Source organism: Octopus sinensis, linkage group LG2 (genome assembly GCF_006345805.1).
Source record: "Octopus sinensis linkage group LG2, ASM634580v1, whole genome shotgun sequence".
Classification (NCBI taxonomy): Eukaryota; Metazoa; Mollusca; class Cephalopoda; order Octopoda; family Octopodidae; genus Octopus; species Octopus sinensis.
In genome coordinates this window covers 56,451,479-56,595,657 of record NC_042998.1, presented here as the reverse complement: position 1 = coordinate 56,595,657, position 144,179 = coordinate 56,451,479, and the positions used below count along the sequence as shown (strand labels likewise).

Sequence of the window (144,179 nt, the reverse complement as noted above, 5' to 3'; positions counted from 1 at the left end):
TTTAATATCAATTTCATTATAAACAGGTTTTAATTTATTATATATGTCTAAACGCAATTATGCCTCTCCTGGTCTCGATGGTGTTACATACCTACTTCTCAAACGCGGTGGGTACTTTCTTCTAAGCCAACTTTCTCTATTCTTCCAATTCTGACTTGACAATGGTGTTACTCCAGAACAGTGGAAAACTGCCAGTGTCATCCCTCTGTTCAAAAAAGGCGACCGCACATCACCTGTCAACTATCGCCCCATCAGTCTTACTAGCTGCATGGCCAAACTGATGGAATCCTGTATCAGAGAAACCCTCTGGAACTTCTGGAACTCTCACAGCCTCATCCAGCCGTCACAATTCGGATTTATTCCTAACTCCAGCTGCTGTAATCAACTCATCGAGTTTCTTGAGGACGTTACCCAAATCACTGATCGCGGATCCTGGGTGGATGTTGTTTACCTGGACTTTGCTAAGGCTTTTAACTCTGTGCCACACAAAAGACTTATGGTGAAGCTTTCTGCGTTGGATGTAAGAGACAAACTCTATAACTGGTTGAAGTCCTTTATTTTCAGCCGAAAAGAGGTTGTCACAGTTCTAGGACAGCACTCTTCGCCCTATGAGATGACATTTGGTGTACCACAGGGATCTGTTCTTGGCCCCCTTTTATTTGTTGCATATGTTAATGACATAGATGTCAACTTAAAGAATGCCACAGTGCTGAAATATGCAGATGACATCAAGCTGTACCTCGAAATAAAGAGGTCAAATCCTGTACACTATAGATCTCTATTGCAAGCAGACCTGGACACAATGCAGCAGTGGATCATGGACTGGCAACTCAAGCTGGCTGTGGACAAATGTACCACCATGCATTTTGGGAGGAGAAACCCAGTGTCCACCTACTCCCTCCACAACACTAGTCTCAAAAAGTCATGTAAACGTGACCTGGGTGTTATTGTTGACTGATTTGCGTTGGACAAAACACATCGCTAAAATTGTCAAGAAGGCTGAGGGTGTCTTGGCATCACTTACCAAATCCTTTGTGAGCTGCTCTTCGGCTATCTATCTGCAGCTTTATATAGCTATGGTAAGACCTCACCTGGAATTTGCATCACCGGTCTGGAACCCCTATCTTGCCCAGGGTATCAATCGTCTGGAAGCTGTTCAGCGACATGCAACCAAAAGAATACCCTCCATCAGGCATTTGCCATATCCTGAATGCCTTACTTCCCTGGGCATGGACACATAAAATTATCAACCATCGTACAAACAATAACTCTGAGCACCTTTTCAAACTCCACCCATCTAACACCCGTGGACATATTTACAAAGTCAGAAAACAGCACAGCTCCCATGACTTCAGGAAACATTTTTTCACGCTGGGAGTTGCTGAAGCATGGAACAAACTGCCGGCATCAGTTGTTAGTTGTCGGAGCACTGCATCCTTCAAAACTTCCATGCTTTCTGAGATTCGCCAACACTACACCTGATTTTCTCCCCTCCATACACACACAGGCATGTATCTGACTCATACATTGTTCGCTTTCCAGACATTTTTACATTACTGCATGTACTTTATATGCACTTTCTGACAAGTTGTGGTGCACCTGAGCACTGTATACAATAATTTCATTATTATTATTATTAAAGATATAAGTTGGAGAGATCTACCATACAACCCTTGAGCAAATGTTCACCTTACTGTATAACATAAATACCAGTTTTGTCACTTGGGAAAACCATATACCACCCAACTTCACATCGGAATCAGTCAAATTATGAATCATAGCCATCTGTAAAATTAGGGATGATATGCAGGTTGATTTAGATTTTAGCAATTTTTATTCATTTAATGTTTGTAAATATACTAGGTGCTGTTGATTGATAATTAATTCAATACATTGCTGATATTTAGTTTATAAATCTGAAATGATGAAGAGCAAAAACGGTCCTGGCAGGATTTGAACTCATAATTTAGCTGATGGACATAGAGTAAGTCACTTAACCCGGCACAACTTTCTTATTTTCTCGTGCAAATCCTCTCGCGAGAACCGGAAGTGCGCGCCTCCGTTCTCTTACTTTTTAAGAATGTAACAATTGTATCGACTTTTAAAGAATGTGTCAATGAATTGGCTCGAATGAATGGAATAAGTACTTTTAATCGAAACTCGTTCTGACTATCGTCTGTTCCTCTTTCATTCAGCAAGTGAATAATTGGCAAATCTCTCTCCGCTCGAAAATGTGGAAAGGCATACGGCCTTTCGTAGCTATGGTGATTACAGCCGGCTTGTCAATAATAGCCGGTTACACTTTCTATGTCTTGAAGCGACGAAGTCGCGATGATAAGAAAGCAGACGAAACATGTTCTCTGCCTGAGAAAGAAACCAGCGACGAGCCTATCGAGAAGGAAGTTGAAGTTGATGATGGCGACTCGGTGACCACTGTTAACAAGCAACTGCAATCTGAAGAACAAATAAAACAAAATGCCAGTGTAAAGGTAATTGAAATATTTCCAAGACAGTTATAATTTCTTAAACTGGCTTCCATTTCTGGCATCGTTCCAAGATATAGTTGCAACTTCGGTTTTGTTTATGTATTGGTGGGCATAATGTTTATTCATTTGTGTATATATGTAAATAGCTGTTATTGTTTATCCACTATTTCTGTCCAGACCGAGCAAACCTATGCTCAAAAGCGTTCGAACCGTGACCACCCCATCTTTTAGTATGTCTGTTATTTGCATTGTTCACGACACTTAATTTCTTTAAGATAGTAAGGTTTGTTTTAAGGGAGATTTGGATATTATTTCAATGTCAGCGCAGAGGTTGTCCCGCCTAAATAGTAGTATAACTATGGTACCGGTTAAATTCTTGGTGAACAGCGACTGCCACTACGTTCCAGTTTCTACGAAAAGCTTAAATTCACAATTTACCACTTCTTTTCCTCCAAAAGTACCAGCTTCTTGTCTATATAAGCAAAAATCCCAAACGAAGCCGAAATCTTGCACATATACGTTAGTTTGTAAGAACTTCGTAAACTTCGTTGCGTATATTGCCAATACTACGATTGTTATACGTAATTAAATATGCAGATACCATAGTGAAACTAGGCTTCTTAGCGGGAATAAAACGTATATCCAGGTAAACTTATGAAATAAAACACAAATATTTGTAAATAAAAATCAATTAGTATCAATGCTATGAAATATAAATATTTTTATTTAGAATATGCAATGCTGGCTCTTTTAAAGTGAAATACTCCAGCTCGTGGTAAAATTCTGCGCGTGCTAACTCTTGCTATGGTGGTGACTTAACGTTCTAGCTTTAACTACTATTACTGTAAATTCTAAGATTTTAAGAGATTAAAATGTATTAAGAGATCCGTATTTTGAAAACTCTATGACGTCAAAGGTAGCTGAACCTGGCAAGCGACGACGTAGAAGCTTCGTCCCTATAATAGAATTGTACGGTGCATGTGCGCATTGCGGGTGTAGTGATGGAGTTTTAAATTAACTGACTTTACTGATTACTATTTGCAAACTTTTTTTTTTTAGGAGAATGCATTGAATGGTACACATACCCCCATTTTATTCAATAAAACTGAAGCTTAATACTTATGTAAAAAATGTTGCAAACATAAATTCGTATATATATATATATCGCGAGAGAGATAAGGGGAAATTTTTGGAGAAATCGTAAACGGCATGCATTACTGTTTAAAAGAAAGTAGTGATCGCTATTTGCAAAAACTGCCTAGTTAATTAACACTAGGGAGAGAAGAGAAAGGGAGAGCTGGCAGGCAGTCTGCCGCTATAGCAACAGTAGTTAAGCAACAACGTATTGGGTTACGAGCTGAATTGGAGGAGAATAATCGGTGGCTATTACGGAAAGGCTATTTAAAATACCTTAATAGTGGAGTACTTAGGAACTTTTGAGCTAGAGAGGACTGGCCCTGTTCCAGAAATGTATTTCAGAAGCCTACCATAGAAAATACACGTGTTGTCATTGTCAAATTAGCATTCCACACCCACTTAATCAACCCAACACTAGAAGGAATTAATATTGTGCTATAAAGTATTAGAATAATCTTTTCTACTCTAGACACAAGGCCCGAAATTTTTGGGGAGGGGACTAGTCGATTAGATCGACCCAGTATGCAACTGGTACTTAATTTATCGACCCCGAAATGATGAAAGGTAAAGTCGACTTCGGCGGAATTTGAACTCTGAACGTAGCGGCAGACGAAATACCTATTTCGTTACTACCCACAAGGGGCTAAACACAGAGAGGACAAACAAGGACAGACAAACGGATTAAGTCGATTATATCGACTCCAGTGCGTAACTGGTACTTAATTTATCGGTCCCGAATGAATAAAAGGCAAAGTCGACCTCGGCGGAATTTGAACTCAGAACGTAACACATTTCGCCCGGCGTGCTAACGTATCTGCCAGCTCGCCGCCTTGAATGTATTACAATAATGCTTGTAGTCGTAACTAAAAAAAGCTTGATTGATATCGTATATTTTATTTTATCTCTCGACTTCGAGTTCAAATCTTCTCATGGTCGAATTTCCCTTTCATCATTTTTTTTATCAATCAATTAAAAGCCGGGGATATTCTAGAGTCGATGCAATCGAATGAACGAATGAATGAATGAACGAATGAATGAACGAATGTATGTATGTATGTATGTATGTATGTATGTATGTATGTATGTATGTATGTATGCATGCATGCATGTATGTATGTATGCATGCATGCATGCAGATTTTTTTGTGTGTGATTACCACAAGATTCTACACATCCACATATTGCACATTAATTGATATATATATATATATATATATATATATATATATATATATATATTTTGGCTTCGCAAGAAAGTCCTTTCGTTTTTGCTGAGTCACGAATTTTTGAATGACTTTTGTCAGTGTTATGATTTTTTTTCCTTTTGATAGTTGATAGCTGCTACTTTTAGCTTACTTTAGAAGCAAGTTGCACGTAATTTTGTTTATAGCTGTTAGTTCAGTATCAATTTTAACGTGGAGTGCAAAAACGAACATGAAAAATGGATTGTCTACAATATTATCAATCGAAAACGATTATGGTCCAAGCGTAATGAGCCAGCACAAACGACGTTGAAAGCTGAATTGCATAAAAAAAAAAAAAAGGTCATGCTGTCAATTTGGTGGAATTACAAAGATGTGTATATTGAGCTGCTTCCAAGGAACCAAACGATCAATTCAGATGTTTTTCTGTCAACAACTAATGAAACTGGAGGAAGCAATCAAAGAAAAACGGCCAGAATTGTCAAATCCAATGCTAGACCACACATCTTTGCTAACTCATGAAAAATTATTGGAGCTTGGTTGGGAAGTGATGTCACAGCCATCATATAGCCCTGTCCTTGCACATTCATTTCACACTAAAAAACCAAAATTACTTTCTTGCCAGCCCAATATATGTATATATATATATATAGAAGCTATAGAGTGACTCAAAGTCCGATAGTTTCATGTGTTGGCATTTATCAAACTAACTAGTTTGATCAATGCCAATACTTGAAACTCTCAGACCTTCAGTCACTCTGTTGTTTCTGCTAAATATTAATAAAAAATATACATATACTCATATTTTGAATTCTATTTTTCCTGTTTGCACCAACATACCTACATATATATATATATATGTATATATATATATATATATATACACAAATTGAGATAGGGGTTGCAAATTCAACCCTCCATGGGATAACATATATCCAATATACTGCTAGTGAAGTACCCAACAAAGTTAATACATAAATGTTAAGAATTGTGATGCAATTAATTCATTTATTGTATTGCATGGGCAAAGGTAAAATTATTTTTACCATAAATTAATAATACAAAATAAGAAAATGGAGAAATACATCTAAATCATTTATTAACCACCAGATAATACCCAATCACATACTTTATTAAACCGCTACATAAGAACATTAAGGTTAAACATAAAAATATATAACAAAACAGCGTACATGAATGAGTAATACAATACAATAAGTACAATCATTATAAGAGGATATAAATAAATAAATATAAATAGATATAAATATACACTATATATATATAAATCTGTAGTGCAATATATGGTAATCATAAAAAAGCTCCTCTGGTGGACTGGGCTACATCCACATAGTAATCCGATACTGAGTGTAATGTGGAGTCCTATGCAGCTGAAATCCAGTAGATCCAGTCTATGAAATTATTCTATGAGGAGTGCATGCAGGTGGTATGAGAGATGAATATATTTCACCAGTTGATAACCATTGGATGATGACCATTTCACAGTCTCTATCACGTTATAATAATTCCTATATAAGTGTGTAATAAATTATTCTACATGTCTACACTTATATGCATGCTATAAATTGCATAGTACTTGTGTATATTTAAAACTCAATTCAGATATAGAAGGCTAGCTCTTTAGATCAACAGAATATTCTGGTTACATCAACTCTCATAAATTACATCAGCTGGTGAAATAAATATATTCATCTCTCCTACCCGCTGACTTTTTATTTTACACACACACTCACACACACACACACACACACACACACTCAGTTCCTTATAAATTTTGTAATAAGGCAAAAACTAATAACTATGGTTTTTCATTACATTACATACTTATGGACATGTTCAATTCATTTCCATATAGTGGATGTTAATAATAATAATAATAATAATAATCCTTTATACTATAGGCACAAGGCCTGAAACTCTGGAGGAGGGGGCTAGTTGATTACATTGACTCCAGTGCTCGACTGGTACTTATTTCATCAAGGATGAAAGGTAAAGTCGACCTTGGTGGGATTTGAACTCAGAACGTAAGAACAGACGAAATGGTGCTAAGCATTTTCGCCTGGTGTGCTAATGATTCTGCCAGCTAACTGCCTTCCTAATAATAATAATAATAATTATTATAATGATAACTGATTCTTTTGTTACTACAAGAGCAACAGATGAGGGAACATTGCAAGGGCAGTTTATAAAATGTGGAGCGTGTTACACTAAAATCAAATGAAAGAGTGGTATATACAGTTTACAAATGTATGATTGAGTCTTTCGAAAGAACAGTTGTTACCTTGGATTTATGAAGAAACACTAACAGACTAATGGAAGCAATGTACATTTGCTACCTTTGCCCAACTATACTGTGGCAGCATCTTCTCATTTCATTTTTGATTGAAAATGGCAAACATGCCAGTAACCTAATCTTAGTTCCTATCCATAAGGGGTGGGGGAAAATTAAACTAAAACCCTTAAAGTTTGGCATGCCATGATGCTGACCAGCAGCTTGAATTTGTTTCAATCATTATATCATTTCTTGTCAAACTGGATAAATTACTGCAAAAATTATGTGGTTGAAAAGTTAACAGGTTTGCAGTTTCTCATTTAATATAATGCTGAGTCCTAAAAGGCATTTCACCTGTCCTTACATTCTGAGCTCAAATTCTGCCAAGATGAACTTTGCCATTTGTCCTTTTGGGTCAATAAAATAAGTACCAGTTGAGTACAGGGGTTGATGCAACTGTCTTAGCCTTTCCTGCAAAATTACTGGCTTTGTGCCAAAATCTGAAACCAATATGATGCCAAGTCTCTGTTGAAATATTAGCAATGCCTGATATCAGGTATTCATATAGTTGCATGTTTCTGAACAGTTTCCAGGAGATTGATTTTATCCTCCCCACAAAAGTCTGCTTTTGTGCTGAAGTTAGAAATCATTGTTATTAACACTGATGTCACTAAAATTTTAGTTGAATTGGTTTGTATTGCATTGCTATATTCCTTAATGATAACCCTTTAGTTTTCTTCATCCAGCTTCAATGCTCTCAATGATAAAATTCTTGTTAAAAAGAACCAGTGAAAGAGAAATGCCTTTGATTAAATGATAATACATCTATTCTTACTTATCATGGAGATTTGGTTCTGAAAAAAAAACAAACAAAAAAACAAAAACAGTGATAAATGAATTAGTGATAACTGAATTATCTCTACTCACTTTGTAATTGGGAAAAAATGGCAGATTAATTGATATCAAATGTGAGGTCCACACTTCAACCATCATGGTTTTATTGATCATCTCCACCATTTCATGTAGAAGATGTACTCATCTGCCTCGTTTGTTAGAAGAATCAGGCATGTTGATATTCTTTCTTTTCACTGAACCCATGTTGATGGGTTCGAGCATGTAAATCCAAATAAAACATAGACTTGCATGGTGGTGTAAACACAAGTGCATTTAGTGTAGCCGAGAATTGTGAGTGGTTGCTGGAGAGCATTTTTGTTGTACAAGCAGAATCTTTGACTGATTGCTAATCTATGTTATCACAGATCAATCGGTGATAAGCATAACATGGTTCACAATTGAGCACACTATGATATCTTGGATCAGTGATGAATGAATCACTGATAAATAAGGTTACATGTGTATATTTTCAGAAGTACTATTTGGATTAGTTATTTTGAAGTTAAGCATTCTTTTTTTTTTTATAATGCTATAATGTGAAACCACTGTAACTATTAAATTCTCTCTATCAATTTTTATTTCTATTCAGACTACCAGAATAGATGATCACAATAAAAAAAGAGTATTAGTGCTTGGTGTTGAAAAAGCTGGAAAGACAACATTTATCTCAGCCATGAGTAATCAACTGAGCTCAGAAAAATATGTTCCAACACAGGGGTTTTCTGTTGTGACAACTTCAGTTGGAGAAAAAGCTCTCAATTTTTGGGAAGGTAATTTTCAAAACTACTTTTGATACTGTTTTTTCTATATTTTGTTTATATTACTGTTGTTTGTTCTAAAACTAAATAAGGAGGTGCAGGAATTATTATGTGTGGTTCCCAAACACATGGTTCCAGGTTCAATTCTGCTTAGCGAAAGGGTTTTCTACTATAGCCCCAGGGTGACCAAAAACTTGTGAATAGGTTTGGTAGAGGGAAACTGAAAGAAGTCCATCAATATATGAGTGTTTGTGTGTGTCTCCCTTGCTTGACATTATGCATAATTGTAAAAGAGTGTTCTCATCATATAAGTGATATTCTTCATTTTCAAGCATTTAATATCCCTCACCTTACTGACAACATCCTTTTACAGGGCTTGTACAGCTCTTACCAACCAATGGTCCATTGACCACCAGATAAGGGATAGGGGGACCCTGTCAAAGGCTTTCTCCAAGTCAACAAAAGCCAAGTACAGTTGCCTTACCACTGGTGCTTCTGCCTGGCACAAAACCAAACTGCATCTCATCTAGGCTAACTCTCTTCCTAATTAGTTGGGCTATGACCCTCTCTCTAACTTTCATCACCTGATCTAATAATTTGATACCCCTGTAGTTATTTCTATCTAATGCATCACCCTTCCCCTTGTAGCAGTTGACTATGGTGCTGCTACACTAGTCATTGGGTATGACTCCTTCATGAACTACCTGATTTACAATGCGGGTGACAAGACCATAACCCACACCGCCTGATATTTTAAGCATCTCAGCAGTGATTCCTGATGGGCCTGGTGCTTTCCCTGTCTTCATATCCTTAATTGCTTTATCTACCAGGGTACTGTCGATTCGGGTTGCTGGTCCCTCAATTGGGTTAACCTTTGGCAGACTCTCCTCCTCCTATTCATTCTCCACATTCAGCAGTCTTTCATAATGGCATCTCCAAGCCTCTTTCTTTGCCAAATCATTAATTGCAAGGGCACTATCATCCATGCAAACACATTTCTCTCCTATGACATCACGGTTTTCTCTCACACACTGTCTTGCAATCCGAAATGCTTCAGTTCTTTGGTCCTCATGTTGCTGAACATTGGGAAACTTCTTTTCTGCTACTCCCTTGGCTATATATACCTGTCTCCTAGCTTCCCTTTTAGCTATCTGATACATTCTCCTGCTACCCCCACCCTTCCAGGACTTCCAAGCCTGTTTCTTTGCTCTAATGGCCCTGTCTACAGTATTGTTCCACCACCAGGTTACCCTAGGTCAGGAAGGGACTTTGCACCAGCCACAGATTTGGTTTGTGGCATTCAGCAAGCTGTCTTGCAGGAATTTCCAGCTGCCTTCTATGTCACAGGACTGTAGCTCCTCTTCCCTCCCATCAAATTTCTCGGGAAGGATATCCCTAAATCTCTGACCATGTGAAGGGTTCTTAAGCTTCCAAGTCCTTCTTTTTCAGATTGGTCTGCTTTTTGGTATCCTTCTGTCTCGAGTCTAAAGTCACTAATAACTAGTCTATGCTGGGGAGTACATTCTTCACCAGAGTATGTCTTTTTTTATTTAAGAGCAATCATGCATCCAGCTGTCTGGTGAGAATGAAATCAATCTGGCTAGCAGAGTCACCTGATTGATAGGTTATCAGATGGTTAGCTAGCTTCCTAAAGTTAGTTTGCAGATCAATAGGTTATTTGCATTGCAGAACTGCAGGAGCCTAGTTCCCTCTTCATTTCTGGTACCAACTCCATGGCCTCCATGTACACCATGGAAGATACCAGGTTGCTGTCCGACATAACCATTAAAATCTCCAGTCACAGAGGTGAGATCATTGTCAGCCGTCTTTGAGGTTACCTGCAGAAGAATATCCTAAAAGTGATCCTTCTGTTCATTTGGTTGGCCCGCTTGTGGGCAGAGACCCCTCCCCAAGATACAATACAAAAGCTGAAGCTGTATATAAATTTATGTAGCTCTACTGATACATAATACTTTGTGCTTTTAGTGTCATGTTTTTTCTTTTGCCTGGATACAAAGTCTTAATATTTTAGAGGGCATATGAAGTTGTGATATTCATACTTTTAAATGATTGTTTCTCTTGTTCGTTTATAAATTAACAATATCATTCTTCTTAATTACACAGAACTGTAAACAATACAAACGTTATTAATAGATTTGATTCTGTGTTATAAAGGTGTTCTTCCTTTAGTACATCAACTGAACAAGATAGGAAGATTATAATAACATTTTCAAAGTAACAGTGTAATGTAGTTTTAGAATATACACATACATAGGCCCTGTGTGGTAAGAAGCTTGTTTCACAGCCACATGGTTCTGAGTTCAGTTCCACTGTGTGGCACCTTGGGCAAGTGTCTTCTATTATACCCTCAGGCTAAATAAAGTCGATTTGGTAGACAGAAACTGAAAGAACTCCATCGTATACATATGTGTGTGTTTGTCCCTCACCACTGCTTGACAACTGATGCTGGTGTATTTACATTCTTGTAACGTAGCATTTCAGCAAAAACAACTGCTAGAATAAATATTAGGCTTAAAAGAATATGTACTGACTGTGGTTAATTCATGTGACTAAAAATTCTCCAAGGTGGTACCCCAGCATGGTTGCAGTCTAATGACTGAAACGAGTGAAAAATAAAAGATATTCCATTTGTGAAAACTTGGATAGCTTTATGGTTCTTTGAGTTCTTTGAGCTTTGTGGTTGTTTTTTTTTTCTCTAGGATTCATAAGGCCATTTGCTTAGTTTCCATGGCATTTAAGTGACCAAAATCACAACAGTCTTCTAGACTGTTGTACAACAGATCAAGGCCAGCAATTTTGATGGGAGGGGCAATTCAATTACATTAGGCCCAGAACTTTGTATTGACCTCTCAAAAGTGAGGAAAGCAAAGTTGACCTCAGCAGTATTTGAACTCAAATTGTAAAAGAGCTTGAAGAAATGCACCAAGTCTAGTGTGCTAATGATTCTGTTCATAACCTTTCTTTGGTTTAATAAGTTATTAATTAGGCAAAAAGCTTTGGACAATCAGAGTTTGTTATCTTGAGGTGCAACAGAATCTGTTACCTGTTTTTACTGCTATGTTAATGAAAAGAAATAAATGTCATTATAAAAATTATGAACTGAAAGCCAATTATTAGTTTTCACTTCTAACAATTAACCCAACCTATAACCATCAGAATATAATAGGATGCTCCTTCAGGCATAGAGTCTGACCAAGACAGATCTTGTTCTAAATTCTTTTCTACCAAAGTTAAGTAAAACTTTCTTTGTTCTACAGTTTATACTTGTGATTGTTTAGCCTCAGGTTAACTCTAATCAAAAAGGTCTATGATCAAAAGCAATGAACATTCCGTTCTCATATAAAATGGTAGGAGAGTGTTATTTGAGAAAGATTTTATTGCTATTTCTAGCAGTTAGAGCGGCCACATAGTGACTCCTTCATTGACTCATGTATATCCTAACAGGTATAGTGTATTGAAGTAAAGGTTGAATTTTTTTTTTTTTTTTTTGACCCCCTTCAGTCAGACACTGACCATGGGTTTGCACCTAGAGAGTTACCCTCTGATGCACAAGTCTGGGCAAGGTTGTTTTATGGAAGACCAGCAGTCGCCCATGCATACCGGTCTCCCCTCTCCACGTCACCGATGTTGTCCAGAGGAAAGGCAAAGGGGCCGATACAGCTTGGCACCTGTGACGTCGCAACTCATTTCTACAGCTGAGTGAACTGGAGCAACGTGAAATAAAGTGTCTTGCTCAAGAACATAACATGCAGCCCTGTCCGGGATTCAAGCTCACAACCTCACGATCGTAAGCTCGACGCTCTAACCACTGAGCCACGCGACTTCACAAAGGTTGAATATTGACTCGAGAAACAGATAAATAGAAGAAACCATAAGTGTATAACCAAGGTTTTACTCTTTTAACACATAATTCTAAAAGTATTCAATATTTTATATTCATATAAAAGCAACTGGAGTTTTGAAATGAAAAAAACATGATTCTCTGTAATTTATACTTTTAAAGAGTGTTACCAAAAGGTAATGTGTGAATAAATTTAGGTATGTCTATTCTGATATGAATGCTTCATGCAGTTCTCAATCTATCTTGGTAGCAACACCCTACAAAGCAGTGACTGAATGGCAGATTCCTTGCTACCATCACCTTGATAATCAGAGAAAGAAGAATGTGTTATGCAGGACACTGCTGGAGAAGCAAGGATGAAATTTCCAATGATTTCCTTCTTTGGAAACCCAAACATGGACATACAGATATTAGCAGAATGAGAAGATGCTGTATCCCTCAACTTGTAGAAAACATTGAATGTGCGGTTGAGGATATGAAGACTGCTATGGAAGACCAGGACATCTGGTGTAGAAGATGTGCATTGGTTCAAGCAGGTTGCGCAACCAGATGGATATCATAATGAAATTATTGTATATAGTGCCCAGGTACACTACATCTCATCAGAACTAGTAACAAAAACTGCAGGAACAGTACATAGAATATGCACAGGAAGTGAACAGTGAATAAGTTTAAAAAATAAGTTGGGGTATCAGTTGGTGAATTTTAGGAATCATGGGAGTTTTGAAGGATAAAGTGTCTTGACAGCTAACAACTGATACAAGTAGTTTATTCCATGCTTCAGCAATTCTGAGCACGGAAAAATGTTTGCAAAAGTCTTGGGTGCTGTATTGTTTTTTTTATTTTGTAAGCGTGTCCACAAGTGTTTGACATATGGAATTCAAAACGGTGCCCAAGGTTGTTGTTGGAAAGATGGTGGATTATCTTGCAGTTGTTTACCAAGTCAGTTGTCAGACATCAGAGCTTTAATGTGTGCATGCCCAGGAAAGTAAGATGTTCAGGGTATGGCAGATGCCTGACTGAGTATTCATCTCATTGCATGTTTCTGAACAGTTTCCAGAAAATTGATATGCTGATCTAGACTGGTGATGCAAACTCTAACTATGGATGTACTGTAGTCAAAGACAGCTTTAAATAGATAGCAGGAGAGCGGCTGACAAAGTTCTTACTGAGTAATGCTAAGATACCCTCAGCCTTGTTGACAATTTTAGAGATGTGATTTGTCTGGTGGTTGGACATGGCCACTTTAAAGTGTAACTCTTATTTCTGAGTTACTCTTATAACAGTTGTATTGTGAGTGGAAAAATATGATACTATATTCTTACTAGACCAAGTAGATGATCAAAATTCAATTTCAAATTGAAACAATTTCGCTAGACACGCTTTACTAACTTTGGAAAATGCAGTAATGTCACAAAAGTTCCTTACATATTTTTGCCTAAAGTTCTTTAAAATCCTGTCTACAGAAGAAAACTGGAGTTACTGAGATTTTTTGCATTAAATATTGCTATGAGTACCATCTGAGCGTGATCGTTGCCAGAGCGGCTAACTGGCTTCCGTGCCGCTGGCATGTAGGAAGCACCATTTGAGCGGGATCGTTACCAGCATTGCCTTACTGGCACCTGTGCCGTTGTTGGCATGTGTAAAAAAATTCAAGCGAGGTCGTTGCCAGTACCGCCTGTCTGGCCCAAAAAATTCGAGCGAGGTCGTTGCCAGTACCGCCTGTCTGGCCCAAAAAATTCGAGCGAGGTCGTTGCCAGTATCGCCTGTCTGGCCCAAAAAATTCGAGCGAGGTTGTTGCCAGTACCGCCTGACTGGCCCCAGTACCAGTGGCATGTAAAAGCACCCACTACACTCTCGGAGTGGTTGGCGTTAGGAAGGGCATTCAGCTGTAGAAACTCTGCCAGATCAAGACTGGAGCTTAGTGCAGCCATCTGGTTTGCCAGCCCACAGTCAAACCGTCCAACCCATGCTAGCATGGAAAGCGGACGTTAAACGACGATGATGATGATGATTGATTTCAAATTTTGGGGTCAATAAAGCAATTATCAGTTGAACACTGGAGTCAATGTAATTGATTTACCCTCTCCTCTGAAACTACTGGCCTGGTGCCAGAATGTGAAGACTGACTAAACATTTTGCCCAGTGTGCTAACAATTCTGCCAGCTTGCCACCTTCATTTTTTTGCATCAAATATTAAAGTTTGTAGTTTGCTTCATGTGCCTTTACTTCATTGAAAGTTTTCACATGATTAAAGTTGGTTGTGTGAAGCTAACCCTGTATATTATTAGCATTAAAAATTACCTAACTACACCTGTATCTGACTTATTTTCAGTTGGTGGTGCACCAAACCTTCGACCACACTGGGGCCGTTACATTGATGGAACAAATCTTTTGCTTTATGTTATTGATTCAACTGATGCTAAACTTGTAGACCTTGCTAAAGATGAGCTGAATAAACTTGTCAAAGCCAACCAGTATTTGGATACTATTCCATGGTTAATTATTGCCAGTAAACAGGTAAGTTAAAATTTAAAATAATTTAATTTTCTGAAAGATTTTTTCTACTATTTTATCTCCTTGCAGCCTACAATAATAGATATTGAGAAAACTGACCCAACAACAAAGTCTTTACCTGTTAGAGTTAACAAATTTCACTCAGAAATCACACCCTTCAACTTTACGAAAAGGACACATTGGATAATGTACTCTTCTTTTAATATTTGTAATACTTTAATCAGAGAAGGAAGGATAGTACTCTAGACATAAAGGACTCTAAGACTGGTGGGAGGAAGGGTAAAAGTTATCCCCAAACTGGAAGATTGGCCCAGATTTTTGTAGCAGTGAACTACACTTAAGGCACCAAGTTAAGGTGGTCAAGTTAAACTGGGCAATGGATTTCATCATTCCACCAGCACTAGAGAAACTCTCTGTTAGAACTAAAGTGTCCCCTCTATACAATCAAATTTTATTTAGGGTTACTGCTTTGAATATTAAATGATGATGATGCCTTCATGCAGATTGCAGTGTCCACATCTCTTCCATGCAGTTAGAAAAGAGTCTTTTTCATCGATCTTTGATTTGTTCAGTTTATTCAGTGTTTAAGATAATCACCTTTGGCAGTGAGCTGGCAGAAGCGTTAGCACGTCAGGCGAAATGCTTAACGGCATTTCGTCTGCCGCTACGTTCTGAGTTCAAATTCCGCCACGGTCGACTTTGCCTTTCATCCTTTTGGGGGGTCGATAAATTAAGTATCAGTTACGCACTGGGGTCGATGTAATCGACTTAATCCCTTTGTCTGTCCTTGTTTGACCCCTCTATATTTAGCCCCTTGTGGGCAATAAAGAAATAAGATAATCACCTTTGCTATGGCTGTGAAGCTGCATCTCTCCATAATTTTTGGAATTTCTCTGGCTGCCTTCATGGTCTAAAGCAGGCACAGACAGGCAGGGTGTCTCTAATATGTTGGCAGGAGGTGTCTTTCTGGCATTATGTAGGAGGTGAGATTTAGGTACCAAGCCATTTATCCTTGTGGGATTAGTATGGCAGTGGAGGTACATCTTTCCATAATGATGCTAAGAATACTTCATGTTCCTTCCCGTTGTTTTTGAAGAATGTAAGACATTATACAGTGTGTCATTGTTTTTCCCAAAGTGGCTGGGTATGATCTGAAGGAGCTGTTATTTCTAGTAGGTCAAGCACAACTCCTGTAGTTTGTACCACTATAGCCTTATTAAACTATATTTACATATGTAACAGTTATGTTTTTAGATGTAGTCGGGGGTCACCAATTCTAACGGTTGTTGTTTGGTTGCCAGTATGCAAGATGGAAGAATAGTGATTGAAGTTGTAAAGAAATATTTATTTACTGTTACTTTGTATATGTCCAAAACCATGACATGTTGGTATGTATAACTAGGAAATGGAAATGCATGTGAGGTAAAAAGAGTTAATTTTGGCCGGTATGTGTGTACACGACCTCATAGTAGTATATATAGAGAGATATGGTAATGTTACAGAGAGTGAGTGGTGGGACGAACAATTGCTTTGTTGGTGAGTTACCATAGTTGTCCCTTTGTGCCTTTTCCTTTAGAGACAGCATTTTGTTCAGCCAGTCAACCAGACTCAGTTCTCACCAACTGACTTTGGCTTACAGAGTTCTTGTTTTTATAACTATCCAAAACCAGCCAGAAGGATAGACATATTGTTGAGAACAATAGATTTCGTTGGCGGTCTGTTATCTCTATTCTAGCTTTTGGTGGCCTAGAAGAGGTTAGAAAAGTCAAGTGGCAAAGACATTATTCTGCATAGCAAAGGCATCTGGCAAATGTAACTATTTGTTTTATTATGAGAAAAGTGCTGTTGAACTGTTAAGTGAAATTTGGTGATTGAGGATCGAATCCACACCATGCCTGCATGATGCACTACACATACATTCAAGAGTCACATTATCTTCCCCAATTAATAAATAGCATTAATTATACTCAGTTAAATGAATTTCTAAATGCCTGGCTGTTTGCTATTTTTTCTTTTCTTTTTTTTTTTTCTAAAAGGATTTGCTTGGAGCTATGAGTCCTGACGAAATCCGAGAATTGTTAAACATACCACAAGTACCAAAACAGCCTGAAAAAATAGTAATTGGAATGGAACTTCCCGCTAAAGGTTTGAAGAAGGGCATTTCCAAAGTGAAGAGCTTTCTAACTGAAACAGCATTTTAGCTTGAGGTACATTTAGAAAGAATAATAGAAAGTGTAGCATAGTTTATTTAAAGAAACTTCTACTTCACTTCTGCCCACAGTATCACCAATTGTAAATATCAAGATAGTATTTTGTTTGAAATTGTTACTATTTTGATGAATTCTGCATATCATTCTCTATTTTTATCATCGTTTTTCACAGCAACTTTATTTACAATGTTGCCACTTGTTTATCCAGTAGAATATACAACAACTGGCTAGTGTTTAGCTTATATTTATGATAAAATAAATTATTATCCCTATACCAAAGAAAAGAAATGTCAGGCCCTCCAAATTGGAACTTTATCCAATATAAAATTTTCTATAAAAGATCTGATACGCAGCTTCGACTGCATTTTATGTATTAAAGTAAGGTGACCTTCATGTTTTTGTGATCATCTGTATTTATTTTTCATACCACGTATAATTCAAACCGTTTCCTACAATATTTTGAAAATATTGTGAAGGTAATCCAACCTATTGCATTTCAGTGACTTTCGTTGTAACTTTAAGAAATTAAAATGAAATAAAATTAATGTATTTTGTCAGTTCAATCAGTTCAAAAAATCATGTTATTATGGATAACTGGACAGTTAACTTTAGATTATTTTGTTACTTAATACTTATTATAAAATTGAAATTATTTATTATGAATTGATTTCCTTTACATCTGCAAATTTGATTTGTATCATCTGTTAAATTGAATGTTTTTTTTTGTCAAATAACTAATTGTTTTCCTACCATTTATTTAGTTTTTTTTTTTCTTTTAGTTTATTCATATTTTTTCTTAAGTTTTGCTAATTAGAAGCCGTAATTTCAGATACAGGGAATAGTCCTGAAAACGTAAATTGCATTCCAAAATATGCTTCTCACCATTACAAATTTATAACTTGTTTTTAGTACAAGTTTATCCTTTCTAAACACAGTGGGTCATTGTGGCCTTATCTGTAAATACAAGGTTTTTTCTTTATTTTCATTTAAATTGCCTTTTTATATTTATATATTTTTCATTTTTCTGTCTTAAGTATGAAGGAGTTTCTTTTTATATTTAAATAAATCAATACTGTTGCAATGAGAAATTATATTTATAATCAAATATTTTGCGTTTTTTATAAACTAGTTTATTATTCCACCTCTGATAAACATGATTAAAAAAAAAAAACTACAGTATTAAAGTGTTGTTCTATTTTTACCTAGAATATAGGAAGGCAAGTTATCAAAGCTAGTTTGTTCAGTAAAATAGAAAATATAATCATTTAATGTCCACTTCCACATGCTTATATCGGTAGGATTTTCTATGGCTGGTTGCCCTTCTTGTTGCCTAACCTCACATATTTTCAAGCAACAAAGATGGGCTCTGCTTGTATGACAGTGATGCTTGTGTAGGCACATACACACACATGTACATATACATACACAATGAGATTTATCCAGTTGCCATCTAGTATATCCACTCATACCCAGGGATGTAGTGGAAGGTATGTGGGACTGAACCGAAGACCACATTGTTGGGAAGTAAATTTTATTATTCACATTTTAAGATACTGTTTTGGAGGATTGCACTTGTCCAGTCACACAGCACCATTCCAATTTGATGATTTGTTGTTGGTTGATATTATGCTGCAGAGTTAGTTTTGTGAAGAGGAATGGGTGAACTCAGTCATGAACACATTCTCAGACTGGTGATATTTTACATCCTAAACTTCATGATTAATACTATCCATACTTTCTCATGAAGCCATAACCAATCAATCCTTATATTCTTAATATTACATTATGCTGAATTCTGGAACAGAAAATTGGAAAAAAATTCTACAAAACTTTCAGATTATCATCAGCATTTTAATTTTAACATTAGTTTATACCAGTCATACTAAGTGGTTTCTCCATTTATAAAGACTTTATGATCATCATCATTAGCATTCATACTGGTACTGGTTGGATAGTTTGACAGGATCCAACAGGTCAAAGAACTGCATCAAGCTCCTGAGATTAGGTTTCACCTTTTATGACTTTGTCTTCTACAAAATCATTCCTGTTGAATCTCTTGGCACTCTTTTACATTGCTCTCATCCTCCATGTGCACCACAGCTTTGTCTCCACTCTAGTACACTACATCCAATTTCTTTTATACCCAGTTTTTTCTTCAGGTCGTTCCTGTACACTATTACACATCTATTGGAGTATGCACACCTCATTTCTTTCCAGCCTCTACATTGAATGCCCGTATTTCACTACCACATATCATCACATTTGGTATACAAACATCAATATAATATAGTTTTCACTTGGAGGAAGGACCTCTTTGTTGCCAGCAAAAGTAATAGCTTCCTGAACTTCTTCCACACAGTTTTTACTCTGGAATCTATTCTTTTCAAACTTTCTCTTCTCTTGACAATTTGGTCACCTAGGCATCAACTTCTATTGAGCCTACAAGGATTTGATAAAAATTTTATGGGTGCTCTTACAGCTAATTACTTCTATGCATCTGCTACATATCTTTCAGCCTGCTTATGATCCCACTGTATCTCTTGCCCATCAATTATCGGGTATGACATATAAAATCTGTACCAATTCCTTTCTTGGACATTGGGTATAAACAGCCCTAGATGGTTTGAGAGTCCTATCTTCCTGTTAACTAAAAATTTTGCTTTTGCATCTACATTCGGAATTTCTTCTTCAATTCTTCAAAAATTTGCGTACAAGAACCAGGTCATAAGTGTAAAGAAGTTCCCATAACTAGTTTTAAAGTCATCTATTATGATCTGGAGAATTACAATCAGTAGGATAGAGCTGAAGACTAAGCTTTGATGGACACCAACTTTCTTGCTAAATTCCATTCATCAGTCATTTCTGATTGTGGTACATATGATAATGAAATTAATTGTATACAGTGCTCAGGTGCACCACAAGAGACCTTGTAACTTGTCATAGCTTAATTACTCTGTTGCTTTCCCCCAACTATCTCAGTGTATTTCTCTGCCAGCAAACTTATTCTACTAATTCCAGTGTTGTATCTACCATTAAAAATTTTAATGTTTCCCATGAGACATCTTATTGAGACTGCCCTCCATCTTACGTCTTGTACATAACACACATCTACTCACCTCAACTCTACAATTTTTCCAGACTGACCTTTCATCATGCTAACATTGAAGGTGGCATTCTTGAAGTGCTATGTGATCTCAACATTGGAAATGTGTATATATGCAGCTTTTAGCAATGAAGAGAGATTTTACTGAGTTCATGTTTTGCCTGCATCTTCCAATTTGGTATGTTTTCCACACCTTGAGCTTCCCCCAACAGTTTCACAGAAGGTCCTGCATGCACTTCATCACATCACCAGTAGTAGAAGGACCAAAATATAGCCAATACTCTATATCAGTTCTTATTCAGTGCTACTGACTTCCTAGACAGGCCACTCATGATGCAGCTTGCAAAGTCCATGTTTCACTCAAACATTTCATTTTGGCTGAGTGGGATTTAGCTTTCAAGAGGTAGTATAAAACTAATAGGGACAATGATTGCCTCATTTCTTTAGGTGATAGTAGAAATTTGTTTTTAAAATGATAACCTGATTGTCAAAATAAATTTCTGAAAAGATGCATTTCAGAACAAATGAAAAAATGTTCAAGTTATTTTCATAACTTCTAGTTTATATTCTGTAAATAAGTGTTTTTTCACTGAATTTTCATATATGTAATCTATAGATTTCTTTCATCAATGCACAGTGCTAAGTTCAATAGGGAATCTCAATAGGATTACCAGTGAGAAGTTATGAGGATAAAACTAAGCATTGCATAATATGTATATTATTAAAAACATGAATAATTTATATTGACTAGTTTAATTAAGACATATTTTGAATAAAAAAAAATGGTTTTGTATTTTCTTTATTGCTTGTCTAGATCTAAATGGGTGAATTACAGCAGCTAGAACAATTCCTTACTACATCACTATATTTTAGAATGCTATACTAAAACAAAAAAATTCCAGCAGCAACATCTTTCTGTTGTCAGGTGTGCCAAATACTAAAAGACCACAAATGCCAAGACCTATCCAGTCCTTAGTCATGGATGGTAATGTACCTTGGCTAAGACATTATTTCTGTAATTCAATTTGAATTCACTAAATCTATTTTGGGCATCTAAGTTGCTAAATTTGGAAGATATAATTGCTAGATTAAAATAACTTTTACATTCAGTTCACCATACTTGCATTGGCTAGATGGCTCTATATTCTTATAGGTGGGATGTTATTCCTAATCTTCCATTCTTATTTCAGACTACATTATCCATTTCTTTCTTTTCGAAAAAAATGTAGGATGTAATTTGAAGGGGATTAGGTTGTTTTTCCAAGGTAATGCAGTCAATATCAAAATCCCAATCTGAAGGAACTGGTTTACTATATATTGTCTGGCATTTTACATAAAGTCTCTCTTATTTGTACTGACCAGTGGCTCCCAACATTTTGTAGCTCAATGCCTCTTTCACTAAATGGTATTTTAAAACATCTCTGTTTCGCAAAAAGGAAAAAAAAAAGGCAGGGTTAATTTTTTTGCGCTTATCCATATTTTCTTATACTATCCCATCAGTGGCTGCCTCTTTTTAGGTATTTGTGTGAACCAAAGTCTGTGGAAATTACTAAAGATGGTGAGGACATATATAATGGAATTATAGCAGAGCATGATTCCTTATTAGTCAGGTTTCTGCTCACTGATAACACAATGCCTTCCTCAAATTCTAACCTTGATAAAAATTTTTTTGAAAATGTGTTTAAAATATAAGTATTGTTCTTGGTTTAATTATCTTATTTCTAATAAAAATCACAACCCCGCTAAATGTTCTACACCTCTCCTTCACAGCATCCCATGACATTTTCTACACCCCTTGTGAGCTCAATGCTTTGAATGGGGTACTACAGTCAAGGTTAAAAACTACTAGGATTCACCTTTTAAGAGGCTTGGTTTTCCTCAGTATTGTCTTCAAATTCAGAAAGGTAAATAAGCCTCTCTAACCTGTCAGATGATAGCAAAATGTGTGTGTGTGTGTGTATATACACATATATATAGATAGAGAGGTTAGTAAAATAAATAATGACTAGGGCTGGACATCATTATCATTTAACATCTGTGTTCCATGCTGGCATGAGTTTGATGGATTGACAAAATTTGATGGGTGCAAGGGCTGCAGTGTTCTAGTGTCTGCTTTGGCACAGTTTCTAAGGTTGGATGCACTTCCTAACACCAACCACTTTACAGTGAGTACTGAGTGCTTTTTTTCATGCCACCAGCACTTGTGAGGCTACCATGCAGTTCACAAAAACCCTGAGAGAAAAGAGGTATCCTTATACTAGATGAGGGGATTGAAGTATGAGAGAAGGGGGCTAAGCAGGTTTCTTGTAGTGAAGAGAAAGTGAGAATGATCAGGTGGAACTGCAAAGAGATAATAGTGATGAGATGTTCAGGTAGCCCCTTCAAGGTACAAGGTGAGTAAAAGTGAGTGGGGACAGGAACTAGGGAGGTGGGTGGATGAGGGTATTTATACAAATTATTTGTCCTTTTAACTTGCTGATCACGATTAGTACTAGGATATAACAAATTTTTACAGATATAGAATTGATGGAAGGAAACAGAAACAATGGGATGAAACCATAGAGAAAAGGTGAAGTTGTTTTAGGATAGTTGCCTTTTCTCTAGGTAAAATCTATAAAACTCTCATTTTTATAGATTTTACTCAGTTCTTAAAACTTCTAAGAATTAAAATATATATAGACCATGCAGTAAAATTCTAGTTTCATGTACATCTCTTGAAAAGGTTGCTGAAGACAATGTGTATAAAGTAGAGAAATTTCATCAGTTCAAGAAGTTCAGGTTGCAATCTTTTATTAATAATATTTTGGGAGGTGAGTGCATGAAATCATGAGGGATTAAAAGCATTTGTTGAGGTTCATTTGGAATCTCAATAAATGACAAAGGTAATTTGGGGTGGGAAAAAGGAAGAGTACTGATCACATTGAAAGGCTTCTCTTTATTATTGACAATCCATTTGGAAATATTACAGATAGATGAAAAAAAGAAAAAGACAATATGAAGCGAAAGTACAATAATACTACTAATAATAATGCTTAAGTGTTTGGAGGGTGGGAGAGGGTGAGATGAGATTTTGTAGAATTGCCAATGTTCCAATAACAAAAAGAGTCAGTTCAAATGGTTAGGGTCAGATAGATGTGCTTGTTAAAGATTGTACAGCCGCATGGTTAAGTTTGCATCACAACTACATGGTTTCAGGTTCAATTCCACTGAGTGGCACCTGCAACAAATGTATTCTACTTTAACCTTGAGCCAACTAAAGACTTGAATGAAATTTGGTAGATGGAAACTGTATGAAAGTCTGTCATGGATCTGTCTTGGGCAGTAGAAATTTAATCCAGCTCCCAGTTTGGCATCACTACCTGGCCCTCATGTACCTTCAGCTGAGTTCCATCTGTTGCAAGTATTCATACCATGCCTCGGGTCTAAGGAAAACTTCCTCCTCCTACAGTCATACAGGCCCTGAAAGAGGTTTAGGATTTTACCTTTATTCCTTTGACTAAATTATGGTTTACAAAAAGAAAAAAAAAACGTGATAACAAAAAGATAATCATAAAGTTAATTGGACCTTTTGACATATTACAAGTCAGATTTTATGCAACAATGTTATAAGTAATATAGTGAATTAGAGAAATCTGTGGCCTTATGGAAAATACTCATGTATGATAGGAGTAGCTACTGGTTAAATGTAACAATCATCTGGCTTCTATACTAGATGTGATCTAAGTGAAAAGACCAAAAAGTGTTATGAATTTTGATTAACACACTCTATAGCACTTGACAGTAAACACTAGGAAGGGCATCCAGCCATAGAAACTAGGCCAAAGCAGACACAGGTGCACAGTGCAGTCCTCAGATCTGTTGAATCCGGTCAAACTGTCTAAACCATGCTGGCATGGAACATGGATGTTAAATGACAATTATGATGACAGAAAAAAAAAGGGGAGCTTGGGTAAAATATTTTTAATGCAATAAGTAGTTAATTTGATGTGTGTTAGGGAAATTGAAGGGACAAAACAGATACAGAAGATTGCCTTCAAATAATCTGGAAGGGGAAATATATTGAATAAACTGTCTGATATTTTTTCTTTTACACAAAAAATATTCTAAATGTATTATGTAAATCTACTATAAGAACAGACAGACATCCTTTAGAAGGGAGTTAAAACCTGAAATAGTGAATGTATATTTGGTTTATATTTGTAGATGGGGTATATTTTAAAGAGGGAATTTAAAGTTGATCTAGAGGTCTTGAACTGGTTAAATGGCAACAGGGTCCTGTACCCATACAAAAGAATTAATATGAATGTATGTTCTCTTATATTGTAAGGGATCAATAAACCATGTACATTTCTATTAGCTAATAAGGTACATGGAGAGGTGAAGGATGATAGAGGGTGGTTAGTATAGGCTCACTCATCTAACAGGGCAGTAATTCCTATGAACTGATACTTTGTCTTGCAGGTGCCACGAAAAATGCATTCATGCTGGTATCATGTAAAAGTGCCCATGCTGGTTGCACATGAGAAGCACCCAGCACATTCTGTAAAGTGGTTGGCATAAGGAAGGTCGTCAAGCCTCAGAAACTTTACCAAAATAGACAATCGGAATCTGGACAGCTCCTCTCAAACTGTCCAACCCATGCCAGCATGGAAAACGGATATTAAATGATGATGATGTAAAATGATGGTGATCAATATACTTTCAGTAGATTTTTGTATTGACATAAATTGTTTAAGCAGATGTCACCAGCTTTGAGTAAATTCTGTAATGTTGAGTTTATGTTTTCAATAATTGGTGAGTTTGAAGTCATATTACTATTAAATAAATAGAATGGAACGCATAAATATATCTGCAACACTTGAGTATGTACTACACAAATATAAGTCAAAAATGTCCACTAAATAACTTACTGAAACGTTCTAAAATCTATTCCAATTTTGCACACCTGTAATCTGACCTGAACACTTGATGGTAATGTTTTTTCTTGTTTTTCTTTTAATGATATTCTTAATACCAATGTTTTTTATGATTAAAGATGAAATAAATATGATGAGTCTGTTTTACTTTTATGTGATGTTTTATTTTTTAATTTGTTGCATATTATTTCAGAAGAAATTAGGTCCACAATCTTTGATGTACCATCAGTAAATGTGAATGTCACATGATTTAATTTCTTTTGATATATTGAAATAACAGGAAAAAAAACCTATAAACAAATGTTGCACAAAGATTAAGGTGTCTTTTTAAAACAGATGTTAGGAAGAATGGCAACAAGACAAGCGGAAAATCATGTAATATGATGTGTTTTCAATAGAAGTTAGCAACCATAGAAAAAAAGAAAAAACTACCATAGCAGCAGGAAGGACTCCCATTGTTTCTGTTTCCTTCCATCTATTCTATATCTGTAAAAATATAGGCACAGGAGTGGCTGTGTGGTAAGTAGCTTGCTTACCAACCACATGGTTCCGGGTTCAGTCCCACTGCGTGACACCTTGGGCAAGTGTCTTCTACTATAGCCTCGGGCCGACCAAAGCCTTGTGAGTAGATTTGATAGACGGAAACTGAAAGAAGCCCGTCGTATACATGTATATGTATATATATGAGCGTGTGTTTGTCCCCCTAACATCGCTTGACAACCAATGCTGGTCTGTTTACGTCCCTGTAACTTAGCGGTTCGGCAAAAAGAGACCAATAGAATAAGTACTAGGCTTACAAAGTATAAGTCCTGGGGTCGATTTCCTCGACTAAAGGCGGTGCTCCAGCATGGCCGCAGTCAAATGACTGAAATAAGTAAAAGAATAAAAGAATAGCAGCTTTTGTATCCTTTAGCATTTAACCCTTTCAATACCAACCCAGCTGAAACCGGCTCTAGCTCTGAGTACCACTGTTTTGTTTTCATAAGTTTTGAATTAAAATCTTCCATCAAATGTTAGTCACAATTTATGTTCCTAACACTAGCTGAATTATAACTAAGTTAAATTACTTGATTCTTTGTTATATTTAAAGTAATTGAAAGAAACACAGAGCATCTCCAAACAAATACAGAAACGAAAGGGTTAGACTGGTTATATCAGGCCCCAAAATATTCTACCCATGTTATATTCAAACTGACCAGATCTTGTCTCTCACACTTACCCCACAATGTCATTCTAAGAATATGCAATCACATTGTTGAAATCTCAAATCTACAAGATAATGCCTGATTAATTCAAAATGTAAGTATTACATTTGACAGAGTAATCTGAATGCTAAAGGTTTATTGATGCTGAAAATAGACATTACCAATGTCAGTACAATAAAATAGCAATAAAATATGGACAAACATTTCAAACAGCAAGTTTTCTTGTAGATATCCTGAAATTACTTAGTTAAAGATAGAAAATGATAAATGGAAATGATCTGATGAAAATAATGGCTAACAACAACAAAATTACATAAAGACGGCAATAATTGTTAAGTTGAAGGTAATGATGACTAAAAAGACAATTAGTGATTGTTTAGGTATAGGTATCAATACATTTATAGAAACAAATCAGATAATTTACATTATTTACATTTGATAGATATTTGTCCTCGTTTGTTGTTAACACAATGTTTCAGCTGATATATCCTCCAGCCTTCATCAGGTGTCTTGGGGAAATTTTGAATCTGGTTTCTCATTTCTAAGGTATTTTTCGATGTTATTATTATTATGATTCAGGTCACTGCCTGGAATCAAACTCAGAATCTTGGGGTTAGTAGACCGTGCTCTTAACCACTACACCATATGCCTGTGGGCAATTATGGAATGAATTTTAGCCTATCCTTCCTTAATACCGGTTCCCATATGCTATTCATATCTGCACTGTCTGCTTAGGAGGCTGTTGTCTCCTAGCATATGTGCTGCTTCTTTTAATTTAAAAAAGATATGCAGCCCATATGACATCAGGACAGTATTCAAAAGTAATACAACACTTCGCAAATATCTTCTTTGGGTAAAACCACCAATAGAAGAGAATATGACCAAAAACTGTGTGTACTCCATCCCATGAGCTGCGGTAGGTTATACAAAGGCGAAACATTACAAAACTGTGATACAAGGAGATATTGATAAATCAGGTATAGCTGGTCATGTATGGAAAAATGGAGACCACCTCCCCCTATGGGATGAAGTTAAAATAATAGACAGAGAACACCACTGGAAAATTTAAAAACTAAAATCAACAGCACACATGCTAGGACATAACAACCTCCTAAGCAGACCGAGTGCAGATATGAATAGCATATGGGAAGGATAGGAAGATATTAGATTTATAAGCCCAAAAATTCACTCCATTATGGCCCATGGGCATATGGCATAGTGGTTAAGAGCACGGGCTACTAACCCCAAGATTCCGAGTTCAATTCCAGGCAGTGACCTCTAAATAATAATAACATCTAAAAATACCTTAGGAATAAGAACCCAGATTCGAAATTTCCCCAAGACACCTGATGAAGACTGGAGGGTATATCAGCTGAAACGTTGTGTTAACAACAAACAAGATGAGGACAAATATCCGTCAAATGTAAATAATTCCTCATCTCTTAAATATAGAACTGAAATCAGATAATTTTTAAAAATTTCTTTTAATATTACATTTTTTTTTATTGAGAATATGGAAAGGAATGTTACATTTCTGCCTTTTTTTTAAAGAGAATTGGCACCAACAATAACACAAGGTGAGTTCAATCAAGAAATGATAACATATGAGAAACTTAAATCACAAGATCTTCACTACACTCCATGGCATTTACTACTGAAGTTTCAGCTTGTTTCTGGTTCTTAAATATCTAGAAAAAAATATATCTCAATTAAAGTCCTGTATTTTCAAACATTTAACATTTTTATTAACTTTCTTAAAAGAAAGTCATAAACCATGTTAATTTGTAAATTAGAATTCTAGTATTTTTAACAATACAAGTTCAGGTCCTTTTTTTTTTATACTGTTTAGGTTAGCAAAACACTATGAATCCTAAAACAAGTATTTATATAAATATAAGAATGTTTCAAAATAAGAAACCAATACCTAGGACTATTTCTTTTGAAAATACTCAGGTCGACTACTTTTTATGTGTACGTGCACTATACAACACACCAGCCAGTATAGCAACAACAGTAAAGCCTTGTCCCATAATTCGTAGTCTCATCATCATCTGAGATCTCCTTTGGTTACCAGTCCTCATTTGCCATATACCATAAGACAGAGCAAATGTTGTCAGAGCAAGTCCTGAAAAAAAAAACAAAAATCCACACCAACATAAGAATTCTAGTATAGTTGTTATTATTATTATTATTATTATTATTCAGTAGTTTTATTTTTATAACGTGCTTTCACTTCACTACCGAGTGCAGCTCTGTGTGCCTTGGGTATGTGCTGTGATGCTCTTATGGTTACTGTATTGAAAGTGTTTTGCATAGGATGTGTGCAGTGCCCGGTAGTGCAATTTTCTGTATGTTGTATATATTTGTTAAGTCCAGGTGTTTTTGTTATGTATTTGTCTGAATACTTTTTAATCATACCTAATGTGCCCACTATGATAGTAATTGTTTGTTTTTAGATTCCACATTCGAGTAACCTCTATTTCCAAGTCTTTGTATTTTGAAAGTTTCTCCATTTCTTTTAGAGAAACATTGTCATCTGTTGGTATTGATACATCAATTAGAAAGCATCATTATTATTATTATTGAGTGAGAGAGCAGTGTGTGCCATCAAAGTGACACTTGGATATAAATATACGAAACCCAGTATACCCATCATGACTACTTGTCTGATAAGAGTACACCAGGCCCATGCATCACAACCATATGTGTGCGACATGGTGATCTCATATCAGGATAAACAGCACATGACCTTGCAGGTGGGGCCCAGTTAGAATTTTCTTCTGGTCGAGTAACCCATCCCACTCAAAAGGTCTCTGAATAAGGGTTGTTTAAGGATGTTAAACAAAACACCCATGTTTCCAGAGGTGAATTATTCAAACCCCAAAGAATCCCTCTCAACACATGGCTATGATGTTCCCCCACTACTTCTGCTCGTGATCAGAGATGCACATATCGTCAGCCACTAAGGGACATGCTCAACTGGTTAAGGTCAAACAACTGACAAGCAAATCTGTGGTATTGAGCAGAATATTTGATGTAGCCCATCTTTTATACCAAGACAAAACAATGTACATGATAACACTTCCAATCAGTTAAGATCAGAAGCCACGAGAGCCACTGCATCAGGGCATTTATTATTATTATTATTATTATTAGTTCAAATTCCACCAAGGTCGACTTTATCTTTCATCTTTTTGGGGGTCAATAAATCTTGTACCAGTCGAGTACTGGAGTTGATGTAATCGATTTACGGCTTCCCCTAGAATTTCAGGCCTTGTGCTTTTAGTAGAAAGGATTATTATTATCTGTTAAAAATCATTTATGGTCCTGTTAGAAGGCAAGCAGATAGAATTGTTAACAAGCCAGGCAAAATGCTTAGCAGCACTTTGTCCATCTTTATGCTCTGAGTTCAAATTCCACCAAGGTTGATTTTGTCTTTCATCCTTTCAGGGTCAATAAATTAAGTACCAGTCAATTACTGGGGTCGATGTAATCGACTTAACCCCCACCTCCATAATTTTAGGGATGTGCCTATAGTAGAAAGGATTATTATTATCTGTTAAAAATCATTTATGGTCCTGTTAGAAGGCAAGCAGATAGAATTGTTAACAAGCCAGGCAAAATGCTTAGCAGCACTTTGTCCATCTTTATGCTCTGAGTTCAAATTCCACCACGGTTGATTTTGTCTTTCATCCTTTCAGGGTCAATAAATTAAGTACCAGTCAATTACTGGGGTCGATGTAATCGACTTAACCCCCACCTCCATAATTTTAGGGATGTGCCTATAGTAGAAAGGATTATTATTATTATACATATTTCTATATTATTATTATACATATTTCTATATCTAAGATGAGTCACCGCAAGAATAATTCAAAACTACTAGACTATTTTTCTTGATATTGTGTCCAATCACTCTCGTTTTTTGATGACCCATGGAATAAAGGAATCTCAAACATGAAGAACAGTTAAGACATGATAACAAGAAGAGCATCTGACCAATCCTGTCTCAATTCTCAATAACAATCCATCCTAGTATGGAAAAAAATATATGAATGAATATTTTTATTGATCTTTTCACCAAACAATAGAAATAAAATGGCGAAGTGTGATAATAAACAATTTTTTTTTCAAAACCAATACAGGTGCTTTACCAGTTTGACATGGGTTCCAGTTGATCCAATCAACAAAACATGCTGCTCGTGAAATTAACATGCAAGTGGCTGAGCACTCTACAGACATGCATACACTTAACATAGCTCTCAGGGAGATTCAGAGTGACACAGAATGTAGTTCCTGAATTACAGGTACTACTCATTTTTATCAGCTGAATGGACTGGAGCAATGTGAAATAAGGTGTCTTGCTCAAGGACACAACCTTGAATTGACCTTATAATCATGAGCCAAACACCCAAACAACAAGGCTATGTACCTTCGTTATTTGATAAATAGATAACTCGTGAAAATACTCTCTACAAGCGTCAGAGATCATAGGCCACCATGCCAAAGTCAGAAAATTTTCATGACATTTTCCTCAAGAAAAAATACGATAATGGTTACCAGTTGTCTTCTGCCGGTTTATTTGTATTTCACTATGTTAGTCTCTTATTCTCTCAACCTTACTTTCGATGTACTGGGCTTTATTTAACCCTTAGAAAGCGGAGCTGGTCCCCTTGACACCAGAGATACTGGTAGGCCTATGTGACATGTCTAGGGACTAACCTTCCTCCGAGACAAGTAACCTTAACCCCAGGACTATTCCCTCTCCCACGTAACAAGGGCCCATGGCTGGTATTACTACCCTAAGTCAGAGTGAACCTGGGAGTAGTGGTGACCCATGGTAAATTCCATACACCTCAAAATTCCTGAACACCCGAGCTGTAATCTCACCATCAGATGCAGTTACATGTTTTGTCCAGAATATCTTAAACCTCCAAATCATCTTAAGTACCCTACACACACACACACATTTTTAGAAGGTTGTTTGATATGGCAGGTCAGAAAGCAACCATTGGTTTCGCACCTATAAAGCTAAGAGCTTTGTATGCAACTCATCAGACTTTAATGTTTTAGAATGTGCTTCTTTTTCTGATATATGAACAACTGACTGGATGGATGGATGGATGTTTCTTCATTAGCCACACAGGGCTGAACACGGAGGGGACAAAATACAAAGTAGAGCTTTTCTTTTTGGGGAGAGGAGAGAAAAAAAAGGTAGCGGGGTAGGTAGATAGATAGATAGAGAGAGAGATAGACAGACAAACGGACGGACATACATACTTTTACAAGCTGGAATTCAACACAAATGTTGGTTCAATGTTATTAAAATGTAGGTCTGCGGTCAAGTGATTACGAGTATTGAAGTTTCGTACCAGAAGTAAAAGTCTTCAGTTCAAGCCTTTAAATATTGATTTCTAATTTTAGGCACAAACCCAGCAATTTCCCGAGGAGAGAGTAAATCTGTTATATCGATCCCAGTGCTCAAGTGGTACTTATTCTATCGACACCGAAAGGATGAAAAGTACAGTCGACTTCGGCTGAGCTCAGAACGAAATGCCGCTAAGCATCTTATATAATAATGAAATTATTGTATACAGTGCAACGTGCTAACGATTCTGATAGCTCGCCGCCTTTAAAACTTTAAATATTGATGATCTAAAGATGATCAATCAAATTCTGTAGGAAATAGAAACAAACATTAAAGATGAATGCATATCCGAGATGAGTTATTGATATTATTACCATTTTTCGGAGAGAGAGAGAGAGAGTTAAAGTTTACTAACCAATCTGTTACAAAGAAGTTCAAAGTAGTGGCGGTCTTTATGAATATTGCAAGTTAAAAAACATTAATTTTTACTGATATTGCACTGAATTCTTTTTTCTAAAAAGTTATGAGCATTAAAAAATAAGAATTTTTACTCATACTTAGATGAGAAACTTGAAATTTAAATATATTAACTGAAGGACTAGGTTTATCAAAAGTGCTTGATAGTTAACGATACTATATCAAACTACAATTCTTATACTGAGTAAAATATGAATAATGAAGAATTTAATAAAGCCTAAAACGGGTTTAATGAAAAAAATATCCTTGTTATGTAACCTTACCGAAAGGGACAGCCGGGTTTTCTTTTGTTTTTCTGATAAGTTTTTCTTTTAAACCCTCTTCATATTTACCAAAAACTAATTCTTTTGGAGGTGGTAAATAAGCAAATTCCGGAACATCCATTTTCTCTATCTTTTTGGGAACATCGGAGGACATGATTACGGACGAAATGTCTTCAATAGTCTCCGTAGTCACCGGTTTGCGTTGAGTACCAACTGTTGCTTGATAATAAAGAGTATTATTACAATTACGTACTTTTGTGTTTTCTTTCTACTTATTTTTATTCATGTCATGAAAGCTTTAGTATTAAATTTATTTATAAATCAAAATTATCGGCAATGCTCGTATAAAGTAATATGTTGTAAATAATAACCGGAATTATTTTTAGAAGTGGTAGTTCACCGCTTTTCTCATTTCATGTGGTAGTCACATAATGGACGACGAAGACTGTGAAGTGCCTTTTCATGCGATGGGACTGGACGATAGAGTTCTTCAGGTATAAATCTATTAAGTTTTGTCTGTTTATAGATATAATTACAATAAATGTAAATTATCTACTTGATTTTTAAATTTAATGTCAGTGTTAAACTTTAGTAATATTTTCTCATTTGTTGATGACACGTGGTTATAACTAAGACAAATAACTACATTTCTCAGATTGTATTCAATCGTCTTTAAACAATGGAAGCATATTTTGGACAGTATAGCCAAAATACAATTTGTCATAAAAAAAAAAATCTTGACTGTGTGTAATTATAAATGCTTGTTTAATGAATCGTAAAATATTTGCTTCACTATCAGCATATGATCAGGACAAGCATGATATTGTCGTTAAATATCAGTTGGAAAAAATGAATTTGTTCTTGTTTCTAATGAAAGATTCGATCTTTTAATTCAATCATCATCATTATCTTAGTTAAACTGTTCATTTTTCTCAAATTGCATGGATTTGGATATTATTTCTTAAGTTCCTTGGGTCACAGGTATTCAAATCTTGAGCATCCCATTTTCTTCAGGTGTATTGTACGTATACAACACTGTGTTAAACTTGTAAAATGTGTTAAACTTTTAAAATGATAGGAGTGTAACACGAAAGATTTTGGCTGCTAGTTCTTGAGCAACAACACATGCTTCATTGATTTGTGATCTGTGTGTATACTAACAACATCATATCTTTAAGATCTAATCTTATAATTATCCCGATGTTATCTTTTCCTCAGTTACAATCCACTGTCAGCCTAAGACACTTTGTCACCAACTCCTTAATCCCATTGTCGCTGCGTTTCTTTTACACAGCTAATTCCTTCCAAACACTGCCACTTCATGTTTTCTCTACTTTTTGTACAAGTTTAACAATGGAGATGCAACGATATGCAACCAGTCATTTTCTTTAGCCCCTGCAGATTTCCAGCATTTAGGGCCCACATTTTGGTACTATACAACTTCACATTTATTTTTACCTTTTTTTTCATACAGTCTGCCTTTTGTACACCACAGAGAAATACTTTATAGCTAGTGGAAGTAACAGGTTCTTGTTTGGGCCAGGATCGTCTCTGAATGAGCTGACCACAGCTTAAACAAATGTGTTATAGCTGTGATCATTTTGTCTTTTAGTATATGTAGAGCTATATTGTCAATGTGCCCTTTTGAAGATATGATTTGAGGGAGATTTGGTTATTATCTCTACCTGGTTGAAAAGCTACATGAGGTTCTATCATCCACCAGCTTGAATTTCCTGGTTGAACATAGTTATTCTTTTCCTGTGTATCAAAGCCTTTCTCCATAAGGTACTGATATTTTGGGTTCTTGCTCTCTCTCTCTCTCCATACTGTAGCACTTTATTGCCATGTTGGCCTTTCAGCTTTTGACCAATAAACAGTTTTTCCATGTTTGGAACTTTTTTATGCTAAGAGAATAGCACCCTCATATTTGAACTGTTCTCATACCTTGTTCTTTCACCATCCATCAGACTACAGAGTGAGAAAGTTTTTCAGGAATCTTTTATAGACTGACGAAGTACAGTTGTTTGTTCTCCATTAAGAACTTTTCTTGCTGATGTCTCAGCAGAAACATGACGTACATTGTTGCACATCCTGACACAAAATCAAATTGCATTCTATCCAAATTGACTTTATGACTTTATCTTAAAGTAACTTAGTTTGGTGACGTTTTCAACCACTTTCATGAATTTGAGAAAATTGCCTTTGCAGTTACTTCTGTTCTACATCTTTGAACTTGTTGAGGACATTATTGTTGAGATGGTGAAAACAATATTGCAGTGCCTGTCATGGAGCATAACTTCTTGTACAACTTAAATGAATGAGTGACTAGTATGGTACCAACATAGTTTGATGCTTTCATTAATTTCAGTAATTACAACTAATGAGCCTGAAGTTTTCTGTCTTTGTGTCCTTTATTATCTTATTGATCATGTTTGCACTAACCTCTGTATCTAGCTTTGTTGTTAGTTTAGTAGATTTTTGCTATTTCAATTCATCATCATCATCATTTAACATCTGTTTTCCATCCTGGCATGGGTTGGATGGTTTGAATGGAGCTGCCCAGGTTCCATGTCTGTTTTGGCATGGTTTCTATGGCGGAATGCCCTTTGTCACACCAACCACTTTACAGAGTGTACTGGGTGCTTTTATACAACACTAACACAGGTGCTTTTACATGGTGCCTACACCTATGAGTCCACAAGATTAGGATTGCTCAGCTGAAGAGGGACGAAGGGGATATGCCTGATTGCAAGGACGATCATGATTTTACTTGGTTTGATGTCTCTTCTCAAGCATAGCAAACCACCAGAAGTCTCAGTCCCTTGCCATACCCTCTGTGAGGCCCAATTACATTCATCAAATTATAATTTGTCATTGTAATACTTCCACATCTCTGACAGTTAAAGCAAGTGTATCAGACTCAGTTCCAGCACTTCTCACAAACAACGTTCTAAATTCTTACATAATAATTTCTTTGACTTTATATTTTTAGTCCATTGCAAACCTTGGCTGGTCAAATCCAACCCTGATCCAGGAAAAAGCTATCCCACTAGCTTTAGAAGGAAAAGATATTTTAATCCAGGCTAAAACTGGATCTGGAAAAACTGCTGCTTTTGCAATCCCTATCATTCAGAAGATTTTATTGTCAAAACAAGTAAGTTGTTTTCGTTTTCAAACTAGTTGTATCCTTTTGTTTCTGTTAAAGTCCACTGTTTTTTTATCCAAGTACTTTTGAAAGTAATGAAGAATTTAGTGAAATAACTGTCATTATTAAGCCGATGTTTGCAATATAAATGAATATGAAATTTTGATGGTTTTAATTTAGGTAATTTTAAAATTTTAATTTTGCATCATAGAACTAGGGGCAGCTTCTGACAGATTAGTATCAAAGGGTTAAAAGAGCAAGTTGTTCATGCTCTAATGTACCAATTTTCACTGAGATGGAGAGAACTATCATTAATGAATATTGTCTTGGGCATAAAATCTATGTAATACCAGTGACAGGATTTGAACCAATAACCTTTTGGTTGATTGCCTAGTACCATTTAGCTTTATCCATCTTGTTTGTTCATTTTAATGTCTGATTTTCAATACTAGCTTGTGTTAGGTAAATATATTCACCAACTATTCCATGAGTGTAATGAATGTTTTTTACGTGCCACCAGCATGGGTGCCTGTTATGTGACACTGGCATCGGCCATAACTATGGTTTCACTTGGCTTGACTAGTCTTCTTAAGCACAGCATATCACCAAAGGTCTTGGTCACTTGTCATTGCCTCTAAGGCCCAATGTTCGAAGACAGCAAGTCAGTCACCCATTTTGGAGAAGTGCAGTTCTCAACACACACACACATGCATACTCACATGCATACACAAGCCATAAGCTTTTTCAGTTTACATCCAAAAAAATGCACTTTCAAGGTATTGGTCAACCCAAGGTTATAGTGGAAGGCATTAAGGTACTTCACAGTGGGACTGAACTTAGAACTATGTAGTTGGGAAGAAACTTCATGATCACACAGCCATGCCTGCACCTTGAAGTATTTGGATTTTAATTATAGTGTTTAGATCAGTGGCTCTCAATCTTTTTTCATTTATGTACCCCTTTGATTACTATTCCATTATAGTGAGCCCCTGTAGTCATTCCATATTTCATCATCATCATCGTTTAACGTCCGCTTTCCATGCTAGCATGGGTTGGACAATTTGACTGAGGACTGGCGAACCAGATGGCTGCACAAGGCTACAATCGAAATCTGGCAGAGTTTCTACAGCTGGATGCCTTTCCTAACGCCAACCACTCCGAGAGTGTAGTGGGGGGCTTTTATGTGCCACTGGCACGAGGGCCAGTCAGGCGGTACTGGCAACAGCCATACTCAAATGGTGTTTTTTACATGCCACCTGCACAGGAGCCAGTCCAGCGACACTGGCAAAGACCTAGCTCAAATGTTTTTCACATGCCACCAGCACAAGTACCAGTAAGGTGACACTGGTAATGATCACGCTCAAATAGTGCTTTTTCTGTGCCACCAGCATGGACGCCAGTTAGCTGCTTTGGCAACGAATACTAGTTTTATAGATACTTCTTTCAAAATTTCTATTTTGTCTTCCATAGATCAACTCGTGCAGGTTGAACTATGTAAAATGTTTAAAAAAGAAATTTAACTGTTTCTCACAATAAATACATCTAGTGAATGCCAGATACAAATACAAATAAAATTACTGTTAGCTTGTTAAAAAAAAAATTTGTTTGATATTTTTTTTTTATTCTTTAGTCAGCCGTTGAGCAGTCAGTGAGAGCCATAGTTGTTACACCATCTAAACAGCTCTGTGTACAAGCCTGTAAAGTTATAAAGGTGAGTGATACTTAACCATTTTTATATTTTACTCTTTCCTTCATTTTTTTCTCTCATACTATTTATATCTTCACTGCCATGCTGCTCACATTTTTGTGATTTCTCATACTTCCTATCTAAAACTGCAGTCATCTAATTTCATCAAACTTTTTTTCTATTAAATCTCTTGCAGGCTAATGAGACTGTCTCATTGGTTGCTCAGTCGGCTAGAAATAGTAGCTAAATATCCCTCATATTACACATGACCAGCTACCATAATCATCATTGTCACATTATTTGTCGGGTCTTTGCAGACACAACATATCTCCAGAGGTCTCGGTATTCCGTCATTACCTCTGTGAGACCCAACGTTCGAAAGTCATGCTTGACCACCTCATCCCATGTCTTCCTGGGTCTACCTCTACCCCGGATTCCTTCAACTGTTTGGGAGTGGCACTTCTTCACATATCTCTCCTCATCAATCTGTAGTACATGACCATACCAGTGCAGACGTCTCTCTTGCACGCCACATCCAATCCTTCTTATGTCCAGCATTTCTCTCAGAGCACTTACACTCTGCCGTGTATACACACTGACATTACACATTCAGCGGATCATGCTAGCCTCATTTCTTTCAAGCCTACGCATGTCCTCTGCAGTCACAACTGTGAAGCATGGCAGTTCGCACACATGTGTCGTGCAATCTACCTTTCACTCTGAGTGAGAGACCCTTTGTCACCAGTAGGGGTAGGAGCTTTCTGAACTTTGCCCAGGCTATTCTTATCCTAGTGGTAACACTCTCTGAGCATCCACCCCCACTACTAACTTGGTCACCTAGGTAGCGGAAACTATCAACTACTTCTAGTTTCTCCCCCAGGATTGTAATGGAATCTGTTTTCTGAGTATCAGTGGTGTCATATATATATATTTATATGTATGTATGTCTGTATTGAGTAGAATGCCAAGACATAATTGTTTCTCCCTTTCAACAACACCTTACCATTTTTTCCTGATACTCTTCACAGGAACTCAGTTATTGTTGTACCACAGAAATCCAATGTGTTGATATCAGCCCTAAAGAACCTCTTCCTGTTCAAAAGTAAGTTTTTTTTTCTTATTTTATAAATAAATGTATTTAATTATTTACTTTTTCTTGATATTCAGTTTCATCCCACCAATTAATGTTATAGATCATTATCATGTTCATGGGTTTTCTTTTACATTTGTATACAGCCACAAAATTTATAAGGGAGAAGTCTAGTAAATTAAATTGGCCCCAGGATATTACAAATATTTATTCTAGTAACATGGAGGTATAATAATAATAATAATAATGATGATGATAATCCTTTCTACAAGAGGTACAAGGCTTGAAATTTTGAGGGAGGGGGGCTAGTCAATTACATAGATCCCAGTGCTTGACTATTACTTAATTTGTCAACCTGAAAGAATAAAAGCAAAGTCAACTTCGGTGGAATTAGAACTCAGAATGTACAGTCAGAAGTAATGCAACTAAGTATTTTGTCTGGCATGCAAATGATTCTGTCAGCTTGCCATAATAATAAAAATGCATGCTTAAAAGGGATAATTTTTCATCAAGTTCTAACAAGGAACATGATGATTCTTTGAGTAAGAATTAGTTTCGAGTGCTAGCATTAAAAAGACATCTTCTGTAGAAGCAGTGTAAGGATTAACTGAGGAGTAGTTATGGCAAATCTAAGAAGATTAGACCTTATGTCAGAAGAGGAAAATTGTTGAATTGAGGAGAAAAGGATGTAAAACTGGTGGTGCCTGAAGTGGTGGCAGCAGTATTCTTCATTACCATTTTGATCTTTTCTCATCATCCTAATATTTATCATTGTGTCTGCCTCTGGTGAACTAGAAGCAAAAAAAAAAAGGTAATGTTATCCATTGTTATCTTTTTTTCTAAGATATCATCATTTCCCTATTTCGCCTCTGGCTGACCAATGCTATGTGAGTGGAATTGATAAAAGAAAGCGATTTTGTATATGTGTTTTGTTTTCCTATTGTCTGCACAAGCATTAACATTGTGCTGAGATTGTTTAATTTTAACATGTAAACATTTCTGGTTATTTAAGAGTTGCATGAACAATAGATAGTGTTTTGGTTGGCCAAAAGGTTTCTATGTGCAAAGTTTGTATTTTTTTTTCATTCTTCAGTTAGAACATTAATAACATTTAGAAAAATAACCAGATTCATATCAATGTCAGAAATAATATTGTTATAACGTTGCCAGCCTCGCCTGGCCCCCGTGCCGGTGGCATGTAAAAGCACCATCCGTTCGTGTCCGTTGCCAGCCTCGCCTGGCCCCCGTGCCGGTGGCACGTAAAAGCACCATCTGTTTGTGGCCGTTTGCCAGCTCCGTCTGGCACCTGTGCGGTCGGCACATAAAAAGCACCCACTACACTCACGGAGTGGTTGGCGTTATGAAGGGCATCCAGCCGTAGAAATACTGCCAGATCAGACTGGGCCTGGTGCAGCCTTCTGGCTTCACAGACCCCAGTTGAACCGTCCAACCCATGCTAGCATGGAAAGCGGACGCTAAATGGTGATGATGTACAACAATGTAGCAGATTGAGAGATGGAGAAATATATTCATGGTAAACTACATCTGTACATCACCTGTTATAGTTTATCCACAAGTGCAGGCTTTTCACTTTTATATTTTTTCTAACATTAGTTTCAGTTTTAAGGGAAATTTTAGCAGATTGAGGGGCTACAGAAAGGCTCCCGTGTTTGGCTTGTCCACATATCAATTTTCATTCATGGTATAAACTGCTCTCATTTTCCCAACCTTCTTAGGAAGAGCCATGTCACAATGTTTCTGATTCCCTTCTATAATAATTTGTATGAAGAGAATTAAGCTCGGCACAGTTGGTCACAAGCCAGATTGGTATATTTATGCAGTCCCTATTTGAGCATCACCTTTTTAGCTTTTCCTTCTGTAGTTGATCCATAAGGCATTATTCACTGTCACATGGAAGGCAAAATACTTTGTAATTTAAGATAGAAATTCGTTTTTTTTTTCATTAATTATATATATATATTCCTCTTTTTATTCCAGGCCTATTTTAATGGAAAAACCTGATATTGTTGTTGGTACACCATCAAGAATTCTTGCTCATATTGGTGCAAATAACTTATTTCTAAAGGACAGTATGGAATTTCTGGTTATTGATGAAGCAGACCTACTCCTAGCATTTGGTTACATCAATGATATGAAAGCTTTACTCAAGTAATTGTTTTTACTATTTGATTTAGTGTGTGAGAGTATGAATGTTTGTGTGTGTGAACTATTTTTGATTTTTGTTTCAAACTCTAGTTAATGTAGGCTGATGTAAATCTTTTTTTTTTATCTGTGCAAGAAATACAAGGATTGATTGAAAATTTTCAAAACTGCCAAACATTGAAAGAAGGTCAATAGAGAGGGATAGAGAGAGTGCAAAGTATGTGTGTGTATATGTCACAGATAGTGTACGTGTGTTTGTGTTGATAGAGTTTTAATAAGATAAAGATGAATACATTGTCTGGAAGGACATTGATAATTACAGAGATGTACTTACATAGCAAGTGACTTGATCTGAGATTGCATGCTGAAACAAAAACAATTGCAGCATAGAAGATGTTTGTAAGCCATTTCAGAGCACACGAAAGCCGTTAGCTTCACTTCAACATTTAAATTTAATTTGTGTCAAAATATTTTCGGCACTTTGAAACCGCGACCTGTTCACTGAAAACTTTGTGCAGCATGAAGTTTTGTCACTAAACAGGTTGTGGTTTCAAATGTTGAAGTGAAATTAATGATTTTTGTGTGTTCTTTAATGGCTTACAAATGTCTTCCATGCTGCAATTAATATTGATAATGTTTCCTGTAATAAAGAGTAGGGACAACCTATGTCAGTGTGTGTACGTCAGAAAGTCGACGTTTTTTTTTTTTCTTAGAGAGTGATAAACAGAGTGTGCAAAGACTATATGTGTGTATATGTCACATATAGCATATGCGTGTTTGTGTTGACCCGTTGGGTCACCTGAAGAGCCTGAGTTTCTCAGCAATGGGGATTTGTTTTGTGGGTTTTTTTTTTTCTTTTCCAGGTTATTTTGCATGCAAAATCATGCATAAATGGCTCCTTTTCCCAGAAAAGGAAAGATTTGGCTACTATTTCTTGCACACCCTGCTACCACGTAACAAGTATTTCAGGTCTTTTATTGCAAATAGCTGTTACGTGGTAGCAGAGTGTGCTAGAAATAGTAGCCAAATCTTTAGAGCTGAGATATGTTGAATGCATGAACGGGTCTTTTACGAAATATTTACCATATTTTTAAAGTCTTTTCACTTTAAAATATTTTTTAAATATGCCAAAAAAAATTTTTGTAATGGTATTTGCTTGAAAATAATTAAAACAAATATACTATTTCTGAGATATTTCGGGAACAAACAAACATCTTCTAGAGTTTTAGTATTATTGAGATTTGGTGATCACTGCCAAGAAAATTATTACCACGACATAATATAGAGTTTTGTCTTGTATTCTTATTTTAAATTTTATTTTTGGCTTTTTTTCTTTATTTCTTATATAAAAATATATACCTATTTCAGGCATTTCCCCAAAATTTATCAATCTCTTTGGGTCACTGCAACACTGAATACTGACATCAACACTTTGAAAAAGATGATATTGCATAATGCTGTAAGCATCAGTTAATTTCTTTTATTATTTTATTGCATTTAAGCATGCTTTAACTCCATCAATTTTGCCTGTATTGATATAGTTTGTGTTTGTAATATCACATCATTTTCACCTTCATTTTATTCTGCTGGAATAGATCGAACTATTTTTTACATCATATGTTTTGATCCTACCTCATCACTTTTATATTCAATGAGTCTGATTGAATAAAACATCAGATGAAACTTGAAGTTGGCAAGACAAGACTAGATGGTCCTCCCAATCCGACACTTCTCTGTTTGTTTGCCAACCACTTTACAGTATGTACCACCAGGTGCATTCTCTCATAGTACTAACATTATAGAGGTTGTGAAGTTCTCAGTGAGTCAGATATAAAAGGACCTCTCAACCTTGTCTTGTACTTGTTCACTAAGCACTCTGTAGGATGTACCAAGGAAAAGGCTTTCATCATGATACAGCACAGGTGGGGGTTGCCTTCTTCACTGTAAATGTTAAAATTACTTAATATGCTACAATGTGTTTTTAATCACGAATGTTTATGTTCCTAGTGTCCTTGCATGTCACCACCTGAGTGATGTTGCGTTTATTAGATTTTCTGTAAACAATACATCAAATAACTCTACGTGTGTGATGACCAGTGGAATAAAGAGTACCTTACTTGAAAAACAGGTATGGGTGGAAAGAAGAAGAATGCCATTTGACCATAAAATACTTATTTCTTTACTACCCACAAGGGGCTAAACACAGAGAGGACAAACAAGGACAGACAAACGGATTAAGTTGATTATATCGACCCCGGAAGGATGAAAGGTAAAGTCGACCTTAGCGGAATTTGAACTCAGAACGTAGCGGCAGACAAAATACCGCTAAGCATTTTGGCAGGCGTGCTAACGTTTCTACCAGCTCGCCACCTATTTTATTTGACCATAAAATACTGCCTCAGTAACTCTTTACCCAGCCCATAACTCATCATCATCTTCAACTTCACCATGCTTGCTGAGGCAGATTTTCTACATCCAGATATACCCTTCCTGTTGCCAACCCCCACCTGTTTCCAAGTAAGATAATATCTCCCATAACAAAAAATGTTTTCACAGAAGATTGAAAATGAACAACACTGCTGGTATGACAGTGACACACATTTACAACTATCACATAATGTCAGAGCAAGAGACACAAACACACACACATAGGTACAAAATGGGTTTGTTTTGGTTTCTGTTTGCCAAACCCACTGACAAGGTTTTGATCAGTATGGGACTGTAATAAAAGACATTTGTCTAAGGTGCCACACTAAGACTGAAGCCTGGAATTGGAAAGCAAACAGTATGGAAAAGTAGACATAGAACAAACAAATGATATAGGTATGCTTGCACATGATACCTGTAATTTCCTTTCCCCTTAATCTTTTTCATGCTTTACGGGTAGTCATTAGAGGTGCTACTATATCTAATGGACAGTTGCCTATATTTTTAGGTGGTGGGCATTTACAGTTTATTGATTTGTGAAATATGAATCATTTTTAATATTTAGTGAATGCCTACATAATATTAGTGTAATCACTTCATGCCTGCTAAACATATATACCTTCCATTATAACACTTTCAAAGGTGATGGAGCTTTATAATTAATTGTGGGCTAACATACTAAATATAATGTAATAAAAAGAATTTTAAGCCTATTGAACTTACATTCTTTAAGGAAAAGTAAATAAAGAGAATTAATAGCAATTATCAAGAACAAGGGAGAGAACTCTAATTGATTAGGCAGATATAGTGCAAGCTGAGTTTGATTGTGGTAATAACTCTGTATATGTTTCGATTTTATGAGACCTCCTCAACTAAACAGCAGTCTGACATACTTTCCAAAACTTAAAATGACTTGCAAGGATATAGATTTCAGTGAAAGTCCTCCTCTGCTAAGTACATCTAACCTATCAAATATAGTCATGTTTCCTACTATAAGCATACAAACTTTTTCACCATCTCCAGTGACCTATCTTGAAATCTACATATTTTAACAATTCCAATTTTCTATTTTATACAAAGAAATATTCAACCATGACTATTTCTGGACATTTGCCCAAACCCAAATTTATTTTTTGCTATGGAATATTGTTCCTTTATCTAGAATGATGTATTGCTTTGAGTCCTTGATATCTTAGACTGCATTATTTTTTCATCCTAGAACCACTTTATACCATTAACATAACAGGCTTTGTTTTTCAGATTTTGCTGATTATCTCTTAATTCTTCCCTACTTTCATTCAAACCTGTCTATTGCACCAAATTTCCTGCATGGCATTTTTCAGTCTGTCTGTCTCTCTCTCTCTCTCATGCTTTCCTTAAGTGTTATATGTGGAACATTATTCTGAGGACCCCTGCTTTACCCTTACAGTACCCATCAACTTATATTGCAACAATTGCAATCTTTCCTTCATTCTACTCAAAGTTTACCCACATACTTTGAAGAGTAACATTTCCTTTCTGCAGACATTACATAAGAATCACTGATCTTATTGTAGAAAGTACCAAACTACAGGCACACATTTTTGCACTTATTGTCAATATTGTTAGAACATTTTCTTACTTTTTGTTAATCATTTAGGTGGTTTTGAAACTTGAAGAACCTCAGATACCAGAACACTTGATGCAATATCACATTATGTGAGTATTCTAGCTATTCTTGTTTTTTTTTAATTTTTTTTTTCAAAAGTAAAAATGATTTTCTTTTTTGTAAATACTTCAATACTTCACATGTGTGTGTGTGTATATATATGCATACATTCGTACATATAAATATATATGTGTGTGTGTGACTGGTGTTTGGCCAAGCATGATCTTTCTTTCTTGGCTCAACTGCCAGCCACAAAGCATCTCTTATATTCCTGTCTCGTGACTTTCATCTCTTATGTTCATCTCCTATATTCCTCCTCAAGGTTTTTACTCTACACATGCCAGCTCAACTTGATTCGTCTTTATTGGTCAAATGACACCTGTTGTTATTTTCTTGTTTGTATTTGTAATTTTGTAACATTTTCTCTGTCTTTTTATCTTTGTTGTCATACAAATTCCTTTGCTTTCTCCCAAAAAATTCATTGCTCTTAGCTTAGATTTTTGGGGCCAGCCAGATTTGAACTGGCCAAAACTGTAAGGATGATCTGAAAACTTGACTGATGAGAGAAGGCTGCGAATGACCCGTCCTTGTTTTTTCCTGTCTGTCTTTGTATTGTCTATCTGTCTGAATGTTTTATTGTTGTCTGTTGCATTCTTGTTCCATTTTTGGATTTATATATATATATGTGTATGTAGTATTGGCTTTGTTTTGTTTCCATCTATCAAATCCATTCACCAGGCTGGTTGACTTGGGGCTATAGTAGAAGGCTCCCCATGTGACACAGTTATACTGACCTGCAAGGTAGTAAAGCATGCTTTTTAACCACACAGCCATGCCTGTACATCATATATATATATATATATATATAATGATCATCATCATTTAACATTCATTTTCCTAGTGGCAACCACTTTACAGAGTATAGTGCTTTATTCTGTGACACCAGCACTGGCAGGGTCACCATGTAACCTTATAAGACAAAGTCCCCTTGACTGGTGAGGAGCAGTATTGAGGGAGGTGGCTTTGTGCCAGTGTACACATATATCTTCACTCTCTCATTTTCTATATCTTGCTACCAGTTAATGTTTTACTAACATTGCTTACCTTTAAAAATGTTTGTATCTTTATGACAGGGTGGAAGATGATGACAAATATGCTTTGATGTGTGCTCTGTTCAAACTGAAGTTAATTCGCGGAAGATCCTTAATGTTCGTCAACACAATTGATGAGTCCTACAGGTAAAATTTATTTATGGATGTTCTTGTATTCTTTTTTTTATATTTATGCATATATTTTTCCCTGCTACTTTAGGTGGAATAATTCTGTATATTCAAAAGTTTGCATGGTGTATAGAACAATATTAACTTTGCATATATATATATATATATATTTATGTGTTTAAATATAATCATTGATTGTAATTTGATTCCATTGGTACTGTACAGCACTATACAGTCGTGTGAAGGTGAGTGGTTTAGTGGTTTAGGTATTTGGCTCATGATTGTAAGGTTGTGAGTTCAATTCCCGGTGACGCATTGTGTCCTTGAGCAAGACACTATTTCACGTTGCTTCAATCCACTCAGCTAGAAAGAAATGAGCAGTACCTTATTTCAAAGGGCCAGCCTTGTCATACTCTGTGTCACGCTGAATCTCTTTGAGAACTATGTTAAGAGAACATGTGTCTGTGGAGCGCTCAGCCACATGCACATTTATTTCCCAAGCTGGCTGTTCCATTGATCCAATCAACTGGAACCCTTGTTGTTGTAACTGACAGTATGCCAGTAAGTAAAACAGTTGTAAAATGTGACCATTTTGTTTCCTTTTGCCCTTACATGAATTGATGTCTCTATTATCTAAAATTATTTTTTGTGGCATCTCAAAAAACATGGCAATTTTTGTCTTTTGATTGAAGTGAAAATTTCTCTGTCCCCGTCTCAAATCAAAAACATAGATGTGACTGAAATCCAAATCACTGGGGAATTTATGTGAAATCTTGGTTCTCCAACATAAGTGTAGTCATTGATTTTTCTTCTAAAATATCGACATCAAACATTGAACATCTCATACCTTTTATCTTTTGGTTTGTAGCTGCATATAGAGATCTGTAACAATATAGCTATAATATCTTAAAATTTCAACTCTTGTCAAATGAGGCTCTTCCTAGATCCAGATAGACAACTAGTGTTCCCTTGGGCATCACTGGTAATTCCTTTAATATCTGATGCTACTCTTAATAACTGCAAACCCTCTTGAAGCTTCGCAGATGTTGCTGTTTTCAACTGAGTAGAATCACCTTTAGCTTAAAGGAACCATCATATGTAATGCATTTCTTCATTATGTAGATAATGGTTACCACTGTATAGCTATAATTTTGGTGGGAAATTTTGCTGCAATATAAAAATTGCTAAAAAAGAAACTACTTATGAGAAAGCATCAAGTAGACAGAATAAGATATATTAAATATCTTACTTTACACTTAATTATTAATGACTGTCTCACCTTGATATGAAAGATTGATAAACAATAGTGAGAAATTGTTCCTTCAACCTAATGTAGAATAATAGATATTGTTGCCTATAGCAACAAAAAATGGCTGTGTGATTAAGGAGTTTGGTTCAAAATTATGTGGTTCTAGGTTCCCACTAGTACCTTAGGCTAGTGTCTTAGCCTCTGCAAAATGTAAACCTTATAAGGAAAAGTGGATGAGTGAAAACAGTATGGGGTTTTCTTGGAGGGACATTATTTGTTCCCGAGTGGTATGCTGAATCTGTTGCTCAGTCTAATATGCCCACCTAGTCCTTGGGTACCTGTAGCAAAGTTCACTCTTTTACAAGCATTAAGGCCAAGTCTCCAGGCTGAGGAATAACCTATGAGTTATGACTTTATCCTACCTTTTCTCCAATTATATGATGGCAAGTAATGATATTTTCTTTAATTAGTCTTTGTATTATCTAAGGACTAATTTGCTTAGATGAATATATAAAGGTTTGAAAGAGTATCAATCAATAACATAAAGCACATTTTTTAAAATTTTCAGTCATTGTTTTATCACAGTGTCTTATGTAACTGGTCATTGTATACTGTCTTATACTCTTAAAACTAATTATCTATGCAGTTTCAGTAAAATTTAGTAAATATCAATCTCCTGTATACTGGAATACATATGTTTGCATTATTCGCACATAAATATGTTTTGATATATAAAACACTGTAAATAATGTGAATATTTTATCCTAGAGGGGTATGATTTGAGAGAGATTTGGCTGTGATTTGTAACAAGTGACCATCATAGGAATTTTCTCTTTAGCTCATGATAAATGTTAATACTGTACTTGGGTTTATTCACTTAGTTATGTTCTTCACTACAAAAATACACCCTGTACTTACAAAGAGACATTTTTTAATGATCTTTGTAATTATTTCTTCATAATACAGATTGAAAATGTTCCTGCAGCAATTTGGAATAAAATCTTGTATACTTAATAATGAGATGCCACTAACTTCTCGGTAAGTTTATTTTCTAATTATTATTATTATTTAAGCTAACTTCTTTAGTCTTCCTGGTATTTGGACAAATCAACAAATTTTGATGGAAGGTATTAATTTAAATAGCTTTGAAACAAAGTTTGTGTCATAGAACACAAGAGTTGGATGGTCTGCAAGGGGGACTATGTTGAAAAATAAGCCTCATTTCGTCACATTTGTAGTTGAATGTGATGTTGGCAATTGTTGGGTGCCTCACATTTCCTTACATAGTTGTAGAAAGGAAAAAATAGCAGGAACACAAATCTCCGAACAAATAACAATAATAATTTATTTTCGCCGAAATAAGCATTTCATTTCTGGACATTGGTAGCCTGGACGTCTGGGGTTGGAACCAGCAGAGTCGATTTAAATCACTGTTGTTGAAGGCATTCTTCACAGCCTGCCAAGTTGTATTTTGCCTTCACTCGGAGCTTGTCTGGTCGTGTCTGATTCTGTCGGCAGCAGGAAGCAAAAGAAAGAATGGCGGTAAAAGCTAGCTGCTGCTGATTACTGCGCATGCACATAAGGGACTTCTGGCAGGCCTTCTGGAAGACACTAATCCTTGCGCTGACATATGAAAATTCCAAAATGGCATCTGGAACCTGGCATCACTACACATTCCATGAGTGTTTCTTTAAAAATTCCTATTTTGTTTTTCACACATTAACTTGTGTAGATTGAACTATGTAGAACGTTTGAGAAAGAAACCTGGCTGTTTCTTGCAATACACACCAATACATACACCTTTTCAGCAGCCTTAAAATATTGTGGATCCCCAAATTACTATGTTGTTGTGTGGGCCCCCAAAATTCTTATATAGACCATGGTTGAGAACCACTGCTTTAAATGATGATGAGGATCTCCATGTGGTATGCAGGTAACCAATATCTTGTGAGTTTGTGTTAGATATAGAACAGGCTTACATTGATTTGCATTGATTTTATTCCAATCCTCAACTACCTCCTTACTGTTAGAAAGAATGCACTAGAGTCATCACCAGTTCTATGAATTCTGTATTGTGTAACTGTAAAAATGTTCTTGACTTTCAGATGTAACATAGTAGATGAATTCAACAGAGCAGTATATGATAACATAATAGCTACTGATGAACAGATTTTTGAAGATGATGCTGAAGACACTAAAAAGAAAACAAAAAAGTAATGTTGCAATTTTCTATTTCGTTTTTTTTTTTTTTTTTTTTTGTGCTTCAGTTAGTAAAATTCATTTAGACTTGTTCTGTATCTTGATGCCCTTTCTGCCACAATGCCATTCATTTTTGACAAGTCAGTAATGGAGCTTCTATGGTCACTCAACCTGCTAATAAAAGCGACCAAATCTTTCAAACTATCTTGAAACAGGAAGGACTCACACTTGATAATGTAGTTCTAGATAACCACCACTCCCTCAAAAAAAGTAAGTGATGTCATGGCTGGAATCCCTTTGATCATAGGTCTTTTTGGTCTGGATTGATCTGTTGACCTGGAGCTAAATAGCAACTGTGATTATAAGTGGAACTTTAAAAAAAAATTTTTTATTATCCTAACCAGCATGTGGTTCTCTTTAGATCATCATCATCATCATCGCTTAACGTCTGCTTTCCATGCTAGCATGGGTTGGACGATTTGACTGAGGACTGGCGAACCAGATGGCTGCAATCTTGATCTGGCAAAATTTCTACAGCTGGATGCCCTTCCTAACGCTAACCACTCCGAGAGTGTAGTGAGTACTTTTATGTGCCAAGGGCACGAGGGCCAGTCAGGCGGTACTGGCAATGCCCATGCTCAAATGGTGTTTTTTACGTGCCATAAGACTTTACAGTTATTAAAGAAGTATATGTATATATGACTGGTGCAGATGGTTGTTTGGTTGAGAAGCTTGATTCCTAAACATGTGGTCTTCGGTTCAATCCCACTGTATGACATCTTGGGTAAGCATCTTCTACTTTAGCTCCAGGCCATCCAAAACCTTTTGAGTGGATTTGATAGATGGAAGCTGAAAGAAGCCCATCATACATATGTGTGTGTATGTGTTTGTATGTGCCCTCATCTAGACTTTGCGTGGTAGTTGTAAATGAGTTAAAGTTGTTGATTTCCAGTCTGTGTAAAGCTCTTTCCTTCCATGCATTCTTGCCATGCTGTAACCATCAAAATGTGTCCAGTAATGGGAAAATGTTACCTTGCTTGGAAACATGTGAGGACTGGTGACAGCAATGGCATCCAACAATAGGAAACATACCTCAACAAATTTTCTCTGGCTCTCATGCAAGCATGCAAAAATGAATATTAATGATGACTGAGTAGCTTAACTGGAGGGATGTATTTATTGTGAATAAAGACTAAGTGGCTTAATGACTTATGTGTGACCTTATAAAGGAAAAAGCAAGTGTTTTTGCTTATTTGTTTGTTTTTTTTTATAACATTTCCCTTGCATGTATTACAGGGAAAATGATGGCTGTGGTGTTTCACGAGGTGTTGATTTCTACAATGTCTCAAACGTTATCAACTTTGACTTCCCAGAATCTGTGAACGCTTATATTCATCGCATTGGAAGGTTAGTTAAATTTTTGTCTTGATAAAAGTTCACGCGTATCTCTACTTAGGTTCCATTAGAATTGATGGTACTTGTGATTGTAGTTCAGAGGTTCTCAAACTTTTTGGGCCATTGCCCCCCACCCCACCCCATGGCCACATAATACCCTCAGCGACCCCACCCCTATTTTTATGTATAAATGAAAATTCTATATTTTACTAATTTATATAAACTATGAATCATTTGATATTTAATATAATATTGTATAATTTGTATACAATATTATAATAATATTATAAATCCATAAACGTCTCCCAATGCCTCCTTTTTCCCTACTGCCCATCTGGACCCTCTCAACGCCCTCGTGGGGTAGGGGGTAGTGTCCACTTCAGAAACTATGCTGTTGTTAAAAAACATGTAAAAAGAAAGTAAGCAGATTCCATAATCAATTGTGCTACTTCACAAGCATGTGAACATCACAACATTACACCTACCATTTTACTCTTCTATAAAAGTTCCCAAGCTTTGTGCTTACTTTAAGCACCCTCCTTGAGACTTCAGCATAATCAGATGTATACAATATTATAATAATATTATAAATCCATAAAAGTCTCCCAATCCACTGCCTTTCTCCCAATGCCTCCTTTTTCTCTACTGCCCATCTGGACCCTCTCAACGCCCTCGGGGGGTAGTGGGTAATGTCCACATTCAGATCATAAAATATGATTTTAGTTGTATCCATTTTTACTATCTTTTAATGCAGATGGATTTTGAAAATTTGAATATTAACATGAATTTTTAAGCTATAAGGTTATTTTGTTCATATATGTATCCTCATCATCATCATTTCACGTCCGCTTTCCATGCTAGCATGGATTGGATGATTCGACTGATGTCTGGTGAACCAGATGGCTGCATCAAACTCCAATCTTGATTTGGCATAGTTTCTACAGCTGGGTGCCTTTTCTAACGCCAACCACTCCGAGAGTGTAGTGGGTGCTTTTACGTGCCACCAGTACGAGGGCCTGTCAGGCGGTACTAGCAATGGCCACACTCAAATGGTGCTCTTTACGTGCCACCTGCACAGGAGCCAATCCAGCAGCACTGGCAACGACCTCACTCAAATGTTTTTTTCATGTGCCACCAGCACAAGTGCCAGTAAGGCGACGCAGATAACGATCATGCTCGAATGTGCTTTTTATTTAGCAGGAGAATATCTTTTTTGTTTGGTTTTTTTTTTGGCTTGGCATATTGCCTCTGGATACAACACAATTATGGTTTATGAAACTGGTGGTGCATTTGAGTTGTGAGTGTCAGTGTGGGTAACTACTAGACAATAGAATAAGCCAGTTGATGAGAGAGAGAGAGCACCTACAATAGCAGAACTGAAGCAAATAATGAAAGACTAGGACAAAAAAAAAAGCTGCTACTTAGAGAAATGCAACTTTTCATCATTGCTTTCAATTGTAATAGGGTCTTTTCTACTCTAGGCACAAGGCCCAAAATTTTTGTTGAGGGGGCAGTCAATCAGATCAACCCCAATACGCAACTGCTACTTAATTTATCGACCCTGAAAGGATGAAAGGCAAAGTCGACCTCAGCGGAATTTGAACTCAGAACGTAAAGACAGATAAAATACCGCTAAGCATTTTGCCTGGTGTGCTAACGTTTCTGTCAGCTCGTCACCGTTAAATTGTAATAGGACGACAGGATTGTCTGCATGTGTAAACCAATGCATTGATTTGCGTGTCTTCATCTCAAAAGGAATGGGGTTGATGTGATTGAATAAAACCTTTTAAAAGCTGTGCTCCAGTATAACTAGTCTGGTAATTGAACTAATAAAAAGTTAAATATGTTTGTCATTTACATTATTGCAAATTAAACATCATAACTCTTGTATTCCTGTTTGTTTCATGCATGCTAATATTTTGTGTTGTGAAATATATTCCCAGAACTGCTCGTGCTAAACAGAAAGGTACAGCTTTATCATTTGTAAATAGTAAAGAGAGAGAAATCTTTGATGAAGTCGAGGAAGTTATAATACAAGAATCAGGTATGATTCTCTTTGCATTTTTACAATGTTTTTCATGGCAAATTTTCAGATTTTCATATGAATTCTTAATGTAGGTAGATATTTTGGGGGCTGAAATGTATTTTTTAATGCCAGCCACAGAACACAAAGGGAATGTAGTTCTTAATTGTAACTAAATAAAAGAAGTTTGAATAATGTTGATGAAGATTACAATACTTTGGCCATTGTAGTATTAGACCTTGATGTTGCTAGTCTAGTACATTACTTCACGCCTTACTTCCCTGGGCATGGATACATTGAAACTCCGACATCTGGCAGCTGACTGGGCAGACACCCATAAAATTATTAACCATCTTACAAACAAAAACTCTGAACAAACGCCCGTGGGCATATTTACAAAGTAAGAAAACAGCACAGCTCCCATGACTTTAGGAAACATTTTTTCACGCTGAGAGTTGCTGAAGCATGAAACAAACTGCTGGCATCAGTTGTTAGTTGTCGGAGCACTGCATCCTTCAAAACTTCCATGCTTTCTGAGATTCACCAACACTACACCTGATTTTCTCCCCTCCATACACACACAAGCATTGCATCCTTCAAACACACACAAGCACTGCATCCTTCATAACTTCCATGCTTTCTGAGATTCACCAACACTACACCTGATTTTCTCCCCTCCATACACACACAATCCTGTATCTGACTCATACATTGTTCGCTTTCCAGACATTTGTACATTACTGCATACACTTTATATGCACTTTCTGACAAGTTGTGGTGCACCTGAGCACTGTATACAATAATTTCATTATTATTATTATTATCATTCAGATGAGTCCAAAGTTCTTAGTTCTTCTTTGTTGATATGTATTGGCAATTTCAGTTGTGCTGTTTTCTTTTCATTTTTATATAATAAAATATTCTAAAATGTTTCTCTACTTTCTTTTAGGAGATAGTGGAAGCAATTTCAAACCATTCAACTTCAATATGAAGAGAATTGAAGGTTTTCAGTACAGATCAAAAGTAAGCAACATTCTTTATTTGTAATCCTGTTCTTAAAAATTATTTTTATTGCTTCTTAATCACATCAAAATTAATATAATTTGGATTTAATAAATCCAAATGAATAAAAACTGAGACCATGATGACCCAGCCAATCCATACCAGCTTGGAAAGAAGCCTTGAATTAATTATTTCAAATTTTGGTACAAAGTATTTTGGCAAATCCCATGACGCTTCTTAGTTTTTGTAATGATTTACATGTTATACTTAAAATTATAGTTATTACTTAAAATAGTTATACTTAAAATTATAGTTATATTATTGGCGTTAGGAAGGGCATCCAGCTGTAGAAACATTGCCAGATAAGACCGGAGCCTGGTGCAGCCTTCTGGCTTCCCAGATCCCCGTCCAACCCGTGCTAGCATGGAGAACAGACGTTAAACGATGATGATGATGATTACTGTCAATAAAAATGTTCAGCACACAAGTAGAAAGAATGATAGTTTGTATCTTTTCACTCGCACTGAGTAGCTTTGCCTTACAAAAGGCTCTCTCTTTATTGTGGAGAGTTCGCTCACTGTTTTACTCACTAAGTAGTGGGAGCACTGCACAGTTGACAATTGTTTTATTAACTTACATTCTTTAATGCAACTCCTCTAATAAATAGACTGAGAAGTGTTTTTCAACTGTTTAACTATTAACTTTGAAATATTTTCTAATACAGCAACGTTTCCATTAGTAAGGCGGCAAGCTGGCAGAATTGTTAGCATGCCGGACGAAATGCTTAACAGTATTTCGTCTGCCATTATGTTCTGAGTTCAAATTCTGCCTAGGCCGACTTTGCCTTTCATCCTTTTCGGGGTCGATAAATTAAGTACCAGTTATGCACTGGGGGTGGGTGGGTGTAATCGACTTAATCCCTTTGTCTGTTCCTGTTTGTCCTCTCTGTGTGTAGCCCCTTGTGGGCAATAAAGAAATAAGTAATTGAGGATAACAATAAATAAAATGTGTTTTTTTAAAAGTAATTTTGTTAACGATATCACTTCTCTTATGCAAGATTAATTATGTTTATCAAAAGATAGACCAACTTTTCATAAAAGTTTAAATTTCAATAGCACTGGTGTAAGTGTTTGGTAAGAAACTTATTTTCCAGCATCATGGTCTCTTTCAGTCCCATTATATGACAACTTGAACAAGTGTCTTTTACTGTAACTCTGGACCAACCAAAACCATGTGAGTGGATTTGGTAAATGGAAACTGAAAGAAGCCTGTAGTGTGTGTGGATGTTACTCTCTTCTTGCCAGGACTGCATGATAGTTGTAAAAACAATTGTTACTGTCATTCAAGTAGTGTCCTTCATTTATTGTCTTTCATGAAAAACATGTCTGATCATGTGGAAATATTACCTTAATTGAAAACAGGTGAGGGTTGATGAGAGGAAGGGCAACCAGCCACAAAAAAAATCTGCCTCAACAAATTCTGTGTGGCCATGTGAGCATGGAAAAATGAATGTTAAAACAGTGGTGATGATGATAATGATGAAGGGTTAGCAACATAAAAAGCATCCAACCTCAAATAAGTCCCTGTTTAACCCTTTAGCATTTAAACCGGCCATATCCGGCCAAAAGTATTCTGCTTTTTTTATGTTCAAATTGGCCATATCTGATCTCTCACACCAACCCTACAATATCATCTTAAAAATTAACAGCTACCTCATCAAAATCTCATAACTACAAGATAATGCATGATTGTTCAAAACAATGTGGATAAAAAAGCATTGGTTTTGGCAGAATAATGTGAACACTAAAGGGTTAAATCATGCAGGCATGGAGAAAAGAATTATAGGTATCAAATAGGAGAATAACCCCAACACTGCTTAAAGCAACTATTTAACCCTTTTGATGCCATTGTTCTCAAAAGCACCTCTGGGTTTTATGATACAAATTTCCTGTTTTACAGTGATTTGAATTGAAACCATCCATTGCAATCTCATGTTAAGACTTGCTTAATAATAACAAAGTTATTTTACTAAATTCTTCATTACTTTCAAAATTAATTGAAATAAAGTCAGTTTATTTCAACAAAAATGTGGTAACAAAAGGGTTAATTTGCAAATATTCTTTGCTTATATTGAATAAATGGTTTCATAGTATTGTGCAAATGAAGTGCAACTTTTAGTTAATTAGTGCAGTAAGACTGCAACCTGATTATGATTGCCCATTAAAACTGTTTTATTATTCATGTGATGAAAAAAAGTTGTTTTTTTGTTTTGTTTAATTTTTCATTGACCAATCTGATGGATCACCCCAATATAAAAAAAAAATTCTGTTCAACTAAAATCCTGTAAGGTGTCACCCCAGCATGGTCTTAGTCTAGTGATTGAAGCAAAAGAAAAAAAAGAATCAATTTGGTTGTGCCGGTGGCACATAAAAATGCCGTTGGCACGTGAAAAAACATTCGAGTGAGGTTGCCAGTGCCACTGGACTGGATCCTGTGCAGGTGGCACGTAAAAAACACCATTTGGATGTGGCCGTTGCCAGTACCGCCTGACTGGCCCTCGTGCCCATGCCACGTAAAAGCACTCACTACACTCTTGGAGTGGTTGGTGTTAGGAAGGGCATCCAGTTGTAGAAACCCTACCAGATCAGATTGAAGCCTAGTGCAGCAATCTGGTTCGCCAGTCCTCAGTCAAATCTTCCAACCCATGCTAGCATGGAAAGCAGACGTTAAACGATGATAATAAATGCATAAATTTCTTACAGTTGTTCATTTTTTTTTTTTTTTACTTTTACCAGGATGCTTTGAATGTCTGCACAAGAAAAGCTGTCAAAGAAGCAAGACTAAAAGAAATTCGACAAGAAGTCCTAAATTCTAAGAAATTAAATGTAAGTTTCTAATATCTAATCAAAATTCATGTAACCATCAATCTGATATATTATTGTCTTTGGTCAGCTTTGTCTCAGAAGACAGTAGTGTCCTTCACTCAAATAGGTTTCTTGTACAGGTCAGATATTCTTGATAAGCCACACTTCATTCCAGTACATTCTGTCCTGCAGGAATTGATAGTGTGGTAGTAGACCGTATGATATGTGTTTTAGCGTCTTGTTGCTTCATATGTAATTAATCCTTCAGACACAGGTATGGCTGTGTGGTGAAGGCACCTTGGTGAAGTGTTTTCCACTATAGCCCCAGGTTGAACAAAGCCATGTGAGTCGATTTGGTAGATGGAAACTGAAAGAAGCGTATTGTATATTTGTGTGTTTATGCCTCTTTGCTTTAGTATCACATGATAGTTGTAAAGAAGTGTTACTGACACAGAAGCAGTATCATTTGTTTCCCATCTTCCATGAAGATGTGTCTGGTGATGGGGAAAATATTACTTTGTCAGGAAACGAGTGAGGTTTGGTGACCGGAAGGACATCCAGCCATAGAAAATTTGTCTGAACAAATTCCAGCTGATCCATGCAAGCATGAAAAAGTGGACGTTAAAGTTATGATGAGAATGATGATTAGCATATTTCTGTTGAAATACGCTATCATTGTTTCAGTTAATTTTTAAAATAATGAAGAATGCTGTAAAGTAACTTTGTCATTAAGCTGGTGTTTAAAGCATGAAATAGCATGATATTTTGATAGATTTGCTTCAATTTGATTTGGATGACTTTAAAACAGGAAGTTTGTATCATGGAGTTAAAGAACCAGGCAGACTGGTCGAGACTGACAAAGTCAATTCAGTTGATATATAGCATTCTTGATTCTCTGCATTGTTTCGACATAATTTTTAGAATTGGATACATGCATGGTTATGTGGTTAAAAAGTTCACTTTTCAACTGTTTGGTTTTCAGTTCAATCCCACTGTGCAGCACCTTGGGCAGGTCTCTTATACCTCAGCCTCAGTTCAACCAGTACCTTATGAGTTAAACATGTTAAACACAAACTATGGAAGCTCATAGGAGGCACCGTTTTTGAGTGGGAGACTTAATCTATCTCCTGGTTGAACACCACTACTTGGCCTTTGGTGCTTTTAGTGGAAAATATTCTGTTGCAAACATTCTGGCCAGGTCTCTTATCTTAGGGTTATTTCTTCCTACCATTCATGAAGGCTCTGAAAAGGGAAATGGGCCCTGTCCCCACTCCTTTGCCAAAATCATGTGAAAAGATTCAGGACAAATATACCATGATGTTTTTAGTTATATTCTGAGGTTTGTTTTGCCTTTCATCTTCCCAAAACAGAAAACAAAACAGTTAAATAATTTAATCAGCAAATCAACCATGTCCTCCTACAAAAGAAGTGATTACTTGTGCTATAGACCACTATTATGATGACCCTTATCTATACTTTTTTTTTGTAGTCATTTTTCCAAGCTCATCCAAGGGATAAAGAAGTTTTACATCATGATGCAAAATTACAATTTTCTCAGAAATCTTTGAAGCTAGAAAATGTTCCTGATTATTTAAGTAAGTAACAGCAATCGTATTTAATATATTACTGTCTATATCGATTGTTTCTAGAACACCCGCGAGAATAATTCAAGTGCCACTAGTTTTGGCAAGTTTTGAATTATAAAAGTTATCATTATCCAAATAATTATTTATAATTGCACTGGGAAAAGGCCACATTTTCAAGGAGAGTATAGTCCGTTATTTTGAGTCTTGTATTTGACTAATTCTATATGCACTTGTGCATAATACACAGACATAATTAAGGACAACGAACTCCCAGAAAAACATATTTCTTGTCTGATATACATTGACTTTTCTTTAATATTATGGTGTATGAAAAAAGGAGAGTCGAGTCAAATTTATTATAATTGCTGTATAGAATGCACTGGAAATGTTCACACATCCTAAATGAAACAAAATAACAAGTTTGAAAGTGACTTTTGAGGTTTGTGTTTAGGCTGTAAATGTTTATCTACTGTAAAGACAACATTGTGGAAACTAACAGTGTTATTAATATATATATATTTAATGTTGCTTACTGAAAACTGTCTTATCTTTTTAACTGACTTCTGGCTAATGAACAACAACAGATATAGTATACAAAATTTAAAGATATCTACATACAAAGTTATCAAATCAACAAATAACCTCTCTCATGCATCACTCTATCACTTATCTTTCCATTATCCACGCTGTCTCTATACCAGATCTCTTCTATTTACTGTATTGTCTATTCTGTCAGTGTAACTAAGGAAAGTAGTATTTAATACACCATATTATCACACTTTCTCCATATCATTCACCCTCTCACTACCCATCCATTCATATTTACTCTGCTGGTATAACTAAGGAAGACAACACCCAATACACCATTCCGTCACACTTTTTGTACTACCAGTCATCATTCCTTTTCCCCCAAGCCCTTTGCTGTTGGCATCCAACACTCACATTTACCATTGACCCCTCTTTGAATCCTCCCATCTATTACACTTTCCCTCCAATCACTGTTCCTGCCATTATACTCTTGCAAATTTCAACCTTCACATCCTAATTCCTCACATGTCATCTCATCTTCTCACCATCTCAGATACATTACTTTGACTGAACAAACATATCATATAGTAACAAGTGCTTGTCTTATGAGATGCAAGGCAACCTCACTTGTGCTGGTACTACAATAAAATGCACCCGTTAACCCTATAAATGTAGTTGGCAAATGAACAAAGATGATGTAGGATCGAGAGAACCTCACATTGTCTCTGCTCATTCTGGAGAGGTTGTCATATCTTGTCAAGAATATGACAAGCTCTCTGATACTGGTGCAGTGACAAAAATGCACCCAGTATACTCTGTAACGTAATTAATGACAGGAAGGTCATCCAGCCCCAGAAACGAAATCAATATTGAAACATTTGAGCAAGATTCTGGGAAGAGAGTTAGTTAACAAGAACCAACAACTGATTTGGACTGTGGCAATCCATGTCAGAAGTGGCCATTGACTAATGATGATGATGATGATGACAATGAACTTGAATTGAAAATTCTGTTTCCAAGTATCAAATCCCACCTACCACAGCAGACTTGTTATCTTAAAACTATCTTGGTAAATGCTTATAATTGTAGAACTCTGCTCCATCAAGTATGTCCCCCCACATCTCATCACTTCTCTTTCTCTGGTATTATTTAGCTACCATAATCAGCCAAGAGCAGAATAGTTACATATTACACTAGCAGTATCGCCCGGCGTTGCTCGGGTTTAAATAATAATAATAATTGTGTACAGGGAGTATGTGGACGCAGGGTTTTTTCTCCCAAAATGCATGGTGGTACACTTGTCCACAGCCAGTTTCAGTTGCCAGTCTGTGATCCATTGCTGCATTGTGTCTAGGTCTGATTGCAGGAAAGAGTTGTAGACATCAGGATCAGTCCTCTTGATTTCAAGGTACAGCTTGATGTCGTCTGCATATTTCAATACTGTGGCATTCTTTAAATTGGCATCTATGTCATTAATGTATGCTACAAACAGGAGGGGACCAAGGACAGATCCCTGTGGTACACCCGATGACATCTCATATGGTGTAGAGTGCTGTCCTAGAACTGTGACTACCTCCTTTCGGCTGAGGATGAAGGATTTCAACCAGTTAAAAAGGTCATCCCCCACACCCATTGCAGAGAGTTTCACCATAAGCCTTTTGTGTGGCACAGAGTTGAAAGCCTTAGCAAAGTCAAGGTAGACAACATCCACCCATGAGCCACTGTCAGTGATCTGAGTAATGTCCTCAAGGAACTCGACAAGCTGGTCACTGCAGCTGGAGTTAGGGACAAATCCATATTGTGAGGGTCGGATGAGACTGTGAGAGCTCCAGAAGTTCCAGAGTGTTTCTCTGACACACGATTCCATCAGTTTTGCAATACAGCTAGTGAGACTGACTGGGCGATAGTTGACAGGTGATGTGCGGTCACCCTTTTTGAACAGAGGAATGACACTGGCAGTTTTCCACTGCTCCGGAGTAGCACCATTGTTGAGACAGTACTGGAAGAAAATAGAAAGCTGGTGTAAAAGGAAGTGCCTGCCACGTTTGAGAAGCAGGTATGTAACTCCGTAAGGGAAATAACTATATAAGCATTTTTAGTGAGTTATAGCAAAAAAAATAGCAAAAAAATGCATTAAAAATGGAATAAAAAATGATGGTAATTTTGGTGTCTTCAAGCCATGAAGTCGTTGTTCTAAAAGAACGCTGGTCTCCTTGACAATGCTTTATGACGTTGATTTCCTTACACTCCCTTCCCCACAGCTTCACGAGGGAGGGAAGAAGGAGGAGAAGCAACACAGGTGCAGCTGTGAGCGTGGACGCCAACTCCGCCGCCATTGACACACGAAAAAATATGCATTAAAATGGAATAAAAAATGATGTTAAATTATTTTTAAAATCGTAGACTCATCATAGACGCGCGCTAATACCCAGACGGGCTCGATATGAATCACGACTATAAGATACCCGAATTTGGTTAAACTGCACCGCAAAATGTGGGAGTAGTTAGGAATCTAAATCGAAGGGGACAGACACTCACACAACTACAGTTTTATATATATAGATTTCCTCTTCCTCACCTCAGAACTACCTCCATTTAGCCATTATCTTCCTTGACCACTTTTCCACCAATCACTTCCTTCCTGAGTCTTCAGCCACTTCTCTGTCTCTCTACCCTGCTATATAATTCATCCTTAATACCTCTTTTCTGCTATCACTCCCTATACCCTCACATCTCTACCATAACACCTCCACCCCCAACCACTCCTATATCTCTCACTGTCACTTCTATCTCATCTCAAGCCATCTTTCCTCATGTTTGTATGAAACTTCTCCCCTCTATCCCTGCTGCCTACTTACCCATCCTAGTCCTCTGTACCACTTCACCTATATTTACTCCCCACAGTACCTTGAGGGTATGTCTTGATACATCTCCACCACCCTCTGTCTCTTTCCTTTCTGTTCTAGCTGAGGTATTCTTGTATCTCTACTACATCATGACTCCTATCACCTATTTCTCTATTATTCTTTTTAACCTTTCATCAGCTGGTACAAAGCCACCTTCCTCAATACTACTACACCTCCTCCCAGTCAAGGGGTCTTTGTATCACATATTCTGGATACTTTGATTATATTATCTTTCTATTATATCTGCTTTGTGTGTGTGAATGTGTCTGTATGTGCGTTTGTATGAACCAACTAGGAAAACCTCTATGTGGTAGCCAGACATGTTAGAAATAGTAACCTAATCTCCATTGAGTCACCAACCCTTTCCTCATGGGTTATCACCAAACAGTCTATGGGCAAAACGTAACTGCCACTATTCTGGAAAGCTTTCGTAGATCAATCGCATAGATAGAGAGAAAAAGAACAAATTTACTCATTCTTTGCTTTTATCTGCCCACACTCTACTAATGTGATTACTCTCTTGTGGCATATTTATTCATGTATGTCTATATATAAATGTGTGTGTTGATAATGATCTAAGCACACACACATTTACTTCCTACTTAGCAAGTTTCTGGTTTTTTTAAAGCTTTCTTTTGTTTCTCTCTTTATATATATCATCATCATCATCGTTTAGCATCCGCTTTCCATGCTGGCATGGGTTGGACGGTGCAACTGGGGTCTGGCAAACCAGAAGGCTGCACCAGGCCCAGTCTGATCTGGCAATGTTTCTACGGTTGGATTCCCTTCCTAACGCCAACCACTCCATGAGTGTAGTGGGTGCTTTTTACGTGCCACCTGCACAGGTGCCAGACAAGTCTGGCAAACGGCCATGGTCGGATGGTGCTTTTTACATGCCACCAGCACGGAGGCCAAGCGAGGCTGGCAAACAGCCACGATCGGATGGTGCTTTTTACGTGCCACCGGCACGGAAGCCAGTCAGGGCAGCACTGGCAACGGCCACGTTCAGATGGTTCTCTTATGTGCCACCAGCACTGATATCACAGCGACAATTTCCATTCATGTTGATCGATTTTGATTTTTGATTTTCACTTGCCTCAACAGGTCTTCACAAGTAGGGTTTTGTGTCCCAAGAAGGTAAGGTATGCATAAGTGGACTGAGGCCATATATATCTCAAACCATCCAACCCAGCATGGAAAATGGATGTTAAATGATGATGTTGATGTATATATATATATATGTATATATATACTACACTCTTGGAGTGGTTGGCATTAGGAAGGGTATCCAGCTGTAGAAACTCTGCCAGATCAGATTGGAGTGTGGTTCGCCAGACCTCAGTCAAATCGTCCAACCCATGCTAGCATGGAAAGCGGATGTTAAACAATGATGATGATATATATATGTGTGTGTGTGTAATGTTTCTTTTTGTTTATTTTTTTCAGTACCTACAACACTTAAAGATTCTATACATAATTCACCCAGTGTCAAAAAAATACAACCATTTTCTCACCAACGGACTTCAAAGAAAAAAAAGGTAATTTTCATTTATGTGATTCAAGCTCAATTTGCATGTGAAGTTTATGTTCTGGACTCTTGATTAGTATGTCTCATCTTAGTCATTATGTTGTTGCTAAGCCCCAGATCAAACCTGTTACCAGAGTCTATACATATACATTCGACATGGGCAATTCTTTCTTGTCTTGGGATTCATGGTCAAACAGCTGGGTGGAATTGCGCGAAAAATTACACAGATGTGTAGAATCATCCAGTGGTGATGCTGGGCTTTGTATTTTTTCATAGCTCGAGATAATCTACTATAATAATACTCTTGTGTTTATGAATGAGAAAGGAAGGGGTGATAGATGAATAAAGAAGGAAGGGGTGATGTCATACTTGGTAGTGGGATGATGAAAATTGTACACTGAAAAATAAATCAAACAGCGTTTCAACTCTGAATATATGTGTGTATATGTAAAAGGTGGGGTATGTGTGTGTGCGCACATGGGCAATGGAAGTGAGATGGTTCATCTTTGTTCACTTAGTATTTGGGTTTATTTTTTGATTTGGTTGAATCTTGGGTTTTTTTCAAATTTTTGTTGGTCAGTTATTTTTAGCGTTTTGACAGAAAAAAGTCATTCTGAAATTGTTTTTTGACATAAGCGTGCCCAAACAAGTCGAATGCTTACACAGAGCAGGTTTTACAATCACATCATCCAAACTGATCAGGTAAAACTGGGCTTAGCTGCTTGTATGTATATATATGAATATGTGTGTTTGTGGTGCATGTATCTTTGTATTTGTTCCCTCGTAAGTTGGCAATGGTATTGATTTGTTTGATTGACCCTAAAAGCAGTGCTCCAGTATGGCCACAGTCCAATGACTGAAACAATTAAAAGGGTAAACAAATATGTATGTAAGATGGTGTAAATAGAAACATGTGGAACTCTTGTCGTATACAAACAGAATAACTTTAGCTGTCTACATCATTTTTGCTTGGAACTATTTCCAGTCTATCTCCAGTTCTCATCCATGGACTGAATTTTGGTTGATTCTATTTCTAGTCAATGTATTATGTAGAGCAGGGGTCGGGGAACTTTTTTAACCAATTACCCCAAAATATATTTTATTTACACCAATGTTACCCACTTGATTTGAAAGGAAGGAAATCATAGATTTTTAATTCAAAACGTTTATTGAATCTATTTATATGGAGAATACAATAATGAATATAAAAAGTATAAAACAAATGCAATAAAATAAATTAATATCTTCATTATGAAACAAAAGGATTTTTCTAGAAACTTTTTCACTTCAAGTTTTGGAGACATGATGTTTCATTTTTGTTACAATTACATCAAAATTGGGGTATTTTGATCCTAGAACAATTTAGATAGTCTTTAGGATCCAATCAATTACTCTGTTTTGTTTTTATGTTCATTAAGAATAGAAAATCCTTTTTTGCAAAGGTAGGTTGTTGCAAAAGGCAGCAATTTTTTGACTGCCTCTTCATGCCAGAAGAAAAATTTGTTGTAACAAAGAACACATTTTTTATATAATTTTACTTATATCTAATGAGTCCTCATTACCCCCAAGACTTTCATTTTTACCCTGCTTGGGGTAATTTACCTCGGTTCACTGACCCCTGACGTAGATGAATTCACGCTGGCTTTTGACATTACCCCTCTCGTTCAAATTTTAAATCTTTCTGATAATCATTTTATTGCACTAGGCTTTTCTAACAAAAGTATAATAAATGAGTAAATAAATAAGATTTGGTAGAATAAACAGGGTGAACAGAACTTATGAAACTCTAGGCCATTGAGTCACTTTGTAACTTCTGACAAAAAAAAAAGAAAAATTTTGGCAAGAAAACAGAATAATTTGAAAATTACCGAGTCATTTCTTATATATTAACTAATTCTCTATTTACTGTTTCCATTGCAGAGAAAATACCAAGCTGACCCATTAAAGAACTTTACATTAAGTTCTAGCAAAAAGAAAAGATATAAAAAATGAATTGATATTCAGAAAACAATGGCTTTAATAAAACATCTATTCAATTTTCATTACTCTACTTGTTCTGTGTTCATTTCTTCCATTTGTTTCAATTCTTCACTAATTTCTGAATTAGATAATGAACCATCTGTCTTAGAAGTTGTTGCTGCTTCTGTTATTATTACTTCATTTTTTTTTCTTCTTCACCGCTACTGCATCCAGCATTGGTGTTCATTCTTAGGGCTGTCCTGAGCAAACAGACATGATCAAAGTCATTCCTTATGTACACAATAGGTTTCTTTCAATTTCCATGTACTCTACTCACAAAGTTTTGATCAGCTTGGGCTATAGTAGAATACATTTGCCCAAGCTGTCATGCAGTAGGGAACCTGAAAACATGTGATTGAGAAGTAACATTCTCAATCATAAACCCACACCTGCATCATGTATGAAAACCCATCAAGCTTTGTGCAAAGCACAGACAGTCCAACTAAAGTGTTTGACAACAGCTGGAATTCTTTCATCCTGACATAGCAATGGAGGTAAAGGTAGAAAACTTCTTATCTCAGCTTAAATGAGCAAGAGGAAAGTCAGTTGTCAATTTCTTGAAATGAACTTTGTCTTCGCTTATTTTAGGGTGTTTAGTAGATATGTTATGAGACAGAGATTATGAATGGTTGAGCTGAACTAAATCATTGTCTCCAACTTGGTGTTGATAAGAACAATAGAAAAATGAACTGAGATTCACTGTGGATAAATCAAAAGTTTGGCAGATTGAATTTCAGAGATTACCCACCATCTCATGAGATAGTTAAAAATTGCCCAAATGATTACTCTATGAAGAAAGAAATTAGTCAATAACTAATATTATTTTAAACATTTCAGTAAGTATGGATATATTGTGGGTTTATTGTGGTGCTGGATTGGCAGATTCCATAGAGTGCTGGACAACATACCTTGCAAAATTTAGTTGTGTCATTCTATATCTTTAGTTCAGATCCTGTTGAAGTTGACTTTGCTACATCCCTTTCAGGGGTTGATAATATAATGTATGAGTCAAGTACTCGGGTGGAAATAATTGACTGTTTCCCCTCTCTTCAAATTTCTCATCATGTGTCTGCATTGAGGTGTGTAGTTGACAGTTGTCATAATGGTCATAGAACGAAAGATGTGAGGTATTGGTGGTTGAGCTGGGTTCTCGTCTTCTCCCAGTGCGCAGTGTTGTTTTTGCCCCTCTGTTATCACCATGTTCTTCCCCCTCTACTCTCTCTCTCTCTCTCTCTCTCTCTCTCTCTCTCTCCCTCTCTCTCTATATATTCACTTTCACTCGCTGCCACAGGCTTCTACCCACACCTTCGCTCCCCCTCCCTATAAAACCCTACGCACGAGGCTTGACCGCCCTTATTATTGCTTTCTCCTGGCTATAACACACGAACTACGAACCGCAGGATGATGAATAATATCAGCTAAGTCATATTTAAGTTCACGACCTGTCCCTCTTTCATTGTTTTTGCAAGTATTATTATCACCATCAAGCCTTATTATTGTGTCCCCCATATATTATCGTTATCCTTCGTCTCAAATGCTAGCTGAAGCATATAAACTTTCGCTCACAAAAACTTATTCACACGACCGCAAAAAAAAACATCTCGTCTCAATCTGGTGTTCTTTCTATCGCTTAATTCTCTAACCCATCTTTCCCAACTTCCACTCATAGAAAATTATGCACACGACCGCAAACCTTTCCATCTCAAATCTTGCCTTTCTTACTGCCGCCTAAATCTCGTCTTCTCCCAGTGCGCAGTGCGCCCGCCCTCCCTCCCGCCCCCACCACCAGTACCGGAAGTCCTTATCTCACCTTGCCTTCCTTTGCTTTTCTTCCATGAACACCTAAAGGCCTTAACCAATACCACCCCTTCTATATATGGGGTGACCATACGGCGCAAAAACATGTTAGTGCAGTGTAACAGGTTGAACTTAAGTTCATTGCTTTGCTTATGAATTCTGCCAAATGCGAGTTTTCTTCTTCTTTTCAGGTACATGACGGCACTGCTCCCCGTCCCTGGGCCTCTCGGGTCAATTCCTTCCACCCCCTCAGGTGGGCACTCTCAACGCTGGCACACTGAAAGGTAGGTCTGGCGAGATAGTCGAGATGCTTGAACGGAGACGTGTTGACGTATGTTGTATGCAAGAAATAAGGTGGAGAGGAGGATCTGCTAGGTTCCTCACAGGCAAGGAACACAGGTACAAGATTTTCTGGGCAGGGAACACTGACGGGGTTTTGGTGGCGTGGGTATACTTATCGCTGAGAAATGGATAGATAGAGTAATTGAGGTAATCAGAGTAAGTGACAGAATACTTAAGATTAGAATAGTGCTTCATAATAGATTAGCAACCATTTTATCGGCCTATGCCCCTCAGCCAGGGCTACCCGATGGACAGAAAGACAGTTTCTATGACACCCTACTGCAGACCACCTCATTGACGAACGACAGGGACCTTCTCTTTGTGGCTGGTGATTTCAATGGGCATGTTGGACGACATGCTGGGGGCTTCCATGGCGTGCATGGAGGCTACGGTTATGGTTCCCGCAACGAGGAGGGAACCAGGCTGCTGGAGTTCTGCGATGCGAATAGTCTTATGATCTGCAACACTAACTTCAGGAAACCAACAAGCCACCTGGTCACCTACCGATCGGGCCGGCATACTAGCCAAATCGACTACATCCTCGCCCTGCCAAAAAGGGAAAGATGGCTGCTTATAAATGCCAAAACCTTCCCAGGCGAAGAATGCACCCCACAACATAGACTGGTAGTTAGTGACTTTAGGATCAGGACTAAGAGGGCGACTAGAAGACGACCAACATGGAGAAGAAGGGTCTGGAAGCTTAAAGACCCTGCGAATGGACAGAGATTTAGAGATATGTTACTTGAAGCCTTTGACGAAGTGGAAGGGGGTATAGCTACACATGGGGTAGAAGACAACTGGACGTTTCTGAAGGGACAACCTGCTGAAAGCCGCTGACCAGATCTGTGGCTGGTGCAAAGTCCCCTTAAGACCCAAAATAACATGGTGGTGGAACAATATTGTTGATAGGGCTATTAGACAAAAGAAACAGGCTTGGAAGGCCTGGAAGAACGGTGGTAGCAGGAAGTGTATCAGACTGCCAAAGGGAAGCTAGGAGACAGGTCTATCTAGCCAGAGGGGAAGCAGATAAAAGAAAATTTGCCAATGTCCTGCGCCGTGAGGATGAAAGACTTGAGGTATTTCGTGTTGCAAGACAGTGTGTGAGAGAGAATCGAGATGTGGTAGGAGAGAAATGTGTTCGCATGGGAGGAGGTTCACTTGCGCTAAATGAGGATGCAAAGAGAGAAGCTTGGAGACGCCACTATGAAAGGTTGCTGAATGAGGAAAATGAATGGGATAAGAGAGTCTGCCGAATGTTGACCCAACAGAGGGACCAGCTATCCGAGTTGATAGTTCCGTGGTAGCTAAGGCAATTAGAAGCATGAAGACAGGGAAAGCCCCAGGCCCATCAGGAATTACTGCAGAGATGCTCAAAATATCTGGTAGTGTCGGCTATAGCCTAGTCACCCGTATAGTTAACCAGGTGATACACGAAGGAGTCATACCCAATGACTGGTGTAGCAGCATAATAGTCAACTGCTACAAAGGTAAAGGCGATGCCCTAGATACAAATAACTACAGGGGCATCAAGCTGTTGGATCAAGTAATGAAGGTTACGGAGAGGGTTATAGCCCAGTTAATTAGAGAGAGAGTTAGCTTAGATGATATGCAGTTTGGGTTCGTGCCAGGGAAAAGTACTACTGATGCTATATTCCTGGTAAGACAGCTGCAGGAGAAATACCTAGCCAAAGGTAAGCCCTTGTACCTGCCTTTTGTTGACTTAGAGAAAGCCTTTGACAGGGTCCCCCGATCCCTTATCTGGTGGTCAATGAGGAAACTAGGGATAGATGAATGGTTAGTGAGAGCTGTGCGAGCCATGTACAGAGACGCAGCTAGTAAGGTGAGGGTTGGCAACGAGTACAGTGAAGAATTCCGGGTAGAGGTTGGGATCCACCAAGGTTCAGTCCTCAGCCCCCTCCTATTTATCATAGTCCTCCAGGCAATAACGGAAGAATTTAAGACAGGATGCCCCTGGGAGCTCCTATATGCTGATGACCTTGCTCTAATTGCTGAGTCACTATCAGAACTGGAGGAGAAGTTTCAGGTGTGGAAACAAGGATTAGAATCGAAGGGCCTTAGAATCAACCTAGCCAAAACCAAAGTCCTAATAAGTAGGAAGGTGGACCAACCACAAACGACTTCAGGTAGATGGCCCTGCTCGATCTGTAAAAAGGTGTAGGTAGAAACTCTATAAGGTGCACCAAGTGTAAGCTATGGACACATAAGAGGTGCAGCAATGTCAAAGGAAGGCTAACTAAGAAAATAGTTTTTGTCTGTGGCAGATGCTCAGGAGAAATAAACACTGGAAATGTGCAGAGACCAACTTCTACTACGTTCCAGGGAGACAAACTAGAAGTAGTTGATAGCTTCCGCTACCTAGGAGACCAAGTCAGTAGCGGGGGTGGGTGTGCTGAAAGTGTAACTGCTAGAGTAAGAATAGCCTGGGCAAAGTTTAGAGAGCTCTTACCCCTGCTGGTGACAAAAGGCCTCTCGCTAAGAGTAAAAGGCAGACTATATGATGCGTGTGTACGTACAGCCATGCTACATGGTAGTGAAACATGGGCCGTGACAGCTGAGGATATGCGTAAGCTTGCAAGAAATGAAGCCAGTATGCTCCGATGGATGTGTAATGTCAGTGTTCATAATCGTCAGAGTGTAAGTACTTTGAGAGAAAAGTTGAACCTAAGAAGTGTCAGTTGTGGTGTGCAAGAGAGACGGCTGCGCTGGTATGGTCATGTGACGAGAATGGATGAAGATAGTTGTGTGCAAAAGTGCTACACCCTAGCAGTTGAGGGAACCTGTGGAAGAGGTAGACCCAGGAAAACCTGGGACGAGGTGGTGAAGCACGACCTTCGAACTTTAGGTCTCACCAAGGAAATGACTGAAGACCGAGTCCTATGGAAGTGTGCTGTGCATGAGAGGACCCGGCAGGACTAGTCAGGCCATATCCCATGGCCCCTACCTGGGACGTAGTCGATCCACCTGTGCATACCTTCCTTCTTGTGACACTTGTGAAGACCTGCTGAGGCAAGTGAAAATCAATCAAAATAAATCAATCAAAATAGATGAACATCAATGGAATTTGTATCTTTGTGGTACCAGTGCCTGTGGCACACAAGAAAACCATCCGAACGTGGCCGTAGCCAGTACCGCATCGACTGGCCTCCGTGCTGTGGGAACATGGTGGCACATAAAAACACCATCCGAAGACCCGGCAAGACTAGTCAGGTCATAACCCGTGGCCCTACCTGGGACGTAGTCAGTCCACCTGTACATACCTTCCTTCTTGTGACACTTGTGAAGACCTGACCTGCTGAGGCAAGTGAAAATCAAAATCAAAATCAAAACAAATCAAAATAGATGAACATCAATGGAATTTGTATCCTTGTGGTACCAGTGCCGGTGGCACACAAGAATCCATCCGAACGTGGCCGTAGTCAGTACCGCTTGTGGTACCAGTGCCGGTGGCACACAAGAATCCATCCGAACATGGCCGTAGTCAGTACCGCATCACTGGCCATCGTGCTGTGGGCACATAACAAACACCATCCGGTCGTGGCCGTTCGCCAGCCTCATCTAGCACCTGTGTCGGTGGCACATAAAAACACCTTCCGAAGACCCGGCAAGACTAGTCAGGCCATAAACCATGGCCCCTACCTGGGACGTAGTCAGTCCACCTGTGCATACCTTCCTCCTTGTGATACTTGTGAAGGCCTGTTGAGGCAAGTGAAAATCAAAATCAAAATCAAATCAAAACAATCAAAATAGATGAACATCAATGGAATTTGTATCTTTGTGGTACCAGTGCCGGTGGCACACAAGAGAAAACCATCCGAAAGTGGCCGTAGCCAGTACCCCATCGACTGGCCTCCGTGCTGTGGGCACATGACAAACACCATCCGATCGTGGCCGTTCGCCAGCCTCATCTAGCACCTGTGTCGGTGGCACATAAAAACACCATCCGAAGACCCGGCAAGACTAGTCAGGCCATAACCCATGGCCCCTACCTGGGACGTAGTCAGTCCACCTGTGCATACCTTCCTTCTTGTGACACTTGTGAAGACCTGTTGAGGCAAGTGAAAATCAAATCAAAACAATCAAAATAGATGAACATCAATGGAATCTGTATCTTTGTGGTACCAGTGCCGGTGGCACACACTTTGTGGTACCAGTGCCGGTGGCACACAAGAGAACCATCCGAACGTGGCCGTAGCCAGTTCCGCATCGACCGGCCTCCGTGCTGTGGGCACGTAACAAACACCATCCGATCATGGCCGTTCGCCAGCCTCATCTGGCACCTGTGTCGGTGGCACATAAAAACACCTTCCGAAGACCGGCAAGACTAGTCAGTCCACCTGTGCATACCTTCCTTCTTGTGACACTTGTGAAGACCGGTTGAGGCAAGTGAAAATCAAAATCAAAATCAAAAGACAAAATAGATGAACATCAATGGAATTTGTATCTTGTGGTACCAGTGCCTGTGGCACACAGAAATCCATCAGTGTCGTAGTCAGTGCGGTGGGCACATGACAAACACCATCCGATCGTGGCCGTTCGCCATCATCTAGCACCTGTGTCGGTGGCACATAAAAACACAATCCGAAGACCCGGCAAGACTAGTCAGGCCATAACCCATGGCCCCTACCTGGGACGTAGTCAGCCCACCTGTGCATACCTTCCTTCTTGTGACACTTGTGAAGACCTGTTGAGACAAGTGAAAATCAAAATCAAAACAAATCAAAATAGATGAACATCAATGGAATTTGTATCTTTGTGGTACCAGTGCCGGTGGCACGTGGCACATAAGAAAACCATCCGAACGTGGCCGTAGCCAGTACCGAATCGACTGGCCTCCGTGCTGTGGGCACGTAACAAGCACCATCCGATCGTGGCCGTTTGCCAGCCTCATCTGGCACCTGTGTCGGTGGCACATAAAAACACCATCCGAGCGTGGCCGTCAGCCAGCCTCGTCTGGCACCTGTGTCGGTGGCACATAAAAACACCATCCGAGCGTGGCCGTCTGCCAGCCTCGTCTGGCACCTGTGTCGGTGGCACATAAAAAACACCATCCGAGCGTGGCCGTCTGCCAGCCTCGTCTGGCACCTGTGTCGGTGGCACATAAAAAACACCATCTGAGCGTGGCCGTTTGCCAGCCTCGTCTGGCACATAAAATCACCCACTACACTCTCGGAGTGGTTGGCGTTAGGAAGGGCATCCAGCTGTAGAAACACTGCCAAATCTGACTGGACTGGTGCAGCTTTCGGGCTCCCCAGACCCCAGTTGAACCGTCCAACCCATGCTAGCATGGAAAGCGGACGTTAAATGATGATGATGATGATGATGATGACATAAATATTTTCCATCTTGATCATGAATTGGAAATGTGACAAAGTTTACACACTGGAAAGGACAATTCTGTAGCTCTTACAAATAGCGGTTTATGATCAAGAAGGTTCTGTAAATTACCACAGGAGAAACTATACCATGCTGGGTTCATGATTGCAAAATAGTCGCTATCTACTAGGTTGAGTAAAGAGTCATGAAAACAATTGTTAAGAGTGACAACATGAGAATGTAGCTAACTTAGCTGTAGGTGCCCACACACTGGAAAATGACACCCAGAGCATGCCTATTCATAAATTTTGATAGATGTTCTAGGGATCTTTTTGGTTTGAACGGCAGTTTTTTAAAATAATTACCTATGTCTTTGCTACCCACAAGGAGCTAAACACAGAGAGGACAAACATAATGATTAAGTCGATTATATCGACCCCAGTGCGTAACTGGTACTTAATTTATCGACCCCAAAAGGATGAAAGGCAAAGTCGACCTCGGCGGAATTTGAACTCAGAACATAACGACAGACGAAATGCCGCTAAGCATTTCGCCCGGTGTGCTAACAACTCTGCCAGCTCGCCGCCTTTTTAAAATAATTACCGCGTAACTAAACACTTTTAAACTTCATATACTGGTAGAATGTGTTTATAAAACATCTTTTCTCTTGGCTTTTTTGAGAAAATTCTATAGTTTGTAAGATATTTGTTGTTTTTTTTCTTCAATTTCAACCAATCAGTGACGTCTATTGAGGTAAAAAAACATTCTGTGCCATATGAATATGACCCTCGTTTAAGAAACAGATTGGGTTTATTTACATTTGTGAAAAAAAAAAGATACCCTTCCTTCCACCCCTAACCCTAAAACTGATTGAAATGCAATAGATCGATACTAGGGTCATAATTATGGGTGACAATTTCATATGACACTGCTAGAAAAAACTGCCGTTCAAACCGAAAAGATCCTGTTCTAGCAGCTTCTAGAAATATGCATCACATGATGTTTCGATGCTGATTGGTCCATAACTTGGTGGATCACATGAAAAGGCTGTTACTAAGCCGTAATTTTGACTCGGCAATTTGTTGATTCAGCTTTGAATCTGTTACATGTCTCTATGTTAGAAACAATTATGACCCTACCAAGTGAAATGTGTAATTCACTGGACCAGCCGAAATCATGATGGAAGAATCATTAAGTAAATGTAAATGTGATTATACAGTGGCTGCTGTCGAAAACTAGATTTATTTACAAAATAAATGTGGGATGGGGAAGCACTCCGTCGATTACGACGACGAGGGTTCCGGTTGATCCGAATCAACGGAACAGCCTGCTCGTGAAATTAACGTGTAAGTGGCTGAGCACTCCACAGACACGTGTACCCTTAACGTAGTTCTCGGGAATATTCAGCGTGACACAGAGAGTGACAAGGCCGGCCCTTTGAAATACAGGTACAACAGAAACAGGAAGTAAGAGTGAGAGAATGTTGTGGTGAAAGAGTACAGCAGGGATCACCACCATCCCCTGCCGGAGCCTCGTGGAACTTTAGGTGTTTTCGCTCAATAAACACTCACAACGCCCGGTCTGGGAATCGAAACCGCGAGTCCGCTGCCCTAACCACTGGGCCATTGCGCCTCCACACAAAATAAATGTAAGTAACTGTGAAACAAAACTGTCAATATTGTAGTGGTAAGTTGTTTATTATTATTATTAACCAAGTATACTTTTTGAGCTTACAACGCTAATAACCATAGAAAAGATGTAAACAAAACAACCTCTAGTTATTTTTCTTCTCAAAACACATCGACCTGCAAAGAGCAGGCAGATTGTTTCGATTCACATTTGTTTTGAAACTTTCCATTTCCATACCTTACTAATACATCTTTCAAAAATATAGCTAAATATATAAGAAGTATACATTTCGTTTCGTCTAAATCTGTGCAGAGCAAAATCATATTCATCAGAAAAACGTATTTAAGTTTTTCCCAGAAAGATTGCCGAGCAAGCAGATTTCACCATTCAAGTTCGGTTTACGATTCACACTATTTCTATTTCCTAACATTATTTGATGGTTATTATTATTTTTTTAATCCTAAATATTTCATTTTGACCAGTTCTACGAAAAGAGAAACCACATCATCAGAAAACTAATCTAAGTTTTACAATAAGAAAAACTCTGCAGAATGGAAATGCTTTTTTTTTTTGGTTAGAATTCTAAATAATGGAATCTGATTGGTTACTGTTATAATCCCCCCCCCCGCCACCTTGCTACCGTCACTCACAAACAAACCGGAAGTCATCATCATATTTTGTTTTGTCAGAAATTAACCGATCAACAAGCAGACATCTTCGAACTCAATATAAGAGTTTCGTCCACTTTATTTAAAAAAAAACCCCAAGAGCCTACATATATGTAAATAATAATAATAACTCATTACTATTTTTTCAAATAGTTATTTATTTATTTCCTTTGTGTCTAAACCTCTTCTTCCGGACTCCCCAACAGTTTATTTCGTCTTCACTCTGTTCCCTTCTGTAATTTTTAAATGACTGTTCTTTCATCTTTATCCAATTCAACTGAACATGGATATTTGTCTTACGGTGGAGAAGGAATTAGAAAAAGTTTTATCAAAATTCACTGCACTTCGGGAACATACACAGCGAGCTTTGGGTGACATAGCAACCTCTGTAGACAATATCAAGAAAGAAATCAGTGAAGGTATATATTGTCTATTTACATACGTTTAACTACTACTTATTATTTATTGTTGTTTATTGTTTTGCAAGCATGCAAATAAGAGTTTATTCTGCATGTTTGAATCGTGTTTTTGCTAAATTATAAATACATATTTCAACATCCCGCACACCTCCATAAATATATGGGTTTTACTGTGAAAGAAATCAGCGTATAGTATGTGAATGCATAATGCAAGGGTTTAAGCTCTTTCTGAGACCTTGATTTCAATTCTCGGTTCATAGTTAAGGCATAAATGTCTCAAATATCAAATATGGTTGAACAAACGGTAAATATAACTCAATACATGGGTATGTATATATATTTTAATCAGTTTTCATAGGCACGTGTTTTGTACATGTTACTTCTATATAAATCAGACATATATAGGAATCAGTTATTTTTGTGGTTTCGTTTATTCAGTACCTCATTTATTTATATACCTCCCACCGCATTTAAATATTCTCTGATGATTGTGTGAAGCTAAGAAAGAAGGCAAATATGTATCGACATAAAAGAAAACAGTTTTTACACTTTTTTGTCATCCATCAGGGAGGAACGGTAACTCATGCGAGCAAATTAGTAAAAATTGTTTTGCATTTTATACAACTGCTATTTGTAATAATAATAATAATAATAATAATAATACACAAAAACTATAAATAAAGCTTACTTTTAATGATCCTGTGCCTTATGACGAAATCGCTTTTTAGCCTTTGTGGAAGGATTCAACCTCACACTATTTCATTTTCTTTCTCAATTTAGTCTCCACCTTATTAATTAAACTCCTGTCTTATCGACTCCTTTCAATATATGCTCCCAGAATTAATAAAATTAGCGTTATTGACTCTAGGTAGTTTTCTGCAGAAATCATCTCACACACTCGTTGGAAAGGCTTTGTTATTGCTATATTTTGCCACTATAACATAACAAGGCGCCATGACTCATTAGTATTTCCGTTGTGGCCATTTAATAAGCTATATAGATGAAAATAAATATCACGAAATATATAAATAATAAAGTTGAATGATTTATAATGTCGAGAAAGTAGAGTAAATGTAAAAGTCTTTTGTTTGAATTTACGATAAAAAATAATAAAAAACATACCTTGCATTATATACACATATACAGGACAACAAATGAGAAAAAGTAGGCAAATTTGCCCGAATTAAAACCTGCCGTCTTGAAAAACGAATGACATTAGACAATGTAATCCTGGATATACAAAAAGACTGGATGGGTACGGTTGTAGCGCTCTCAGTGAGGGCTGATTTGGGGCTAAACGGCGAACATTTGTTTGTATGAATTCGTTTCAGTATTTTATAAAACCATGCACAAATCATAATAATGGAATTTTGTTGTGTTTAAAATATATTATCTATAAGAAATATGTATAGATATTTGGATACTATTTAAGAAGAGTGGTCCCGGTGCGCGCACTCGCGCATCCACGCTAGGTCGTCGTTGTAGGATCGACTATCTTAGCGCAGATGCCCGAGTGCGCGCACCGGGACCACTCTTCTTAAATAGTACCGATATTTGGTAGTAATAAAATGACCGAGTATCATAAACTATAAAGGAATATGACAGACCGTTGTTTTTTGCTGTCTTCTATTAGGGCTTACTTTGAAGCAAAAGCGATATCCTAAACAATAAGATCGTCACAAATAAATGAAAACTTTCTATTTCTATTCTAAATACCTCGTAATAAACCTTGTCTCACACATACAAGCACCATAGGCCCTGCACGGTTTTCAGGTTTACACAACAATTTATTTCTGGGCGTTCTTTGTCAACATTAATTGTCCCTGTCAAGCAGAGATATTTTTTGTGAGCATTTTGTTATTTGATTGGCCAGCTTCATCTGAATTAGTTGCCTAGTACTCATCTGTTATTTGATCAACCATATTTATTTTTAGGGGGTTGTAAAAATGCTGTTATCTTGGTCGTGAATAGACATCTTTTCAAAATAGGTAATGGATATACATGTTGAATTACTTACGTATATATCATTGTATATATGTACATATCATCATCATTATTTATATTCGTTGTCCTTTCTGGCAAGGGTTGGACAAACACAGTAGTACTTTGGCCACTATGTTCAAAGAACACTCACTGATAGTTAGGTCTCCTAGGCAACAAGTTATCACCTACTTCTAGAGAACCACTTGGGCATTGGATGCAGTCTATTTTGCAAGTAATCTTGGTACTTACTGATCCTGTGCACCTACTGCTTGTGAAATTTTCCCCCTCTGTTAACCTACTGGGAGTAAGCTCATCTTGTTCACATTTCATTTTTACCTTGGTTTTTCTGGCTGAAAACCCTTCCTATCACTAACTACTTTTCAAAATGTACTGGGGTTCATTTTTTTCTGGCACCAGCATTGTAGAGATATCCTGTCCTAGAAAAAATTAAAGGGTCCTCACAGCCTCAGTTTTTACAAGGTGAGCTCATTGTATTTTTTGTGACACCAGCACTAGAGAGGTAGCTATGTCCTTAACATGACTGTAACGGTAAATTAAGTGGAGTCAGTGGTCACCAGTTGTAATGGTATAGTATTAGGGTGTGTGTTGTTGTCAGCCATTACCAATTGTAATGGGTGTTGATGTTGCTGATGTGCAAGATTAAAGAAGAACAGTGATCGAAGTTGTAAACAAACATTTATTTACCATTACTTTGTATATAGCCAAACATGACGGTCTGGTATGACAAAGAGAGATATCCTAGATTTCTCTTGTTCTTGTCATTATGTAGTAGTAAACTACAGATATAATGTTGTAGAGATGAGAAAGTAAGCTAGTGAGAGCGGTAGGACGAAACAACTGCTTTGTTGGTGAGTTACCATAATTGTCTCTCTGTGATTTTTCTTTCAGAGACGGCGTTTCGTTGGCCCAGTCAGCCAAATGGAGTTCTTGTATTTATAACTATACAAAACTAGTTAGAAAAATAGATATATTGCAGAGAACAATAGATATTCTTTGGGGGTCTGTTATCTCAATTCCATTCTCCACTGCATACAAGCAGTTAGAAGGGTCAAGTTAGCAAAGCCATATGTTAAATGTAACCATTGTTTTCTGTGAGAAAAATGCTAATGAAATATTATGGGAAATTTGCTGATTTATGTTCGAATCTACTCTATGTCTAAATGAAGTCCGCTACATTACTTCCTCCCCCAGAGAACTTCTAAGAAGAAGAAACGAACGATCTAGGAAGAAAAAGCAATGCATTACTCAAGGAAAATTTCGCATATCAGGAGAGAGAATCATTGAAGTGTATACAGACAATTTTTTTGTTTGGATAAGTCCAAATAGCGGTGTCACTTTGTGGAAAAAATGTGCAGTCAGTGACAGGGCAGTGTGGGAATGAGTTAGCAAGTACATGCATGTGAGGGCATATACATGAGTTCAGGTGCACCTATCACAATTTACTGTAAAATAAGCTCAGGTGAGAAAATGAGTGTATTCTTAATTTATGATATCGTAGAATTTCATGCAGGGTTCCATTGTGTGAAATGCCTTGAAGGTTTTTCAGAAATGAAATATGCCTGGTGTTATTGTCGTTGGTAATTGCTGAGGTTACCAAGACAGTATGGCATGCTGGAGTGATGCATGAAACAGGTAATTTTCTCCATTTATTACATGACCAAACAGGGGTCTAACGGATGGAAGTTATGTCTGAACATGAGCAAAGAGAGCATGTGAACATCCAATGTGCATCTAGTTGGGAAAGAGTTGAGCAGGCACAGACGTATTGAAAACAAGGCAGTTGAGGCATGTGTGTATTCAAATGCATGCGCAAGGCCAGGCGCTGAGGAAAGGTGCATGCATGTATGCAACTAGGTGCAAGGCTGAGGCAGGGCAGTATGCTAGTGCAGTGATTACAGTGTTGAATATGCCTGTGACAGATATTGAATGCTTTGAAAGCGAAAGTGAGGCATGTTGGGACATAAATGACAAACAACTTTCTCCATTAAATACATAACCGACATGTAGTCTTACAGAGGCGAGTTGTGTCTACAAGGCATAGAGAGGATGAGAAACAAGCGAGAAAGGCATTGTGTGGTGCATGAATGTGACAGTGTTAGCATGCAGGTATATATGAACATTGTGTGGTGCATGAATGTGACAGTGTTAGCATGCAGGTATATATATGAACATTGTGTGGTGCATGAATGTGACAGTGTTAGCATGCAGGTATATATATGAACATTGTGTGGTGCATGAATGTGACAGTGTTAGCATGCAGGTATATATATGAACATTGTGTGGTGCATGAATGTGACAGTGTTAGCATGCAGGTATATATATATATGAACATTGTGTGGTGCAGCAAAAGAAATGAACAGTATAGAAATGAGTAAACAAAAGTGGCAAACTTAGCTGAAAATAGTGCGTTTTCTTAAAAGTCTACTACTGAAAACTGAAAGAAAAAAAAAAGTGCATACAAAGAAAGAGTTGAGAGTCTCTATGTGAGTTTTATATTTGCAGAAAAGTTTGTAGATAATAAAGGCAGTGAGCGGGCAAAATGCTTAGCGGTATTTTGTCTGCCGTTAGGTTCTGCGTTTGCTCTCTGACAACAATAAACTTATGTGATTCCAATAAGAGTTGACTTAGATCCTGATGAACTGTCTAACCCATGCATGTATCAAAAGTGGACATAACAATGATGAAATATATATATGGAGGAGCACTGGAGCCCTCTGTTTGTCTCCTCCAGTCACTGGGTTCTCCCTGCTCAACCCACTCCATTGCACTTACCACTTTGTCTGCTCCCTTTCACGCTAACCTCTGATATTACACTTCCCTTTTCCCCGTCTTTTTCGTTACCCCGCCTCAAATGCTCCTCTCTTAGTCTATCCTCTACCATCCTTTAAATCTGTTTCTTCCAACCTACTTTAACTTCTACACTTTCAGTCAGACAGCCTCTTTATTGTATTGGCGTCATGTAAAAGCACCTAGTACACTCTGTAATTGGTTGGTAAATTCAATCAAGAAGCAATAACACAGAACTTGAGGAGGCCGTTTAATCTTGTCAAGGGTAAGGCAACCTCTTCAGTGTGGGTCTCATGATCATAAGGAAAAAAAAAGAAGAAAAATGTGAAGTGATTGGTATTAGGAAAGACATCCAGCCATAGAAGCCATGATAAAACTAAGACATTAGTGCAAGATATCCTTCAACTCATTAGATCCTGTTGAACTGTCTAACTCATGCCAACATGGAAAGCAGACTTAAACCGATGATGATGATCATCATAACAGCAGTTACAAGAGAGAACGTTTAACAAAAACTGTCCCAGTAACCATATTCGTTGGTTTCACATGGTCTTTGATAAAGTTAATTATGAATGCTTACAAGCCAATGAAGTAGCAAGAAATAACAGTCAAATCTCCCTCAAGCCACACCCTACTACTTTAGAAAAGGAACAGAGACATTGGATAATGTGGTTCTGGGTGCATTGTACCAAAGCTGAGCTGGGATTAAACAACATTTTGAATATCTACATGAACAATTCACATAAATTAGTAGACTTCGAGGCAGACCACATAACATTTTATAGCAGTTATGAGAATTTTCCCATTTACACAAAATGTTAAAAGCCTTTTTCTTTTCTTTTTTTTTTTTTTGTGTGTGTCAGTCCTCATGTATTTACTGACAGTATTTTACATATGCTGGTTGATACAAAGGCCATTGTAAGAACTCTAACAAACAGAAAACTCTTCAACCTGTCAAATATCAAGAGTATCACAATATAAAGGATGTCATCATCATTATTTAACATCCATTTTCCATACTTGTAAGGGTTGGACGTTTGACAAGAGCTGGTAAGGCCAAGGGCAGCACCATCTTCCATTGTCAGTTTTGACATGGTTTCCATGGCTTGTTGCCCTTCCTAGCACCAATCACTTCACAGGTTGCTTTTTATATGGCACCTGCACTGGTATCAATTCTGTTGTAGCAAGGTGCTAGATATCTCAGACCTTGAGTATTTTTCCTGATTCTTTCACACACACACACACACATTCTAAAAATAGCAAAAACTGCATCCCAAGACTACTTGTTATTTTGAGGATACACTCTTTAATAAGTATCAGGTCATCCCATAAGTTCTGTCTGAATTTTAGATAAAGAAAACAAATGATCAAATGTTATATTTAATTGAAATTCAGTCATTAATGTACTTTCTCAGATTATCTATGACTTCCTTCCATCTATTTACAAGCTTTTTAATCCCATCAATGTAAAACTCTTTTGGTTTCAAAGTGAAGAACTCTGAAATGTCAATTTCGACCTCCTCCTGGCTTGCAAAAGTTTTGTCCCCCAAATGATTCTGTAAACTATGAAACAAATGGTATCCTGAAGGAGCAAGGTAGGGAGAATAAGGTAGATGAGGAATTTTTTCCCAACTAAGCTCTTCGATCTTCTGTGATGTGATCTTTGTAGTGTGGGGTTGCACATTGTCCTGATGAAAAATCACTCCTTTTCGATTCACTAATGCTGGTCTTTTTTCTTCAAAGCTTGGTTAAAATGCTCTAATTGCTGACAGTAGACTTGAGCATTGATTGTTGCATTAGATGGTAGCAATTCAAAGTGAATTACTTCTTTGCAATTCCTCCAGATAGAGAGAAAAACCTTTTTTCCATGAAGTTCCTTTCTTGGTTGTGGTTGAACTTTTTCCCTTTTACAAAGCCACTGTTTACAACATTTAACATTTCAATATAAGATCCATTTTTTGTTACCAGTCACAAGTCTATCCAAAAAGAGTGAAATGAGTTCACAAGAATGGAGAGAAGAGCAGATGTCAACTCTGGATTTGCAGTTGCTTTTGGACAATTCATGAGGCACCCATTTTCCAAGTTGTTGAAGATGATGATGAACAGTTGTATGGTTTGAACTAAGCTTTATTGCCAATTCTTCAACTGATAATGCAGGATTTTCTTCAAGTAATGCCTCAAGGAGCTTGTCATCAAACTCAATTGGACATCCTGTTCGATCTTCATCTTCAAGGCTGAAATCTCCACTTCTGAATTTTGCAAACCATCTGCAAGTTCTTTCATTCAAGCATTCTTTCCCATTAACTGAGTGTATGTTTCGAGTCGCTTCGGCTGCAGAGTTTCCATTTTTGTATTCTTAATGCATTATGTGCCTTAAATGCTCTTTGGATACTTCCATGTTAGAGTTTTAATCAAAGAAATTTTAATTCTATTATTCTGTAAAATAATATTTAAATAGTTTAAATGTACACAAATGCATAAAAATGATTTTAAATTCCATTAGACATTCTAAAATATTATTAAATTTCATTCAATTTTAAAAAAGGTAATATCAGACTGAACTTACGGGATGACTTGATAATACATCATCTCTGTTCAACATGTGGCTTATTCTGTGTACATATTGGTGAACCAGAAAAGTTTGGGAGCAGCTCTATGTGCGAGTGTGTGCAATGTGGTATAATAGTAGAAACATTAGCAAATATGTCAATAGTACCAATACCATTTACTTTCTTACTGCAAGTGTTTAGGACTCAAGTTCTGTGAAATCCTATATATTGCAAATTCAAACCATGCAAGGAAAATGAATGATAAGGGATTGTCTAAATTCTGAACTATTTAAAGCCTAACAGCAGTATCTTATAAAAAGAATTATTTTTCTATACTTATACCAGTTATATATCTTATTTCCCAAAGTGGTTTGATGTCAGAATCATATCACATTGGACAGCAAATCTTCCAGCTTTTTAAGTTCTGAGTTCAAACTCCACCTAGGGCAACTTTGCCTTACATCCTTTCAGGGTTTTAATAACACAAGGTACCAGTCAAGTACAGGGTTGATGTGATCAACTTGCCCACTCCCTGAAAATTGTTGGCCTTGTGCCAAAATAAGAAAGAACTATTTCTCTAATTATCAAAAACAATTTTTTGCATAAATGATGTTATAACAATTTCCATTGGATACTATTAAAGAAGAAGAATGTAAGGAATTTTTACTATGATTTATTTTCTGATTGTATACTTTTGTTTTCTTCAGTGCCTGCAGATCATGAGGTGTCTGCTACCCAGTCTATGGTCCTGTCCCAAAGCCTGCGCCGAGTTCGAGATACAGTTTCTAGACTCAGCACCGAACACAAGGACCTTCACAGTACAGTATCCCGAGTGGGAAAAGCTATTGATAGAGTCAGTTGATTTTATTGTTTTTTTTTTCCATATTTTTGTTTGTTTGTGTATTATTTAATTTTAAAGTTTTATCTCTTGTTAAAACTCTTTATTTTATTAATTTCATACGATACAAAAATATAGGAGCTACTTTTGTATTTTTTATACTGATCTACATAGATATTAAAAATATTTTTTAAATATTCTTAATGATATTTATGATGGGTTGTAATATAATTTATTACTTATTATCTTGTTGATTTGAACTTGAAAACTTTTTATGTTGTAAGTCAAAATCAGACACAAAATTGTGTATGATCAAAGTATTTAGTATCATAAAAAAGTAATCAAGTATTTGTAGTATCACCTCTCTGTAATAATATAACGTATCTATATAACTGTTCTGTAGTCCCACATGAACAAACAAAAAGCTAATGAGACAAAATATGTAATTAGTAACTGAACAAATACGCACCAAATCCCCCTGGGATCACTTCTGTCTTAAAAAGAGTAAAAACACATTGATTAATGTAACTGGATATAGAAAAAGAAGGATGGTCAATGCTAAAACGAGTCAACTTAGTCAAGATTGACCTGGGGGTTTAACAGCAATGTTAGAAAATTGTTGATCATATGTCTTTTCAAAATTGAGTTAGCTAAACAATAATGTACAGTGCCAATGAGGGAGATTCTTTGTGATTGTTTGACTTGATATAAATAATAAAGTTTCCCTCAAATACCACACAGCCATCTTAAGAAAGGATACATTGAATAATGAAGTCCTAAGAACACTATATACACACGCACACACGCACAGAGAGATAGAGAGTCAAGTGGTTGGTGAGAGCTGCACAAGCCATGTATAGGGACACTACCAATAAGGTGAGGGTAGGCAACGTACAGTGAAAAATTCAGGGTACAAGTAGGGGTTCACCAACAATCGGTCCTCAGCTCCCTCTTGTTCATCATAGTCCTCTAGGCAATAACAGAGGAATTTAAGATAGGCTGGGAGCTCCTCTATGCTGATGACTTTGCTCTTATAGCTGAATCACTGTCAGAACTAGAGTTGTTCCAGGTATGGAAGCAAAGTTAAGAATTGAAGGGCCTTAGAGTTAACCTAGCAAAAACCAAAGTCTTAGTATGTAGGAAGGCAGATAGATCGCAAATCCCTCCGGGTAGATGGCCCTGCTCAATGTGTAGAAAAGGCAGAGGTAGAAACTCCATAAGATTCACCCAGTGTGTGCTTTGGACACATAAAAGGTGCAGCAATAATCAGAGGAAGGTTTATAGGGAAAATAGCTTTTGTATGTGGAAGATGCACAGGTACAATAAACACTGAAAGTGTACAGAAAATAGACTCCATCAATTGCCAGTGGAGTAAGCTAGAGGTAGTAGATAACTTCCATTATCTAGGTGACCAAGTTAGTAGTGAAGGTGGATGCTCCGAGAGCGTAGCTGTGAAAATAAGATTAGGTTGGGCAAAGTTCAGAGAGCTCCTATCTCTGCTGGCAACAGAGGGCCTCTCTTTCAGAGTGAAAATCAGATTTTATGATGCCTGTATGCAAAACAGCTGTGCTACATGGCAGTGAACATGGGTTGTGACAGGCAAGGACATGCATGGGCTTGAAAGAAATGAAGCCAGTATGCTTCACTGGATGTGCAATGTCAGTGTACATGTTCAACAGTGTGTAAGCATCTTCAGAGAAAAGTTAGGCATAAGAGGCATCAAATGTGGTGTGCAAGAGAGACAACTGTGCTGGTATGGTCATATAATGTGTATGGAACAGTTGTGTAAATAAGTGTCAATCTCTAACTGTGGAGGGAACCTGTGGTAAAGGTAGACCCAAGAAGACATGAAATGAGGTGGTGAAGCATGATCTTTGAACTTTGGGCCTCACAGAGGTAATGACTAGTGACCAAGACCTGTGGCGATATGCTGTGCTTGAGAAGATCCATTAAACCAAGTGAAACTGTGGCTAATGCTGGTATCACATAAGTAGCACATAAAAAGCATCTTTCAAGTGCTGGGCCTCATGAAGGCAAAGTGGCTTAGCTTATTTCGTGTGTTGGGCCTCACAGGGGCAATGACCGAGATCTGTGGCATTATGTCGTGCTTGCGAAGAAGACCCATCAAGTCAAGCAAAATTGCAGTCATGGCAAATATTGGTATCATTATATGGCACCTGTGCTGGTGGCACATAAAAGCACCCATTACACTCTCGGAGTAGTTGGCATTAGGAAGGGCATCCAGCCATAGAAACTATGCCAAATTAGACTGCTGTCTGGTGCAGCCTTCCAGGTTGCCATCCCTGGTGAAACTGTCCATCTCATGTCAGCATGGACAATGGATGTTAAATGATATATATATATATATATATATATATATATATATATATATATGTATATGTAAAATGACTGGATGTCCATGAGTGGAATGCTTTTTATCATTGGTTTGCTCAATCAGAGCTGATCTGGGGCTAAATAGCAACAACTATAGCATAAAGTTTCATATACAGATGATTTTGAGCTATCTCCTCATACCAGACTGAGCAGTGCAGCTGCTCTGTTCCTACACTTACAACCCAGAAACCTAGTCCTAAACACCAAATGTTGCTCCTACCAAACCAGTCCTTTTCCTTCCTGCTAGCAACCCCTAATGACATCAGATTCAGTCAACCATTGCAGCCAATTACATGAACACAGAATATGTGAATGCCAAAAGACTAAGAATTACACACAACTTCTGTAACTGCATGTATGGACAACATCATCATCACCATCATCGCGTAACGTCCGCTTTCCATGCTAGCATGGGTTGGACGATTTTGACTGAAGGCTGGCAAACCAGACGGCCGCACCAGGCTCCAGTCTTGATCTGGCAGAGTTTTTACAGCTGGATGCCCTTCCTAATGCTAGTGGGTGCTTTTTATGTGCCACCGGCACAAGTCAATAAAACAAACAATGTTCAAATTTACTAAGAGTGGCTATATTTGATTACATCAAAGATCCATAATTCATGTACAAACAATATATTAGATCCATAATGGTTTGTGTCAGTCAGTTTTGAATTTTCAACCACAAATCATGAGATTACACAGCAGCACACTTCAGTCCTCACAGGTTGTCTACACAATGAAACAAAAATACTCAAAATGAAAGGCATTTTGCTACACTAAGTCCAGCATTTACAATCTCTACTATTACATGTTCAGTCAGCCTCAAATACCCAGACAAAAACCATAAAACACTATCTCTCGCATTCATGCATATCGCTACAGATAATGCCAACTGCCACATTCTGATTGAATCTCAGTTTCACTGTGGCCACTTTTAGATCCTTCTGGCTGCTACATGATCACTCAATATGTGAGAAATATATAGGGTAATGTTGTATTGGATACATGTACAAGAAATTGGCAGGTTAGTCATGGCTGGAGTAACTTTGATCATTGGTCTGATCACACAGGGCTAACCTGAGCCAAATAACAACTGATATACAGGAACAAATAAATCAAATGAGGAAATGTATTATGTCTAAATTAACAGAGTGTACCTCTTATGGTAAACCAGTACATGTTAGAGTACATCGTCTGTTCCTCAACCAGAGCTGGAGCATGGTATATCCGTAGTACTTGATCTGGATTTTACCTAGATTATTTGATTGATTAGTTGTGTTGGATGTTTCTTGATCAGGAGTGACACAGGACTTTACAACAACAACAAACTGCCTTCAGTAGCCGATATAAATTTTCGTCGGCTGGTGGTGGTGAGACAATAGCATTTACCTCCCTTCGTTATTTAACGCGCCTTTTTCTATTCTCTTTTTCTTGATCTACTGTTTTTTCTCATAATTTTTTTCCTATTTCATATATACATTGGAATTTTTTGTATCTAAGGTTAGTTTGGGCTGAAAGCATAAGATACCTTTAATTTTTTTTTGTCATATTTTATATACTCCATGCTAGAAACCTATTTAATATTATAGGACTCATGGAAGTTGTTAATTATAATAAATGGACCCAGGTGAAGCCTTGAAATAATGTAAAAGGGCCAGTACTCCTACCTGCCTGGCACCTGTGCGGGTGGCACGTAAAAAGCACCCACTACACTCACGGAGTGGTTGGCGTTAGGAAGGGCATCCAGCCGTAGAAACACTGCCAGATCTGACTGGCCTGACGAAGCCTTCCAGCTTCACAGACCCCAGTTGAACCGTCCAACCCATGCTAGCATGGAAAGCGGACGCTAAATGATGATGATGATGATGATGTATATATATATATGTGTGTGTGTATGTGTGTACATATTTAATTTCTAAAGTCACAAGGCTTCATATTTTAGGGTGGAATAAATCAAGTGTATTGACCAGCACTTATTTATTAACATCAGAAGAATGAAACCAAAATTGAACTTAGTGCTACTAAACTTTGCAAGGCGTTTTTTCTGTACATCTATTGTTGTTTCATCAGAAATCCGTTGACATGTAGATATAATATATCTCTTCTTCTTACTCTTGTGGACATTGACTCTTAACTTGAGAGCACAAAGTCTTTCATTGGAGCTTTACATCATATAGTGAAAAAGGGAGTGAGAGTAAACAGAGAGATAGAGAGAGAGTTAACTTTAGAAGGGTAAGATGAGTCACATGCTATGCATGATGGCAGGCAATGGTTGAGAGAGCAAGAATTATAGACATGAGGAGAGGGAGTAAATGACAATAGTTATGTGCAAAGTTATAAAAATGGGAAATTAGCTTTATATAATATTATTTAAAGATATTAGATATTTTTCTTTCAGAAATTAGTATTCATTTCATCATTTTGTATAAGCATCAAGAAACTCAATAGGCAGTTAAATTATAAGTATTCAATGTATGCCATATTTCTTGATATTACCCATAGTGTTAAAAATATATTTCCAAAGTTCTGTCATACGACAGGTAACAGTCTAGTTCAAGTTCTAATGGGCATTTCATGAAAATTTCTTCTACATCTGATTTTTGTATAATAACTTTTAATATTTATAATAATCAAATATAATTTAGATATTTACAATATTCAACAATAATTTCCATATCTTTGTGATATTTATATGTGTAAAGTTTAATTATCTTTTCTTTCTTTCCCCCCAGAATTTTAAATCTGATTTTAGTTCAATAACCACAGCTGGTGCATTTGAAGGCGATGAAAAACAGAAAATTCTAAATAAAGTTGTGTGTGAACACTTTTTACGTCAAGGAATGTTAGATATAGCTGAGGCATTGAATGAGGTTAGTAAATGGTGAATTTAACAATTTCATATATGCTAAATAACCAAGTACAATCTATTTCACGTTCAAGACAAGGCCATTTGCCAGTTAAGCCTGTATACAAAAGCCCTGTAGACACCGACATTCTAGCAACCAATTAGTTCTTCTAATTGTCCTTTCCACTTACTACAAAATCACTTCATTCTGAATAGAGCATTAGGCCACTAACAACTTTTTTCCATTGTTTCAGAGGTGAGGCCTTCATCTCCCAGGTTTTGTTGGTTTTAAATTGTCATTGATGCTTCAGTGACTTTGCTTCTTATCCAGGTAGGACTATTGGCCCTTTTACATAGAGCCAATACTCCTACCTTGATAACGGCCCTATGTAAATCTGTTTTTATAACTAGGAAGAGGTAATCCATATTAGTCTGCCTTTATCCATTGACCTGTCCAGCATGAGAGGCCCTACTTGGATTTTGTGCTTTGTGCATAGTTCTTAGGGTCATTGGAGGCACATAAGCCACCACACTAACAGACTGGACCATGTGATAGTATTGTCCTTTCTATTGCTACTATAATGGTCTGTACTCTGATGAACTTTCGATAAACTCTCTTCTTACCTGTTTTTTCACCCCCTCAACTACCTGGAAATGTGTAAATGCAATTACATTAACCTCATTTAATTATTATTTGACAATTCTTGGAGGGTTCACTTAAAAGGTTATGAGAATGCTACTCAAATTGATGATTGAAAAAAAATGTTTTACTAACATATTTATCCAAGAATATTTTGTACATTATTTATAGGAAGCAGATCTCAATTTAGAAGAAAGTAGAAAAGAACCATTTTTGGAATTACATCGCATTTTAGAAGCTCTTAAAGAAAAAAATTTAGAACCTGCATTAAAGTAAGTACACATGTTCCTCTTTTGCAAGTGTCAAAGTTAAGATATATTTTAAAAACCATTGCTATTGAGTTTAATTACAGATATTTGCAAATTCCTTATCTAATTATAGATGTTATATTAATTTTATTTTATCAGTTTAACTATACATCTCATGTCAGGTTTGGAATTGTCCTTGTGTTATCCTGAGGCTAAATAGATTCTTTCAACGTATACTGATAGAGAGCTACTTGTCGGTTTGCTTGATGAATGCCTCCAAGTCAGCCATCATCAAACAAATCTATGATCAAAGGTGTTTCAGCTGTGACGATTTTGTTTTTAGTTTAGACAGAGTATACTAGGACTATATTAAATGTATTTCATTTTCCCCTTTTTTAAAGCAATTGTTCTTACAATTGGAGAATTTACTAAAAGAAAAAATAGTTTGTTTGCCTTTATATTGTTTCTTTGGTATTCTATATTTTCACATGACATCATAGGTGTGTTACTTTTTCTTCATTTCTGTTGAGTTATTATTCATTCATTACTAGCAGTATCGCCCGGCGTTGCTCGGGTTTGGAAGGGAAATAACTATATAAGCATTTTTAGAGAGTTACTTCCCTTATATAATAGCAAAAAATGCATTAAAAATGGGAAAAAATGATGGTAATTTATTTTTAAAATCGTAGACTCATCGTAGACGCGCGCTAGTACCCAGAAGGGCTCGATATGAATCACGACTATAAGATACCCGCTTTTGGTTAAACTGCACCGTAAAATGTGGGAGTAGTTAGGAATCTAAATCGTAGGAGACAGACACTCACACAACTTCACTTTTATATATAAAGATTTATTTTTCATTTGGATGATCTGTTAATAATAACCACTTAACTAGAATGTAGGAGTGGAACCTATTTTGTCAGTCAGGTAAATCCTGCATTTCTCTCTGCATTGTGACGTTTTAAAATCTTTGACTTTCTGTATACTTATCTCATAGTAAGTGGATGGCAGAATCAGTCAAGTGTTGGCTCAAAATACCTTGTGGTAATTGACTGTGCACTTTTATGTTGTAAGTTTAAATCTCTCCCAGTCAGCTTTGCTAATTATTAGTTGTGTATGTGTTTTCTCTTGTTCTGACATTACATGATATTTGTAAATGAGCCTAACTATCATATAAGTTATGCCATTCATTTCCAGTATTCCGAAAGACCTGTTTGGCCAAATATTTCCTTGTTTGGAAATGGGTAATGGTTGGTGAAAGGAAGGGCATCCAACCATAGAAAACCTATCTCAGTGAATTCCATCTGGTCCATGCAAGTATGAGAAAGTGGATGTTAAAATGATGATGAGAGTTGATAGAAATACTGGGATCAGCTGTGCCTAGATGATGCTGCTCTGACAAGGTCAAAGCCAAATGACTGACAACTGGTAAAAAAAAATGAAAGATTTGAATAATTATATTTAATATCATATTCCCATCTAATTCAGGTTATGACCCCTGATACTTATTGGCTATTAAAGGTGAGGAATTGACAGAACCTTTTGAGCATTGGATAGAATGTCTTGCTTTCTGTGATCCTCCTAAGATCAATTTTGCCTTTCATCCTTTTGTTGTCAATAAGTATTAAGTATGTGCATAGCTGTGTGGTTAAGAAGCTCACTTTGCAACCATGTTGTTTTAGCTTTAGTCTCACTGCATAGCACCTTGGGCAAGTGTCTTCTATTATAGCCCTGTGCCAGCCAATGACTCATGAGAGATTTTAATAAATGACAGTTGTGTGGAAACCCTTCAGATTAATATACCACTATTGACCAGACTATTGGATGTTGTTACACCCTGCTGGCTGCTTGCTAGGCAGGCAAGCTAACATTCCACCTGAGTAGACTGGAGCAACATGAAATGAAATGTTTTGTTCCTGAGTGCAACACTCTGTTGGTCTGGGAATTGAAACATTGATCTTGCAACTGTGAGTGCAACACTCTAACCACTAGACCATGCTCCTTCACACATACACACAACACAAGTGTGTCTGTGTTTGTCCCCTCAGTTTGGCAAATGAGACTGATAGAATAAATATTAGATTGAAAAATAAGTACTGGGGTAGATTCTTCTTTACCTGGATTGTACTTTTGATTCTGATTCTGAAGTCTAGCCATGCCACATTGTGTCCTTCCTGAGTATTACACTAAGGGTACACATGTCTGTGGAATACTCAACCACTCATGTGTTAACTTCATGAGTAGGAATTCAATTTGTTGAACTACTGAATGTTCATTGTTGAAAATGACAGAGAGCATTAAAGGTTTCTAGCATGAAGAAATTTATTTTCAGGTCTTGTTTGTTTGTATCTTCTCTTCTGCGGTTATAAATTCCTTAGATTATGTATTTCTGTTGGATGCTTGCTTAGTTTTTATTTCTTTTAATGGCGTCAAAGATAAAAAAAAATACAGTGTAGCCAGCTTTGTTTAATGTCTGTACGAATTTGAATGGTTTCATTATTTCGAGGTGACGTCTGATTTAACTCCCTTGACTTAACAGCCATGTATTCCTGCCACTCACCACACTTCAGAACATAGGATTGTAGGACTTTGACCCAACAGTAAAGGGACCCCTATGTAATCATTCAGTCTGTTAGAAAGAGCAGCCAAATCTTTGCCAAAGCCACCTTAGTATAGAGAAACAACATATTGATTAACCCTTTTGATACTAATCTGCCTGAGTCTGCCCTTGGTTCTATAACAAACTTGTTTTTTGTAAAGTGATTTACATTAAAATCTCTCAAAATTTCATGTTAATTTATGTTCCAAGTACCATGTTAAAAATGACAATTATTTTTAAAATTATGTGAAACGGAGATAATATATTTCAATAGAAATGTGGTAACAAACAATGTTGTTGTAGTTGTAGATATCCCTAAGCACACAGGATAGCTTTTGGTGGAATGCCTTTGATCATAAGTCTTTTGGATGAGAATTGATTTAAGGTTTCAATCAATAACAACATGGGAGACTGTCAAAAGCCTTCAGAATATTAAAGCTAGCAACATTACCTTTTTTAAAAAAATTTTTTTTATACAAATCCTTTCTGAAAGTAGTTGCAAACATTTTTTTAATAGGCAGTAAAACATTTTGTATGGTATTAGAATTTCATTATTGTGAGAATGTATATTAACACATAATCATTTGTTTAATTAAACACAAAATTTATTTTGTTGTTTAGTCCCAGTCCAGCCCTGATTGAACAGTTTTGTGATCAAAGGTATTTTGGTCATGACCATTTCAACTTTTTTTAGGCAGTTTATATAGGACTGCAGGTTCCAATTGTTTCTCCTTTTTTTTTTAAAGACTAAGGATATTTGATTGTTATTTCTATTAAGTTGTGCAGCAGGTTATCAGCTCCCTTGTTAACAAAGTTTATTTAGAATTGGTGGGTTAGTTGAATCAAACCAATATATATTACTGGTACATATTTTCACAATTCTAGTGGAATAGAAGTAAGGATGTTCTCTACTTGGTTTTAATTTCTGACCCATGAAGTATAGAACTAGATGCTGTTATAAAGCATCAGTTTTTCTCACAATGCTCTGTGCCAGTTTTGTCATCATCAATTCTTTTTTTAAAGCAAAATGTTAACATTTAAATTTATTAAATTTGATAAAAATTAGAAATATTTTTGTATGTATCTATTTACAAACCTGACATCGAAATTGAATTAATTACTCTTTGATATAGAACTGATATTGTATTGGTACATACAGTGTCATTGAATGCGACAACAATAAAATAGATACTCTAAAAAGAAGCAAAGGTATTTAGTTGCAACCTTTTACATTCTAAGTTCAAATTCTTCTGAAGTTTAGTTTGCTTTTCATCTTTCCAGGATCAATGAAATAAATACCTGAGTTTTAATATAATCATGTATATTCACCACAATATATTCTCCATATATATATAATCATATGTATTCTCTACCAAAATGTATGACCTTATGCTTATGAAAGAAGTTACTTTATTATACTGAGAAGGAATGATACTCATAGTCTTTGTAAATCTTCCCAAATTTAGGAGCTTAATTTAAGACTGTTATGGCTGCATAAAAAATAATTTTATTTGTTGTATAGATATTTATAATCTGTACCATCAACGTTCTAGTTGTAATGGGTGAAACTGCATCATTTTCTCAAAACATCTGGATTTTTTTAAAACCCATTTAAGGGATTGGGATTTTCACAAATTTGGATATAAATTGTTAGAAGAAACATTTTTCTTTTTACAGATTCATGCAGTCACTAAATCTTCAAGTGAGAATAGTGTTTATTTTCAGATGGAAGTGAAATCTCCATTGTAAAAATATATAATGTAGCAGTTTTGAATTTATGACTTTGTTGTCTGTAGTCCAACAGAAATTATGAAAATTGTTCAGTTGTGTATGTATTTGAAAAATGTATTGATTAAAATGAAAAAAAAAAAAAGCAAATTATTTTCTGCTATATATATAATATTGTTCAAAATAATTAAAATAATATTTTGTATATTTGTTTGTCAACAGATGGGCTGAGTCTAACAGATCAAAACTGATGGCTCAAAATAGTTCTTTAGAATTCAAATTGCATCGGTTACAGTTTATAAGTTTGATTCGCCAAGGTCAGAGCAAACAAATGGTAGCATTAATGTATTCCAAAAATTTTGCACCTTTTGCTAGCCAACATGCCAAAGGTGAGTATCTTTGTTTTACAGTAAAATCTGAATGATAACATGTTAGCTACATAATTATTGATTTCCTGAAGTTAGAAATTCCTAAAGAATTAAAATTAATTAGAGATTTGATGTATACACAGTTCACTAAAAACTTTGCTTTGTGCCTGAGATAATTTGAATATAGATGCTGGTGCCATGTAAATGCACTCGTGCTGGTGCTGTGTAAAAGCACCCAGTATACTCTGTAAAGTGGTTGGCATTAGGAAGGGCATCCAGCTGTAGAAACCATACCAAAACAGACTTGGAGTCAGAGTAGCTCTTCAGCTGCAGCTTTCTCAAACTAGCCAACTCATGCTAGCATGGAAAACGAACGTTAAATAGTGATGATGATAATGACTAAGATGAATCTGAAGTAGATAAACTGAGGAATCTGTTATAACTATAGTAAAAAAATAGTACCATATAGATTTTTGTTTAGACATGAAATTGGTTTTTTTTTTCTTTTAATAAGAGGAAATAATTTACTATACTCCAAAATATTAGTCAAATTAACAGGATTTGAAAGGCAATGTTGACAATGATAGGATATAACTTGAGAATCAGCTGCTAAGACTTTTATAATGTAAATATTGGACATAATAGGCACCACTTTGAGATGATGAGATCAACAGGCTCACTGACAGTGTTCAAACTATAAATACATGTACATTTGTTTGTGTGAAACCTGAATGTTATCGGTAACAAACAATCCAGTAGAGCTTGTTACATGTGCAGGTTATTGGTGAGGAGGGTTGCTAGATACTCAGCAAGACAAAAGTAAACCCTGTCAAAGGTACAGATGAGTTATTGACTAACAATAATTAGGGTAGGTGAGTAGGTGGCAAGCTGGCAGAATCATTAACACTCTGGGTAAAATGCTTAGTGGCATTTTGTCTGTCTTTATGTTCTGAGTTCAAATTCCACCGAGGTTGACTTTGCCTCTCATCCTTTTGGGGTTGATATAATCAAGTTGCCCACTTCCCCATAATTGCTGGCCTTATGCCAAAATTTGAAGTCCGTAATTAGGGTTGGTGAGTACTATCATGGAAAATTTCCAGAAGAGTACTTGATAGGAAGTTGCATCCTATGCTCTATGCTAGCAAATCACAACCAGGTGGTTTTGCAGTCCTACTGCACTGTGCCTTGGACAAGCTTCTTCCACTATACCCTTGGGTTGACCAATGCTTTGTGAGTGAATTTGGTGGATGGGCATTTGTGAAGCAGCCCATCATGTATGTATATATGTGTCTGCACGTTTGTTCATTTTGCACATCTTTACAACAGATGTAGGTTTGTTTATATACCCATAACTTAGCAGTCTTCATAAGAGAGACCTATACAATAAACACCAGGCTTAAAATAAGTACTGGGATCAATCTGATTGATTAAAAAAGAAAAAAAAAAAAAGAAATATAAGATTTAGGGCAGTACTTCAGCAAGGCCACAGTCCATTGACTGAAACAAGTAAAAGAAGAATCAAGTATAAAATAATATAGTTAAAACAGTAAAAAAAAATTATGTCTATTTTGAGAAGAGGGAGAATAGCAAGTGCTTTGGAGTTTAATTAGTAATGCAGAACTGTTTATAATGCCTAATAGCAGGGGACAGCCAAAGTTTAATATATTTAGTGTCAATATTCCTTGAATTTTGATTTATATTTATTTGTTTTAGTTTTAAATATCTAACTGATGGAAGCGAAATGTTATAAAAATTTAAAATGGGAAGATGGAGAAAGATAGTTGAATGAAAAATAAATTGTTATAACAATTGAAATACAAACCAGTTTAAACTAAATTTCAGTGTTTAAAAAAAAAAATAATGTAATTATTTATGCATTCATTTACTTGTATTGAACTTGTATTGATGTAAATTTATCAAAACAAAACGTTGAGTTTTCATAATCTGAAATTTTAAAGAGTAAAAAACAATATTTAAGCAATTTTTTTTTTTTTAAGAATGTAAATTGAAATTTCTAAATTTGCAATTGTTTTTCACTCCTTAATCAGTATTGATTATATGTAAATTGTTAAGAAAGGGTTGGTTAAATTAAAATCAATTTTTCTTGGAGTTTTTATCCTCAGATTATTTTATAGTTCTTGAGCTCTTATACAAAATGAGTTTCCCAATGAGACAATAGCATTTACCTCCCTTCGTTATTTAAAGTAACTTTTTCTATTCTCTCTTTCTCTCCCCATCTCTCTTTCTCTCCTCACCTCTCTCTCTCTTTTTCTTGATCTACTGTTTTTTCTCATAATTTTGTTTCATTAGATTTTTTTTCCTATTTCATATATACATTGGAATTTTTTGTATCTAAGGATAGTTTGGGCTGAAAGCATAAGATACCTTTAATTTTTTTGTCATATTTTATTTACTACGTACTAGAAACCCATTTAATATTATTGGACTCATGGAAGTTTTTTAATTATAATAAATGGACCCAAGTGAAGCCTTGAAATAATGTTTATGTATATATATATGTGTGTGTGTGTATGTATGTACATATTTAATTTCTAAAGTCACAAGGCGTCATATTTTAGGCTAGAATAAATCAAGTGTATTGACCAGCACTTATTTATTAACATCAGAAGAATGAAACCAAAATTGAACTTAGTGCTACTAAACTTTGCAAGGCATTTTTTCTGTACATCTATTGTTGTTTCATCAGAAACCCGTTGACATGTAGATATAATATATCTCTTCTTCTTACTCTTGTGGACATTGACTCTTAACTTGAGAGCACAAAGTCTTTCATTGGAGTTTTCATGGTTATGGTCTTAGACCAACTGCATGGTCTGCCAGCTCATATGTAGGATGTTTTTATGAGACACCACTCTTGTGGATGGCCATTGGCTCACAACGAGTTCATCCATCCTTTGACAAGTGTTGCTCATAGTCCTGCAGAGTGTCTGCAAACCCTTCCCATTTGGCAAACCAGATGAGGGAGGGTGGGGTTGTCATTGACCACCTGTCCATGAAGCAAGTAGTAGCAGGATTTTTCTGATCTGACCTGGGATATAATATATATTGAGTGGAGCAATTTATATTCAGGAATATTTTGTGTACCAGTATTTCTTGAATCTAAAAAAAAAAGCTTTACTTCTATCTGAGAAAAATATTTATTACTAGAAAAAAAACCCAGAATGTATATGAATGTTAAACAGAAATTGATATTCCATATTGTGCATCATCATCATCAAAATCATTTAACATCCATTGTCCATGCTGGCATGGGTTGGATGGTTTGACCAGAGCTAGTAAGCTGAAGAGCTGCATCAGGCTCCAGTCTGATTTAGCATGGTTTCTATAGCTAACCACTCTACAGAGTATGCTGGGTGCTTTTATGTGGTACCAGGGGAGTGCATCTACATTTCACTGGCATGAGTGCTTTTTTTACAAGGCACCAGCACAGCAAAATCATTTTATTAGCATCTTCTTGAAAATTTGTTAGTTTCAGTTGTTAATATGGTCTTAGATCAGCTGCATGGTCTGCCAGCTCATATCCGAGATCAGTTCAGGAAAATCCTGCTTCATGGACAGGTGGTTGATGACAAACCCCAACCTCCCTCATCTGACTTGCCAAGAAAAGTTTTGCTAGTAACCTACTCACTCAGTCAGGAAGGCCACAACTAGGAAGCTTGTCAAGTATTTCATATTTATTTTAATATTGACAGATATCAATATTATTTTTAACATTAATCCTAGCACTAAGGTGGCGAGCTGACAGAATCGTTAGCAGGTTGGGCAAAATGCTTAGTGGCATTTTCTCCATCTTTGCATTCTGAGTTCAAATTCTTCTGAGGTTGACTTTGCCTTTCATCCTTTTGTGTGTGTGGCGGGTGGGGTGGGGGGGGGGCAATAAAATAAGTACCAGCACTGGTGTTGATGTAATCAACTTAACCCCTCCTATGAAATTGGTAGCCTTGTGCCAAAATTTGAAACCAATATTAATACTAGCACTAACTGTATTATATTAATCCTAACATCATAAATTGAAATGTTAAACAACCCATTATGTTGTGCTCATAGCAAGATTTGCTCAGATTGCTGACTCACAAAATATAGTTAGTGGTACATATAAAATAGAATTAGAAAATAGTTTTGAAGGAAAGAAAAGTTTTGCTACTTGAACTGTTTGTATCAAGTTCTGAGTTCTGTAGTGATCTACACACTCAGTCAGGAAGGCCACAACTAGGAAGCTTACCAAATAAGTTTTGACCAGCTCTGGTAAATTCAGTTGTGTTAGTTACCAAAGAATCTGGTTACATTTTACTTTGATTAAGCAGTTTTTATAGAGAAAAGTAATTTGGTAAATTTTGTTGTATTTGGTTAGCAAAATTCTTGATGCAAACTCATGTGTTGAAACTTATTTTGTTGTATTTTGGCAGATTATCCAGCCACAAAATGGAACAAAAATAAAATTATTAAAAAAAAAAAAACTCAACTTTAGAAATTAAATTTTCTGTGTGATAAAATATGATTGAAAATAAAAATGTTTCTGTTTACATTTTTTACTTCTTTTCTTTTTAGATCTACAGGTTTTAATGGGAAGTCTGTTGTATCTACACCAGGATATTGAAAAGTCACCCTATGCATATTTATTTGAACCTATTTATTGGGCAGAAATTTGTGATGTTTTCACGCGTGATGCCTGTTCGTTAATGGGATTGTCAGTTGAAAGTCCCCTTACAGTCAGGTAAGAAAATCTTTAAAAGCAAATTTTATTTTTATCATTTACTGAAATAAACATAATTGTGATCATTTGTAAAATAGTGAGAGTTGTCTAATTAACAGAGGAAGGGGTGACAGGCTGAATTACATACACAAAAAAAATTAATTAAAAAAAATATCTATAATTAATTAGATGGATGGCCATGCCAGTGGCCTTCAGGCTGTAAGCCAACAGTTACAGGAAAAAATAGATTGGAGCTAAAACGTTGAGACTGAACTGGAAGTAAAAAGGCATTTTTTTTCCTGTTAAATTCAGGAATGGTTGTAGCTCTGGTTGTATTGATGAAAAGCTTGCTGGCCCAACAAAAACTTTGTGAGTGGTTTTGGTAGGCAGCAAGTGGAAGGAGTCTGTTTGTCTGTGTGTGTGCACTCTTGTCTTGATATTAAAAGATGGCTATAAACAAGCATCCCCATCATACAAGTGATGTTTATTTCCAGTGAAATATTATCTTGCTTAGAAGCAGGTGAGGGTTGATGGCAGGAAGGGCATTCGGCTGTTGAAAATCTGCCTCAAGAAATTCTGTATAACCCATGCAAGCATGGAAAAGTGGATGTCGAAAGGAAAACGTTAATAGCAGCTGAGGAATGGATGGAAGGCAGGTTTAAATTAAATGTTATTTTGAAGAAGAGAAATAAGATCTAGAAGGTAACAGACCACTCTACTGGAAGAGGGAATAGTTGCAAGTGTTTGTGGGAGAATGCAAGAATTGTGTAAATAAACATGCATTTATGTATAGGGAAGATAAAGGAAAGATGTTTGAGAATATGATTTAACCCATTAGCATTTAAACTGGTCATATTCAGTCAGATCTAGCATCTCACATCTATCCTACAATGTCATTCTAAAAATAAACAATCACATCATTGAAATCTCAAAGCTATGTGATAATGCATGGTTAAGTCAAAACAATGTGAATAAACAAACAGAACATTTGATGGAGTAATCTGAATGCTAAAGGGTTAAGAAACCAATTAGGTAAAAAATGATGTAATATTTGTGAAGGTTTTTGTTGATGTGCTAATTCGATAAGGATAGGTGAACCAAATGTGTTTATGTGACATGAGCTGGTGACATGATGAGCAGGCTCATGTGTGTTTACATTCCACGTTCTCCATGAAAACATTTAACAAAAAAGAAAAAAAATTGTTGTATTGTTATTCCTTTTCAACAAATCATGATCCCAGCTCTGTGCTTTTGAAGATGAGTGAAACGAAGTGTACTTTAATTGAAAGACAAAGGTTAGCTACAGGAAAGACACCAGCTGTAAAACAATGTCTCAGTATGTGTTTATTCAATGTATGCTAGTGTGGAAAAGTGGCTGTAAAATAAACAAGTGATTGATATGCACTCATTCATGATCATGTGTGTATACACACACACACACACTCACACACATCCATATATATATATATATATATATATATAATTTACATACACATACATCATCAATTGAGACACATTTTCTCCAGCCAGATGTCCTTCCTGTTGCCAACCTTTACCTGTTTCCAAATAAGGTAATATTTTGTCATGGCAAACATCTGAATGTCACTGCTTGTATGACAGTGATAATCATTTTACAACTATCATGTGATGTCAAGGGAAGGAAACACACACACACATACACTCATAATCACCATCCCTTAACGTCTGTTTTCCATGCTGGTATGGGTTGGATGGTTTGACTTGAGCTGGGAAGTCGCACCAGATTCCAGTTTGATTTGGCTTCGTTTCTATAGTTGAATGCCATTATATATGTGTGTGTGTAGATGCTTTTTCCAGTTTCCATCTACCAAATCCACTTGCAAAGATTTAGTTGACTTGGTGCTATAGAAGTTGACACATACTCAAGGTGCCATGCAGTTGGATTGAACTTGACACCCCATGATTGGGAAGCAAACTTCTTACTACACAGAAACCTATTTTATATATATATATATATATATATATATATATATATATATATATATATATATAATTATAATTAGTGTTCAGCTAATTGTTTCACCACATACCGAATTTAGAAATAGGAGTTAAAATTTCCTTTTCTGCTACTATGGAGATTCTTATAGTAGCAGAAAAGGAATTTTAATTCCTATTTCTAAATTTGGTATGTGGTGAAGCAATTAGCTGAACCCTAATTATAATTATGTGGATAATTTTACCTATAAAGGTTATTTTAACGTACCGATCTACTTGGTAAAATTATTAATTAATTTAATTAATAAATTTTACCCTTCTATTATTAATTTAAAATATATATATGTAAGAAAATACAAACTGGGACAAGAACGCAAAACATTTAGAAGACGATACAAAAAACAGGGACGGGACATTTGAAGCCTTCAATCTTCAGTCAAGAACCGGATTATCCTCGCAATTTCGGCTGATTATATATTTCTCATTGTTTTTAGTATGCGTGCCGGTTGTATTGCCCTGCCTCCATTGTTGAGCATTAGACAAGTTATGCAGCAACGCCATTGTACCAGTGTTTGGACAGCTAAAGATGAACTACCTGTAAGTATAGATAGAACTTTGTAGCTATTTACTGTGCAAGACTATATTTAACAGACTTTATTTGTTGTAGTCACTGGTAATTAATAAATGGAAAGGGTTTAAGTCTGCTGTGTCTGAAAACCAGTGTTAAGTTATAACATTTTTTGTATGTAAACAGGACTCCAGATCAGATGTAAGTGCGACCTTGGTTAAAATTGTAACGTAAGCTTTCTATATGAAAGAAAGAGCCATAACAAGAAAATCACAATTATGTTCCACTTCATTCTACCATCTCCTAAATATTTCTGTCAGAATTTGCTTATATATCCACGGAACTAATGATTGCGAGGACTACTCACATAAGTTCTCTGTAAGGCCCATTTCATACCAGCTATACATCTTCATCTACCTTCTATGTAAGGTAGATGTTGTATCTTTGTTGTACTTGTCTCAGACTATTAAGTCCCAACCACAACCTTATCCCACATCTTACTCAATATTTCTTCTTTTGTTTTACTTCACATCAATTATATATCCTCTGTATTTCCACCAGATAATGTCTCATGTATTTGAATATCTGTGATTTTCAGGTTGAAATAGATCTTGGTAGTGAATACCATTATCACTCCATGTTTGCATGTCCTATTCTAAGACAACAAAGCAGTGATAGCAACCCACCAATGAGATTAATATGTGGTCATGTCATATCTCAAGATGCACTAAACAAATTGACTAATGGAACAAAGTAAGTCTTCAACAATGATTAAATATTTTCCTTTCCATTTTCTTCTCATGATTTTCTAATTATGTCTTTAACACATTAGGCCATTTCAGAATAAGAATATTCACAAGCATTGATATGTTCTAGGATCTGCACATACACACTCACACACACACATATATATATCTTACATATTTTAATGCCTTTCATGCTAAGGTAAGGTAGTTATCAAACAAAAAGCTATAGACTTGCTCCTGTCTTACATTTCTTAAAAATAGGTGATAATATAATTCAGGTATTCTAAATATGAAGCAATATCTCCTAACTAGTGAATGAATACTGGTTTAACTTGAAATTTGAAGTTGTTTTTACCTTATATATTTCTTGGAATCTCTTTACACAATTTAAAATCAAACCCTGGCCACCACAATATCATTTTTCATCTGTATACTCATAAAAGTATATATTGAGATTTTTTTTTGCCTAGTTTTATACTAATTAAGTTTGCTTATTTGCATAAATTCATTTGCAGTGGATTGTTACAAGTACTGATATTTTAAGGAACAACCTTCTTTGAAGAATAAAAAGAACTTTAAGAATGTGTCACTTTGTTGGTACTGATGCCTTTCCATGGCATACATACTTATCCAAATTTGCAGACTTTTCTAAATGGATTTTGCTGGTGCTGACCACACTTGCTTTCCTCAGATCCTATTCTTTATTTATCCTACTCAGATAAAATCATTATATTCCTTTATCTTGCACTGATAAAGCAAATAGCAAACCATTTGCATTTGGATATCAGTTGGAGACATTTTACCTGTTCTGTAAATGTCTACTGAAAAAGCTTTTAATGCTAAAACCTCCATTACTAAACTAGAATGCTATTTCTAAATAATTCATTAAAAATTTGAAAGTACTCCGCTCCAATGTAGCTATTTTCTCAGCTTTGGCAGAGTGATAGTATAAGAATCTTTGTTATCAGTATAAGAAACTATTTCCTTTTGTTCAATCAAAATGCTTAATTTTTTTGTATTTTAGTTCCTTCATAATAGCCTATAAATGTAGCTAACTGTAGTTACTAAACTCTGTAGGGAACCCAGAGCAAGCTATCCTTGTCAGATTACAGTTTGCCATTTTCTCATATGCTTGCCTCTATTTTCTCGAATTATTTTAGTCTTTAACAGCAATATTCTCATAGGGAATTTCTTAAAATATTACATTTATAATATCTCCCAATAATTTAGAGGATGAAATTGAGTGCATCAGTCAATCAACTTAGCTGTCTTGACTGGCATGAGCATTTTTGAGATATCTAGCAAAATCTCATCATTTTTGTGACTTGCCCTATTGAAAAGACCTACAAGTTTTGACTTTACCACTTTTTGTATGTGTATTACTATGTTATCCAATGTCCCTTTCCTTTTTACAAGATAGCAGGGTGTGTGATCCCAAGATTTAATTATTTCTAGTTCAGTGATTGTTTAGAAGCTCTCCTTTTTGACTCAAAAGCAAATCAAAACATGGTAGATTTCTTTAGTCTAACATTAAATCTAAGCATTAACAGGTACATTTAATTCAAACAAACATTACTTATTCATTCTATAAAACTTGCAAGGTAGCAAGCTGGTAGAAATGTTAGCATGCCAGGCGAACTGCTTAACAGTATTTCATCTATCTTTACGTTCTGAGTTCAGATTCTGCCAGGGTCAACTTTGCCTTTCATCCTTTCGGGGGTCGATAAATTAAGTACTGCAGTCAATTTAATCGACTGGTCCCCTCCCCCCAAATTTCGGGCCTTGTGCCTAGAGTAGAAAAGATTCTATAAAACTTCCGTTTCTCTTCGTGATCATAAAAATACATCTGGTTTATTGTAGTAAAATAAAATAAAAATGAAGGTTGATATCAAATTTGATAGTAAATCTCTTTGGTTAAAATAGCAAAACATTAATAAAACATTAAAGTAAATTATGTAATTATGGGTATTTAGCAGTTAAAAAACAAATAATTCTAAGATGATGTTCTTTAATATAAGTGCTTTCATTTACAATAAGGAGGCTTAGGAAAGATTTTGTAGATTTTTAGTTTTGGTATTTCTTAGAGATTTTTTGAACTAAAAACATTTTTCTACATTCAATATTGTTTTAAAGCTTGATTTATTAGAATTCCATTGATATTTCATGCTAGTGTAAACAGCAATAATAAGAGTAATTTCAGTATAGTTTTTGTTATTTTTCATTTGTTATTATCATTCAGTTAATAAAATACTATAATTTATCAAACTGTGAATCTGTACTTTCAAGCAGTTTTTCTGTTGAGTTTATTACCCTGCCACACACATGCACACACTGATTGTTTAAATTTTAATAAAATTTTCATTTTATTTAATTTTTTTTCCCCATAATTGAATTAGAATTTAAAGCATTAATTATATTTCATAGTGTTATGTCAGTATAATTAAATTAAAACATTTTTGGTGTTGGAGGTGGTGGTGGTGTGTGTGTGTGTCTATGTATGCTTATGTATGTGTGTGCATGTGTATTCCTTTACATAGCAGCAGTTGGAACATGGTTACCTAATTATATTGGCGGTTAAACATCTTTCTACATTCAAGTACATGTACTAACTTATTGCTAAATGCCTGTTGTGCTGTTTTTGTGCAAACAGTACAGTTTCGGCATTCCTTTCTCGTTCCAGAGTCAAGTGTCCCTATTGCCCCATGGAACAGATTCCTGCAGATGCTAAACGAATATACTTTTAAACCAACTTGACTTTTTTTTCATATTGTCTCTCCTTAAAAATAATAAATTCATATCCTTAATTTATCTGTTGCTTTATTTCTATCCCATTTCCCTACTTTTCTTTTCCTTTTTTTTTTTATACTGTGTGGACTTACACTTTTAATAAAAAGATTCAGCTCTTCAAGTCCTCCTGAAAATGTATTTAAAATTTATGAGATCATATAAAAAATAAAAATTCTTTTATTAAAGATCTTTATCTCTTTTGGTTATTTTGCTATTTTTCATTTCTTTTTCTCATTATTTTTTTCTTTTTCATTAATTTGTCTGTATGATTTGTCATTGATTATTTAATTTACACTTCATGAATTATGTTCATGTCAATCAGAATTCCAATATATTTAGCAATTAGTGTGGGTTCTAAAGGTTTGTTTATCTGAGCTAAATTTGTTAAAGTGATGTAGAGACAACTGAAAGGACAGTTAAATAGGCAGATTAATAGATACTCAATTTGTTCCTACAGACTGGACAACTGTTTAATCTGATAAAGCTAACTTTCAAGCTCTGTTTGATGCCACTGTAGCCTGGGCAAAATGCTTAGCAGTATTTTGTCTGTCTTTACATTCCAAGCTCAAATTCCACTGGGATCAACTTTGCCCTTCATCGTTTTGGGGTCAATAAAATAAGTACCAATTGAGTACTGAAGTCAATGTAACCAACTAGCCCCCTACCTTAAAATTTCAAACCTTGTGCCTACAGTAGAATAGATTATGATGATGATGATTGTATGTTGTTTTTTTTTTTTTTACATGGATCTCTTAAGTCTACATGACAGACAAACGAATCTCTTTTTTTGTGATTTCAGTAGGGAAGACCCTTATTTTATGTTTTACTTGACTCCGTCATTGGACTGTGGCCATACTGGGTCACCACCATGAAGGACTGTAGTTGAAAAAATTGACTTACTACTTATTTTTTAAGTCTGATACTTATTTCTATCAGTTTTTATTGTCAAACTGCTAAATTACTGGGAAGTAAACAAACCAACACCGATTGTCAAGCAGTAGTAGTGATAAACACAAAGACACATATATATGACAGGCTTTCACACAGTTTCTATCCACCAAATTCACTCGAGTCATTGGTTGACCTGGGGCTATAATAGATGAAACTTAACCTAAGCACTGTGCAGTAGGATTGAACCCAAAACCACTTGGTTGCAAAGTGATCTTAATCACATGGACATGCCTGCACCTTCAGATAGGTTGTCTTTGGTTTATTTTATGAATAGTCATGTAGATCCTCTACAGCAAGACATCTGTTTGCTCTGGCCTTTTCCCTTGTACTTTTACCCCTCATTTCCCAGCGTAAAACTGCACCCTAGAGGTTCATAGTCTTCCAAGCTGCAGAGCATGAAACAGGCACTCGATACATGCTGTAAAGTAGTTGGCATTAGAAAGGACATTTAACCATAGAAGCCATGTCTAAGCAAACCTAGGGGCATGGTGCAGTCTTTGTGCCCCTCAGATCCTGTCAAACTGTCCAAATCTTGCTAATATGAGCGTTAAATGATGCTGATGACATTGAGTACAACACTACCATAACCAAGATGTGTGACCTCTCAAAGTGTCAGCAGTTTTTAAACCTATTATGTCTATGGTTACAATATGATAATTCTACTTAACGTCATTCCAACTGCAACTATATATTCATACACTAGAAGACTACTGCCATCCCTCACCAATAATGACTAGCGCTAAACAGTTCTACCTTGCATATTAACAATTCATGAGAATATTACTTACGTTATATAACACCTCTACACTGCCACAGCTCCTGTTGCTGTTGTTACTGCTGAAATTATGTGGAGGCGCGTAGCTTAGTGGTTGGGGTATTCGGCTCACGATCATAAAGTCGTGAGTTCGATTCTCGGCGGCACGTTGTGTTCTTGAGCAGGACATTTTATTTCACGTTGCTCCAGTTCACAAAGATGGCGGAAATGAGTAGTATCTGTATTTCAAAGGGCCAACTTTGTTACATCCTGTGTCACGCTGAATCACTGAAAACTATGTTAAGGGGACGCGTGTCTCTGGAATACTCAGCCATTTGCATGTTAATTTCACGAGCAGACTGTTCTGTTGGCCAGACCAACTAGAACACTCGTCGTCGTAGCCGACGGAGTGCCAGTTTAGTTTTACTACTGAAATTAACAGTTTTCTGTTACTGAAGGAATGTTGGAACTCGTTGAGTTCATGTTGATCTGCTGATGTCTATCCAACATCTCTAAATATTCAAATCAAATAATGGAAACAGCAGCTGCCCGCTATCCGAACCAATTTAAGACTTTAAAGTTCGTTTTCCAATGTCTCATTTCCCTGGAAATGTTCCTAGGAATACCGCCTGATGGATAAAGATCAGCTGCAGTAATCTTAGAATGTCACTTCTATTACAGTCTGTTGGTTTAAATTTACAAGTTCGTGAGGATCAAACCAACTGTGAGATAAAAGTCAGTGACGTCGTCATGGACAATGCTCAATGGCAAAAACAAATTGGTCAGTGTTGAATGCACAAAATATCACGTAGACTACTCATAGAAATAGTCTGGGTTTATTAGTCATCACCTGACTCAGTGGAGATTAGAAAACCAGTTTCAATTCGACTATCAAAAGATTCTGGAAAATTGCAGCCATCTTTAATAACTTGAGTTGTAAAGACTCTGGTGGACAAATTCTAATTACCCAATGTTTTTGATTTCATAACCGATATGCAATGGTATTTGGTGGGTGGTCTTAATGAAAGTTGGGGAATATTTTGCTAAGTGGTTTTGTTTGCTGTCTGGGAATGAGGTGCTATCTGAGGATGAGGTATTGTAATTGGCTTGGTGATGTATGTTTGCGTGGGTGATAAAATTTTAGGTTATAAAATTAATTAAGTTTTAATCTCGAGGCGGTGAGCAGACAATCATTAACGCGCCGATCAATAATACTTAGCGGTATTTCGTCCATCTTTACGTTCTGAGTTCAAATTCCACCGAGGTGGACTTTGCCTTTCATCCATCCCGGGCTGGTAAAATACCAGTTGAAGCATGGGTGAATGTTAACGGCTTTCCACCTCCACCGAAAATTTCTGGCCTTGTACCAACAGTTGAAATCAATATTATATCACCAATGTTGTTAACTGTACTGTTTCACAATCAAGTTTTGAATACGGGTGTGGACTGAAAAGTTCATAAGCTGACTATGAAAGTGGTGTTAAAGCTGGAAAATCTTGCATGCATTAATTTCAGATCTTATTAATAACTTTATTGTTTCTTTCCAGGTAAGCTAACATCTGATTGTTTAAAGAAGACTTCAAAAATAACTAGTAGCGACTTCTTTTGAAAATCGACAAAATTTGGCATCGTGGTGTTATCAAGTACCTGTCGAAAAGGGATTTAGATCCCTAGGATATTCATGCTGACATGATTGCTACTTTAGAGGATGACACTCCAGATTAATCAACAGTCCAAAAGTCGGCAGTTGAAATAGGAGTGGTAGGGAAAATGTTGAATATGATCCAACGTCTGAACGTCCTACAACTGCCACCATCGCAGAAAACATTGATTGCGTTCACCGCATAGTGATGGATGACAGGCAACTGAATTGAAAATCAATTAGCCAATGCTATTAGCATATCCTGTGAGAGAGTTGAGTAGATACTGCTCAAAGAACTCGACATGACGAAAGTTCGTGCTCGGTGGGTGCAACGTTTTCTGACACCTGATCAAAAGCGTACCAGGCTAATCAAATCACGGAAAAATTTGACAATGTTTGAGGCAGATCCAGCTGGTTTCCTTTAACATTTTCTAAGACAGGATGAGTGTTGGCTTCATCTCTTTGAGTCAAAGACAAAGAGATAATCCATGCAGTGGAAACGCACCTGTTCCAAAGAAGGCCAAGGTCATTTCATCTGCAGGAAAGGTGATGACCTCAATTTTTTTGGTGGGGTGCTAAAGGCATTGTTTATTGACTAGCACTATGCCAAGTTACTGAGGCAGTTGCAAATGACTATTAAGGTCACACGCCCAGGAAAACTGACGAAAGGAGTCTTGTTTCATGAGGACTATGCTCCTATACACAAGTCGTTAGTTTCAATGACTGCTGTGTGTGACTGTGGCTTTGAACCGGTTGGTCACCCTCCGCATTCTCCTGATTGGCTCACATCTGACTATCATCTGTTCCCCAACATGAAAAAACACTTAGCTGGGAACTAGTGTCCCAGTGATAATGATGATGTTACATCTGCTGTTGAGGACCTCATTTTAGCGACAGGATAAAAGCTTCTCTACTAATGGGATCGAAGCACTGTAACACTGATGGAAGTAAAGTATAGACCGTACGGAGGACTATGTCGAAAAATAAACCTCATTTGGCCACATTCCATAAGAGTACCTTGGTCAGCTTATGAACTTTTCAGTTGTCCCTCGTACGTGGACATCTTCGATAGCCTTAATTTCTAGTGTAACATTGTTTCGTAAGAGTTTCCGAATTTCATTTTTTACACGAAATTGTATTTATGTTATTTATAACATCGTTCGTGCGTTTGTACTGGTTTTAGCTTTTAGGTTTTAAGGTTAGGGTTTTAGGCTTAGGATTATAGGGTTAGGGTTAGGGTTGTCATAAATAACAGTGACAAACGAAAAATACACTGCCGGAAGTTCTTGTTGACAAACAACGGCAGTAATTTTATTCAGCTGAATACACGTCATTGATTAGTTAAAATTATCGAAATAGGACTACTTTGACGTGAAATTACTTCGTAAATATAAGTTTTTCTCAAAAATGCTAAGAGTAAAAGATGGTTTATATGACGTGGATATCTTCGATAGCCTTAATTTCTAGTGTAACATTTGTTTCGTATAAGTTTCCGAATTTCATTTTTTTACACGAAATTGTAAAACTACACCTGTTGTGAAGGAGACTGTCTTGTTTGAGTTGAGTATAATTGGAATGTTTCTTTTTTTATTGAAAGGGTGGAGGCCTATATTGTATCTAATATATCATTTTATTTCCTAATGTATTGATGGGACTAATATATTGTGTGCACATCGTTGTCGTAAAAGCAATGATGCCAAATGTGACACTCTATAAAAATGTTTATGATTTCATGATCAATGTGCAATGGAATCGTGCAGGTGGTCTGATGAAAGTTGAGGAATTGTTTACGAAGTGGTTTTGTTAGCTTGGGCTGTAGAGCAGAAGGTAGTGTCAGGAGAAGAGGTTTTGTAGTTGGCTTCGCGAGGCATGTTTGTTTCCTAACGACTTGTTGAGCATAATTCTGAATATTTGGGTATTTTATGGAGATGGTATATAATTTTATTGACGAATGTTTTTATGGGTCTAATACATTGTGTGCACGTCGTTACACTTACGTCCTGTATGGCACGGTAAATACTATAGGTTTGGGCGTCATTTAACTTTCTTAGTTTTCTAAGGGAATCGTAACTCCTAAAATTTTATTTTATTTTCCGTGTGATTTTTAGTTGCATTCATTGTTATTTGGTGTTGCCGAGAAGAGTGACAAAGAATTTGGTGAATGTTACTTTAAGATTATTGTTGAAGAGCGAGATTTCTGCGTAATTTAATTTGTTTATCTAGTTGTGCAGTCGCAGGTTTGTAGAATGCTGATGGGATGTGTGCATGTGATACCACGTAAATATGAGAATGGTTTTTGTGAAAACGTGGAAAGATTGTGCAGGTAGGGGTTGAGAAGAGTGGGTAAAGGGACACAAGACTGTAGGTTCTGGAAATGTTGTACACGATATAGGTTAACAAACATTCGAAGTTCTTTCTTAAGGTGATATTGCGTACTATTATTCTTGATGATATGTTTTTCCTGTACTACGTTTGTGAAGAGTGTGGTGGTTTAGAGTAATGGTGTGAATCCATGCTGTAATTTGTAAAAGTGCGAGTTTATAATGTCAAAACTTTCTAAAACATTTTGAAGAAATTTAACTTGGTTGACTTGTTGTGCAACCGCATAATACCTAAAATGGTGTTGGGATGTGTGTAATAAAAGAGGTGTCATAACAATATTAAAAGTAAATGGTGGGTGGCCTGACGAAAGTGGTTTTGTTAGCTTGTATTTTTGTTAGGTTGGAGTGTAGAGTTTTGTTAGTTTGGGCTAAGTTGTTTTGTTAGCAGAAGGTGCTGTCTGTGAAGGAGGTGTTGTATGAGGAGGTGGTACTGTCTGAGGATAAGGTCTAGTAGCTGGCTTGGTGAGGTATGGCTGTATGGGTGACAGGATTTTAGGTCATTGAATAAATTTTCTTTTAATATTGTTATGACACATCTTTTGTTATTTGTAGTCTCGACAGTTAAGTGTTGAATTAGTTTCCAAATGACTTGCATCAGTTGAGAATAATTTTGAAACTTTGTGTTTTTTTAATGGACAGGGTGGCAACCCATTGAAGATCCATTGTATTATTTTATTGCCTGTGTTGATAGGTCATGTATGAATGAGAATGATTTTTGTAGAGATGTGGGAAGATTGTATAAGCATAGGTTGAGAAAAGTTAGTAAAGGAACTCGATACTGCAGGTTCTGGAAATGGTGCACACGATATAGGCTAGCAAACATTCCACGTCGTTTCTTAAGGTGGTACCAAGTACTTTTATTCTTGAAGATAATACGTATTTTATGTATTACATCTATGAAGAGTGTAGTGGTTTAGAGTAATAGTGTGAATCCGTGTTGTAATTTGTAAGTGTGCAAGTTTATAATGTCAAATCTTTCTAAACATTTTGTGTTTGATGTATGTCTAAGAGGCTGCGACATACGGATTTTTCTTGAACATTACAATTTCAGTAAACTAATAGAACTAAGAGATTTAGCAGTATTATTACAAGAAGTTCTAGACGCTGGTGAGAACTGCGATTCCTTCAGGCCCTTAGTGCTTTTGGCGTATATTTTGTATGGCCACAAAACTAACGAATTTTTAGAAATATGTATTCTTTTCTGGGTGTCTGATGGAAGCAAGAATAAAAATTGTTGTTGAGGCGGAAGGTGCATAATTTTCGTTCTGTGTGGTGTTCTGGTGTCTCATTTTCTTGAAATGTCTGACAAGGGAACTTGCTTGATTTTGCAGTATGGCTGCTTTACTAAATATTGTTATTATAAGATGGGATGTGATGTGTCAGTTGCTGTTGATGATGTTCCTAATTACATATTTTCTATTCCATGCAACAAAAGTAATGTTGGATTGAAATAACCATATTGTCTATCATATTCAATGTAAATACACTGTAATAGGCAAAAATGAATGCAGCATTCGTCTGGAGATAATATCGGCTATGGACGCACTGTGATTAAAACGTTGGTTACAAATGTTTATTAGTTTGTAGCGTACCTCAGTGATATCCTCACTGCTTGAGAGATATAACACAAGTAACGTCGTGGCAGATAGCAGCCATCCTTCGATTGGTTGGTTTTGGTACAGTTTTATCTCTTCGCGCCAATGTGTAAACCAACCAATCGCAACCTTTAGATAAGGTCCCGTGACACTATTTATCTTATGCATTGTTCAAGCCAACTAAACCCTTTAAAAAGGCTAGATCGACAGACCATTTCGTCTTTGGTCCTAGGCCAATGACCACAGAGCATCCAGCGACAGACCAGCCAGTTCGAGCGAGACAGCTATGTTCCTGCGACAGCCAACGACGACACCAACACCTTTTCCATCACGTCGCCTTAAGCTTATCGACGCCACCAACATGTCTACGTACACACCAACACCAACATCGTTCCAGGTTTAACTACACGCTGTTTGTGAATATTCATCAAGGTTAACAGCTCCAGTCTACCTACGAGAGCTTTCTGTACCAAATAACCCGGCATAGGATTGAAGCCTCAACCGCTTACTCGACATGAGTTTCAACCGGCTCTCCACTTTGCCACCAACCTCTCTGTTACAGAACTAACTATGGTGTGTCTTACACCGAAATGGTATTTATCAACATCTTGTCTGAACGTTCATCTAGTGATCCTGTTATAGACTCTTTCTATGTTTTGTATTGTATTATCTCATACTGTTATCGCATACACAGACACACTCTACGAACACATAGATACACACTTGTCGCATTCATAGACAAACACACTGCTCCTCACGAACACATCTAAATAAAGTCTTCTTTTCTCATACATTATACGGTTGTGTTTTCTCCTTATTCTTTCTTGGCACTGGTATTCTTTTATTTCTTGTATTTTGTTTGTTTTTGTAGGCGACCGTGCGGCGCTTAAAAAGGAGACATTCGTCACCATCTCCTTTACGTACGGTCGCTCTACAAGTTCTACTTTTACTACGTGTTATTTATGGCTTTATTTATTTTCTTTTGTTATTGTTTTGAAAGCTTGATGCTGAGTTACTGTTGGTTGTTTCGTATTGGTGCTTTACACGAGTGCTGGTGAGTGTGATTGGTGGTTGTGATGTTGAAATCTGGAAACATTGTCTGTGTTTGATGACAGAACTCATTACGTTGTGTTGTTTGAAATGTATGAAAATGTCTTTGATTTCATAATCTATATGCAATAGTATTTGGTGGGTGGTCTGATGAAAATTGGGGAATTGTTCGCTAAGTGGTTTCGTTAACTTGGGGTAGAGTAGAAGGTAAAGTGTTGCCTGAAGAGGTGCTGTCTGAGGAGGAAGTATTGTTGCTGGCTTGGCGAGGTACGTCTGTGTGGGTGTTAAAATTTTAGGTAGTAAATAAACGTATTTTTATTACTGTTATGACTCCTGTTAACTTCAAGTGCGTATAATTTTGAATGTTTGCATGTTTTTATGGGGTAGATGGAGGCCCATTGTGGATTCATTGTATTATTTTATTGCGTAATGTGTTGATAAATCGAATACATTATCTATACACTGTTATCATTACGCCCAAATATGACACGTTACACGGTCTAAAATTGTTTGGGCGTCATTTAGCGTTCTTTTGTTTTCTAAGTGAATCGTGAATGTTATAAGTGTCTTGTAACTCCTAGAATTTTTTATCTTATGTGTGATATTTGGTCGTGTTCACTGTTCTTTGGTGTTGCCGAGAAGGGAGACAGAGAATTTGGTGAGTATTACTTTTAAGATTGTTGTTGAGGAACGAGATTTGTAGGTGATTTAACTTGTTTGACTAGTTGTGGAGTCACAAAATTTGTTGAATGGTGGTGGGTTGTGTGTATGTTATATAATGTAAGTATGATAATTGCTTTTGTGGAGATATGTAAGTATAGGTGAGAAAAGTGGGTAAAGGGACGCGAGACTGCAGGTTCTGGAAATGGTGAACATAATATGGGCTAGCAAACGTTCCATGTTGTTTGTTAAGGTAGTATTGAGTACTCTTATTCTTGAAGACATTATATATCTTTTTGTATTTCGTTGTGAAGAGTGTGGTGGCTTAGATTAATGGTATAAATCCGTGTTGTAATTTGTAAATGTGCGAGTTTAACTTCAAATCTTTCTAAAAATTTTGAGGTTGATGTGTCTGTAGAAGGCAATGTCATAGTTGTATACGTTGGCGAGAACAGCGATTCATTGAGGTCCCTAGTGTTTTCGGTGTATATTTCGATGTATATCTTTTGAATTTTTAGAATTGTATATTACTTTTTAGGAATCCGATGGAAGCAAGAATAAAAATTGTGGTTGAGGTGGAAGGTGCACATCTTTCGTTTTGTGTGATGTTTTGGTGTCTGATTTTCTCGCAATGTCTGACAGGGCAGTTTGTTTGATTTTGTAGTATGGTTGATTTACTCGATATTGTTATTGCAAGATGGGATGTGATGTGTCAGTTGCTGTTGATAATGCTGCTAATTTCTTCATATTTTCTGTTTGACGCACGCAACAAAAGTAGTGTTAGATTGAAATAATCATATCGTATATCATAAGTATATGATAGGTAAAATTTACTGCAGCATTAGTTCGGAGATAATGTCGCCTATAAATCTTTTGAATTTTTAGAATTGTGTATTACTTTTTACGAATCTGATGGCAGCAAGAATAAAAATTGTGGTTGAGATTAAAAATACAATATCAGAGGGAGACTGAACGTGTCCTAATAAAAGTGAAAGAGAATGTTTGATACATTTCTGTCTCTACGTTAGGCGTTATTAATGAACATACTGGCAGTGAGTGTATATTATTGATAACATCTAACGTTGAGGTAGAAATGCATCAAACGTTCTCATTCATTCTCCTATCTCTTGATATATACATATTGCATTTTTAATCACAACGTTTCCATAGGAGATACAATCTCCGGGCAAATACCGCAGTAAAGTTTGCCCATCACAATATAATTACATTAAGTATGAATTAAATTGGGCTGTGGAGCGGAAGGTGCCGTGTAGAGAAGTGTTGTTGTGGTGATATATATGTATATTGGTGTCAGAATTTCGGTCACGTAATGAATTTAGCTGTAATACTATTATGCCACTTCTTGTTATCTATACCGTTTGACAGCTAAGTTTTGAATCCATGAAAATCTTCGAAAATGTAATTTCGTGAGTAAGGTTGTCTCACACTAGTTTATGAATGTTGTTTTTTAACATCCAAATAATAAGACTACATCTTTTGTGAAAGAGTCGGTCATGTCTGAATTGAATATAATTTAGAATACTGAGCATCGTGTGTTCTGGGAGTAAGAATATTTCCTTAATTTTTACTAAGTGCCGTATATGATCAACTCTTTCAGTCCAATATAGATGTGTTTAATGTAATTAAATTTGTATTGCAGGATTTTATAGTTTCATGTAACGTTTACAAAAGTTTCTTTTTTGTGAAGCTTTTATTTTTAAAGGTATTCTATGAGAACTTGTGACATTGGAATGGAGATTAGAATGGTGATTACTGTTTTAATCGTTGACAATTTTATTCTTTTTGTTGTTTCGTATAAAGTACCGTATTTGTAAATGCTCTATAACGTTTGTTTGAGCAGCTTGTAGGCATTTACCATTGTTAGTGTTCTAGAGTCCAGGCGAAGGCCTACAATTGTTTTAGATTATTTTCATGAAGTTAAATTAACATGGCTATAAAGTTATTGTAGGCCATTGTATTTTGGAATAATTAGAAGAAACTGTTGAAAACACAGTACGTGACCTCCTAAAAATAGAAGCTAATGGGATAAGAGTTAAACTTAATCAGTTGCTGTAAAGATAAGTTATTCTTTTTCCAACGTGAACATCTTTGAAGGAGAGCTAGATATATTCTAATTGTTCTGGCAGGAAGAATTTTTAAAGTCAAGTGTTGTCCTTGACATTGAGGGTATCAAAAACGAATTTTCTTTGATAGAAACCGAAAAATATGTTACTTGTAGCCACACGCTACAACCTAAACAATTCTTAGTAGATATAAACATTTAACCTTTTCCAGAAAGTACCTTGATATTTCGGAGCACCAATGAAGAACTGCAAAAGAGAAACTAACTTCTTCGGAGAAAAATAAAACAGAGATGTTGCTTACCATATAAACTTCTAGAATATCATTAGTACTTCAGTTACAAAGTCTGCAATAGCACCAACTGAAGGCTGGACAGCTTGTGTAAAATGATGAAAATTAAATGTTAGGGTTTCAGAATAAGACAGTATGAAGTATGACAAGAAAGTATGAAAGGGATCATGAGAAATGTTATTTCGCCTGGAGAGAGCGTCAACGATGTTTTTCTTATGGGAAGGGAATTGACTTTTTATTAGAAGTTATAATCCAGACAGAAGAAATGAAACTGTACAATGGTTTGAAGCGTTCGGGTTTGGTTGAAATGCACCCAAGATGAGACCTATATTCCGAAAACATTCATGCAGGTAGAATGCCAAGAAATGGGTAATCACTTTCAAGTTTAACAACATATCTCATTGAATAACAACATATCCCATCACAGACTGTTGTAACATAGTGAAGTAATATATTTTGATAAAAAGATGTCTTCAAACTATTTTGCGCTTATTGTGAATCTAACTCCAGTATCATTCTAAGTTAAGCAGATGTATCCGTTGAGATATGTTAATTTAAAAGACGCTTGGTAGAAGGGTAAAGAGACACGATATTGCAGGTTCTGGAAATGGTGCGCACAATATAGGCTAGCAATCGTTCCATGTTGTTTGTTAAGGTAGTATTGAGTACTCTTATTCTTGAAGACATTATATATCTTTTTCTATTACGTTGTGAAGAGTGTGGTGGCTTAGATTAATGGTGTAAATCCGTGTTGTAATTTGTAAATGTGCGAAGCTTCACAGTTTCCGTCCACGAAATTCCACTCAGAAGATAGTAGTTAATCCTAGTCTATAATAGACTAAAATCATTTGCCTAAAGTGCCGCACGGTAGGACAGAACCTGTAAACTATATAGCTGCTAACCGTAATAATACCTTCACAGATTTCTCTAAGCTTTAACAACATTGCTAGGCAAGTGCTAAAGAATTGCCCTAACTATGATGACTTGTACGAATTTCCAACAAGGCTTCCGTTTTGAAGGCTGAAGCGAACTTAATAACTAAAGCACGAAAAAGTGTGCTACCACATGGGACAGGAATGTCAACTCCACAAATACGTTATCGTTACCTAACATGTGTTACTCGTCTATTTTGTTGGTTTGAGAGCGATAACGGTTACGGCGTGGTTTTTTAGGGCAAATTGTTTTAGTATGTCAAGCGGTTAGCGTAGTTGTTGGGGAAAATACCTTCAGTATCTTTGATGTGTAATATTACAGTTAACAAAAAAACTGCTTTTACTTAATACATCTACTTGAAAATGATTTATATATGTGTGTGTATGATAAGTATGTATGTATGTATACACACACGCACGCACGCACTCACACACACACACACAGACACAGACACACAGACACAGATACAGAGACACAGACACAGAGACACACACAGACACACACACACACACACACACACACACACACACACACACACACACACACACATTCAATGCTCTAATAACTCTGCTATTTCAAAACAGATTTGTTTATGCTTTTGCAATACGAAAGTCGGCTGAGAAGTTCATAGGTTGACCAATATACTCTCATGGAATACGAACAGATGCGGTCCATACACGTCTTCTATCAGTGTTGCAGTGCTTCGACCCCCACTGGTGAAGAGTAAGAAGCCATCAACAGCAGATGTGACGTCATCATCACAGCAACACTGTTTCTTAGCCAAGTGTCTTTACATGTTGTGGAACAGATAATAATCAGATGGGGACAAATCAGGAGAATGCGGAGGGTGACCAACCAATTGAAAGCGACAGTCACGCACAGCAACCATTGAAACTAACAACTTGCGTGCTGGGGCATTGTCCTGATAAAACAAGACCTCTTTCATCAGTTTTCCTGGGTATTTGGTCTTGATAGGCTTTCGTAACTGCTACAGAAATTTGGCATAGTACTCTCCATTAATGGTGTGGTCTTTTGAAGATATTCAATAAACACAATGTTTTTTGCATAACAAAAATTGACGCCATCACGTTTCCTGAAGACGAAACGTTTTCTGGAGTAGGCGAGGAGGTGTGTTTAGATTGTCTCTTTGCCTCGGGCTCAAAGTGATGAAGCCAACGCGCATCCTGGCTTAGGAAACGTTCAAGGAAATCAGATGGATTTACCTCAAACATTGTCAGATTTTCCTGTGATTCGGTCAACCTGGTGCGCTTTTGATCAGGTGTCAGAAGATGAGGCACCCACCGAGCAGAAGGCTTCATCATGCCAAGTTCACTGTGCAGAATATTCTCAGCTCTCTCACAATATATGCTAATAGCATTGGCTAATTAATTTATAGTCAATTGCCTGTCATCCATTACCATGTGGTAAACACGGTCGATGTTTTCCTCGGTGGTGGTAGGACGTTCAGACTTTGGGTAATCTTCAAGCCTATCCGTTTTCTTCCTAAATCCTGCTGCCCACTTTTGCACTGTTGGTAAATCTGAAGTGTTATCCCCTAATGTAGCAATCATGTCAGCATGAATATCTTTGAGGTCTAAATCCCTTTTCGCAGGTACATGATAACACCACAATGCCGAATTGTGTCGATTTTCAAGAGAAGTCACTACTAGTTACTTTTGACGTCTTTTTTGAGCAGTCAAATGTCAGTTTACATGGAAAGGAACAATGCAGTTATAAATAAGATGAGTTGAAATCAATGCAAGTAATATTTCCCAGCTCTAGCATCATCCTTCATAATCAGCCTTTACAATCATTCCTTCATCGTCGGCCCATGAACTTTTTTAGTCCACCTTCGTGTTTCCTGCAAATAGTCAATATGATATGCATTCATTTGTATAGAGTTACGTAGCCATCACATATAGAGTGTCCCTTGTTTTACTGATTTCAAAAGTATTTTTAGATAATTAAGTATGTGTTAATTTTACACAATTTTCAGATATTTAAAGATAATCTATGCATGCATAGATACATACATACTTATCACCCACATTATCAGCAGCTTCCCCAATATGTCTATAAGATACTACCTGCTCCTGAGGCATGATATAGTTGCAAAGACTGTTTACAACGCTGTCTGCAGGAAGGATTGCCCCGACGTATACGTCAAAGGGATGTCAGAACCAGTATAAGAACATTCCAATAAGAACATCAATCCGGTGCAAACATAATAGACCTGATATTGTTCTGTGGGACAGGGAACAAAGGTCATGCCCTGTTGTAGAGGACAGCTGCCCAGCGGATGTGAAGATACCATTCAAAGTTCAGGAAAAAGAGAAAATGTATGGTGAATTAATGCGGAACTTACTGCTCATGTACCCTGACTATAAGTTCTCATTTTTAACAACCATTGTAGACGCATTAGGCTATGTACCTACAAATTTACATAAAAACCTAGAAAAACTAGGTTTTTCGAAGAAAGAACAAAAGAAACTGACGCGGATTCTCCAAATCTAATCTATTAATAGAACAATGAAAATTTGAAAGAAATTCCAAAGATTTTCCATCTCCGATTCTTTAGAAGATTAGATGCACACACTTGATCGTGTGCATCGACAGCTCAATCAGAACACGAACTCAATTACACATTTACACACATCATGAACTTTAAGTCAAGAACGTATCTGACACCCAGACAGAAGATAAACTGTTTTTACTTCAAATTTCTATAAATTTTTACTGATATTTGTATTTGATAAGATGCGATACATCGAAACCAGTAATATCTTCTTTATATAATTTTTTAATAATGTTTTATTATATTCCTTCTTAAATTGAAATGTCTTAGACTTTCCACTATTTCCACTTCCATCTTTTATATATAAAAATTTGATTTGTATAAATACATATATGTATTCCTTTATTCTTTTATTTGTTTCCGTCATTTGACTGCTGCCATGCTGGAGCACGTCAAAAAAATTTAGGAATTTCCAAAATACATTAAACAATTATTTTTGAAGCTGATAAATCTATAGATAATAGCGTAATGCATACATACATACATACATACATACATATATACATACATACATGCATACATACATACATGCATGCATGCATACATACATACATACATACACACACACATATATACATACATACATGAATACATACATACATACATACATACATGCAAGCATACATACATGCATACATGCATACATACACACATACACACATACATATATACATACATACATGCATGCATACATACATACATACATACATACATACATACATACATACATACATACATACATACATACATACATACATGAGTTTGTATGTATCAAAGGAAAAGGAAACCAAACCCAAGGCTGGACGAGTATCTCAGGTCATTTAGAATATCTAATTAGAGTAAGGTGTATCAAAATCGGAATGTAGAAGTAATTAATGCCTTACAGCTGTTTCTGGAATATCCCAGATGATGGGTCAACATCTCCGTATTCTGGATATTCCGTCATCAGAAACAAGGTGTGTATGCAGGTAAGTTCCAGACATAAAGACAGAAGAATAAAGTTCACAGTTCCTTTTGTTCCAAAGAGTATGGAGTCCGTACTTCCGTGAAGGTATAGCCCCTTAAGTATAATTCCAGGTAAATCCGGGTAGTATTTTGAATGTTGCATTCAGATTGAAAGAATAAATCAAGTGGTTAGCTTGTAAGAAAAATGGTTTTGGTAAAGTGGAGAAGGAAGGTATTTATGGCTATTAGAAGGTAATTAAATAGATAGATGAAATCTAGGTTCAGTGTAGTCAGAAATAATATTTAACTTGAGTTCAGTGGCCGGTAGAGGGAGCTAAGGTGCTAGAAATAGATGACTAACTTAAGGAGAGAGAATATATTTAAAATTAAAAGTTAAAAATTAACAATTAAAAAGATTATTGCGGCAAGCGAACTTCGAAGATACTATGCTGATGCAATAAGTATTAATAGATGATGAAAATACGTAAGTATATTGTTATGACTGTAAATGTAGACAGGCAAGTGTCATGCGTGTTGATTTTGCTTGCATTTGGACCTGTGGGAGAACCTAAAGGTACCATAGAACTTCTGTTTGCATGAAGAGAATGCTTCATGTTGTCTATTAAGTAATTGTGGTGAATCATGAATTAATATTTGGAGGGCTTCCTTAAGGTAGAGTCCACGTGCAGAGCGCTTGCCTTGGTATGGGACACCAAAATCTATTATGGCCCAGGTTATCTTATATCAGATAGTGTATGTGGTTGATTAGGGACGTTGATTAGGGACGTTGTTCCTCATATCTAAATGAGTTCAGATGTGCAGAATATCTCTGCTTAAAATTAATTGTAGATCCGATGTAGTGGCTAGTAGAATTGTCAGTGTGCTGTGGACAATTCATTTATACACAGCATTAAATCTTCTGCAATAGGGTTGCGGTGGGCATTCGGTCCCAGAGCTGCAGTTGCAGCTGTATCTATCTGTCCTATGTGGGTTAGCTGTGGATAGCAATGATGCTGTATTATTTATGGACAAGTTAAAGTCTAAGCTAGTGTCGGGGGTTGGCTCTTATTATTATTATTATTATTACTTTTTTTTTTCTTCTTTCAAATTTGCTTCCATTTCTTGCCGAGTGTCTTCCCGACTCCTAGGGCAAAGAAACTCATAGTATACATTGGTAGGCCATTAAACCAAACTCAATAGTTCGTTCATTTTTTTATTATTATTATTATTATTATTATTATTATTATTATTAATGGTGGTGGTGGTGGTAGTAGTAGAAGTTGTAGTAGTAGTAGTAGTAGTAGGAGGAGGAGCAGCAGCAGCAGTAGCAATAGTAGTAGTAACACTATTAGTATTAACATTCATTTCAGCCGTACTTCGACATACTCGGAAGTGAGGATATCCGCATTCTGGTTTATGCTGGTTATAGTGCTAAGGTTATAGATTCTATATTGAGCGGAGAGGAGTAGGATAATTTCAGAGATCTGTCGAAGATCGAATGGTATTTATGGTGACGTGGGAAGTTAGAGCTTGCAATTATAAAAAAAAAAATGGTTTTGGCTAAGCCCTTAACGTTTAAAGCGAATGGGGGTGTAAACCAGAGAATTGATCTTCTCCCAGTTTTATTAGGCAATATAGGAGTAGTATAATCTATATTTTTTGCTAGAGGAGAACCCCGGGAGTCAGCCTTGTTTATCAGTTTGAGTATTGTTCGAGTGTTATACGGGTGAACGGGGGGGGGGAGCGCGGGGATTTTAGTGGGAGGGTTTGTGTGTCCAGTGGTGGGGCATAACCCTCAAAGATTGAGCTGGTGGATGTGTTTTTTTAAGCCTAGTGTTTACAATGAATTTAATTTGCTGGGAGAAGCCGCTAGCCGCTAGTGCCTGGTTATAGTATATAGCGTAGCTTTGGGGATAATTCCTCCGTAGTTGAGAGATCCAATATTCGGATAGATATGCCTTTGATTACACTATCGAAGGTAGATTTATGATGATTCGTGTTTATACTAATGTATCTGAGGTATTGATTAGGTTTATGGTAAGGGGAGTACAGCGAAGATTTTAAATCTTAAGTAACATCTAGAAAATTAACTGTATGTACAGTGATGCAGCAAGGTTTTGAGCCGCCTGGGTGGGCCTTCAGAGTGCTCCCTCTCCTCCATGATACCATAAAATTTGACTTTAAAATGACTTCTCAGATATTATCAGGCGGTGGTTATTAAGTTAGATAATTTTTGACCGAAGCATATCTGAGCTTATGTAAGTTTATCAATACTTAGATAAAGTTCAGTCCCCAAATTTGCTGACTGAGAGAAAGAGAGAAAGAGAGAGAGAGAGAGAGAAGGAGAGCATAAGAGGGTAGAATGAGGGGGTGGGTGAAGAAAGAGTTGTTTATTTTTGTATAATTGCGTAATTTGTAAATAATTCGTGCATACACACAAACGCGCACGCACGCACACACACACACGCACGCGCACACACACACACACACACACACAACACACACACACACACACATACACAGATAAATGGATGGAATGATAGATAAGTGGGCAGAAATGCAGAAATACAGATTAGTAAGTAAATAAATATACTTACTGTGTTTGCTTTTATCTTTTATTATTCATAGTTGCAATATTTTTGCAAACAAGATTTTGATACTTCGACAAGTAAACGGGCGCAGAATTTCGCCTGTTGCTGCCGCTCCATACATTGAACAAATACTTCCGTTAAGGTAAGTGATGTAATTATTCATTTATTCTTTGATGTTGAGCTGATGTGTCATCGTTGCCGTCGTTGTCGTATTAGTAGTAGTAGTAGTAGTAGTAGTAGCGTTGGTTGTGCTCGTCGTTGTGTTTGATGTTGCTTAGCCCTGGGTCAGTCCCGATTAATCAGACCTATCCTTATGATCAAAACTGCCCAGACTTAAACAGCAATTTTATCATTAAAAAAAAACAAACCTTTTAATACCTTTCGAAACATAACGAGATAAGCATTGACTTATCTAATGTCGGTAGCGTAGCCAGAGGGCGTCATCCGGGACAGACATTGACTTTGCTGCCTACCATCTTGGGCCCCCAACCTTATGCAGACCTTAACCCTCTAGCATTCAGATTACCCTGTCGAATGTAATGCTTATACAGTCACATAGTTTTGAATGAATCATGTATTATCTTGTAACTTCAAGATTTTGACGATGTTATTGTTTATTTTTAAACCAACCTGTAGAGTAGGTGTGAGAGGAAGAATCTGGCTGGTTTGAACATTAAATAGATATACCATTTGGGCCGTATATGACTGGTTTTAATGCTAAAAAGTTAAAGAAGTACCGCCCCACGTCATTATCCACTAACTACTGTCTAACACTGGAAGCATGTGGCCCGAAAAAACCGTTTAAGTGGCACGCCTAAATGAAAGATTACATTAGATGTTTTACTGGTGCAGTCCCTTGATGATGAGCCATGTCCCATGTGACCGCTTCTCGAAAACGTTTGCACATCCCTTATGTCCTTCTCTCTCTCTCTCTCTCTTTTCTTTTTTGACCGTTGAGTTCGATTTCAGAGAGATTTGGTGGATCTTGTTAAAGTTCTTCCAACCACTTGAAGAATTTCATCAGATCCTTTTCACATTTTCTACGCTGGTGTGTAGTTTTACTAGCTGATGACAGAAATCACATTCATGTTTTTTTCTAGAAATTAATTATCCTTTCTATTTAAGGCACAATGCCCGAAATTGGAGAGGGGAATAGTCGATTACATCGATCCCAGTGTTTTACTAGTATTTAGTTTATCGACCCCAAGAGAATGAAAGGAGCTCGGCGGAATTTGAACTCAGAACGTAAAGACGGACGAAATGCCGCTAAGCATTTTGTTCTGTGTGCTAAAGATTTTGCCAGATTATCGTCTTTTCCTAAAAACTAATAATAAGAAATTACGGAGATGTACTAGCATAGCAAGTGACCTGATCTGAGATCGTGTGCTGGAACGAAAACAATTGCAGCGTGGAAGGTGTTTATAAGCCATTTAAGAAACACACAAAAACCTTTAGATTCACTTCAACATTTAAATTTAATTTGTCAAAATATTTTCGTCGCTTTGAGACCGCGACCTGTTCACTGACAAAATTCTGTGCTGTATCTTTTTTTGTGTGTTGCTTAAATGGCTTATAAACACCTTCCACGCTGCAATAATAAAAAAAGTTTTAAGCATTTAAAAAAATTATGTAGCTTTAATCAATTGGAAGCCTACATTGCTAAAATGACTGTGATTTTCGTCATCAGCATGCATAACTACATAAAAAAAAATAAATAAATGCACCCTTTTTAAAGCCTAGCCAGGCTCATGGTCTCGGTTTCTATGGCGTATGTTTTCCCCAGATAGATTAGTCCATCGCAGCCCTACTAATTTTTGCCAGCTGAGTGGACTGGAGCAACGTGAAATGAAGTGTTTTGCTCAAGTACACAACGCGTCGCCCGGTCCAGGAATCGAAACCACAATCTTACAATCATGATGCTGACACCCCTAACCACTAAGACACGTGCCTCCACGCATAACTACATCAGTGTAGAAAATTTTAGAAGAATTTTCTCAATCCTGTGACAATCTGAAATGCTTCAAGTAGTTGGAAGTCATTCAATATGATCCGATTTTACCGCTTTTTCCTATCAGGTCGAACGACATTGTAGAGGCTCCGTCATTAAGTTAAGAACGGAAAGAAGTATGAGTGGAAAAAGTCAGGAAGGAAAGAAATATCAAGGAGAGAGAGAGAGAGAGAGAGAGAGAGAGAGAGAGAGAGAGAGAGAGAGAGAGAGAGAGAGAGAGAGAGGGAGAGTTAACAGAGAGGGAGGAAGCGTGAAAATATTTCCATACAATATGATCTGAAGATAAAATAAGAATGTTGAAAGCAAATATAAAACAAATGAAACGAGAATGTACATATGCACCAGTGCGTATATAATGTAAAGATACGTACGCACACACACATAAACAGCACATACTCATATGTGTTAGTGTGTGTTGAGTATGTTTGAAAGTTCTAAGACTACATCGGGGCCAGCTGCAGCATTTTATAGCCAACTTAGTAATTATGTGTCTGAAAAGATACATCATTACTCGTGTCAATGCACGGTCGCACACTTGTTTTGATTCAGAGATTGCAGTCCTTCCTGGGCCAGTGTATACTTATTTCTTTATTACCCACAAGGGGCTTAACATAGAGGGGACAAACAAGGACAGACGTAGGTATTAAGTCGATTACATCGACCCCAGTTCGTAACTGGTACTTAATTTATCGACCCCGAAAGGATGAAAGGCAAAGTCGACCTCGGCGGAATTTGAACTCACAACGTAACGGCAGACGAAATACCGCTAAGCATTTCGCTCGGCGCGCTAACGTTTCTGCCAGCTCCCCACCTTACTGTCTGCATGTCATTCAGCTTCGTGCGTTGGTAGCGCAAGGCTTGAAATTTCCTGAAAGAGTGAGGAAGGAGAGAGAAGAAGGAGAGAGAGAGAGGGAGAGAGAGGGAGAGAGAGGGAGAGAGAGGAAGGAATAGATAAAGAGAGAGCGGGTGGAGGAATGTGTGCCACTTAATTAGATATGTTCGTGTATTTCGTATATATGTGTACATAAGCGTCTTTAAGTTTTGGTTTCTGCCGTTCTTAATTACTTTTTCAGTTTTTCCAGTGTCTTCTAAAATGAGTTCCAAAAAAATTATGATCAATGCTGACCCAGGTATCGACGATGCTCAGGCTATCTTCATGGCTGTAGCACGACCCGATATTGAAATTATTTCGCTTCATATTCACCATGGCAATACAACTCGACCTAATGCAATGAAGAATGCTTTGAGGATACTTCAGGCGTGTAACAGCCTAAAAGTAAGTCTGGAAGTTTCTGAATAGAATTCAAAGTTTTAAGGTGTGGTTGGTGAGCCTTAAAGAACATAGTTGAAGCTATAATTGAGATCAACACGCATGCAGTTTTAGATTTTAAATTGATACTTTTCAGTTACTTATAATTACGCCATATAATTATACTATACTCTTTATATAAGCGTGTGTATGTATGTTGTATGTATGTATTTATGTATGTATGTATGTATGTATGTATGTATGTATGTATATATATAAATGTGTATATATATATTATTATAATATATTATATATATATATATATATATATATATATGTATGTATATATGTATATACATACATATTGTTTTTTTCTCTAATTTATATATATATATATATATATATATATATATATATATATATATTGCAATACAAATGTATTACTTTCCAGTGAAATAAAGCACCGTAAAGGTAGACGTATAAATATAAATATATATATATATAAATATAGATTAATGGTAAAATTTCATTGCGTATATACTGGCAAAGACGTGTGAGTGTAACAAACATGAAAAATTTGTCTTACTTCTTGGAAGAACATTCGATAAATGGACAACCTAGAATTGGATAATGCAGGACTGGTTTCAGACTCTTTAAGTACGTTTGTCAACGTAAATTTGATCAGTCTTCATCAGCTGTATTTACCTAGACAATACTTCAATTGTTGCCACATCAATGCCAGTATACTCGCCTAAATGCTTAGCCGTTCACAGAACGAGAACAGTGAAACAGTTTTCAATGAAAATAAATATTGCAATACAAATGTTATTACTTTCCAGTAAAACAAAGCACGGTAAAGATAGAAGTATAAATATAAATATAAATATAAATATAAATATAGATTAGTGGTACAAGACACCAATAGCAGTGAAGCTTTACTATAGCGTCGTAATTTTATCGACTGCTATTTCCAGTGAATATTGGTGCCTTGTTGTACCACTAATCTATCTATATATATGTAAATCCTTTTTGCATCTATCTATCTATCTATCTATCTATCTATCTAACTATATCTATCTATCTATCTATCTATATCTATCTATCTATATCTATCATCTATCTACTATCTCTACCTATCTATCTATCTATCTATCTATCTATCTACTATCTATCTATCTATCTATCTACTATCTATCTTATCTATCTATCATATCTATCTATCTATCTATCCTTATCTATCTATCTATCTATCTATCTATCTATCTCTCTCTATATATATATGTAAATCCTTTTTGCATATGTATCTATCTATCTATCTATATATATATATATATATATATATATATGTAAATCCTTTTTGCATATGTATCTACTTATGTAGATACATATGTATCTACATAAGTAGATATGCATCTTTGCATATGTTTCTACTTATATCAGTACACACTTTTCATTGATGTTAACATTTTTTCTTGTATACTTATATTTATCTTATTATCCTGCTTCCTGATTCCTTACTTTCAGCCAATAGATAGCATGTATATTTTTTCCACGTAAATTCCATATGTAAGTGGTTTGAGTGATCTTTATAGTGACCACCTAATAATTTATGTAAAGATGAGGAGTGGCTGTGTGGTAAGTAGTTTGCTTACTAACCACATGGTTCCGGGTTCAGTCCACTGCGTGGCACCTTGGGCAAATGACTACTATAGCCTCGGGTCGAGCAAAGCCTTGTGAGTGGGTTTGGTAGACGGAAACTTAAAGAAGCCCGTCGTATATATATATATATATATATATATATATGGGTGTGTGTGTGTGTGTGGTGTGTGTGTGTGTGTGTGGTGTATTGTGTGTGGTGTTTGTGTGTGTATGTATGTTAGTACGTCTTTGTTTGTCCCCCCAACATCGCTTGACAACCGATGCTGGTTCGTTTACGTCCCCGTAATCTAGCGGTTCGGCAAAAGAGATCGATAGAATAAGTACTAGGCATACAAAGAATAAGTCCTCAGGTCGATTCGCTCGACAAAAGGCGGTGCTCCATTATGGCCATAGTCAAATGACTGAAACAAAAGAATAAAAGATTCTACATAATAGTCATCTTTTTAATGTTTAAATTGATCTATATATTTCTCTTAACTAATCAGTTTATGGTATCCTTTTCTAGAATTTTTTAACTTTTATTTTTATACAACATAATAAATAATATTTGTTTATATATATATATATATATATATATAAAAGACCCCCTTCGGTCATGAATGACCATGGGATTGCACCTAGAAAGTTACCCTCCTAGACACAAGTCCGGGCAAGGTTGTTTATGGAAGACCAGCAGTCGCCCATGCATACCAGCCTCCCCTCTCCACGCCACCAGTGTTATCCAGGGAAAGACAAAGGTCGATACAGCTTGGCACCAGTGACGTCGCAACTCATTTCTACAGCTGAGTGAACTGGAGCAACATATATATATATATAATATATATATATATATATATATATATATACTATATATATATATATATATATATATATATATATATATATATATATATAACATACATATATATATATATATATATATATATAATATATATATATATATATATATATTATATATACATATATATATATTATATATATATATATACATATATATTATATATATATATATATATATATATATATATATATATATATATATATATATATATATATATATATATATATATATATATATATATTCGCATGGCTCAGTGTTAGAGCTTCGAGCTTACGATCGTGAGGTTGTGAGCTCGAATCCCGGACCGGGCTGCGTGTTGTGTTCTTGAGCAAGACACTTTATTTTACGTTGCTCCAGTTCACTCAGCTGTAGAAATGAGTTGCGACGTCACGAGTGCCAAGCTGTATCGGCCTTTGCCTTTCCCTTGGATAACACTGGTGGCGTGGAGAGGGGACGCCGGTATGCATGGGCGACTGCTGGTCTTCCATAAACAACCATGCCCAGACTTGTGACTAGGAGGATAACTTTCTAGGTGCAATCCCATGGTCAGTGTCGTGACCGAAGGGGATCCCGGATATATTCGTGTGTGTGTGTGTGTGTGTGTATGTTAATGTATATGCATTATCGTAACGGTACTTTTTAAAATTGTTCTTCAGCTCCCAGTTTTTCAAGGAAGTGATCATGCTTTGATGACTCAACTGGTGAAAGGAGACGACTATTTTGGTACTGATGGTTTTGGGAATGCTCCTGATCCGAATGTGCCCTCTTTGGAACTTGTTCAAAAGGAACATTCAGTCTGGACAATGATTGAAAATGTCAAAAAATATCCTGGTAAAAAGAGTAACATTATTATTTATTTATATTTACATTTTTCATATCGATAAAATAAGTTGAGCTCTAGAATTGATGTAATGAACCAGCCCCTTCCTCCAAAATTTCAGTCTTTATGTTTATAGTGGAACGGATTTCTTTTACTTTCATGCAGGCGGCGAAGCAACAGAATCGTTTGCTCCTTGGACAAACTGCTTAGCTGCATTTCTTCCTCCTTTATGTTCTGAGTTCAAACTCCGTCGAGGTCGACTTAGCATTTTATCTTTTCGGTGTCATTAAAATAAGTACCAGTTGAGCACTAGGGTCAATGTAATCGACTAACCGCTCACACCCTCAAATTTCAGGCCTTGTTCCTGTAGTAAAATGAATTCTTTTGTACTTTTATAAGACGACGAGCTGGTAAAATAGCACGTCGGACAAAAATGCTTAGCGGCATTCCTTCCAGCTCTTTTCGTACTGAGCTTGAATACCTATTTCTTTATTACCCACAAGGGGCTAAACACAGAGGGGACAAACAAGGACAGACATAGGTATTAAGTCGATTACATCGACCCCAGTGCGTAACTGGTACTTAATTTATCGACCCCGAAAGGATGAAAGGCAAAGTCGACCTAGGCGGAATTTGAACTCACAACGTAACGCAGACGAAATACTGCTAAGCATTTCGCCCGGCGTGCTAACGTTTCTGCCAGCTCGCCGCCCTGAGTTTGAATACCACCGAAGTCAACTGTATGTTTCTTCCTTTTCATCCATTTAGGGGTCGATAAAAGAAAGTGTCTATCAAGTACAGGGGCGATATGTTCGGTAAGCCCCCTCTCTAAACTTGCTGGCTTTGAGCCAAAATTTGAACAGTTATTTATACTTTTCATATCCACCCACCAATCGATGACATCTTTTATGTCAGTTGAAAAATCATTATCTTATTTTCATTGGGTGTGAGAGTGTGTGTGTGAAATGATTAAGTACCAGACACTGTATAGTGATTTCTAGCATTGATACAAAACCAGATATATTTTGAGGGTGAAGATGCATTATCGATTAAAACCGAAAAATGGTGATTGCTTTTATCAACACAGGGAAATATTTTCCTGCCTCTCATGAAAAGGAAACAATTCACGAGAACGTCATTACTCACACACACACACACACACACACACACACACACACACACATATACACGCATGCATGAACGCACATTCATAAACACACCGACTCGCTTGCAAACAATGTAATAAGTAAATACTGAAAGAGATATACTTATCTTTTTACATTGGAAGATTCACATTGCAGAAGATAATTGAAGCACAATTAAAAGTAATAATAATAATAATAATAATAATAATAATAATAATAATAATAATAATAATAATAACAACAACAACAACAACAACAATAAAAACATTGTGTATATCTGTTACAAATAGCTGACATTGTGTTTGAAATTTAAAAGAAAAATGCCGATGATTCTCATTCAATAAATTGCTCACCAACTACGTACTTTATTTCTCGGGCAGTACTGGGTATTCTAGTAAATAACTAACAACTTTGACATAAATTTAGTTGGTTGAAACAATTGACGCTTTTCATTTGCAATATCTTCGTATTCTGTCGAATGAAAATCGTACGCAACCCTACGCCGCATTAAATGAGAATCTGGTGGTAATCGTCAGATGTTATTGTTAATGATAGAGCATAAGCGAATCAGAATGCACAGTCTTCGGTGACGCGATAACGCTAATAATATGTCACAAAAATACACCTATGTTCTTACCGAAACAAACCAACTTCTGGTTCAATTTCCTCCCGAGGTAATTTTAATTCATTTATATTGCCAATTCTCTTATCCTTCTCAAAATGAATGCATGCTTGTCACGTGATTGGTTTATGAAGAAATCCTTATGATAAAATAATCTATTGCCCATCTTTCAATTTCAGGACAAATAACGCTCGTTGCTATGGGCCCGTTAACCGACCTAGCCCTTGCACATCGTCTTTACCCGCTGTTTAGCCAGCAATTGAAGTCTTGCTATATAATGGGCGGAAATTACCAAGGTATGTCATTTTATCATACTACTACAACAGCAACAGCTACAACAACAACAACAACTACTACCACCACCACCACCACCACCACCACAAGCACCACCACCACCACCACTACTACTACTACTACTATCTTTTTATTTCCAAATCTTTAATTCTCCCTATTTGTCTTCGATGACGGAATATACCATACTCTGGGATATCCTAGAAACACCTATATATATATATATATATATATATATATATACGAGGGGCTTCTTTCAGTTTCTATCTACCAAAATCTCGCTCACAAGGTTTTGGTTAACTCGGGTCTTTAGTAGACATTTGCCCAAGTTGTTACGCTGAGGGACTGAACACAGAGTTCTGTCTGGCAAGTGTCTTACCACACAGCTACGCCCGCGCCTACAGGATGTGTGTGTGTGTGTGTGTGTGCACGCGCGCGTGTGTAAATGGCTGTATATATGTATGTATTGATTGATTGTTGATTTTTAATATATTTTTATAATGACATATCTGAACTGAAAATTCACAAAGACCATATTTTGCCGGAGAAAATTATTAAGCTATTATTTTGATCTGGCATTCCATAAATCAATGCCATTGAATGTGATTTTTTATTGTCACGAAAGCTATCAGCTTCATCGGAATATATTATTCGACAATAGAATAACAAAACAAAGAAAAGCAAGTCCTTTTCAGAGTGGTTTTAATCACAGTACTACAATAAAAATCCTTTAGAGTACGAAAATTTGGGAAAGCAAGTCGCATATTCTGATCTGTGACAAAGGTATCACTAATATATTGACACTACTACTACTACTACTACTACTACTACTACTACTACTACTACTGCTGCTGCTGCTGCTGCTGCTGCTGCTGCTGCTGCTGCTGCTACTACTACTACTACTACTACTACTACTACTACTACTACTATTGAGTGAGAGAGCAGTGCATGCCATCAAAATGACTCTGGGATGTAAATATATGAAACCCGATATACCTATCATGACTACCCGTCTAAGAGCACACAAAGCACATGTTTCACAACCTTATGTGCGCGACATTGTGAACTCATATCAAGATAAACAGCTCATAACCTTGCAGGTGGGGCCCAGTTAAAATTTTCCTCAAGTTGGGTAGCCGATCCCACTCAAAAAGTTCTTGAATAAGGCTTGCTCAATGATGATGAAAGAAACACGCATGTTCCCAAAGGTGAATCATCTAAGCCCCAAAGATTCCCTCTTAACACATGGGTATGATGCTCCCCAACTACTTCTGCTCGTGATTAGAGATGCACATATCGTCAGCCACTAAGGGACATGCTCAACTGGTTAAGGTGAAACAACTGACAAATCTGGCAAATCTGTGGTACTGAGCAGAATATTTGCTGCAGCCCATATTTTGCACCAAGACAAAATATGTACACGTTAGTACTTCCAATCAGTTAAGATCAGAAACCCTGAGAGCCACTGCGTGGTACTTCGCCACGGCATTCTTCTTATTGGCGGCGAGCTGGCAGAGTCGTTAGCATGCCTGGCATTTCGCCTGTCTGTAACTTCTGACTTCAAATTCCTCCGTGGTCGACTTCGCCTTTCATACTTTCGGGGTTGATAAACTAAGTACCCGTGAAACACTAGGATCAATGTAATCGACTAGTCTCCTCCCACCAAATTTCAGGCTTTGTGCCTTTAGTATAAACGTGCACGAAAGCTGCCAGATGCTGTTACAATCCGTAGTGTTGTGGTGACGGGTGGGAAATGGACTTTGGAGGATGGTGAGAAACCACCGAGGACAGTATAATAAGAAAACAAGGATAAAAATATAAATAAATAAGACTAAAAGGAAAGTAAAAGGCTAGAATGAACTGGAATCCATCCTCAGGAGACTTTTAACTTCATAAGTGTGAAATGACTGAATGATCTGAAGAATAAGAGGAGTACTGTACCAATTTGTGTCATATATATATATGTATATATATATATATATTATATATATATATATATATATACAGAGAGAGAGAGAGAGAGAGAGAGAGAGAGAGAGAGAGAGAGAAATCAACAGATATAAAAACTCTTGCGCACATTTTCAACTCAATCTTATTTTCCAATATATGTATATGTGTGCGTACGTATGTATGTATATATACACACATAAGAACAGAAATGGACACACATACATACACACACACACACACACCACACACACACACACACATATATATATATATATATATATATATATATATATATATGCACATACACATATGAATATACATATATATGCCATTATAATACGTTACAGCCAAAGGAAACATTACCAGGACAGCTGAATTCAACGCTTATCTCGATCCTGAAGCATCTAAGATTGTTTTGACAGAGTTTCAGTGTGAAATCAGTTTATTTCCATGGGAACTGTGTGTTGACAGTGGAATGCCTTGGGTAAGTCACTTAATTTGTGTATTTCTAAAATTTCCCGACTTTTCATAAAAAAAAATTGTTTGGCATGTGTTTTTGTAGATCTCATTTATCGTGTTCTCTCTGACGGAAAAAAAAAACAAAAAACAAAACGAAGCTTTGTTGCAACCTTTCTCATGTTGTTATTGTCATTACTGTTCTTGCTTTTTAACGAATATGTCCATATCCATGCACAGACAAATCTCGAGTAAAAGAAGTACAAGAAGACTACATTGGCAAGAATGCGTGTGCTAAGACTACGCGCCTTCATTGGTCACTTAAAGTTGATACAGTGTCACGTGACAACACGCTGGGGCTGTTGCTGGAGCCTAGGCAGGTATTTAAAGGGAAAAAATTTGACAAGTCAGTCAGTCACCGGCTGACACTCGTTGAAGCTACACCGAAGAGGCTTGGGAACAGAAGAAAGAAGAAAGAAGTCATGCACCCAACACCAGAGCTGAAGGCACCTCCGAAAGGGGGGGGGGGACTCCATGTCAAAACGGTAGAGGAGTAGGGGCCAAAACCGGACATGGTTCCTCCTGATGATGTCTTGAGCTAACTGGATCCTATAAAGGAGCTGTTGTGGTAGCAGACCACGAAACACGGTTGTAATTCCTCAGAAGTATAAGAAGACTACAATGGCGATGTGTGGAGTGATCTGCATCAAGGAATAAACAGCGAGGCGCAGAGTGAAAAACATGCGGGTGGTTAGTGAAGAGAAATATGGTAAGGGATGGTGGTGTCTTACTCTGTGTATTTACAATCTCCCTAGGCTATAGACTTTCATTGGGTGGTCAGCTTAGTCGACTGAGGATGGGCTACATAAATCCTCTAAATATGTGTGTAGGTTTTGCTTGCCTTAGTCAACTTTACCTAATCAGAGCATCATTTGTTTCCTTTGTGAAGGGGACTGGGTTAGCGAAGGTTAAGCATGCTGGATACGAGCACAGTGGAGGTTAATGTGTACTTGACAGTTCATTGATGTGACACAAAGCACAGAATATATATTTTGTTGTATACCAAACGTTGAACATATAGTGTCGTATTTATATTTAGATATGCAACATTGTTACATTTACATCATGTATACAATGTCATAGTTATATTACATATACAACCTATATCCAGATAAACTCAGTTAATATATGAAAACTGATTACAAATTCAAATAACTTGGTAATTTCCCATTCATTTATGTAATATAAATGATTTCTAATGCATAGAATTAGGCTACACACACACTTTAGGGTAGGGCACAGTAGACTAAATCGATCTCATTACTTAAGTTTTACATTATTTTCTCGACCCTGAAGGGTAAAAGGCAAAGTTGACCTCATTAAAATATGAACTCAGAACGTAAAGGAAGGTAGATAGATACCACAAGGAATTTTATTTTCTCCAATGCACTCAAGATTCAACCAATTCCACCACTATTTTTGTTTGATAGAAGTTAGACGACTTATAACTCCTAAAGAGATAGGATGGTCATAATTGGAATGTCCATGATCACTAGCCTTTTGGATCTTGTAACTTGGTTCTAAAATAAGAAAACCCTCACACAATAACGAGTATTCTCTTAAACGATGCACGCCACTATAAGACTACACTTTGCTCGACCCTATATTAGATACGACGTTAGCAAACACTCGCTTTAAGGGGAAATTAATTCGATTCCAGTTCCCCACAAGAACAATTTTCTTACGCTCAACCCATTAGGGAAAAGTCATAAGAGCAACAACTTATTTCATTATTCGAATATTTATAAGATTTCGTGAGAAATTCAGAAATCAGTAATTTAATAATGTTTTGAAAACAACACGAATGATTCCAAGATGTAACAGAATATAACATCCGTAAAATGAAGTATATGAAAGTTCCACCTGATATAAGCTATAATTATACGCGTCAAAGATAGAGCCTAAAGCCAACGAAGAAACTTTTGCATATTCGTTTGGACTGGTAAAAGTAGCAGCCAAATATCCTTCAATTTACACCCCCACCATTTAAGAAAAGAACATAAATAATGTGGTCCTATCTTTCCTGCACATTGTGAAAAAAATGCAAGACGATCACGGTTGAAATACTTTTGATCAAATGGCTGCTAAATCAAAATTAAACAGGAGCTAAGCAACATTAAAGCCTCGCTTGATCTTCTAAAAATAACACTCACGTTTTCTCCAAATCACATTCTGTTGTAAAAAAAAAATGGGAGCACAATAATACGATCTTTCTTTCTCTTATACCGAATGTTCTGAAACTGAAACAGAAAATTCGTGGTCTAATGCTTTCTACTGCCATCAACACAAGGTCACACATTTGACTGAACTGGTTATCGGTGTATTACAGGTAAACTCCCCTGGAAAATCTACAGGCAAAGCAAAACGAAACTGAAAACATAGCTAAACCCTATACGGACTCTCCCACCAAATAAGGCGGTGAGCTGGCAGAAACGTTAGCACGCCGGGCGAAATGCGTAGCCGTATTTCGTCTGCCGTTACGTTCTGAGTTCAAATTCTGCTGAGGTCGACTTTGTCTTTCATCCTTTCGGGGTCGATAAATTAAGTACCAATTACGCACTGGGGTCGATGTAATCGATTTAATCCATTTGTCTGTCCTTGTTTGTCCCTTCTGTGCTTAGCCCCTTGTGGATAGTAAAGAAATAAGAATTTCGTCTGCCGCTACGTTCTGAGTTCAAATTCCACCGAGGTCGACTTTGCCTTTCCTTTCGGAGTCGATTAAATAAGTACCAGTTACGCACTGGGGTCTATATAACCGACTTAATCCGTTTGTTTGTCCTTGTTTGTCCTCTCTGTGTTTAGCCCCTTGTGGGTAGTAAAGAAATAGGATTCTCCCACCAACTTCACCCTCTTTCTACAAATGACTGATTTCTTACACTGCGCAGACTTTGAATTTATAAAGGGTAGAGCATGGTTGATTGAACCGACCATATTAAACACCTGATAATTATTTTATAAACCCCAACCCGGGAAATGAAAAAATAAATTCGATTCTAAAGTGACTTGAATTCAGAACGTAGAGGGATGTCAATCCCCAAAAGATAAAAGATATATGTTGACAGAAATGAATTCAGAACGTAGAGGCACGTAACTAAACTCGTTCCGATGCCTTAACAATTCGTTTAGTCTTTGACATTCACTAATTTATACTGACTGATAATTTAGACAGAAGGTTATTTATTTTGCAGCCGGAGGAATAGTGCAATTATTATTTTTTTTCCACAACTGAAAAATGAAAATTGATGTTGGAGAATTTTACATTCGGAATGTAATGGGGCAGCACTCAATATGTAATGAATTTTGGTCAATATTTCCATTTATGTTAGAATCCTTTGTATGACAATTATTATTGCTTTATATTTTTTAGGATTTCTATGACAAGTTGCGTAACAAATCAGGCAAAGAGGCCGAATTAATGAGGGTTATAGAAAAGAATCTGACATCAAAATGGAAAAAGAAACCATCTTACGTAATCTGCGATGAACTTGCTATGGCAGGAGCTATCGAGGAATCAACAGTGAAAGAATTTAAACATGTCTCCCTAGATGTTGAACTGACGGGCCAATTTACAAGGGGACAATTTGTCATCGACTGGGATAACAGGTGTAAAGATGCTGTTAAAATTCGATTGGTTACGAAGATGAATATGGATCGAGTAATGGAGATGCTCTTGGATACCTATGGAAATTAAAGAGAAATTCTGAGAGAATCTCAAGAAAATTAACTAGGTTTTTAAAACTTGAAATGTTTTGCAAATATTAATAAAATGAATTTAAATGGTTTCCTGTTTTATTATTATTTTCGTTTAGAACCCCCTCCATCCACGGTCAATCCGATCGAACAAACCTATGAATAAAGGTGGCCAATCAACATTGCTTATTGCGTTTCTTGTTGGTTAATTAATCAACAGCTAATTTACTATTAGTTCTTTAAATATAAAAATGACTGTTTCTTAATAGGCTATGAAAGACAGATTTGCTGTCTGTAGCTGATGGTCCGATGATGTCATACGTAATCCGGCTGGATGGTTTCCACACACGTTGTCTGTAAGAAGGATATCTGTCCCAAGACAATTTTCTCAGCGAAAGCCTTTCCACTCAAGAGTGTATAGGAATGGCTTAAATATAAATATGCATACTTAAAATTTAGTCAACGCATAGTATGCCCCCAGTGAATTGATCTTGGATTTTATTCTGACATAGGATATCTAGACCGCACCCATAGAAAATTTACGTATAAATATGTATCCTTTATTTTTTACTCTTTTCATTAAGCATATGTATATTTGCTTCTCTCTCTCGATACATAAAAAGTTTAGCACATTTTCAATCCGTTATCATTTTCCTATATATGCATGCGTGTGAATGTATATATGAATGTATATATATGTATGTATATATATGAATATATGTTTACATAAAATGAGGTAGTTTTTGTGAAGAATTGTAAGCTATAATTTAAAGAATGTAGCTGTGTAAAGCCGGAACAATGCGAAAAGGTACAAAGTAAACTACAAATTGAAAAGAAAACAGAACGTTTGTTGCTCAGAACTACTGCATTTCCGAATGTCCTGAAGAAGGGGTCTTCACCCCGAAATATACTTTGTACCTTCTCACATTGTTCCGGCTCGAAACAACTACATTCTTTTAATATATATTTACGTATACAACACCCAGCCGTCTGGATTACTGCTCCCAACTGTGGTCACCAAACAGTGTAAAAACTAACGACGGAACTCGAGGCGATCCGGCGAAGCTACATAAGGAAGATCGATACGATGCGACATATCAACTACTGGGAGAGACTGAAAGAGTCCCTGGAGCGAAGGCGGGAAAAGTATGCAGTAATATACATCTGGAAAATCCTAGAAAAACTTGTTCCAAACTTTGGCCTTGTTACTTACACAAACAGTAGGATGGGGCACTACTGCATGGTACCAAAGGTTCCAACATTGCCACCAGGATACAGGACCAGATGATGCAACAGCTCTTCAATATCCTCCCATAAAGCCTGAGAGGCCTGCATGGTGTGGATGTAGGCTTTTCAAAACAAAACTAGATCTCCTTCTGTCAAGAGTTAATATCAAAAAGTACCTATACACTGTGCTTATAAATACATATGTACGAGAAAGTCATGATATGTTTAAGAAGGATATATTGCCCACATACATATTGATTCTTCAATTCCTCTTCTCTCTCTCGTTGTCTCTCTCTCTCTCTCGTTGTCTCTCTCTTCTTCCCTCTCTTCCTCTCTCTCTTCCCCTTTCTTTTCCTATCTCTCTTCCTCTCTCTGTCTTTGTCTGTCTGCCCCCTCTCTCTCTTCTAGTGGAAACACACTACAATGTATTGCATTCCCAGCAAGTGTAATGTCTTTGACTCTGCCAACTACCATCCTGTCACGCTAACTTCTTTGAAAGGTAATGGAGAGGGACATTTTTTCTCTCCAATACTTGAAATCTTTCTTCCTCTTTAATGACCATCAGTACATCTTTCGTGAAACCAGATCAACTGGGAACGTTGCCAACTAAGTGACACACTAGTAATATTTCACTCTCGGGAAGTTTAGAGAAAACAGTGTCGTTGTCTTCAATATCACCAAAAAATTCGACTATGTCCGATACGAGAACCTCCGTGCAAAAATAACTACATATGACTTCCATCTATCTCCAGCACTTGGATCAGAAGTTCCTAGTCAGATATTATTATTGCGGCTTGTGCTGACAGAGCTCTCTCCTTGTCTTCGCTGGCTTTACTAGGAGAGAGTTTGGGGAATTTCAATATTTGGTCCTATGAGGACTTCGCAACACACACCACACACACACACACACACACACACACACACAGACGATGAATAGACAAAGTTCATACATATGTGTACATACATGCAGGCATACATGCATACACACACACATACATTACTACATACATATACATACATAATAACATACATACATACATACATACATACATACATACATACATATGTATGCATACATACCCACGCATATATATAGTACACAAAATATATAATATATATATATATATAAAAAAGTTGGTTGTGGGGTATCGCACGAGTGGATTATATAAGAAAAAAGGTTTGAAAATGCAATTTAAACGATGTTTATTATAACGGTTTCACTCTTTGGTAAAAGATTGTCAAAGTTACATTTAAGGAAACATGAATAATATGGGTTCAAAAAAAGTTTTTACATAATTGTCACATTGAGTATTATGCATTCAAAAAGTTTTTACATAATTGTCACATTGAGTATTATGCATTCAAAAAGGTTTTTACATAATTGTCACATTGAGTATTATGCATCAAAAAAAGGTTTTTACATAATTGTCACATTGGATATTATGAATTCAAAAATGTTTTTTATACATAATTGTCACATTACATGTATAGATATAGTGTTGGTAACAGAGAAGTTCAATAGTGTGATGAGAATATTGGGAAATTTGGCAGAAAAGGATAAAACAAATATATTATGGGAAATGTGCGTTAATTATTGGTTGTCGCAAATTGTCACATTACATGTATATATATACAATCTTCGGTATATATATACAGCCTTTTGACAGCAAAAATTAGAATGGCTTTTTTTATACATCTCAGAATATTTTAAGTACAAGGCGAGAATATGTTTTTACTGACCTGTGGGATTAGCAGAAAGGCTGAACTGAGAGAACAGAGGAAGTAGCCAATGTGGTGTATACTTCCCCTTTATGCATGAATGATTTGGGGTTATCATACTAACCATACTAACCTCCTGATACCCCAAAATCATTCATGCATAAAGGGGAGTATACACCACATTGGCTACTTCCTCTGTTCTCTCAGTTCAGCCTTTCTGCTAATCCCAACAGGTCAGTAAAACATATTCTCGCCTTGTACTTAAAATATTCTGAGATGTATAAAAAAGCCATTCTAATTTTTGCTGTCAAAAGGCTGTATATATATACCGAAGATTGTATATATATACATGTAATGTGACAATTTGCGACAACCAATAATTAACGCAACCAATTCCCAATAATATTTGTTTTATCCTTTCTGCCAAATTTCCCAATATTCTCATCACACTATTGAACTTCTCTGTTACCAAACACTATATCTATACATGTAATGTGACAATTATGTATTAAAAAAAACATTTTTGAATTCATAATATCCAATGTGACAATTATGTAAAAACCTTTTTGAATGCATAATACTCAATGTGACAATTATGTAAAAACCTTTTTGAATGCATAATACTCAATGTGACAATTATGTAAAAACCTTTTTGAATGCATAATACTCAATGTGACAATTATGTAAAAACTTTTTTTGAACCCATATTATTCAATGTTTCCTTAAATGTAACTTTTGACAATCTTTTACCAAAGAGTGAACCGGTTAAGTAAATAAACATCGTTTAAATTGCATTTTCAAACCTTTTTTCTTATATTATATATATAATTATATATATATATATTGTGGTGTGTATGTGTGTGTGTGTGTGTGTGTGTTTGCGTGTGTTTGTGTTTGTGTGTGTTTGTGTGTATATTCGAAAGAGTTTTAAGTATGATTTTATTGCACGTTTTATCCACTAGTTACACCCCATTCTGAAGCAATCCACACCCAGCCGGTGAGGCGCGTATCCCATCCTAAAAAATACTGGCCTGATTCTCATCTGCCCCATCCCCTATATTATACTCAGTATTCTAATTGTCATTATTACCCAGAATCTAATTTCTACCGAAAATACTCTGGATGAAGCAACCCACTTTTAGTTTCTCCTCGTTCTAGTGATTATTCTTCTCTTTTACTTGTTTCAGTCATTTGACTGCGGCCATGCTAGAGCATCACCTTAAAGGGGTTTTTCAGTTGAAGATATCGACCCCAGGACTTATTCTTTGTAAGCCTAGTATTTATTCTATCGGGTTCTTTTGCCGAACCGCTGAGTTACTGGGACGTAAACACACCATCATCGGTTGTCAAGCGATAGTGGGAGGGCAAACACACGCGCGTGCACATGCACACACACACACACACACGAACACACACACACGAACACACACACACACACACACACACACGCACGTACACACACACGACGGGCTTCTTCAGTTTCTGTCTACCAAATCCACTCACAAGGCTTTCATCGGCCCGAGACTATAGTTGAAGAGACTTGCCCAAGATGCCACGCAGTGGGACTGAACCCGAAACCACGTGGTTGGGAAGCAAGCTTCTTACCACACAGCTTCGCCTGTGCCTCCGTGTAGATAAGCAAGCTGAAGAGCTTCAATCAACACATGAGGTCACATCAAGAATCATGCCAACCAAATGCAAAAAAATAAAAGAATTCAAAGTGAAAATACTTAATGAAGAAAGCATATAAAAGCGAACTACAAAAATTTATACGACCAGGAAAGATAAAACAATAATAATTGACCTCATTACGGTTTAGATTAAAGCAGCGAGCTGGCAAAATCGCTACCGCGCCGGGTGAAATGCTCAGAGGTATTTCGTATGTCTTTACGTTCTGAGTTTTATTACCGCCGAGGTCGACTTTGTCTTTAATCCCTTTCTGGGATTCGATAAAATAAGTAGCAGCTGAGTCGGTGTAATCGACTTACACTTTTCCCCGAAATGGCTGACCTTGTGCTAAAATTTGAAACCAATATTCCGGTTTAGATTGTAATCTAAAGAAGTTGAATATTGCTGTAAGCTAGTATCTGGTGAGGTGCTCTCCCTAATTTATGTTTTAACGCCTAGCAATCTTCACAGTAATATTATATTCGTTTATATCCATATAACAACCTTCGCTGTATGCTACACGATGTTATATATAATTACTTGAACCGATTATATTTGACTGTGAGTAAAATAACCGATCTTTTACTGTAACCTTTAAGGAATGTAACTAATGTTTCTTAAGAGACACAAAGAAAGTTAATTTTAATAACTCTTGTCTCGTTAGCTTTTATACGAATTAATCTGTGGATGCTTCCCGCATTAAAATGTTAACTCATATTTAACTGAAGAAAGACGAGTAACAACACCAAGCCTTCTCTTGTTCTCAGATCCTGTAGCAACACTTTAAATGCTAATTAACATAACCCTCTATTTCTCCTATTTCTGCTCTATTATGCATTTTACACTGTTTACTGGGAGCAGTAATCCAGACGGCTGGGTGTTGTATACATATATATATATTAAAAGAATGTAGTTGTGTAAAGCCGATCCACTAGTGTAAAGCCGGAACAATGAGAGAAGGTACAAAGTAAACTAAAAATG

The 144,179-nt window shown here is 36.7% G+C and overlaps 5 protein-coding genes and 1 long non-coding RNA gene across 10 annotated transcripts; 4 read left to right on the top strand and 2 right to left on the bottom strand.

Annotated features, from left to right (window-relative positions):
* The first annotated feature begins 2,030 nt into the window (after nt 1-2,030).
* On the top strand, nt 2,031-18,528 carry LOC115230893 (ADP-ribosylation factor-like protein 3). Its single transcript, XM_029801005.2, has 4 exons — nt 2,031-2,489; nt 8,601-8,781; nt 14,967-15,151; nt 17,185-18,528. The coding sequence occupies exons 1-4, from the start codon at nt 2,232-2,234 to the stop codon at nt 17,347-17,349; spliced, it is 789 nt and encodes a 262-aa protein (XP_029656865.1). The 5' UTR covers nt 2,031-2,231; the 3' UTR covers nt 17,350-18,528.
* A 9,522-nt stretch (nt 18,529-28,050) lies between these two features.
* Nucleotides 28,051-32,916, bottom strand: LOC115232643 (HIG1 domain family member 2A, mitochondrial). Of its 2 annotated transcripts, XM_029802639.2 has the most exons (3): nt 32,691-32,916; nt 28,507-28,707; nt 28,051-28,270 (listed from the first exon to the last, which is right to left on the bottom strand). In XM_029802639.2, exons 1-2 carry the CDS (start codon nt 32,842-32,844, stop codon nt 28,541-28,543), a joined length of 321 nt encoding a protein of 106 aa, XP_029658499.1. In that variant the 5' UTR covers nt 32,845-32,916; the 3' UTR covers nt 28,051-28,270; nt 28,507-28,540. The 2 variants fall into 2 exon arrangements, with proteins under 2 accessions (XP_029658499.1, XP_029658500.1); XM_029802640.2 differs by having other exon boundaries at nt 28,051-28,707; nt 32,691-32,915.
* A 125-nt stretch (nt 32,917-33,041) lies between these two features.
* On the top strand, nt 33,042-65,395 carry LOC115230424 (probable ATP-dependent RNA helicase DDX56). Its single transcript, XM_029800621.2, has 17 exons — nt 33,042-33,184; nt 35,683-35,844; nt 37,466-37,546; nt 38,551-38,624; nt 40,611-40,781; nt 42,144-42,234; nt 44,842-44,900; nt 45,984-46,088; nt 48,286-48,357; nt 49,425-49,532; nt 50,815-50,925; nt 52,857-52,957; nt 53,886-53,959; nt 56,734-56,823; nt 58,292-58,397; nt 63,269-63,360; nt 65,271-65,395. Exons 1-17 carry the CDS (start codon nt 33,122-33,124, stop codon nt 65,340-65,342), a joined length of 1,632 nt encoding a protein of 543 aa, XP_029656481.1. The 5' UTR covers nt 33,042-33,121; the 3' UTR covers nt 65,343-65,395.
* Nucleotides 65,396-75,139: 9,744 nt separating this feature from the next.
* Nucleotides 75,140-105,364, top strand: LOC115232321 (E3 ubiquitin-protein ligase RMND5A). Of its 2 annotated transcripts, none has more exons than XM_029802145.2 (9): nt 75,140-75,558; nt 83,606-83,751; nt 88,859-88,996; nt 89,783-89,883; nt 94,409-94,575; nt 99,124-99,289; nt 101,737-101,839; nt 102,409-102,563; nt 105,237-105,364. In XM_029802145.2, exons 1-9 carry the CDS (start codon nt 75,423-75,425, stop codon nt 105,298-105,300), a joined length of 1,176 nt encoding a protein of 391 aa, XP_029658005.1. In that variant the 5' UTR covers nt 75,140-75,422; the 3' UTR covers nt 105,301-105,364. The 2 variants fall into 2 exon arrangements, with proteins under 2 accessions (XP_029658005.1, XP_029658004.1); XM_029802144.2 differs by having other exon boundaries at nt 75,141-75,558; nt 105,207-105,364.
* Nucleotides 76,036-77,970, bottom strand: LOC118767960. The gene is made up of 3 exons (XR_005003878.1): nt 77,791-77,970; nt 76,247-76,550; nt 76,036-76,056 (listed from the first exon to the last, which is right to left on the bottom strand). It is a non-coding gene; the product is annotated as an uncharacterized LOC118767960 (long non-coding RNA).
* An 8,859-nt stretch (nt 105,365-114,223) lies between the features above and the next one.
* LOC115230389 (inosine-uridine preferring nucleoside hydrolase) lies at nt 114,224-138,686 on the top strand. 3 transcript variants are annotated; one of them, XM_029800593.2, is made up of 7 exons: nt 114,224-114,374; nt 123,831-123,935; nt 126,875-127,077; nt 130,207-130,381; nt 132,317-132,433; nt 134,726-134,862; nt 138,262-138,675. In XM_029800593.2, the coding sequence occupies exons 3-7, from the start codon at nt 126,895-126,897 to the stop codon at nt 138,583-138,585; spliced, it is 936 nt and encodes a 311-aa protein (XP_029656453.1). In that variant the 5' UTR covers nt 114,224-114,374; nt 123,831-123,935; nt 126,875-126,894; the 3' UTR covers nt 138,586-138,675. The 3 variants fall into 3 exon arrangements, with proteins under 3 accessions (XP_029656453.1, XP_036369321.1, XP_036369327.1); XM_036513434.1 differs by lacking the exon at nt 114,224-114,374 and adding an exon at nt 114,611-114,629; XM_036513428.1 differs by lacking the exon at nt 123,831-123,935 and having other exon boundaries at nt 114,234-114,374; nt 138,262-138,686.
* The last annotated feature ends 5,493 nt before the right edge of the window (nt 138,687-144,179 follow it).

Excerpts from the sequence above, each read along its gene's own strand:
- LOC115230893 (XM_029801005.2), top strand. The coding sequence starts at position 2,232 with ATGTGGAAAGGCATACGGCCTTTCGTAGCTATGGTGATTACAGCCGGC. Across the intron at positions 8,782-14,966 it reads AGCTCTCAATTTTTGGGAAG|TTGGTGGTGCACCAAACCTT; the intron begins GTAATTTTCAAA and ends ACTTATTTTCAG. Across the intron at positions 15,152-17,184 it reads TAATTATTGCCAGTAAACAG|GATTTGCTTGGAGCTATGAG; the intron begins GTAAGTTAAAAT and ends TTTTTCTAAAAG.
- LOC115232321 (XM_029802144.2), top strand. The coding sequence starts at position 75,423 with ATGGATATTTGTCTTACGGTGGAGAAGGAATTAGAAAAAGTTTTATCA. Across the intron at positions 83,752-88,858 it reads TGGGAAAAGCTATTGATAGA|AATTTTAAATCTGATTTTAG; the intron begins GTCAGTTGATTT and ends CTTTCCCCCCAG. Across the intron at positions 101,840-102,408 it reads CAGCTAAAGATGAACTACCT|GTTGAAATAGATCTTGGTAG; the intron begins GTAAGTATAGAT and ends TGTGATTTTCAG.
- LOC115230424 (XM_029800621.2), top strand. The coding sequence starts at position 33,122 with ATGGACGACGAAGACTGTGAAGTGCCTTTTCATGCGATGGGACTGGAC. Across the intron at positions 37,547-38,550 it reads AAGCCTGTAAAGTTATAAAG|GAACTCAGTTATTGTTGTAC; the intron begins GTGAGTGATACT and ends TACTCTTCACAG. Across the intron at positions 52,958-53,885 it reads AGTTATAATACAAGAATCAG|GAGATAGTGGAAGCAATTTC; the intron begins GTATGATTCTCT and ends ACTTTCTTTTAG.
- LOC115232643 (XM_029802639.2), bottom strand. The coding sequence starts at position 32,844 with ATGTCCTCCGATGTTCCCAAAAAGATAGAGAAAATGGATGTTCCGGAA. Across the intron at positions 28,708-32,690 it reads AAACCCGGCTGTCCCTTTCG|GACTTGCTCTGACAACATTT; the intron begins GTAAGGTTACAT and ends TTTTTTTTTCAG.
- LOC115230389 (XM_036513428.1), top strand. The coding sequence starts at position 114,311 with ATGTGTGATATTTGGTCGTGTTCACTGTTCTTTGGTGTTGCCGAGAAG. Across the intron at positions 114,375-126,874 it reads GAAGGGAGACAGAGAATTTG|TTTTTCCAGTGTCTTCTAAA; the intron begins GTGAGTATTACT and ends TTACTTTTTCAG. Across the intron at positions 127,078-130,206 it reads AGGCGTGTAACAGCCTAAAA|CTCCCAGTTTTTCAAGGAAG; the intron begins GTAAGTCTGGAA and ends ATTGTTCTTCAG.